The following is a 144,179-nucleotide window of genomic DNA, read 5'->3' as shown; positions in this document are numbered from 1 at the left end:
TTGAATTGGATTGTCACGTTTTAAACAAAGTGACGCCCCGGCCAGTTTGGGTCAGTGGGTAGAGCATCGGCCTGGGGACCGAAGGGGTCCTGGGTTCGATTACAGTCAAGGGCGCAGGCCCGGTTGTGGGCTCGATCCCCAGTAGCGGGTGTTTCTATCGCTCTCTCCCTCTCCCTTCCTCTCAGAAATCAATAAAAATGTATTAAATAATAATTTAGAGAAAGAATGAATAAAACACAGTGAAAAACAGCCATTCTCAGGAGCATTGTCCCAACCCCCTTCCGGTTCTGCTTCCTGGCAAGTGTGGACAGTTTGGCTCAAGTAAACTCATGAAAGTTCTCCACGGGTTTGCATGTTTTTCCATGAACACGACGTATACACCTGCTGGTTTCTGAGGGCGAGGCAACAGAATCTGTCCATGAGGTCTGCTGTGAAAGGGTAGAGGCGTCTGTTTCTGCTGTCAGAAGCCAGGTCACCCTTAGAAAGAGTGTAGAAAACAACAACAACAAAAGACAGAAATTGGATTTACAAAGAGAAAGCACACAGAAGCGAACCGAGAGATGCTCCGAGGACTGTGAGAGGGAATCTCCCCTTCTCACTCATACCACTTTTGGAAAAATGCAATAATCCTAAGAGGTGAAGGTACTGAAGCTCTCGGAGACGCCGACCGACCAGCCGGGGCTACTTTACCCGTTCTTAAGCCTACCCAACCAAGTCTCCCTCTCCCTGGGAGTCAAGCTTGTGTGCCCACAGCGGTAGGTAGGGGTACCCCACCCACCGACCGACAGACCGACTGACCGACGGCTGTTTTAAAATCAGAACTTGTCCCCTTTCAATGAGGGCATGGGACAGGGGCAACTTATATTTTCCTGCTCAAATCGTCCCCAATTCAACTGATAGGGACAGAGAGGTTGGTCTCTGTCTGTCTGTCTGCGTGTTTGTCTTTAAGCCACTGACGCCAACATATGTTGGTTGTTGGTTTTTGTGGGGTTTTATTAGAAGGGTCGTGTGTATGTAGACTTCAATGAGCCAGAGACTGAACCAACAGGGGAGAATGTGATGGTTTTTATTTTTTAAAATATACTTTATTTATTTATTTATTTATTTTACAGAGAGGAAGGGAGAGGGATAGAGAGTTGGAAACATCGATGAGAGAGAAACATCCATCAGCTGCCTCCTGCACACTCCCTACTGGGGATGTGCCCGCAACCAAGGTACATGCCCTTGACCGGAATTGAACCTGGGACCCTTGAGTCCGCAGGCTGATGCTCTATCCCAATGATGGCAAACCTATGACACAACTCATTTTATTTGGTTGATTTTTTTCTTTGTTAAATGGCATTTAAATATATAAAATGAATATCAAAAATATAAGTCTTTGTTTTACCATGGTTGCAAATATCAAAAAATTTCTATATGTGACAGGGCACCAGAGTTAAGTTAAGGTTTTTCAAAATGCTGGCACGCCGATCTCGAAAGGTTCGCCATCGCCGCTCTATCCACTGAGCCAAACCGTTAGGGCAAGAATGATGATTTTTAAAAAGGGAACATCCCGAGAGGAATCTCATCTGGAGACTGACCAAACATATGTCTGTTTGCCAACAGTCGTTTCTCCATGATGAACTTCCATGCAGAGCCCGAGCGGCCAGATTCATGGGGGACCCGCCCCGCTCATAATGGCCTCAAGCAGCCCCAGAGGCTGGCAGAGACGCCTCTCACTCTCAGCTCCGCTAGCTACCCATGTGTCTCTTAGATGGGGAACCAGGCCGCAGTACCTTGCGAGTCCCCTTTTTGGGGGTACATACTCACCAACACTTGGGAGAAATTAGACTCAGGGGGTCCCTCCATCCAAGAAAAAAAAAGGTTAATCTTCTTTGGCAACCTAGCCCACACCACCATCACCCCCAACCCCCCGACCCCTGCTAGAAAGCGGACGAGGGAGAGCTTTGGCCAGTTCCTGGCACCACTGAGTTGAATGCTACCCACCTTGCCTGCAGCTAGACCTGTTTTGGATTGTTAGGGGCACGCCCCATCTTTCCAGGCCCCTGTGGGCACGACCAGCTTCCTGGTTATCCTTATCATTTTTTTTTGCCTGGGGCGGAGGGATGTAAAGTGCTTTATTGCTGAGGATCCCAAGAGCTTCAAGGCCGCTGTCTAGGGGCTAGCAGTGAAATCCCCTACCCTGCGGAGGCTTTTGTGAGCAGGGACGGCTGGGACTTGAGCATTTCAGCCCCATGGAAGGCATGGCAATGTGGTTGGGGGTGAGGGGAGGTAGGTAGAAAGAGGCACAAGGTGTGCTGGTGGGAGGGGGGGAGCAGACTGTGCTTGTCTCCCCAGCTCTGAGCTCAGTGCATTCACCGACGTCACCATGGGAGCCTGGAATGGGCCATGGTGGGAGTATTTACACCACAGAAATTGCCCAGATGCTACATTCAAGGACTCTCCCTGCCCAGAGAACTGGTTTACCAGGGCACTAGGAGCATGCTGCACCTCCTGAGCTGGTTCTGAGTCCACCGCAAGCCTGGCTGCTGTGACAAGTGAAGTATGGTACCTATTTGCTTTGTTTAACAATGGACAGGTTATTTTGATTTTCTGAATTGTATAAATCATCGCATTCGATTGAATGCCTTATTGATTGAATGACTATCCCATTGATTGTGATCTTACTGATTATCGAAGCACATTCTTCTGTACCTGGGAACCAGGACAGCACAATTATCCCAAGACCTGAGGGTTCCAGATAATGTTTCCCTGTCAACTCAGTGGTCCCAAGACCTGAGGGCTCTAAATAATGTGTTTCTATCAATTCAGTGGTCCAAAGACCCAAAACTATAAATATTCTTTGTAGATAATTAATCAGCTCAATCTCGCTTCTGTAACTGCTTTGTGCAAACCAGGGTCCTCATTCCAAACCCTGGGATGTAATCAATACCTTTGTGATTTTTGCCTATATAAATCTGGTTTTGCCACCATCTTATTACTATGAGATTTGGGAATGTACCCTCATAGTCCCGGATTGCAATAAATGTGACTCTTTAATTCGACTTCTTGAGGCGTCCTTCTGTGATTCGTGTGGTACATTACAACACAAGCTGCCACTCCCCCATGTGGGGCAGTGCCATCTCCCACGACCTGGACAGAACACAGGTGGGCTGGACAAAGGTGACCTGACCTGGGGATCCCGTCCCTGCCTGGAGCCTGCCCTGGCTTGGCCGCCTCAGCCTGTCTGTCCACTGAGAGCTTCAGCCCCGGACTGAAGTGGTGTCCGCCAAAAGGCAGCTCGGAGCTGAGGATAAAACCCTTTTGCTCAGTGGCTCCCAGCAGGCAAGAGGGCCATGTGTAGCAACTCAGAGGTAATAAGGGCTTGGTCACCCAGGGCTGACCAAGGGCAGCTGTGGGAGCTGAGATGAAAGGACTGGCCTTGGGAGCGGGGGTCTTAGTGATTCACCACAGGTCCTGGGAACCAGGCTGTGTGGAGAGTGGAGAGCCGGGCGCACACCTGTGTGCAGAACCAGGGCAGGAGAGCCCAGCTCCCAGATGGGGCAGGGAAATGACCGGCCAGGGTGGGACAGCACCTCTTAGCAGGCAGGAGGGTTGCCCCCACAGACACAGATTTCTGCTGGGCCCACAGGGACCTTGGGGCTCAAATACACTCACAGGAAGCAACTCAGCTTTCCCCCTGCCTGTGTGATTCCCCTCTCCCCCGCCCCTTCCCATTCCAGGCCCAGAGTCTCAGAAGCCCCTGACCTGAGGGCTGAGAGGAAGGGAGCTGGGGTGGGGGATGGGGAGTAGGGGGTGGGGGATGGAGCAAGCGGGAGGGGAGGAGGTCAGGGCGATTCATTCCAATGGATCTCACTCCAGGGCTTCATTCAAATGCAGAAAGCTCTCCGGTGATATCAGGGCCTCAGACCTTGCCTCTGGCTTCTCCGAGTCCCCCCACCCTCAGGCCTGCAGCTCACCAACTTCAGGGAGGGAGGCTGTTTGAGAAACCAGCCCGACCTGTCCGGGTGGAAAAGAGTGCCCTCTATCTTCCAACCCAGAACCAGCCCTCACCCATTTGGGAATCCCGTGAGAGGGGGTGGGGAGCGAGAGGGAGGGGTTTGAGGGGCCTGAGTCCAGGGTCCAAGGCAAAGGTCAACTGTAGATCTCGGCGTCTTAGATCCCCTAGGAGGAGAGACATAGGTGGGAGTGGAGTGATGAGGGTCTCGGGAGGCCTGGTGAGTTATGATTTGACTCAATATCCCCGGGTCACCAGATGGGCCAGCACACTCTGCTCCAGTTCATAGATGAGGGAGGCCAGAGAAGGCAAAGTGGGGCGGGGGGGGGGACAGGAAACCTCTGAGATTGGATAAAAATTAAAATAAAATGACAGACACATACTTCTCTTACTTAGGTGGGCGTAGGATAGGTAACAGTCAGCAATGTACTCAATAAAAATGAGGGGATTTAAAAAGGAAAATTACACCCTAGCTGGTTTGGCTCAGGGGAGATAGAGCGTCGGCCTGCAGACTAAAGGGTCCCAGGTTGGATTCAGGTCAAGGACACATGCACGGGTTGTGGGATGGATCTCTGGCGCCACCGCCCGCCCCCCCTCCCGCCCCACCTCCCAGGAGGGGGTGTGCAGGAAGCAGTGGATCCATGATTATCTTTTATCATTGATCTCTCTCTCTCTCTCTCTCTCTCTCTCTTTCCCTCCATCTTTGAAATCAATAAAAACACTATAAAAAAGAAAGATTGACCTTTGTCAGGGAAGGTAGCAGCCTAGGACGTGACTACTCACCATCACTGTTTGTTTGTTAAACTTTTAATTTCCGTCCATGGATGGATGGATGGATGGATGGATGGATGTGTCCTCCCTGCCTCCCTCCCTCCACCCACCCGTCCGCTCACCCGCTTTCCACGGGAAATCCTCAGTCTCATGTCACACACTCACTCACTGGTGATTACACTCGCTGCCTCCTTCCTCCCTGTGAAAAAGAGGAAGGAAAATGGACACACCTGAAAGAGCCCCACAGGCGGCAACTGTGAACCAAGTGCACGCACATGTGTGCGTGTGTGGCGTTTGTCAACAACGTAAGAATTGTTCCAACCTGTGCAGAATTTCTGTGAGTGTCTTTCAGCCAAACTGTCCAGAAATGTCGCTTGTACACCGGGAAACACAATCTCAACGGCGGGAGATGATGTTCCAAAGAATGGCAATGTCTCCCCCCTTATTTTATACACTCCAATCCAAGGAGGAGACTGTATGTAGGTTACATGAAATCCACTGGTGACATTTTAAGGAGGCGGGAGAAAACAAAGCGTGGGACCCCCCCCCCCCCACACACACACACACACACACACAGACACACGAGTCCTCTCATTGGGTGAACCAACCGTGACTCTAGAGTCGTGATCCTGACCCCAGGAGTTGTATTAAAAATCAAGCTAAAGGAGTGTGAATGTAAACTGTAGGCTTATGAAGGTTCAAAGGAGGTCTGTGTTTACCACCATTGAAAGAAAACGAACCAAGAAAGAGATCAAGGGTGGGTCAAAAACACCCTCTCTGGGACTGGGAGGGAGAGAGTTCCTGCATCTGTCCAAGAGGGTCATCTGTAGTGTGAAAAGCCAGGGTTCAGCAACAGGGGATATTTTCTTCCTCTCAGGGATCATGAAAAGCATCCATGACAGTAAGGAGGTGGGTATGGGGTGGGTGCTGTCATTGAAAAGGCTAGGTGAGCAGGGAGAGCTATGCCATTTACAGGCATACCCTATCCACTTTTCCTTTCACAGCATTTACACAACGACTTAATGTTTAGTTTTGAATGGCATTACTTCTTGAGTCTCCTCCTCATTGTTTCCAAGTCTTTGGTTGATACTCAGGTGTAGGATGAGTGTATGTATGTATTTATGTATGTATGTATGTATGTATGTATGTATACTGTGTGTGAGCCCCAGGATGGACAGAATCTGGGGGGGGTGGCGAGTGGAATAGACTAGAATAGAATGGAGGAGAGGGGGAGCAAGAGGAAACGAGAGAGTTGGAGGAAGGCAGGAGGTAAGCTGGGGAAGAGAGAATGCCAAAGGACCTCGTTAGTTAATGACACCGGGCATGGCTCTTATTCTGAGTTTTTTGTTTGTTTTCCTCGAATGCCACCTATGCAGAAAACAACCTGTGTGATGTTCAACTAAGGTCACCCACACAAGAATAAGGACTACCCATTGACTGCAAGGCTCTGTAGTAGGTTGCCCGCTGCTTGCACTTGGCAGAGACTCAAATCTGAGGCAAGGGGAAGAGCGGGGAAGCTGGAGTAAAAGAGGGAGAGGTGTGTGATGTATTTCATGAGGTGGAGCACATTTGCAACCCCTCCCCCTTGGAACCAAGTTTAGGGGGTCTGTGGGGTGGAAGAGCCAAAAAAATAGAATACAATAAAAAGAAAAAAGAAAGGAAGGGAGGAGGGGGAGAGAGAGAGAGGAGAGAGAGAGAGAGAGAGAGAGAGAGAGAGAGAGAGAGAGAGAGAAAGAGAGAGAAAGTGAGAAAGAAAGAAAGAAAGAAAGAAAGAAGAAAGAAGAGAGAGAGAAAGAAGAAAGAAAGAAGAAAGAAAGAGAAAGAAAGAAAGAAAGAAAGAAAGAAAGAAAGAAAGAAAGAAAGAAAGAAAGAAGAAAGAAAGAAAGGAAGGAAGGAAGGAAGGAAGGAAGGAAGGAAGAAAGAAAGAAAGAAGAAAGAAGGAAAGAAGAAGAAGAAAGAAAGAAAGAAAGAAAGAAAGAAAGAAAGAAAGAAAGAAAGAAAGAAAGAGAGAGAGAAGAAAGAAGAAAGAAAGAAAGAAAGAAGAAAGAAAAAGAAAGAAAGAGAGAGAGAGAAGAAAGAAGAAAGAAAGAAAAAGAAAGAAAGAAAGAAAGAAAGAAGAAAGAAAGAAAGAAAGAAAGAAAGAAAGAAAGAAAGAAAGAAAGAAAGAAAGAAAGAAAGAAAGAAAGAAAGAAAGAAAGAAAGAAAGAAAGAAGAAAGAAGAAAGAAAGAAAGAAAGAAAGAAAGAAAGAAAGAAAGAAAGAAAGAAAGAGAGAGAGAAAGAAAGAGAGAGAAAGAGAAAGAGGAAGGTCCTCGGTTCAGTCCTGACTATGACTTTCTGGGGCATGGCATGGCATGGCATGGCATGGCACGGCACGGCACGGCACGGCACACCCGGTCTGTCGCCGCCAGTGGTGTGGTTTGTGGTTTCCAGCCAGAAACCCCACTGTGGTCCACTTCAGTCCACCTAATACCTTTCCTGGCTGGGGAGAGTTCCTTTGGATCACAAGGACAAACCCAAAGGAGGACAAAGTTCAGAATGCCTAATTTACGCCTGCCCATTTCTACACCACAAAGCCGTCCATAGTGTCCAAGTGAGTTGACCTGCATTTTTCATGTCTGCGAAAGAAATTTCCATTTGAGGTACAGGTACTGCTTTGTGTTATTTATCATGGATGTGCCTCCATCCAAAGTGCTAGTATGGCGATCCACTGCCTTCCATTCACGCCCCTCTGTCTGCAAGCGCTTTTCCTGATTTGGCTCCACCCTGTGAGGACAACCGACCAACCCGGCCCTCTGGATGACCTCGCTTTGAGGCTTATAAAAGCGGTCACCAGGAAGGTGGCGCATGACAAGGACAGGTTGCATCATCATCACGTCATCACCAGGGTGGTGAGAACGCAGGGTTGGGTACTGGGGGGGGGGGGGCTTTGAAGTCTTCATATTCTCATTCTCTCTCTCTCTCTCTCTCTCTCTCTCTCTCTCTCTCTCTCTCTCTTTCCATCTAGCAGTCAAGAAGCACAGACACTCCCACGATGCGGATGAGGGACTGTCAGACATTGAAATTTCCTCCGCGAGCGAATATGGGGCGATTTAGGAATTTCCTTTCAGTGAACACGCCCCGCACTGTGCCGCCGCTACCGCCAATGCCGCCAATGCCAACAATGCCGCTTAGAAACATCCCTAAAGGGTTGAAGTGTTGATAGGAATAGAAACAGGAAGGGTAAGCATTGCAACGTGTTTTCTGGGGTTTTGCTTGAGAGACCCATAAATGTATAACGCTGTGATAAGCCGGGCTGTACATATAAATAAATGAATGAATCAATCAATCAATCAATCAATCAATCAATAATAGTAAATGTGGATTCATGACAAGAATATATCATTGTATGCGGGCTGTACGTGAAAGAAAGAAAGAAAAAAAAAAGCCCTAACCGGTTTGGCTCAGTGGATAGAGTGTCAGCCTGTGGACTTAAAGGTCCCAGGTTCGATTCCGGTCAAGGGCGTGTACCTTGGTTGCGGGCACATCCCCAGTGGGAGGTGTGCAGGAGGCAGCTGATCAATGTTTCTCTCTCATTGATGTTTCTAACTCTACCTCCCCTCCTCTCTGAAAAAAATTAATAAAATATATTTTTTAAAAAAAAAGAAAGAAAAAAAGTGAGTATTCTGTCAACATTTCTTTGTTCTTCGGCCCCGCCCACGGCCACGCCCCCGCCCCCTCTCCCGCTCTTGCTCCCTCTCCCAGTCAACCAGATCAAATAAAGAAAAAAATATAAAAAGTATCCTGCCAACATTTCTTTGCTTTTTGGCCTTGCCACCGCCCTGATCAACCCAAATCACTCTGATCTGCAATCTCAGACTGAAGTCCAGGCCGGGCCATCTGGTCGACCCTCGCTCTCTCTGTGGATGGGAGGGTCCCCGCTGCCAGAGACGGTCTGTACATAAAATAAAATAGAATATAAAATGAAATAAATAAAATAAAATAAAATAAAATATAAACTAAAATACCATAAAATAAAATAAAATAAAATAATAAAATTAAATAATAAATAAAATTAAATAATAAAATATAAAATAAAGTCCCGCCTCCAATCACTCGAATAGCCAGCCAGAGACTAAGTCCGAGATGGGCCATCTGGTCGACCCCGTCTCTCTGTGGATGGCAGACATCCCACCCAAGACCAAGACCCGACCGGGCCATCTGGTCAACCCGCCCTATCTGTGTGGGTGTGTGGGTGTGGGTGTGGGAGTTTGTGTGTGCCCACAAGCGTGTGCGTCTGTGCGTGTACATCCGCAGTCACGCACGGGCACTCCTTGCTTTGGACGGTCCGCCGCCATCCATGAACACCCTTCAGGTCCTGCCTTCTCAATGATAACGCCACCTGCACATCCTTCCCACCTCGGGTCTAGCCAGAAATGGGGAAGTCCAGTCACCTGTCTGTGCTTTCCCCACAGGAGGTTGCAGGAGGGGGGCTTGCATTGACTCTTCTCGACCAGCAGAGGAGGGGACGGGCTCTTCGGCCCCTGTCCCAGTCCACCCAATTCTGTAATCCACAGCCAAAGATGAGATCCTAGCCTGTCCATCTGATCGACACCCCGCCCACGCCCACTGCCCCAACCCCCAACCCCTAACCCTCCTCCCAACCCGCTCACTCTGTGGATGGATGGTCAGGCCCCCACCCAGAGACCAAGTCCAGGACCTGGCCACCTGGGCTTGCCGAAGCCTCAGAAATTGGAAAGGCAGGATCAACCTTTTTTTCTGAGGAGGGTATTTTATTGTTGTTGTTTTATCAGACAGAACGAGTTATTTTGTTTGTTTGTTCGTTTGTTTGTTTGTTTTTCCCACACCTTTTCGGGTGATTCTGGCCAAGGCGAAAACAGGAAACGATAAAATGAATCCCGAAAATGACTCGGCACAAAACAGGTCTTTTTCAGAGTCATTTAACAAAATAAAAGTTGAAAATTCTTCCTAGGAGTTTTAAATCCTATTTCCAAACAGAAGAAACAACTCCATCATTGGCCCCAGGCCCCGGGCCATCCTTGCGCACACTGACTTGCTGGTGCTTTAGCTGGTGTCCATCATCACATCGTCATCGTCCAGCAGGGTGTACATCTCCTCAGCGTCCTTCTGGCCATCCAAGTCCTCGGTGTCCTTCATCGCGCTGTCGGCGTCCAGCTGGGAGTCCAACTCCTCGGTGTGCCTCATGGAGCTGTAAGCGTCATTCTGGGCATCCAACGTTTTGCTGTCCCTCATGGCATGGTAAGCGCCCAGATGGGTGTTCATCCTTTTGGTGTCCCTCATCGAGTTGTAAGCGCCCTTTGGGGCGTCCAGCTGCTGGGTGCCCCTCATCGCGCTGTAAGCGTCCTGCTTGGCGTACAACTGCTTGGGGCCCCTCATAGAGTTTTAAGCATCCAGCTGGGCATCCAACACCTCTGCCGAGATGTGTTGCTTTGAATGGCGGCCCGTGCGCCTGCCTGGATGCCAGTTGCCTCCACGGGCGCGGTTCTGAGTGCCGCCACCGCCGAAGCCTCCAGATCCTCGGGTTGTAGTCACCCAGCCCATGTTGACACTTGGTACTGGCCTGGGCTGCGTGTCTATCTGCGAGGTGAGGATCTGGATGTGGAGGGGACGGCCATCCAAAGGGACGCCTTTGTACTGTTTCCTGGCTTCCAGGGCGTCTGCCTTGAGCTCAAACTGCACATGGGCTGTTCCCAGGCTGCAGCCAGAGCGGTCGTAATGGACAGCTTCAGAGGCCAGAACTCCGCAAACAGCTGCTGGATGTCCGCGTCGGACACTCCGAAGTCCAGGTTGGACAGCAGCAGCTTCCTCCCTGTCAGCAGGCCCGCGCCCCTGCCAAAGGCCCTGCGGAAGCGGTCATGGTGCCACTCGTCGGGAAGCTGTATCGGCCTGCTGTAAGGCACCAGCCGGTTCCTGCCTCGGCCGAGGGCCACCCTGTTCCGGAACGGCCCGCCACCCCAGCTCTCGGGGGTGGCGGCCTGCGTCCGCCACCACGGCATCTCTGGGAGCCTGCCCTGCCTCAGTCCCAGCCTCGGTCCCTGCCCCCGCTGGGGCGCGGCCCTGGCCATGGCCGTCCCACTGGCTCTGGTCCAGCCTAATGATGTCGTCCAGTGACATGTGGATTTTGTCGGCCTTGGCGGACCCCGAATCAGCCTTGGATCTAGCTCGTGCAGAGGCACGCCGGGGCTTCACTTCCCGCGAGGTGACGGGGCTCTCCCAGATGTTGGGGTCCAGGCCCAGGGGTTCCCAAGGGTGTGGACGAGTTGGTGAAGAAGAAATGACACCGAGACAGCGTTCAGTAGATCAGCAGCCCAGCCAGGCTCTAGCCAGGTGCTCTAGCGGCTTCTATGTCCAGGGACTGGGTCTTGGCGAGACCTCTCTCCTGAAAGCTCCCTTGGAGAACAAGGACTACGATCACGACCACAAGCCTAGGGCTGAGAAGCTCTGCAAAGAAGGCCCTGAGTTCTTTTATAGCCCCAGAACTGGTGGGAGGAGCCAAATCAGCCGCCCACTCCACCAATCAGCTGCCCCCAGGACCGAAGTCACCAGTTGGGCCTCAAGTTTCAGGGAGGAGGCTTGCATTGGCGCTCCAGGACCAGGAGAGGGCGCCACTGACTGGCCCAAGCGATTCACGGGACTTGGGGGAGGAATGGGAGACTGGGCAGGTGCCCAAGGAGGCCCGCAGGGCTCTGTCTCCATGCCTTGCGGGACTGCATCGCCGTTTTTTCTTGGTGGAAGAGGGGACAATACATACATAGACAGGCTCCGGTGGGCCCAGGACCGGCCAAAAGAAAACAAAGCCACGGAAAATCTCCTAGGCGTGCCTTACTGGGCAGATATCTTGTTAGCGGGACATTGTGCTCCCTTGTGTGCGTGCGTGTGTGTGTGTGTGTGTGTGGTGGGGGGACGCGGGGGGGCGGGGGAGGGGCTTGGAGGCTGGAGGGATAGGTGTGTGGGTGTGGGTGTGGGAGTTTGCGTATGCGCGCGAGCGTGTGTGTCTGTGCGTGTATATCCACAGTCACACACGGACACTCCTTGCTTTGAACCGTCGCCATCCATGAACACCCTTCAGCCCCTGCCTTCTCAAAGAAAACGCCCCCTGCACGTTCTTCCCGCCTCGAGTCTAGCCAGAAATTGGGAAGTCCAGTCACCTGTCTGTGCTTTCCCCATAGGCAGTTGCAGGAGGGGGGCTTGCATTGACGCTTCTCAATCAGCAGAGGGGAGGATGGGCTCTTAGTCCCCTGCCCCAGTCCACACAAATTCTGTAATCCACAGCCAAAGATGACGTCCTGACCTGTCCATCTAATCAACAACCCGCCCACGCCCACGCCCACCCCCCCAACCCCAGCCCCCACCCAAAACATTCCCCCCACCCCGCTCACCCTGTGGATGGATTGTCAGGCCCCCTCCCAGAGACCAATTCCAGGCCTGGCCACCTGGGCTTGCCAAAGCCTCAGAAACTGGAAAGGCGGGATCAAACATTTTTTTCTGAGGTGGGTATTTTGTTGTTGTTTTATCGGACAGAACGAGTTATTTTGTTTGTTTGTTTGTCTGTCTGTTTCTTTTTCCCACACCTTTTCGGGTGATTATGGCCAAGGTGAAAACAGCAACCGGTAAAATGAATCCCGAAAATGACTCGGCACAAAACAGGTCTTTTTCAGAATTATTGAATAAAATAAATGTTAACGAAAAATCTTTCTAGGAGTTTTAAATCCTATTTCCAAACAGAAGAAACAACTGCATCATTGGCCCCAGGTCCCTGGCCATCCTCGCGCACACTGACTTGCTGGTGCTTTAGCTGGTGTCCATCATCACATCGTCATCGTCCAGCAGGGTGTCCATCTCCTCGGCGTCCTTCTGGCCGTCCAAGTCCTCGGTGTCCTTCATCGCGCTGTCAGCGTCCAGCTGGGAGTCCAACTCCTCGGTGTCCCTCATGGAGCTGTAAGTATCTTTCTTGGCGTCCAACTTTTTGGTGTCCCTCATGGCATGGTACGGGCCCAGGTGGGCGTTCATCCTTTTGGTGTCCCTCATCGAGTTGTAAGCGCCCTTTTGGGCGTCCAACTGCTGGGTGCCCTTCATCGCGCTGTAAGCGTCCTGCTTAGTGTCCAACTGCTTGGGGCCCCTCATCGCTTTGTAATTGTCCTTCTGGGCATCCAACTGCTGGTTGCCCCACATCGCGCTGTAAGCGTCCTGCTTGGCGTACAACTTTTTGGTGCCCCTCAGCGAGTCATAAGCGTCCAGCTGGGCGTCCAACTCCTCCGCCGAGATGTGTCACTTTGAATGGTGGCCCGAGCGGCTGCCGGGAATCCGGTTGCCTCCGGAGGCGTGGCCCTGAGTGCCGCCGCCGCAGAAGCCACCAGATCTTCGGTTTTTAGTCACCCAGCCTCTGTTGACACTCGGTACTGGCCTGGGCTGGTGTCTATCTGCGAGGTGAGGATCTGGGTGTGGAGGGGACGGCCATCCAAAGGGACGTCGTTGTACTGTTTCCTGGCTTCCAGGGCGTCTGCCTTGTGCTCAAAGTGCACGTGGGCTGTTCCCAGGCTGTGGCCAGAGCAGTCGTAATGGACAGCGGCCTTCTTCAGAGGCTCGAACTCCGCAAACAGATGCTGGATGTCCGCGTCGGACATTCCGAAGTCCAGGTTGGACAACAGCAGCTTCCCCCTGGTCATCAGGCCTGTGACCCTGCCAAAGGCCCTGCAGAAACGGTCGTGTTGCCACTCATCGGGAAGCTGTCTCGGCTTGCTGTAGGGCACCGGCCGTGGCCTGCCTCGGCCGAGGGCCGCCCTGTTCCGGAACGGCCCGCCGGCCCAGTTCTCGAGGGCGGCAGCGGCCTGCACTCCGCCACCGCGGCCTCCCTGGGAGCCACCCCGGCCTCGGTCCCAGTCTAGGGCCTTGCCTCCGCTCCAGCCCCCGCCGCAGCCGCTACCCCGGCCATGGCTGTCCCGCTGCCTCAGGTCCAGCCAAATGATGTCGTCCAGTGACATGTGGATTTTGTCGGCCATGGTGGGCCCCGAAGCCGCCTCGGATTGAGTCCGTGCGGAGGCACGCAGGTCCTTAACTTCCCGCGAGGCGCCGGGGCTGTCCCAGATGTTGGGGCCCAGGCCCAAGGGTTCCCAAGGGTGTGGACGAGTCGGTGAAGAAGAAATGACACCGACACAGCATTCAGTGGATCAGCAGCCCAGCCAGGCTCTAGCTAGGTGCTCTAGCGGCTTCTATGTCCCAGAACCGGGTCTTGGCGATACCTCTCTCCTGAAAGCTCCCTTGGAGAATGAGTACGACGACCACGACCATTAGCCTAGGGCTGAGAAGCTCTGCAAAGAAGGCCCTGTGTTCTTTTATAGTCCCAGAGCTGGTGGGAGGAGCCAAATCAGCTGCCTGCTTGACCAATCAGCCGCCCCCAGGACCTAAGTCACCCATTGGGCCTCAAGTTTAGGGGAGGAGGCTTGCATTGGCGCTCTGGGACCAGGAGAGGGCGCCACTGGCCCGCTGACGCGACTCACAGGGATTGGGGAGGGCCTGGGAGATGGAGCAGGTGCCCAAGAAGGCCACAGAGCTCCATCTCCAGGCCTTGCAGAGAGGCATCTTCATTTTCTGGGTTGAAGAGGGGACAATACCAATTTAGACAGGCTCTGGTGGGCCCAGGGCAATCCACAAGGAATAAAGCCACAGTAAATCTCCTAGGCGTGCGTCACTCATCAGATATCTTGTTAGTGGACCTGGTACTCCCTTGTGTTGGGGGGGGGGGAGGGGGAGGAGGACTAGGTGTGTGGGTGTGGGTGTGCGTTTGAGAGTGTGTGTGTGTGCGTGCCCGGGCGCGAGGGCGTACGTCTGTGAGTGTACATCCGCAGTCACGCACGGACACTTCTGGTTTGAATGGTCCGTCGGCATCCATGAGCACCCTTCATCCCCTGCCTTCTCAAAGACAGAGCCCCCTGCATGTCCTTCCCACCTAGGGTCTAACCAGAACTGGGGAAATCCAGTCACCTGGCTCTGCCTTCCCCAGAGGAGGCTGCAGGAGGGGGCCCTTGCATTGACGCTTCTCGACCAGCAGAGGGCGGGACGAGATCTTTGGCCCAGGCCAAGGCCCCAGTCAACCCAATCTCTGTAATCCACAGACAAAGACTATGTCTGGCTGGGGCCATCTTTCCGCCCTCCCCACCCCTCACCCCCCACCCTGATCACTCTCTGGATGGATGGATGGTCAGGCCCCCGCCCACAGACCAAGTCCGGGCCTGACCATCTGGGCTTGCCGAAGCCTGAGAAAGTTGAAAGGCCGGATCAAGAGTTTTTGATGGAGGTTTTTTTATTTTTATTTTTTTTAAGGAGTGTTTTTTTTCTTTTCAATCTGGCCTGACGTGGAAGGTGTCATTCCAGGCCCCCAAATCCAAGAATGTGGGGGGAGGAAGCTGACCTGAATCCAGTTCCTCAAGCTGGTTTGCCTCCTCTGTTGGTGTGTGGTGACCTCTTCACACTACAAAACTGTTCACTATTTACTAGGAGCAATGTCAGAGTCATCCTTCAGCACTCAAGCCATGTGTTCCTTATGGGTCTTAAATCGTCGCTTTTTGTGTAGTGGGCAGGCTTTTTCCTTCTCTGGATAGAGGCCACTTTCTTTGGTCTGGATTCCTGCATGGAAGAAATACCCTGTTGCTTCAGATATTCTTCTGAATATCTCCGCTGCCTTCTCCAGTTTTCTCCTCATCCATTGAATCCACAGTGACACTCCTCCACAGTTTCTGAAACTCTTCGTCCACAGAAAATTGACAGCTTTTATCATTGAAGAAAAGAATTTTCTTCTTTTCTGGACGATTTACAAAGAATCGTACCCTAAAGCCTTGACAGCATTCTGGGAATTGGGCAGTTCTTCCTCTATGTTTTCTAGAAGAATTCCTCCTAAGCCTCGCTGGTCATGCTTATCTACGAGCAGAAGCAGAGCCTTCTTATCTTCTACTCAATGGAATACTACCTTGCCGCAAAAATTAAAAAGAAGAAGAAAAAGAAGGAATCCTTGCCATTTGCAACAGCGTGAGTGGAACGTGAGTGGAACTGGAGAGCATTATGCAAAGTGAAATTAGCCAGTCAGAGAAAAATGAATACCACGTGATCTCACTCATTTGTGAAATATAGAGAACAACATGGACTGATGAACAGGGACAGGTCCATAGACATCTGTACCACCACTCTGTGCTGGGGCCTCTGCAGCATGGCCACCACCAGGCAGTTCAGGGCTATCCCGGTATCTTTATATTTCTTTCTATCTATCTATCTATCTATCTATCCCAAATCATGTTCATGTTCAATTTGTAACAAGGAAATTAGGAGTACGCACAACATGAGGAGCTGTACTAAAGAGTCGCAGCATTAGGATGGTTGAGACCACTCGTCTAAGGTTTATTTCTACCTCAATTTCTGGCCCCTACCCAGCCTGGCCCTGGTTTGGGCTTGGGCAGGGGGCAAACTACTGATGTGTTTCTCTCACATGTAAAATGTCTCTTTTCCCCCATCTCCCCCACTCTCTCTAAACATCAAGGGGAATATATCCTCGGGTGAGGATTAAAAAAAAAATGGAACAAAGGTGGGTCATGAGGTCAGAAGGTCCAGTCTTCAAAGTGCATGCAAGTTGCTCCTCATGGGGGGTCCGGGCTGAATGTTTGAGAGCATCTCCAGGAAGGCCTGCGGGGATGGTGCCTCCACATGCTGGAAGGTGTTCTGTACTCTGCCTAACAGGATGAAGTATTTCATCTCCAGCCAGATGAACCCGAAGTGGTTCTCATCGAACAGGATGAAGACTCCAGGGCAGCACCTGGGGTAGTTGGAGCCATGTAAGGTATCAACGTGCACGCCATAGAAACACATCCTGCATGTTCTGGGGTAGTTCTGGTCTCCTGTGCGCAAACTACAGGTAGTATAAATGGAACAGGCTGCTCCTCCGAAGGTGCAGCCCAGGACTCCCCGATGCTGGGCTGCGCAGGGCTCTGCCAACCATGGCCCTCGCTTTCCTCAGTTCTGTTTCCCTGCTGCTGCTGCTGCTCGCAAATCACCTGCTCCTCAATCTCCTGTACCACGCGGGAGAGCTCGTTGAAGTGTGGAAGTTCTTGTCATCTGGCAGATAAATGCGGCGCATGAGGTGGACCTCTAAGGTCCAGCTTAAGTCTCCCGTGATGTTCGTGACCCTGGCATACTTCCCATGGAAGCTGAGCATGGCAATCATTAGGCCGAAGCCATTGGGTTTTCCTTGGAAGAGGCCTGGCCTGATGAGGTCGCCCGAGTGTCTCGGCGGGAGGTAGAGGCGACGGTAGGTCAGGCGGTCATACAGCTGCCTGTCCTCCTGCGACATCTCCAGCCCCCGTCCTCCCCTAAGCCGCGTTGGTGAATCCTGTCGGGGGTCTCTCTGGATCCACCGGTTGCTGAACCTGTCCTTCTGAATCTGCATGTGGAGGCTGTGGGAAAAGCTGTACAAGTCATCCATGTACTCCACTGTGGCTGATTTCCTCTGCATCAGGTGAATTCGAAACGAAGGCTCCAGTTGCATTGGGCCAGCCACATGGGTGTTAAGGTGAGGCCAGTACATCCAACCAGTAATGCATAAGCCATCATCCACCACTACACTCAGCAGTCTTCTATAGCCATAATCTAGCTGCCACAAACCCAAAAGGTTTCTGTATGGGAACATATTGGTGTAGACTTCTCTATAAGACATACCACCGATCGTCTCCGGTTTCTGCAAGTTTCCAGGAACGCCAAACTCCTGGTGACAGCGCTGTCTCCAGATACTGTGGGTGTGCAGGATGTCCCGGAATTTGGTGCAGGCCTTGGCCAAGCTGGCCAGGTCGGTGCCCGGGAGCGAGGCAAAGATGTCCACCAGCATCTCCACAGGCATGTCCTGCAGCGAACAGTGCGGGGGCAGCATGGGGCTCGTGATACCTCCACTCCCCGCACAGGCCTGCGATGCTGCATCCGCCTCCAGGTGCTTTTCTGCCAGGGCCGGCTTGCCCTCTGGCACTGCCTTATCAGCTGGACCCTGGCACTCCTGAAGACACTGCTTGCCTTCTGCCGCTGCCATCTCAGCTGGGCGCTGGCGCCTGCGAGGGCACCACTTGCCTTCTGCCCCTGCTGCCTCAGCTGGGCTCTAGCGTTTCTGAGGGCACCACTTGCCTTCCGCCGCAGCTGCTGTCTTAGCTGGGCCCTGCCACTCCTGAGGACACAGACATCCCCGAGAAGAGCCCAAGCTACAGAGGCAAGCGCACTCCTCCATGCCTCCACGTGTAACAGACACCACAGTCCACCTATATCGTATTGAAAAAAGCCTCGGTCACCCCTCCCACTCTGGAGTCTGCTGTCTCACCAAGGAAGCCCTGGGCTGCAGTGCGGGAGACTTATATACACCAAGGCGGGAGGTCTGACCCAATCAGAAGCCATGCTAGAGCCGCCCGCCCATTGCGATGGTGTGATTGGTGGATTCTCGGGGGGAAGTCCCTTTCCGTGGCTCCGCCCCCGCCTGCCAGCACCAAAGAATCTTCTCCAGGCGCTCACTGGAAGCAGCAAAACTGCTCTCAAGTCGCTTTTCTCTCCTTCCCTCTCGCCCGTCCCAGGGTCAAAGAGTCGGGGGGGAGGGGTCAGGGTGGCGCCAGGCAGGGGAGGGGAGCTAAGGGATGGGGAGGACTGTCCCAGTGCGCCCTGGCAAGTGCCGCAGTCGGGCCCACAGGGTTTTGCCAGGCGCCCCCTGCAGAGCGAAGCGAGCGCACAGGATCGGCAGCGAGGTCGGCCACCCATCCCACCTGTCTGGAAACACGGTCCAAAGAGTCTAACAAGTGCGCGAGTCTGGGGCTCTCACGAAAGCTTCAGTGGCACAATGAACGTGAAGGCCCGTCAGGGCCAAGGTGGGATCCCGAGGCCTCTCCAGTCCGCTGAGGGGGCACCACCCGCCCTTCATGCCCGCCTTGCCGGGGAGGTGGAGCATGAGCGTTCGTGTTAGAACCCGAAAGATGGTAAATGATACCTGGGTAGGGCGAAGCCACAGGAAACTCTGGTGGAGGTCCGTACGGGTCCTGATGTGCAAATCCTTCATCTAACCTGCGTATACGGGTGAAACAATAATCGAACAAACTAGTAGCTGGCTCCCTACGAATTTTCCCTCAGGATAGCTGACGCTCTTTTATTTTACTTTATTTACTCTTTATTTACTCCATTTACTCTATTTACTCGATTCTATTCTATTCTATTCTATTCTGTTTTACTATGGCATCTGGACTTAGCAGAGCCAAAGAACGATGTCGCACCAAGATTTTTTCGTGAGAGCCCTTCATATGCCCGAATAAAATTGCCTGAACAGGGTCGCCTCATGCAGAGGCTTCTAGCACCTGAGGCAGAAGAGCTTGGCTGTGTCTTTAGCAGATCGTGTTGAAGAAAACATAGACGGAGGGAGCTGCCATGTTTCCAAGCAGCCATTGGGGAAAGGGCTGTGTGAACCTGAATGTATGTGTTCAAAACTGCATAAGGAAAACTCATACACCAACACTTTGCTTCTTTCGCAACAGATTATATTGTTCAAAGATGGGCAAGCATTGCTGAACTGAACAATGAATTTTTTACAAAATTCTTACTACGTTCAAAGTTGCCAGATCACCCTAGCTTGCCGCAATGGATGTCACAGTTCTATAAACAACTTTTATTTCCACAGACATTTCATTACTTTCTCAGCTGTGTGTTCTAGGGCTCTTTACAAGTGTTCACACAGGCAGATGCAAACACACACACCATACACACACACACACACACACACACACACACACACTCCCCCAGCAAACATGCCCTCATATTTTCTAATATAAAAACAACTAAGTAGGTGTGTTTCCATTTGGGATTGCTGTATCCTTGGTGTGGGATATTTTAGGTTGAGTAAGAAGTAAGTGATCAGCGAATGCCTCGCCTTTCAGACACAGTGGTTTGTACTCTGGGAATGGTCACGTACAGGACCAGTGTTGTTTGATGAATAAAAGGTTTCACCTGATTTTACCCTGCATCATTTCACTCGAGTGAATAATGTGTAAAGCAGTGTTGGTCTCTCATGATTCCCTCTCCTTTGTTGAGTTCTGTCATGTTTTCTAAGGGAAGGACCATGACTAGAGGATTTTCCACAAAGCTGACATGCCTAGGGCTCTTCTCCTGTGTAGGAATTCTGGTGTCTGATGAGATTCGCATGTTGACTGAAGGCTTTCCCACACTGCCCGCATTCACATGGATTCTCCCTGGTGTGTGTTATGTGGGAACGTGTCCGTCAGCTCAGACTTTTGGCGGAAAGCCTTCCGACACATGGGACATACATGTGGTTTCTTCCCCGTATGCATTCTCCAGTGCTGGTTCAGGCCAGAGCTTTGACTAGTGACATTCATAGCATTGCTTGCCCGGATGGACTCAATCCTGCTTTTCTGTGGTAAGATCTTTGATTGAGAGGTCTGTCACATAGGGGACATTCATGTGGTTACTCTCCTGTGTGGATGGCCTCATGCTGTCTAAGGAAAGGACTCTGAATGAAGGCTTTCCCACACTCACCGCACTCATAAGGCTTCTCTCCGTTGTGCATTGCATTGTGGTTTCAAAGCCCAGATCGTTTCAGAAAGCCTTTCCCTCGTAGGTGACATTCACATGGTTTCTCTCTAGGGTGTGTCATGTTCTGCCCTCTGACGTTGAAAACATTCCTGAAGGGTATCCCACGGTCACGCTGTGGTGTGCATGTCATTGTGTCTACTAAGGCATTCCTCTAGTCCAGGTGACTTTCCGCACTGTTGGCTGACATCTGGTTTCTTTCTTACGAGAACTGAGGAATGTGGAGACAGGGCTGATCTATGAGTAAATTCATCACTCCTATCAGCCCTTGGCACCCTTCTTCTAGAAGCTGTGGAGAGGTCGAATTTTCATGGCACAGTGGGGGCAAAGGTAGGATTCTGGACGTATTCTGAAGTCGTCCAGGTCAGGGAGGGCTCCTCAGATGGAGTTGGGGTGTGCATGGACTAAGGGATTCTGAGAGGGGCACTGAGGCTGCCGAAGGACCACAAGGGAGGGGCACCTTTGGAGGGTGAAATCCTAAGGGCTTTTAGTGCCCCTTAGGGTGGGGATGACCTCGCCTGTGAGAGAGGGATTAGGCAGGGTCCTACAGGTGGAGCCCAATCTACAGTCATTTCAAGGAACATCAGACTCCACTCTCCTCTCAGGGACCTGAGTTTGTGGCACAACCATGATGCCAAACATGATCTGACATGATCAGAAATGACACCCAATCACAAGCACTACATATTGTGCAGAATTTTATTAGTATGGGATAAAAAGTATATGCAGCGGAATTTAATAAATCATTTCATACAGCATAATACATAAAATAAAATGAGTAAAATAACCCACCCACCCCCCCTCTAACAAGACGCGATGCGTCTTCCCGGTGTTCAATGATGCTGCGAGAATGGGGTGAATCCTCTGAGTCCAGGGAATGCGCTGGGAAAAGCACCGGGAAGCTGCAAGTCGCAGATGTGCAAACTCCGAAAGTTCCCCCAGTCCTGCGGGCGCCAGAGCACGCTGCCTGGAGGAGCGTGGAGGCTGGGCCGGGTCCTTGGGAAGGTTGTGGGCAGCAGTTCTCCAGTGGGTCCCGCACCAGCAGCAGCTATTGCGCTCCCAGCGCTGGGAACCCGCAGCGAGGTCACGTGCGTCCTAATGGGCTAGGCCTGGACCAGAGATGCAGCAGCCCAGGCCCTCAGCCACGCGCATGCGCAGAGGCCACCGAAGGGTGTTGGCCGGAGGGGGGCAGGGTAAAGAACCCAGGGCACCTCCCCAGGGTGGATGCTTAGAGGTTCACTGACTCTGCAGGTGAGCAACTGGCGGCGGAACGCACTGACCGGCGCTCCTCACATCCGCGTGGGCGCACACCTTGGTCCCCTCTGGTCCCGCATCTGCAGGACTTGGCGGATACACACTCCCTAGCAGATCCAGTGACTGGAAGAGGTCCACGTCGCTGTCACCCACAAAGTCGTACCAGGGACTGGGGGAGGAGAAGGGCTCCTCCAAGAAGCAATAGGCTGAGAGCAGGTCTGTGAAATCTGGGACTGAAGAGAAATTCCCGGCGTTGTCGGGGCCCTGAGGCGAGAGTGTGGCCTCTGATGGAGCTCGAGTTGGACTTGGAGTTGAACTTGGAGCTGGAGTTGGAGCTGGATCTAGAGCTGAAGTTGGAGCTGGAGTTGAAGAAGAAATTGGATCTAGGTCTGGAGCGGCATCTGGAGCTGGAGCTGGATCTGTATCTGGGGCTGGAGCTGGAGCTGGAGCTGGAGTTGGAGAAGGTGCAGCGGTGATCGTGCCCTGGACATCTTGCGCATGTTCGGAGCAGGCCTGGCTGTATCTGGAGGCCCTGGGATCTGCTACTGGGAAGATTTGCAAGGGCCTGTGCAGAGGGAGGCTGCGGAAACCAAGGCCCCCATGGTGTACGGGGGCGGCAGGGAGCATAGGGCTGGTGGGGAGCACAGGGCCAGGGAGGAGCACAAAGCCGGCAGGGAGCACAGGACCCGCCCGGAGCACAGGACCCGCCCGGAGCACAGGACCAGCCGGGAAAACAGGGCCAGCGGGGAGCCCAGGGCCTGCAGGGTGGACAGAGCCGTCTGGGAACACAGGACACGCCGGGAGCACAGGGCCAGCTGGGAACACAGGACCCGCCGGGAGCACAGGACCGGCCTGGAACACAGGGCCAGCGGGGAGCCCAAGGCCTGCCAGGAGCACTGAGCCGGCTGGGAACACAGGACCAGCAGGGAACACTGGCTCCTCAGGGCGCACAGGAATGGCGGGCAGCACAGGGCTGGCAGGGAGCAAAGGGCCCTCCTGGGACGCAGGGCTTGCAGGCGAGCGCACCGGCGCGGGTTGAGGGGCGCAGACTGCCAGTTGCTGGGGCGCAGCCTGGGTTCCCTGGCCTTGCTGATTGCGCAGTCGCTGCAACCTTTGCTCTTTGGCCCTGCGGTTCTTGAGCCACACCCTCACTTGGGCCTCAGGCAGGTTCAGCCTGGCCGCCAGGGTCTCGCGTTCCTCATAGGTCCCGTAGGGTTTTCCCTCAAAGAATTCCTCCAGGACCCGCAGCTGCTGTGCGCTGAACACCGTGAGAGGCCGCCACTGGCGCCACAGCCGCGTCCTCTTCCTCAGGGGGCTTGGGGACAACGGGGAGCCGGTGGGAACCCCAGGGTCTTGCATCCTGGATGCTCCTGGGCCCTCTGCGCTTGAAGCTCTGGCAAACAGCCCTGCGAGTGCCGCCTTAAATACCTGGGAGGCACTCGCCACCCAGCGTTCCCAACCAATGGGGCTCGAGGCAGCTCTGCCCTCAGGCCCCGCCTTTTGTGCAGGTGTGTGCGGGCGGGCGTGCGTGCTTGCGTGCGTGCGTGTGTGCATGCCTGTTTTTTCGTGTGCAGGTGCGTAGGAACCAGGTGGGGTGGGGTGGGCTGGAGGTGGGGCGGGCGGGGCCATCAGGGAGGCGCAATCATTGATTAGTCTTTTAACCAAGCAGCTGCCCGCACCACGTGCCTGTCCTAGGGCCTGGCAGATGTAGGTGGCCAGACAGCTGTGGCCCTGCCCTCAAGAGGACTCGGTAGTGTGCTGTTCCCGAGGGGGCTTTTATTAGAATCCATGTGAGAGACGATGACCTGCATGATGGAATGCCAAAGAAAACCCACTGTGAGATCTCCTTGCTAGATTCAGCTCGCCATCTGAACTGCCTCTTCTCGTGTCAGGGTGGCTTCTCCCCTAACTGGACATGATTTCTGCTTCCTGGGAGCACGTTGGTCTCCACGGCAGTTGACGACCCTGACGTCCACAATGGATAACCGAAAGGGTTTCTTCGTTTGTAAATTGGGACTGGAAGCCCCCTGCTCCATGATGTCTAAAAGTAAAACAGGGTGTGTAACGAACCAAAAAAAAAAAAGTGTCTAGAACTCTGCCTCCTGGCCCCACTTAGCAGAGACATAGAAAGATATGCCACCAAGATTTTTCCGTGAGAGCCCTTGATATGCCCGAAAGAACTTGCCTGAGCAGGGTCGTGTCATGCAGAGGCATCTAGCACCTGAGGCACAAGATCTTGGCTGGGTCTTTAGCAGATCGTGTTGAAGAAAACAGATGGAGGGAGCTGCCATGTTTCCAAGCAGCCATTGGAGAAAGGGCTGTGTGAACCTGAATGTATGTGTTCAAAACTGCATAAGGATAACTAAGACACCAACACTTTGCTTCTTTCACAACACATTTTATTGTTCAAATATGGGCAATCATTGCTGTCCTGAATGATGAATTTCTTACAAAATTCTACATTCAAAGTTGCCATATCACCATAGCTTCCCGCAATGGATGTCACAGTTCTATAAACAACTTTCATTCCCACAGACATTTCATTACTTGCTGAGCTGTGTGTTTAAGGGCTCTTTACAAGTATTCACACAGGCAGATGCACACACACACACACACCCAACACGCACACTCAGCACACATGCCCTCATATTTTTCTAATATAAAAACAACTAAGTATGTGTGTTTCCATTTGGGATTGCTGTATCCTTGGTGTGGGATATTATAGGTTGAGTAAGAAATAAGTGATCAGCGAATGCCTCGCCTTTCAGACACAGTGGTTTGTACACTGTGAATGGTCACGTACAGGACCAGTGTTGTTTGATGAATAAAAGGTTTCACCTGATTTTACCCTGCATCATTTCATTTGAATCAATAATGTGTAAAGCAGTGTTGGTCTTTCATGATTCCCTCTCCTTTGTTGAGTTCCATCATGTTTTCTAAGGGAAGGACCATGACTAGAGGATTTTACACATAGCTGACATGCCTAGAGCTCTTCTCCCATGTAGGAATTCTGGTGTCTGATGAGATTCGCATGTTGACTGAAGGCTTTCCCACACTGCCCGCATTCACATGGATTCTCCCTGGTGTGTGTTATGTGGGAACGTGTCCGTCAGCTCAGACTTTTGGCGGAAAGCCTTCCGACACATGAGACATACATGTGTTTTCTTCCCCGTATGCATTCTCCAGTGCTGGTTCAGGCCAGAGCTTTGACTAGTGACATTCATAGCATTGCTTGCCCGGATGGACTCAATCCTGCTTTTCTGTGGTAAGATCTTTGATTGAGAGGTCTGTCACATAGGGGACATTCATGTGGTTACTCTCCTGTGTGGATGGCCTCATGCTGTCTAAGGAAAGAACTCTGACTGAAGGCTTTCCCACACTCACCTCACTCATAAGGCTTCTCTCCGTTGTGCTTTGCATTGTGGTTTCTAAGCCCAGATCGTTGTAGAAAGCCTTTCCCACGTAGAAGACATTCACATGGTTTCTCTCTAGGGTGTGTCATGTTCTGCCCTCTGACGTTGAAAACATTCCTGAAGGGTATCCCACGGTCACGCTGTGGTGTGCATGTCATTGTGTCTACTAAGGCATCCTCTAGTCCAGGTGACTTTCCGCACTGTTGGCTGACATCTGGTTTCTTTCTTACGAGAACTGAGGAATGTGGAGACAGGGCTGATCTATGAGTAAATTCATCACTCCTATCAGCCCTTGGCACCCTTCTTCTAGAAGCTGTGGAGAGCTTGCATTTTCATGGCACGGTGAGGGCAGAGGTAGGATTCTGGACATGATTTGAAGTCGTTCAGGTCAGGGAGGGCTCCTCGGATGGGGTTGGGGTGTGCATGGACTGAAGGATTCTGAGAGGGGCACTGAGGCTGCCGAAGGACCACAAGGGAGGGGCACCTTTGGAGGGTGAATTCCTAAGGGCTTTCAGTGCCCCTTAGGGTGGGGATGACCTTGATCGTGAGAGGGGGATTAGGCAGGGACCTACAGGTGGAGCCCAATCTACAGTCATTTCAAGGAACATCAGACTCCACTCTCCTCTCAGGGACCTGAGCTTTGTGGCACAACCATGATGCCAATCATGATCTGACATGATCAGAAATGACACCTAATCACAAGCAGGACATATTGTGCAGAATTTTATTAGTATGGGATAAAAAGTATATGCAGCAGCATTTAATAAATCATTTCATACAGCATAATACATAAAATAAAATGAAATAAAATAAAATAATTAAAATGCCCCCCACCCCTCAACAAGATGTGATGCGTCTTCCCGGTGTTCAATGATGCCTCCGCGAGAAGGGGGTGAATCCTCCGAGTCAAGGGAATGCGATGGCAAATGCACCAGGAAGCCGAGAGTCGCGGATGTGCACGCTCCGAAAGTTCTCCCAGTCCTGCGGACGCCAGAGCACGCTGCCAGGAGGAGCGTGGAGGCTGGGCTGGGTCCTTGGGCTGGTTGTGGGCAGCAGTTCTCCAGTGGGTCCCGCACCAGCAGCGGCTACTGCGCTCCCAGTGCTGGGAACCCACAGCGAGGACACATGCGTCCTAATGGGCTAAGCCTGGCCTGCCCAAGCAGCGGCCCAGGCCCGCTGCCACGCGCATGCGCACTAGCCACCAAAGGACGCTGGCGGGAGGGGGCCAAGGTGCAGAGCCCAGGCCTCCTCCCCAGGGTGGAGGTTTAGAGGTTCGCTGACTCTGCAGACAAGCAACTGGCGGCGGAGAAGCACTCACCGGTGCTCCTCGCACCCGCGTGGGCGCACACCCTGGTCCCCTCTGGTCCCGTGGCATCTGCAGGACTTGGCGGGGACACCTTCCCTAGGAGATCCAGGAACTGGAAGAGGTCCACGTCGCTGTCACCCACAAAGTCGTACCAGGGCCTAGGGGAGGAAAAGGGCTCCTCCGAGAAGCAATAGGCTGAGAGCAGGTCTGTGAAATCAGGGTCTGACGAGACATCCCCAGCGTTGTCGAGGCCCAGCGGCGAGAGTGTGGCCTCGGATGGAGCTCCAGTTAGAGTTGGACTGGGAGTTGGAGCTGGATCTAAAGCTGGAGTTGGAGCTGCAGCTGAAGAAGGAGCTGGATCTAGATGTTGAGCTGGATCTGGATCTGGAGCTGGATATGGAGCTGGATCTGGGGCTGGGGCTGGAGCTGGAGCTGGAGCTGGAGCTGGAGCTGGGGCTGGGGTTGGGGCTGGAGCTGGAGCAGTGGCAGAGGTGACCATGCCCTGGAAGCCTTGAGCAGGGTCGCAGCAGGCCTGGCTGTAGCTGGAGGCGCTGGGATCTGCTGTTGCGAAGACTTGCAAAGGTCTGTGCGGAGGGAGGATGTCGAAACCAAGGCCCCGTGGTGTACGGGGGAGGCAGGGAGCACAGGTCTGGTGGGGAGCACAGGGCCAGCGAGGAGCACAAAGCCGGCCAGGAGCACAGGACCCGGCGGGAGCACAGGACCGGCCGGGAACACAGGGCCAGCGGGGAACACTGGCTCCTCAGGGCGCACAGGAATGGCGGGCAGCACAGGGCTGGCAGGGAGCAAAGGGCCCTCCTGGGACGCAGGGCCTGCAGGCGAGGGCACCGGCGCGGACTGAGGGGCGCAGACTGCCAGTTGCTGGGGCGCAGCCTTGGCTCCCTGGCCTTGCTGATTGCGCATTCAGTGCAACCTTTGCACTTTGGCCCCGCGGTTCTTGAGCCACACCCTTACTTGGGCCTCCTGCAGGTTCAGCCTGGCCGCCAGGGTCTCGCGTTCCTCATAGGTCCCGTAGGGTTTCCCCTCAAAGAATTCCTCCAGGACCCGCAGCTGTTGTGCGCTGAACACCGTGCGATGCCTCCACGGGCGCCACAGCCGCGTCCTCTTCCTCAGGGGGCTTGGGGACAACCGGGAGCCAGTGGGAAACCCGGGGTCTTGCATCCTGGATGCTCCTGGGCCCTCTGAGCTTGAAGCTCTGGCCAACAGCCCTGCGAGTGCCGCCTTAAATAGCTGGTAGGCAGTTGTCACCTAGCGTTCCCAACCAATGGAGCTCGAGGCAGCTCTGCCCTCAGGCCCCGCCCCTTGTGCAGGTGTGTGTGTCTGTGGGCGCGTGTGTCTGTGTGCCTGTGTCCTTCTTCGCGCGCTGGTGCGAGGGGTAGGGTGGGGTGGAGGGGGCGGTGGGGCCCTCGGGGAGGCGCCATCATTGATTAGTCCTTTGACCCAGCACCTGTCCGCGCCTGTCCTAGGGCCTGGCAGACATAGGTGGCCAGACAGCCGTGGCCTTGCCCTCAAGAGGACTCATTAGTGTGCTGTTCCCCAGGTGACTTTTATGAGAATCCATGTGAGAGACGATGACCTGTGTGATGGAATGCCAAAGGAACACACTGTGATATCTCCTTGCTAGATACAGCTCGCCATTTGAGCTGCCTCTTCCCAAGTCAGGGTGGCTTCTCCCCTAACTGGACATGATGTCGTCTTCCTTGGAGCACATTGGTCTCCACGACAGTTGACTGCCGTGACATCCACAATGGATAACCCAACCGACTCCTTGGTTTGTAAATAGGAACTGGAGGCCCCCTGCTCCATGATGTCTAAGAGAAAAACAGGGTGTGTAAAGATCCAAAAAAATAATTTAAAAAAAGAAGTGTTTAGAACTCTGTCTTCTGACCCCACTTAGCAGAGACAGAGAATGATGTCCCACCAAGATTTTTCCGTGAGAGCCCTTGATATGCCCGAATGAACTTTCCTGAGCAGGGTCATGTCATGCAGAGGCAACTAACACCTGAGGCAGAAGAGCTTGGCTGTGTCTTTAGCAGATCATGTAGAAGAAAACATAGACGGAGGGAGCTGCCATGTTTTCAAGCAGCCAATGGGGAAAGTGCTGTGTGAACCTGAATGTATGTGTTCAAAAGTGCAAAAGGAAAACTCACACACCAACACTTTGTTTCTTTTGCAACAGATTATATTGTTCAAAGATGGGCAAGCATTGCTGAACTGAACTATGAATTTCTTACAAAATTCTACATTCAAAGTTCCAGATCACCCTAGCTTGCCGCAATGGATGTCACAGTTCTATAAACAACTTTCATTTCCACAGACATTTCATTACTTTCTCAGCTGTGTGTTCTAGGGCTCTTTACAAGTGTTCACACAGGCAGATGCAAACACACACACACATACACACACACACACACACACACACTCCCCCAGCAAACATGCCCTCATATTTTCTGATATAAAAACAACTAAGTAGGTGTGTTTCCATTTGGGATTGCTGTATCCTTGGTGTGGGATATTTTAGGTTGAGTAAGAAGTAAGTGATCAGCGAGTGCCTCGCCTTTCAGACACAGTGGTTTGTACTCTGGGAATGGTCACGTACATGACCAGTGTTGTTTGATGAATGAAAGGTTTCACCTGATTTTACCCTGCATCATTTCACTCGAGTGAATAATGTGTAAACAGTGTTGGTCTTTCACGATTCCCTCTCCTTTGTTGAGCTCCCTCATGTTTTCTCGGGGAAGGACCATGACTGGAGGATTTTCCACATAGGTGACATGCCTAGGGCTCTTCTCCCCTGTAGGGACTCTGGTGTCTGACGAGATTCGCATGTTGACCGAATGTGTTCCCACACTGACCGAATTCACATGGGCTGTCTCTGGTGTGTGTTATGTGGGAACGTGTCGTCAGCTCAGACTTTTGACGGAAAGCCTTCCCACACATGGGACATACATGTGGTTTCTTCCCCGTATGCATTCTCCGGTGCTGGTTCAGGCCAGAGTTTTGACTAGTGACATTCATAGCATTGCTTGCCTGGATGGACTAAATCCTGCTTTTCTGTGGTAAGATCTTTGATTGAGAGGTCTGTCACATAGGGGACATTCATGTGGTTACTCTCCAGTGTGGATGGCCTCATGTTGTCTAAGGAAAGAACTCTGATGGTAGGCTTGCCCACACTCACCGCACTCATAAGGCTTCTCTCCGTTGTGCATTTCATTGTGGTTTCTAAGCTCAGAATGTTGTAGAAAGCCTTTCCCTCGTAGGTGACATTCACATGGTTTCTCTCTAGGGTGCGTCATGTTCAGCCCTCTGAGGTTGAAAGCATTCCTGAAGGGAATCCCATGGTCACACTGTGGTGTGCATGTCATTGTGTCTACTAAGGCACTCCTCTAGTCCAGGTGACTTTCTGCACAGTTGGCTGACATCTGGTGTCTCTCTTACATGAAGTGAGGAATGTGGAGACACGGCTGATCTATGAGTAAATTCATCACTCCTGTCAGCCCTTGGCAGCCTTCCTCTAGAAGCTGTGGAGAGCTCTCATTCTCAGGGCATGGTGGGGGCAGGGGTAGGGTCCTGGACATGTTCTGAAGTCGTCCAGGTCAAGGAGGGCTCCTCGGATGGGGGTGGGGTGGGCAGGGACTGAGGGATTCTGAGAGGGGCACTGAGGCTGCCGAAGGACCACAAGGGCGGGGCACCTTTGGAGGGTGAATCCCTAAGGGTTTTTAGTGCCCCTTAGGGTGGGGATGACCTTGATCGTGAGAGGGGGATTAGGCATGGACCTAGAGGTGGAGCCCAAACTACAGTCATTTCAAGGAACATCAGACTCCACTCTCCTGTCAGGGACCTGAGCTTTGTGGCACAACCATGATGCCAAACATGATCTGACATGGTCAGAAATGAAACCCAATCACAAGCAGGACATATTGTGCAGAATTTTATTAGTATGGGATAAAAAGTATATGCAGCAGCATTTAATAAATCATTTCATACAGTATAATACATAAAATAAAATGAAATAAAATAAAATAATTAAAATGCCCCCTACTCCCCAACAAGAGGAGATGCGTCTTCCCGGTGTGCATTGATGCTGCCGCGAGAACGGGGTGAATCCTCCGAGTCCAGGGAATGCGATGACAAAAGCACCAGGAAGCCGCGAGTCTCGGATGTGCACGCTCCGAAAGTTTGCCCAGTCCTGCGGGCGCCAGAGCACGCTGCCAGGAGGAGCGTGGAGGCTGGGCTGGGTCCTTGGGCAGGTTGTGGGCGCAGCTCTCCAGTGGGTCCCGCACCAGCAGCAGCTACTGCGCTCCCAGCGCTGGGAACGGGCAGGGAGGTCACGTGTGCAGATAGACACGCATCCCAGGCCGGTACCGAGTGTCAACAGAGGCTAGGTGACTACAAACTGAGGATCTGGAGGCTTCGGCGGCAGAGGCGGTAGCGGTGGCACTCAGGCCCGCGCCCGCGGAGGCAACCAGCGTCCAGGCAGGCGCACGGCCCGCCATTCAAAGCGACTCATCTCGGCGGAGGAGTTGGATGCCCAGGTGGACTCTTACAACTCGATGACGGGCCCCCAGCGGTTGGCCGTCAAGCAGGACGCTTACAGCGGGATGAGGGTCACCCAGCAGCTGGACGGCTAAAAGGACACTTACAACTTGATGAGGAACACCAAAAGGATGAACGCCCACCTGGGCGCTTACCATGCCATGAGGGACACCAAAAAGGTGGACGCCCAGAAGGACACTTACAGCTCCATGAGGGACACCGAGGAGTTGGACTCCCAGCTGGACGCTGACAGCGCGATGAAGAACACCGAGGACTTGGACGGCCAGAAGGACGCCGAGGAGATGGACGCCCTGCTGGACGATGACGATGAGATGATGGACTCCAGCTAAAGCACCAGCAAGTCAGTGTGCGCGAGGATGGCCAGGGACCTGGGGCCAATGATGCAGTTGTTTCTTCTGTTTGGAAATAGGATTTAAAACTCCTAGAAAGATTTTTCGTTAACTTTTATTTTATTCAATAACTTTGAAAAAGACCTGTTTTGTGCCGAGTCATTTTCGGGATTCATTTTACCGGTTGCTGTTTCCACCTTGGCCATAATCACCCGAAAAGGTGTGGGAAAAAGAAACAGACAGACAGACAAACAAACAAACAAAATAACTCGTTCCCTCTGATAAAGAACAACAACAAAATACCCTCCTCAGAAATAAAAGTTGACCCCGCCTTTCCAATTTTTGAGGCTTTGGCAAGCCCAGGTGGCCAGGCCTGGACTTGGTCTCTGGGCGGGGGCCTGACCATCCATCCACAGAGTTAGCGGGGTGGGGGGAGGGTTACGGGTGGGGGGTGGGGGGTGGGGGATGGGCGTGGGCGGGGGTGTCGATCAAATGAACAGGCCAGGACGTCATCTTTGGCTGTGGATTACAGAATTTGGGTGGACTGGAGCAGGGGCCTAAGAGCCCGTCCCGCCCTCTGCTGGTCGAGAAGCGTCAATGCAAGCCCCGCTCCTGCAACCTCCTGTGGGGAAAGCACAGACAGGTGACTGGACTTCCCCATTTCTGGCTAGACCCGAGGCGGGAAGACCATGCAGGGGGCATTGTCTTTGAGAAGGCAGGGGCTGAAGGGTGTTCATGGATGGCGACGGACCATTCAAAGCAAGGAGTGTCTGTGCGTGACTGGGGATGTACAGGCACAGACGCACACGCTCGCGCGCACACACAAACTCCCACACCCACACCCACACCCACACACCTATCCCTCCCTCCTCCAACCCCCGCATTCCCCGCCCCCCGCGTCCCCCTGCCACACACACACACACACACACACACACACACACGGGAGCACAAGGTCCCGCTAACAAGATATCTGCCGAGTGAGGCAGGCCTAGGAGATTTTCCGTGGCTTTGTTTCCTTTTGGCCCGCCCTGGGCCCACCGGAGCCTGTCTAAGTATGTATTGTCCCCTCTTCCACCAAGAAAAAACGGCGATTCCATCCTGCAAGGCATGGAAACGGAGCCCTGCGGGCCTCCTTGGGCACCTGCCCTGTCTCCCAAGTCCTCCCCCAAGCCCCATGAATCGCTTGGGCGGGCCTGTGGCGCCCTTCCTGGTCCTGCAGCGCCAATGCAAGCCTCCTCCCCTCAATTTGAGGCCCAACCTGTGACATCAGTCCTAGGGGCGGCTGATTGGTCGAGCGGGCGGTTGATTTGGCTCCTCCCACCGGCTCTGGGCTATAAAAGAAAGCAGGGACTTCTTTGCAGAGCTTCTGAGCCCTAGGCTTGTGGTCGTGGTCATCGTCCTCGTTCTCTAAGGGTTCTTTCAGGAGAGATGTCTCGCCAAGACCCGGTCCCGAGACATAGAAGCCGCTAGGACACCTGACTAGAACCTAGCTAGGCTACTGATCACCGACCGCGGTCTGCGTGTCATTTCTTCTTCGCCGACTCTGGTCTTCTTGCGGTACCCGGGTCACCCCAAACCACGGAGAGGGCCCCAGGGAGTTGCGGACGCACTACAGACCCCTGACCCCGCTGGGTCACTCGGACTTGTGACGTGTGGACTCGCCGCCGCTGACTGCACCGCCTGCTGGCCCTGAGTCTGAGCGAGGGGGATCGGGCCTGGGTGACGCCCTGCCCGTTGGCGGAGCCCCGGGCCCTCCCGCCCTGGCCCGCCTTCCTGCACATTAAGTGATTCTGGGTTTGGGGACTGGATTGTGGTTCTCACGCCCCTGCTGTGGGGAGGGGGTGTTCAACCCAAGGCCTTCGGTCCTTCGGTGTCTTGCGAGTGTTCTGTGTATGCCCATATTCTGCTCTTCAGTTCATAAGTATACGTATACTGAGCGTGTCCACGTGTCCTCGTCCAACCTGAGGATTCTTTGGCATCATGTCTTGTGTTCATTATAAATTCGCTTCCACACTCAGCTATGCCATCGTCACCTTTGATGGGCGGCACATCTCCCTCCACAACCTAAAGACGCAGATTGTGGGGAGAGAGAAGCTGAAAGCTGCCAAGTATGACCTGCAGATCAGCAAGCGCAGACCGAGGAAGAGTACACTGATGATAATGCTCTGATTCCTAAGAATCCGCCTTTCATTGTTAGAAGAATTCCTATTGGAGGTGTAAAATCTACAAGCCAGACAGACGTTATAGGTCGAACTGATCCAGTGATGGGAACTTCAAAAGTCACTGATGACTCTTCTGCACCTATGTCTCTGGCCCAACTTAGAAAGACTGCCAATCTGGCTGAAGCCAATGCTTCTGAAGAAGATAAAATTAAAGCCATGATGTGGCAGTCTGGCCGTGCATACGACCCCATCAATTACATGAAGAAGCCTCTAGGTCCACCACCTCCATCTTACACCTGTTTCTGCTGTGGTAGACCTGGCCATTATATTAAGAATTGCCCAACCAATGGGGACAAAAACTTCGAATCTCGTCCTAGGATTAAAAAGAGCACGGGAATCCCCCGAAGTTTCATGATGGAAGTGACAGATCCTACCATGAAAGGTGCAAAGCTCACCAGCACCGGGACATACACAATACCGACTATAGAGGCAGAGGCATATGCAATTGGGAAGAAAGAAAAGCCACCTTTCTTCCCAGAGGAGCCCTCTTCGTCCTCTGAAAAGGACGACCCTATCCCAGACGAGTTGCTCTGTCTCATCTGCAGAGACATCATGACTGATGCCGCTATCATTCCCTGCTGTGCGAACAGCTACTGTGATGAGTGTATAAGAACAGCGCTCTTGGAATCAGAGGACCATACATGCCCAACGTGTCATCAACATGATGTCTCTCTTGTTGCTTTAGTTGCCAATAAAGCCTTGTGACAGGCTGTTAATAACTTCAAAAATGGAACTGGTGGTTATAAAACAGGACTACGGAAACCGTTACCACCACCACCACCGCCGATACCGCCTTGGAGATGACTCCTTCAGCGGAATCTACAGCCTCTGATGAGATCTCCAATATCAAGACAGCAAGATCCTCCGATGATTCCAGTGGCGTCCAAATCAGGCCACCCTGCTCCCTCTATACCTTCTTTCACTTCTAATCAGTCTTCTTTAGCCCCTGCTGCGCCTGGAAATTCATCTATCCCAGTGCCTGTACCCGATGTAACTGCATCAGTCTCCATATCAGTCCACTCGGAAAAACCAGATGGGCCTTTCCGGGATTTGGATCATAAAATATTGCCGGCCACAGCCCTCGCCTTCGAACATTCAAAGGGAACCTCTTCAATAGCAATAACTGCCCTTGTGGAGGAGAAAGGTTACCAGGTGCCTGTGCTCAGAAATCCATCTTTGCTTGGACAGTCACCACCTGCTGGGTATAGCTTCCTTCCCCCCGGGTTCCCTGCAGCGCCAGCCAACTTATCCACACTTTGGGTATCATCAGGAGGGCAGACTGCTCACTCAGATACCAATTCAACAACACAAGCACCACTTCTGTCCAGGGAAGAATTCTACAGAGAGCAGCGATGGCTAAAAGAAGAGTCTCAATATCCCTACAGTGGTTCCGCATACTCCAGGAGTCCTTCTGCCAATTTATCAGCACCTTGGGTATCATCAGGAGTGCAGACTGCTCACTCAAATACAATCCCAGCAGCACAAGCACCACTTCTGTCCAGGGAAAAATTCTATAGAGAGCAGCGACGGCTACAAGAAGAGTCTAAGTCTAAATATTCCCACAGTGGTTCCTCATACTTCAGAAGTCCTTCTGTTTACGCTAAATCAACACGTGGTTCAGGGCGCTCATGTTGTCGTTCTCAATCACCTAGCCACTCACACTCTCCTTCCTATTCGAATCACTGCCATGCCCCAGAAGAGGCAGAGGCAAGAGTCGAAATTAACGGCCAAGGTCTAGGTCTAGATCTCATGGATATCGTGGTTGATCTAGGTCAAGGTCACCACTGTATAGGCGACATCCTTCGCGATCAAGGTCCCCTCAAGCATTTAGGGGACAGTCTCCAAATAAACGCACTGTACTACAAGGGGAAACAGAACGTGAATATTTTAAGAGATACAGAGAGGTTCCACCATCCTATGACTGAAAAGCTTATCATGGGAGGAGTGTTGACTTTAGAGACCCATTTGTAAAAGAGCATTACCGAGAATGGGAGAGGAAATACAGGGAGTGGTACGAAAAATGCTACAAAGGTTATGCTGCTGGAGCACAGCCTCGACCGTCAGCAAATGGAGAGAACTTTTCTCCAGAGAGCTTTCTACCACTTCACGTCACCAATTCTCCCCTTACAAGGGGTCACAGAGAAGATGATTCGGGTGGGAAAAGTGGTAGAAATAGAAGCATAGGTGGTAGCAAACATCCAGAAAAGCTTTCAACAAGAGACAGCCATGATCGGAAGGACAGTACAAAGTCAAAAGAGAAGGAGAGGGACAGTGCTGCAGGAGAGGGTCCAGGAAGTAAACATACGGAACTTCGAAGGTGGAAGAAAGTGAAGGCTTTCTAAGCCCAGAGTTGTTGGAACCTTCTAGAAAATCAAGAGAACCTACAAGTCCAGTGATGAGATGCCTCCCAGGGCCTCTGGTTTGGGTGGGAGTGGCATTCCAGCTGCACCCCTTCCCCAACTCCAGGGCTGCAACTCCGGGGATGCTGGGCCTATCCCACCACTGGGTGTTGACTGCTGGAGCAGGCCCAGCCTTGCCTTCTGCAGGGCTCCGTGCAGAACCCCTAAACCTAAACTTAACAACCCCATCCCTAACCCTATAAACCCTCTCCCTCACCCTCACCCAAACCTGACCATGAGCTGACCTTGACAATAACACTAACACTAATGCTGAAAATGACCCCTATGCTGACCCTTACCCTGGCACTTATGATGACCCTGAATCTAACCCTGACCCTGATGCTGACCCTGACCTTGACCCTCATCCTGATCCCCACAATAACACTGACACTGACCCTAAACCTAACCCTAACCCTGACCCTAAATCTAACCCTGACAGTGACCCTAATCTGACCCTGAAAATAAACCTAACAATAACCCTGACCCTTACCCTGACCCTAAACTTAACCTGACACTGACACTTATGTTTACCCTGACCCTGACCCTAGATCTGACCCTAGGCATGACCCACTATGCCCTATCCACTATCCTCTATGCCCTGGCGTCCACCACCTGGGTTTTTTCCCGGAAGGCCCATGGGCAGCCTGGCAGTGAAAGAGGGACTGGAGATTTTTTTATGTGTGTTTGTGGGTTAGGGAGGGGACTGGGGGGGGGGGTGAATGGGTGTGACTGAGGACCGAGTGGATGTACCCAGAACACTATTTGTGGACATTGACCCTTGAAACCCGGGAACTCTGAAAGCCTAAAGGAGGTGAGTACTCCAGGGACAACAATGGAGGATTCATTTTCTCTTTGTTGTTGCTGTTGTTGTTGCTGGTTTTTTTTTTGGAATTGAATGTATTGTGGGAGACATCTGTTAATAAAATGAAATGGAATGTCATAGGATAAAATGGAAGGTGTAAATACATAAGAATCTTTGCATTCTGGATGAAAAGGGGCCACAAGCTGACCTGACCCACTCGCAGGAGGCCTGGCCTGGGCTTGCAAACTCAGACCCCTAAAGTGATCACCCAGGATGTTCTGAAATTAAAGACTTTTAAAAGTAGAAAGCAGTGTATAGTGTGTGTGTAGTCACGTCCTAGGCCGGGTATCTTCCCTGAGAGAGATCATCTTTGACCTTACTGGTATCTGTGTCTATTGTCTTTCTATGCCTCTAGGATCACATGTTTTTGGACTCGTGAATGCCATGGTAAAAAGTCACTTTCCTTTTTTCCAGTCCCCTCAGGGCACAGCCCAGGGTCTCAGGGTAGAAACCACAAATTCCCTCGTTGTATTATTTTTAAAAAGCAAGGGACACATGAATAAACAAGTGGAAAATCAATTTCCTCACCCTCTCCCTCTCCCTTTACCTCTCTCTCTCCCTCTCCCTCTGCTTCTCCCTCTTTCTCTCCCTCTCCCTTCCAATCTCTTTTTAAACAACAAAAGCAAAAGGGCCCTTGCCGGTTTGGCTCAGTGGATAGAGTGTAAGCCTGTGGACCACGAAGCCTCCCGGATTCGATTCTGGTCAAGGACACATGCCTGGGTTGCAGGCTAGATCCCCAGTGTGGGGTGTGCAGGAGGCAGCTGACCGGTGATCCTCTCTCATTGTGGATGTACTATCACTCTCTCCCTCTCCCTTCCTCTCCCAAATCAATAAATATATATTTTAAAACACACACAGACACACAGACACAGACACACACACATACACACACACACACACACACACACACACACACACACGAAGGACACAAAGATATTAATCCATCTCCGTGTAGTAAAACGTATACTTCTACAATGTTTTGCACTTGCATTTTGTTCTATCCTAACGGGGAAGTTAAAACCTGGGATGTGGGGAGGAAGAGAGAAGGTTAAAGAGAGGGATTGACCTTTGCTGTTTCAAAATGGCGGGTGCCGCCCTAACTGTTTTGGCTCAGTGGACCGAGCACCATCCTGCGGACTAAAGGTTCACAGGTTCGATTCTGGTCAAGGGCATATACCTTGGTTGTGGGCACATCCCCAGTAGGAGATGTGCCCGAGGCAGCTGATTGAGATTTCTCTACCTTTGCGGTTTCTAATTCTCTACACCTCTTTTTTCCACTTTGAACAAAAATCAATAAAATATATTAAAAAAAACAAAATGGCATCTCCCAAGTTCCTGGGGCCAACATGGTGGGAAGTATGCCAGGGTCACCCACATCACGGGACAGTGCATCAACACTAAGGTAGAGATCCACCTCATGTGCCGCATCCACCAGCCAGATGTTGAAATCTTCCGAAACTTCAACGAGCTCTCCAGCGTGGTCCAGTATATTGGCGAGCAGGTGATCTGGGAGCAGTAGCAGCAGCAGCAAGAACACGGGACTGAGGAAAGCCAGGGCCATGGCTGGCAGGACCCTGCCCAGCCTAGCCTCCGGGAGTCCAGAGCTTCAGTTTTGGAGGAACAGCCGGTTCCGTTTGTTCTGCCTGTGGGTGTGGGCTCAGAAGACAAGAATTACCTCCGAACCCACAGGATGTGTTTCTATAGCGATAGTAGAAACCATTAATGTTAACTTCCCTATGTTCGTCTTCGCCAGGCGCTGCCCTGGAGTCTTTATCCTGGTCGATGAGAACCACTCGGGTTCATCTGGCTGGAGATGAAAAACCTCACCCTGTTTGGCAGAGTCCAGAAATCCTTCCAGAATGTGGAGGCACCGTCCCTGCAGGCCTTCCTGGAGATGCTCTCGAATATTCAGTCTGGGCCACTTAGGAGGAGCAGCTTGCATGCACTTTGAAGAATTGACATTCTGACCTGGTTTAAAAAAAAACCCAAAACCAAAACCAAAGCCAAAAACACTAATTTTAAAATTGAAAAATAAAAAAATAAAGAAAATAAATCTCCTTAAAAAAATCCTCCTTCAAAAAAAATCTTAAAAACAAACAAACAAACAAACAATCTCCTTCGAAATGACCTCGGTCCAGCTTTTGGGCTGGGGCATGACCATCCCATCCATCCAGAGAGGGAGAATGGGGCAGGGGAAGGGGGGAAGGGGCAGGATGACCCCGGGCTGGACGCTTACAACTCCATGAGGGGCACCAAGTAGTTGGACGCCAAGTAGGACTCTTATACCCAATGAGGGGCACCAAGCAGTTGGATCCCAGAAGGGTGCTTACAATTCGATGAGGGAAACCGAGGAGCTGGACGTCCAGAAGAACGCTTGCAGCTCCATGAGGGACAACGAGGAGATGGATCCCCTGCTGGACGATTACGATGCGATGATGGACACCAGCTAAAGTACCAGCAAGTCAGTGTGTGCGAGGATTGCCAGGGGCCTATGGCCAATGATGGAGTTGTTTCTTCAGTTTTGAAATAGGATTTAAAACTCCTGTAAAGAGTTTTTGTTAACTTTTATTTGATGAAATAATTCTGAAAAAGACCTGTTTTGTACCGAGTTATTTTTGGGATTCATTTTACTAGTTGCTCTTTTACCTTGGCTATAATCTACAGAAACGGGTGTAGGAAAAACAAACAAACAAACAAAAAACCTCGTTCCCTCTGATAAAACAACAACAACAAAAAACCCTCCTCAGAAAAAAGCTTGATCCAGCCTTTCAAATTTCTGAGGCTTTGGCAAGCCCAGATGGCCAGGCCTGGACTTGGTCTCTGGGCAGGGGCCTGAACATCCATCCACAGAGTGAGCCGGATGTGTGTGGGATGGGGGTGTGTGGGGGTGGGGTGGGCGTAATCTTTGGCTGTGGATTACAGAATTTGGGTGGACTGGGGCAGGGGTCTGGGACAAAGAGCCCGTCCCGCCCTCTTCTGGTCGAGAAGTGTCAATGCAAGCCCCCCTCCTGCAACCTCCTGTTGGGAAAGCACAGACAGTTGACTGGACTTCCCCATTTCTGGCGAGACCTGAGGCCTGAAGGACATGCAGGTGGTGTTGTCTTTGAGAAGGCAGGCGCTGAAGGGTATTCATGGAAGCCGAAGGACCGTTCAAAGCACGGAGTGTCCGTGCGTGACTTCCGATATACATGCACAGAAGCAGGCGCTCGCGCACACACACTCCCACACCCACACCCACACACCTATCCCCCAAACCCGCCTTATCCCCGCTTCCCCCAGCCACACACATGGGAGCATAAGGTCCGCTAACAAGATATCTGCTGAGTGAGGCAAGCCTAGGAGATTTTCGGTGGCTTTGTTTCCTTTTAGCCTGTCCTGGGCCCACCGGAGCTTGTCTAAGTATGTATTGTCCCATCTTCAACCGAGAAAAAACGGCGATGCCGTCCCGCAAGGCATGGAAACGGAGCACTGCGGGCCTAGTTGGGCACCTGCCCTGTCTCCCAAGTCCTCCCCAAGCCCCGTGGATCGCTTGGGAGGGCCAGTGGCGCCCTCTCCTGGTCCTGGAGCGCCAATGCAAGCCTCCTCCCCTAAACTTGATGCCCAACAGGTGACTTCAGTCCTGGGGGCGGCTGATTGGTCGAGCGGGCCGCTGATTTGGCTCCTCCCACCAGGTCTGTGGCTGTAAAAGAAAGCAGGGCCTTCTTTGCAGAGCTTCTCAGCCCTAGACTTGTTGTCGTGGTCATCGTCCTCGTTTTCCTAGGGAGCTTTCAGGGGAGAGATCTCGCCAAGACCCGGTCCCGGGATATAGAAGCCGCTAGAGCACCTGGCTAGAGCCTGGCTGGGCTGCTGATCCACTGAACGCTGTCTCGGTGTCATTTCTTCTTCACCGACTCGTCCACACCCTTGGGAACCCCTGGGTCTGGACCCCAATATCTGGTGCCCGTACAGGAACAGCTCCGGCGCCCCACGGGATGTGAAGGACCAGCGTGCCTCCACACAGGCGTGATCTGAGGCTGATTCGGGGCCGCCATGGCCGACAAAATCCACAAGTCACTGGACGACATCATTAGGCTGGAGCAGAGCCAGCGGAGCGGCCATGGCCAGTGCCGCAGCCATGGCGGGGGCAGTGGCAGGGGCAGGGAACGAGGCTGGGACCGAGGCTGGGACCGAGGCCGGGCTGGCTCCCAGGGAGGCCCTCTGCCGAGGCAGGAACCGGTGCCCTACAGCAGGCCATGTCCGCTTCCCGAGGAGTGGCAACACGACGACTTCTGCAGAGCCTTCTGCATGGGCGCTGGCATGATGACCTGGGGGAAGCTGCTGTTGTACAACCTGGACTTAGGAGTGTCCTCGTGCGCCTTCTGGAGCCCTCTCAAGGAATGAGGTAGTTCCTGCAGCAAGAAAGTCAGCTTTAAGGTTAGGAATGATAGGGGGTGGCCTGCTAAATATGATAGGATAGCCACCAAGTCCCCACCAGTTTCCATGGTTCCTTTCTACCTGCCCTGAACTCTGGGGTCTATAAGCACGATGTAATTTCCAATTTGCCCCAATAGCCCTGGTTACTACCTGCGTTACTTGGGCCCTTTTTGGCAGAGGACCAACCAGGCCTCTTTCAAGGGAGATCGCTAGAAGGAGATATCAGCCCCTCCTTTGCTAGCAGCAACAGGTACCAAACCCTTTCAGTACATTTGACCAGCTTCATTCCCATACATCTTTACAGATTCCAGGGTCCATTGTGTTCCTTTTATCAGCAAGCCAAATGACACTGGCCCGTATTATCTAATTCAGCACAGGCAGGGGGAAGGGCCCATTAAATCTTTGCCTTGAGGAACTGTGAGCCCCACCCTAAGATGTCCCAATCAGACTAGAAAAGCCACTAATACCTTTTGAATTTACCCCAGAATTCCAAAATCCCAACCCAGCACAGAATATCACATAGCAAATCAAAGTTCCCAGCAAACAAACAGACAGAGATGTTTACAAACATCAAATATACATTTATACTTACACCTTTTCAGTTAACAAGTATCTTTACAGTCTTGGGCTCTTGAGCAGATAAAAGGTACACCGCCCCCAGGTCCCCTGATGGGGGCCTGACAGGAACAGATGTGGAGGCCTTTCTTTCCCACATCACAGGACAGGATTCTTGACCTATGTCTCATTCAGATAGAAACGGTTTTCATCACAAACAAACAAACAAATCCAAAACCAAAAACCAAGAAAATCAAGGCCAGAAGTACCCTCTGATGTTTCAGGGGTACCAAGGAAGGAGAAGTTAGGCAGTGTCCAGGCCTTCTCACAATCCAACACCAGTGACCAGTTCCAGCTTACTGGCCTATTATTTATTCAACATTTCTTTTTCCTTCCATCACACCAAAGCCATGCTTTCCAGTTAGTTAGAACTTTTAGCCTTAATTTCTAGGTGACATGTAAGTAATTAACATTCCTCAGATTAACAATACATTCAAAGTGTTTATTTTAAGAGACACAGAAATATCACTAAACAATTTTAAAAAACAAAGATACATATTTAAGAAATAAGGACAGATCAATTTACAGAAGCAGAGATAGCACGCAATCCAAACCACAGCTGTGGGTAAACACATAATCTAGAACCTAGGTTAAACTTAGGCATATCCAGGGTCTCCTGAACACCTAGTTGCAAGTTAGCTGGAGCCCTCCTGACCCTGGGACAGCTGCACTGTCCCTCCCAGGCAAAGGAAAAATATGCCCTTTAAGATCAGTTTGAAACCACAGTTTCTATCTGACTTTAGAGATTGGATTGCTGCTATCAGTCCCCTTTAAAGTCTTTGACATAACCTTTAATTGTCTTTAGTTTAAGGAAAGCAGGGTGGTCTAGATTTAAGAGATTAGCTTAAAAACAAATCTGTGAGGCAAGCACACTTCCTGCGCCATCCACATTTCTGCAGAAAAACTCTGCCTTAAGGCTCCAGCCCTGACTAAATCAGAGAGAGGGGCCTTTGCTGTCTCAAGATGGTGGCCCCCAGCAGAGCGGCAATTCATGTGGCTGACCTGGCAGATGCCAAGTCATGCAGACCAAGATCGTGGCTGTACCAATAAGCAAAGGCATTTAGTTACCACAATTACACAAATTTTCCCGATTCAATCCGAACCTTACACTTTTAGCGGGCAAGTTAAATATTCAGTATTTTTCAATATTACTGTCAAGCGGCTCTGGAAAACCAAATTTGAGCCTTGCAAAGCAGGTTCTGGCCTACCTGGTTTTTACAGATGCTACAGGCAGGAGGGACTATCTTCTTCCTCCATTAAGAAAAGTTTTCTTAATTAACAAAGGACCATTTTTTCCCTTGTAAAAACTGTTCTTTATTATGGAAATGCAAATCCTGCTGCTAGAATCTAGGTAGCATATATTTTTTCCAAGGGTAAATGATTAGTATTGTGATGTATCCTCCACATCTGCAAGGAGATTCCAGCTCAAAACTTTATCCAAAATCGATTGGTGCGCACGTTAGGTTTAAGCCAGCTTTTCTCCTTACATGTGCACAGAAATCCCAGAAGCATTTACTTGGGAAGGGGGTGACCTGTTTTCACAGATCATTACTCAGATGCCCACCTTACCTAAATCCTGGAGCCACACAAAGGAGGGGAGAAGGCAGGCCCCCTCCCTCCACACTCACATACTTTCACCAGACATTCATTCAGAGTTTAAACAATAACAACTTCCCAACTCCTGAGGGAGCTCAACAGCCTCCCCCAATCTCCTTGAAATGATCAATCACAATACCCAAAGGAGCAGTCCAATTCCATCCCATAACATCCGTCCAGTAAGCCCACAGGAAAAAACAAACAAACATACAAACACAGAAAACTAAGAGGGCCCGAAAATACAGCCTTCCAACTCCATGGAAGTGAAACCAAAACAATATTCCAACTCCATGGAAGCAAAAACAGAAAACGATGTCTGCACGCCAACCAGTGGCTGCACACCAACCAGCGGGGGCGACCAGCCTGTCTCAGATTGAGGGGGTTCCTACAGACCTTCCCGACTCCACAGAAGCAAAACTACACCCCTCCAGATGGAGGGTCCAGGCGTCCCCCAAATCCTACCGCCCTTGATTCCCCTGTGCGTCTACTTAGATTATTGCAGGCGATTGCAGATTTCAGAAGTGAGCTCACACAGGACAGATACAAAACACACAATGACATAGACACCTACTGCTGTCAGTCAGGCCCTCTGGACTGGGGGTCCCTTGATGGTGTTGGGGATCGCAATGAGCCCCCAAATGTTATGCCCAGATTTCAAGATCCCCAACAGACCAACCTTACACTTTTAGCGGGCAAGTTAAATATTCAGTATTTTTCAATATTACTGTCAAGCGGCTCTGATGCAAAAGCAGAGAGTCCTTTATTATTATTACAGACCCGGGTCTGGCTCCCAGCTTCTTCCCACGCAACAACAAGAAGGGGGAGAGCCTCCGTGAGAAAAAACAAACAAACAGGGTTTTAATAGGGGGTGGAGTGAGGAGACTGTGGGCCCTGCAGATTGGCCAGGCGCAAGCTGGGTCTAGTTACATAGGATGTGGTAATTTTTATGGCCCGCACATCCCTCAATTGTCATTGGTGAGTTTAAATAAATCCCTGGCGTGGCCAGCAGAGGCCTGGGCTTCCGGAAAGAAGGGGTCTGAGCACATGGTTACTGCCCCAACATGGAGGATATGGGGTAAGATGGAGGGCATAGCCCTCACCCTTTCACTCCTACCTGTGCTGAAAGTCATGGATGCTGGGTGGGGTGTGGTGGTTGTGGGCCGCAAAAGAGAAGAAATAAAAGAGGAGGGCGGGCATGTGGAGAAAAAATCCATGAGGAAGGAGGTACTTGATGCACTGGGCTCCATGGGCCGAATGCTCTCCGATGATGCTTCCCGCTTGCACGCTGGATGTGGTATGTATGTCTGTATGTATGTATTCAGATGACATTTTCTTGAGTTGTCCACTCGAATAACCTGAATGTTTTTGTTGTTGTTATTTTTTGTTTAGTTCCATACAAAAATTCCTGTTTATTCACATTTGATTTATTCATTTTACATTTTATTTTAAAACCCGTATGGTTTTATGAACCGGTGTCTCCCCAATAATTTCAACGAGAGAGAGAGAGAGAGAGAGAGAGAGAGAGAGAGAGAGAGAGAGAAGATGCGAGGATCTGATCCTTGAGTACTGCCTCATTTAGGTTTCAGCTCCCAGGCGGCAAAAATTTTTTGTGCCCTAACTGGTTTGGCTCAGTTGATGGAGCGTTGGCCTTCGGACTGGAGGGGGGGGGGGGGAGGAGGGGCAGGGGCGGCTGTGTGTGTGTGTGTGTGTGTCCCAGGTTTGATTCCCGTCAAGGGCATGTACCTTGATTTCGGGCACATCTCCAGTAGGAGGTGTGCAGGAGGCAGCTAGCTGATCGATATTTCTCTCGAGGATGTTTCTCTCTATCCCTCTCCTTTCCTCTCTGTAAAACATCAATAAAATATTTAATAAAATGTTTTTGTTATGTCTTCCAGGAAGGGATAGAGGGAGAGAGTGAGGCAGAAGCTGGGACGTCTTGGGCCTGCGGGGGGTGTGAGTGTGGGATGGGTGGGTGGTGGTGGTGGTGTGTGACTTAGAGGAAGTCTTTCACTTTCGAATGGCCCGGCGAGACACCACCCATCCCCCGCCCCCCTTTGCCTCTCGGCACCCCTCGATGCTCTTAGCTGAGTGTCCCGCAGGGCCTGAAGCGTTTACTTTGAAAAAGAGTGTTCAAAGCAGTCCCGAGCTGCCTTGATACCGCAGCTAGGAATAATGGAATAGGACCACGGTTCTATTTTGTTGGTTTTCAGAAGTGAGGCCATGATTAAGAGGGACGGCCAGGGGCATTCGTATTGCGCCGCTGGAGGTGAAATTCTTGGACTGGTGTAAGTCGGACCAGAGCGAAAGCATTTGCCAAGAATGTTTTCATTAATCAAGAATGAAAGATGGAGGTGCGAAGACGATCAGATACCGTCGTAGTTCCGACCATAAACTATGCCGACTGGGTTATTCCAGCGACCCGCCCGGCAGCTTCTGGGAAACCAAAGTCTTTGGGTTCTGGGGGGAGTATGGTTGCAAAGCTTAAACTTAAAGGAATTGACAGAAGGGCACCACCAGGAGTGTAGCCTGCGGCTTAATTTGACTCAACCTGGGGAAACCTCACCCGGCCCTGACACAGACAGGATTGACAGATTGAGAGTTCTTTCTTGATTCTGTGGGTGGTGGTGCATGGCTGTTCTTACTTGGTGGAGCGATTTGTCTGGTTATTTCCGATAACAAAAGAGACTCTGGCATGCTAGCTAACTAGTTACTCAACCCCAACTTAGATGAGTCCCCCAACTTAGAGGGACAAGTGGCATTCAGCCATCCGAGATTGAGCAATTACAGGTCTGTGATTCCCTTAGATGTCCAGGGCTGCACGGCGCTACACTGACTGGCTCAGTGTGCGCCTACCCTATGCCGGCAGGTGCGGGTAACCTGTTGAACCCCATTCGTGATGGGGATCGGGGATTGCAATTATTCCCCATGAATGAGGAATTCCCAGTAAGTGCGGGTCATAAGCTTGGGTTGATTAAGTCCCTGCCCTTTGTACACACCACCCATCGCTACTACCGATTGGATGGTTTAGTGAGGCCCTCGGATGGGCCCCGCTGGGGTGGGCCCATGGCCCTGGTGGATTGCTGAGAAGGCAGTCGGACTTAACTATCTAGAGGAAGTAAAATTCTAACAGGGTTTCATAGGTGAACCTGTGGAAGGATCATTAAGGGGAAAGGGGCGATTGAGCCCAAGTCCTTCTGGGTTCGGTTGGTCGGGTCGGTTTCCTCTGGCTTAACCCCCATGGTTTTTGCGGTGTGGTCCGGGTTGGGGCGGCAACTGCTGCGGCCTTGCCCCCACCGTTCGCGAGAGAAGGAGCAAGCGGGGACTCAGAGGGGGCCTCGGGGTGCCCCCGTTGCCCACGCCTGCCATCTTGTGGTTCATTGTTGCCCTCACCCCCGGCCGCAAGAAGACAAGGGCACGCGTTGTGGGCGCCCCCACCCCCACCCCAAACCTTGCATCTCGGGAACGGGGCCGCGGTGGCCCCTTCCCACGCCTGCCCTGGACACGGGTCATCCTGTCCTTCCAGTCAGGAGCACAACCATCTGCCTCGTGCCTCTCCTCCGCCGTCCGCCGCCCCGCACGTTCCGGGTGTCCTGCCTCCCCCCTCCCCACAGGCCTCGCCCCGTGCCCCAGCCTGCACCCTGCTTCCTGTCGCAGCCCCTAGCCCCAACGTGGTGAGGAGCCTGGGCCACCGGTGCGGGGACGGGACGCGGTGGTGGAGGGAGAGAAGGGGGGAACGGCCCCAGGACGCGTGTTGAGGTGTGTTGCGCGAGGTTTCCCGGCTTGGAGTCTGCCAGGTGGTGGAAATGAAGGTGGTTGGTCGGCGCTGAAGGGGCATGGGGGGGATGGTGCCCGTTGCCGGGTCAGCGGGAGGCCCCGTCATGGGCAGGCAGTGCCTGGGGGGCTCTGTGCCCTACGCCTGTGCAGGTTGTGGGAACCATTAGGTTGAGGGGTCGAGGCCTCGGGGGTGGAGGCGCCCGTTGGAACGCGGTTCCTCACCCCGTCCGCTCTGACCTTTCGCTTCCCCCTTTCCAGGTACCTATCGCTTCCCAGTGCGGAGGTTTAAAGACCCTTGGGGGTCTCCCATCCTCCTTGGGTTGGGGGTTTCCGGCCCGTGGGTAGGGCCAGGTGGGAAGGTCCCCGCGCCCTTTTCCACCCCTTTCCCTTCCCTACCCCCGGGCGTCTGTGGGGCGTCCGAGCACGCCCCTTTGGGGCCATTGCTTCGGACCACCCCAAGGTCATACCTTCCAGACCTGCAGAGTCTGGTCTTGTTTGTCTCGCGCTTAGACGGCTGCCTGAGGCGCCCCCGCCCACAACCAGTGGGATGTGGGGGTGGAGGGGGAGAAGAAAAAGTTGCCATGCCAGGGAGCGAAAACCAAAAACCAAAACGTTACAACTCTTAGTGATGGATCACTTTGCTCGTATTTCGATGAAGAATGCAGCTAGCTGCGAGGATTCATGTGAATTGCAGGACACATTGATCATCGACAGTTCGAACGCACTTTCGAGCCAGGGTTCCTCCCTGGGCTATGCCTGAATGAGTATCTCTTGCCGATCAATCGTCCCCCGGGGTGTCGTGCGCCCCCGGCTGTGTGCGCGGCTGGGGGTTTCCTTGCAGGGCCCGTTCCTGGGCCCTCCGTCCCCCTAAATGTAGACGACGGTGTCTGTGCCCCCCGTGAGAGACGGGCGAGGCCCCGAGGCCACGGTTTTCCCTCTCAGGAGCTTCCTCACGCCCCACGCTGCCAACAGGAAAAGAGGAAGGTGGTCGTGGGTCCCATTGTGGTGACGGTGTCCCCTTCCCCGCTCTGGCCCTGCCTGGGTTGTGGCTCAAGCCAAGGCCGAGTCATGCGTGGGGTCGCTCCCTGGGGTCCCACGGGGAACTTGATTTGTGACTCCTGGCATCTGAACTCTTAGGGGATTCCTCTCTGTTCTTATAACCCACCTATTTAGTGGCAAAGGGATATGGCGACTCTAGGAACTGAATAGGATGCCTTCCTTCAGATGTGCCCTATGACGTCGGTTTTTCAAAACCATTGAAGCCAAGGAGGTCAGTTGTACTGTAGGTGTGATCAGAATCTCAGCTGAGCATCAAATCTCAGCCACAGGCCCGAGCCACCCGGCAAAAAGCCACAGTGAATCTCCTAGAAGCGGGTTACTCGGCAGAAATCACGGTGCACGACATTGTGCTCCATGTGTGTATATCCACGGCCACTCAGGCAAACTGTTGGATTTCCATTGTGGGATGGCATCTGAGAGAACCCCTCTTCTCCCCCCGCCCCATCCTCCCTCCTGCCACAGACACACCCACACACCTGCCTTCTTGCAGACAGCGCCCCCGGCTGGATCTTCCCCCACCCCTGGGGTCTATGCACACCTGGGAGGTCCAGACACCTGGCTCTGTCTTCTCCAGAGGAGGCTGAGGAAGGAGGTGGGGCTGGGCGGGGTGGGGAGGAGGCTTTCATTGGCGCTCCAGGACCAGTAGAGGGCGCCACTGGCCCGCTGATGCGATTCTGGGGCTTGGGGAGGGCTTGGAAGATGGGGCAGGTGCCCAAGAAGGCCACAGAGCTCGATCTCCAGGCCTTGCGGAGAGGCATCGCCATTTTCTGGGTTGAAGAGGGGACAATACCTATTTAGACAGGCTCCAGTGGGCCCAGGACAAGCCACAAGGAATAAAGCCACAGTAAATCTCCTAGGCGTGCGTCACTCAGCAGATATCTTGTTAGCGGACCTTGTACTCCCGTGTGTGTGGGGGGGGGGGGGGACTAGGTGTGTGTGTGTGTGGGTGTGCATTTGGGAGTGTGTGTGTGTGCGCGTGGGCGCGCGGGCGTGTGTCTGTGCGTGTACATCTGCAGTCACGCATGGACACTTCTGGCATTGAATGGTCCGTCGGCATCCATGAGCACCCTTCATCCCCTGCCTTCTCAAAGACAGAGCCTCCTGCATGTCCTTCCCGCCTCGGGTCTAACCAGAACTGGGGAAGTCCAGTCACCTGGCTCTACCTTCTCCAGAGGAGGCTGCAGGAGGGGGCGCTTGCATTGACGCTTCTCAACCAGCAGAGGGCGGGACGGGCTCTCAGGCCCCGCCTGGGCTGGGCCATCTGTTGGACTTCCAACCCCCCCCCCCCCGCCCCCCCCCCCCTCCACCAGCCATACCCCCACTCCCTCTCAGGATGGATGGTCAGGCCCAGCTCAGAGACCATGTCCGTGCTAGGCCACATGGGCTTGCAGAAGCCTCTGCCCATTGAAAGGCTGGATGAATGTCATTTCTAAGGAGGATTTCCTGTGGGGTTTTTCTGTTTGTTTGTTTTATTGGTTTATTATTGTTATTATTATTATTATTTTGGTTTTTTGGGGGGATTTTTTTTAGGAGGGTTTTTTGTTTTTGTACGCTTTTTTTGTTTCTGTGGGTTTTTTTTTGTTTGTTTTTTCTTCTGCTTTTATATATGGGATGATGTGGAAGGAGCCAGAATGTTCCATTGTTCACCCAATTTGTTGGCAAATATCTCTATATTTCCCCTGTCACAGGTTTGTCTCAGCGAGCACCAGGGCCTTCATTTCCTTTCGGTACAGCATCATGATCTTCCTCATCTTCACCTTCACCCATTTTTATGTCTTCAGGATGGATGGTCAAGCCCCTGCCCAGAGACCAAGTCCCGGCCGGGTCACATGGGCTTGCGAATCATCTGCACCTTGAAAGGCTGAATCAATGTCATTTGTAAGGAGGTGATTTTTTGTTTGTTTGTTTGTTTGTTTTTAAGGAGGGTTTTTTTTTAAGGAGTTTTTGAATTTTTTTAAATGAGTTTATTTTTGAAACGAAGTTTTTAATTAAATGAGCTATTTTTTATTTTTTAGGAGTTTTTATTTTATTTTATTTTATTTTAAAAGGAGGGTTTTTGGTTTTTTTAACGAGGTCAGAAGGTCAAATCTTCAAAGTGCATGCAAGCTGTTCCTCAGGGGGCCCGGACTTCATGTGCAACAGCATCTCCAGGAAGATCCGCTGGGATGGTGCCTCCACATTCTGGAAGTTGTTCTGGACACTGCCGAACAGGATGAAGTGTTTTGCCTCCAGCCAGATGAACCCGAAGTGGTTCTCATCGAACAAGATGAAGACTCCAGGGCGGCATGTGGCGCAGACGAACGTAGGTGAGGTAACATTAGTAGCTTCCACGCCATAGAAACACATCCTGCAGGTTCGGGGGTAATTCTGGTCTCTTGAGCCCACGCCCTCAGGCAGAACAAATGAAACAGGCTGCTCCTCCGAAGCTGCAGCCCTGGACTCCCAGACGCTGGGCTGGGCAGGGCTCTGCCAGCCATGGCCCTGGCTTTCCTCCGTCCCGTCTTCTTGCTGCTCCTGCTGCTGCTCCCGGATCACCTGCTCGTCAATCTCCTGGACCACGCGGGAGAGCTCGTTGAAGTTGCGGAAGATCTCGCCATCTGGCTGGTGGATGCGGCGCATGAGGTGGATCTCTGACTTAGTGTTCATGGCCTGTCCCGTGATGTGGGTGACCCTGGCATACTTCCCATGGAAGCTGAGCATGACAATCTTTAGGCTTTCGTGATAGTATATGCATTGGAAGAGGCCTAGCCTAATGAGGTCTTCCGCATGGCTCAGCGGGAGGTAGACTCGGAAGTAGGTCAGGCGGTTATAAAGCAGAAAGTCCTCCACCAACAGCACTCGCCCCCGTTCTTCCCTAAGCCGCGATGGTGAATCCTTTTGGTGGTCTCTCTTGACACACTGGATGCTGAACCTGTCCTTTTGGTGGTCTCTCTTACCACCCTGGGAAGCGCAGGAATGGACCTCTATCCTACCTCCAGATGTGTACTAACACCTGAAATGGGGCCTCAGGCCATTACTACGGGAATGCATGGTCCCCTTCTTGCAGGCAAGATGGGACTAATTTTAGGAAGAAGCAGTTTAACATTAAAAGGATTTCAAGTTCTCCCTGGGGTAACAGGCCAGGACTATACTGAAGAAATTAAAGTAATAGCACAAACAATCAATACTGTAATTCAGGTATTACCAGAAACAAAAATGGCACAAATTTTCCTTCTGCCGAATTATGTAGAAGGGCGGCCTTTAACCGGTCGACCCCGTGGTCCAGTGGGGTTTGGATCCAATGACGCTGTATACTGGGCAAGAATAGTTAAGCAAGATCGGCCTGAATTAGGACTAAAAATTAATAGGAAGCCTTTTAAAGGGATTATAAACACCGGAGCTGATGTATCAGTCATTGCCTTTAGACACTGGCCTCAGGCTTGGCCCTTAAATCCCGCAGCTTCTGAATTGCATGGAGTAGGGCATATTATTCAACCTCTACAAACTGCTCAACTCCTTCGATGGGAAGATCCAGATGGAAATACAGGTTATTTTAAACCTTATGTATTGCAATATTTACCTGTCAATATATGGGGTCGAGAGATGTTAGAACAAATGGAAGTTTTAAAAACAAGTCCTAGTTCTATTTCTACTTCTGGTCAAGAATTTCACCCCCAAAAGAGGCAGGGAAAGAAGCAGCAAGAAAGGCTTTTGTCTATCCCAATGTCTGTTAAAAGGGAGAGGCATGAATTGGGTTACCAGGATTTTCAACAGGGGCCTTGCTCATTTCTCTGATCCAGTGTAGAGCAGCTAAAATTACCTGGCTTACAGATACCCCTATCTGGTTTGATCAATGGCCCCTATTAGGAGAAAAATTAAAAGCTGCACAAGAATTGGTTCAAGTACAACTTGAGGCAGGGCATATTGAACCCACTCACAGTCCATGGAACACACCCATATTTGTGATAAAGAAGAAGTCTGGTGAATGGAGACTATTGCAACACCTGAGGGCAGTTAATAAGACCATGGAGATGATGGGATCCCTTCAGTCAGGGTTAATATCCCCCACAGGTATCCCATTGCAATATCATTTATTGGCATTAGATCTAAAAGACTGTTTTTTGGGTTTTTTTTACTATTCCTCTCCACCCTGAGGATAGCAAAAGATTTGCATTTAATGTCCCTACAATAAATTTCAATGGACCCATGAAAAGGTATCAGTGGAAAATATTGCCTCAAGGCATGCTAATAGACCTACCTTATGTCAGGATTTTGTAGCTGCTGCCATACATCCTATAAGGGAAAAATATCCTGAGGCTTATATTATTCATTATACGGATGATATTCTCTTAGCTCATAAACATGAGATGCTCTTAAATACCATTTATATAGATTTGCAGGATTCCTTGTGCTATGCTGGATTATGCATAACACCTGAAAAGGTTGAAAGAACATTTCCTTTTTCTTACCTTGGTAGCATTATTGAAGGACAAAAAATAAGACCTCAGAAAATTCAAATTCAGACTGACACTTTATTTAAATGACTTCCAAAAATTATTAGGAGACATTAATTGGGTTCGACCTGTTTTAAAACCAACTACAGCCGACATAAGCTCTTTATTTCATGTACTCAGGGGTGATCCATCTGCAACAGCCCCACGCTGTTTGACAGAGAAAGCCAGGACAGCCGTACATAAAGTCGAGGGTGCCCTAAATTTGGCACAGCTTACTAGAATTGATTACTCCCTTCCTTTACAAGTTTTAATTTTTCCCACTATACATACACCCACTGGGGTTATTTGGCAAGATGCTAGAGTCATTGAATGGCTACACCTGGCTCATTCTCCAACTAAGGTATTCACTCCCTTTCATGATTCAGTGCCTCAGTTGATTGCTCGAGGCCGTCTTGGATTGGGCCAGCTGGTGGGCTGAGACCCTGAACCATACAGCAAGAGTGGCTCTGGCAACGGTCAACAAGTTGGCAAGTTTCAGTTGCTAATTACTGTGGACAGATTGATAGCCACTATCCAGCAAATAAAATTTTACAATTTCTTTCAGTTACTATCTTCATCTTCCCAATGATAATAAAATCACAACCTATACCTCAAGCATTAACCATTTTTACAGATGGATCTAGTTCTGGAAAAACTGGATATTACTGCAACAGAGGTGCCAAGGTCTGTCAAACCCCTTCTACTTCAGCACAATGGGTAGAAATACAAGCCCTTGTCTATGCTTTGATAGATTTTGCTACAGAGCCTATCAACTGGTATAGTGATAGTGCCTACATGGTAAGTATGGCCAAAATTATAGAGACAGCTACTATAGGGCATACTAATTCAGAGGGACTTTTTAATTTATTTTTCAGCCTTCAAAAAGTCACTAGAGAATGACAATTTCCCTGCTTTATTGGCCATATTTGGTCTCATTCAGGTCTCCCTGGTCCGTTAGCTATGGCTATGAGGCTATTGATCGCCTCCTTGCTGTGGTGCAGGAGAAGACACCATTTTCTCTTGCACAGCCCTCCCATGCTTTGCATCATCAAAATGCTGCCCTGTGTAAACAATTCCGTATTTCTTGGGAGCAAGCTCATCAAATTGTTAAGCAGTGTGATCAGTGTATAATTCATTGCCCTGTACAATCATTAGGGGTTAATCCTAGGAGTCTTAACCTAATCAAATCTGGCAAATGGATGTCACCCATGCTCCAGAATTTGGTACACAGAGATGGGCACATGTTTCCATAGGTACCTGATCTCGCTTTATTTTTGCGACTCCCCAAACAGGAGAAAGCCCCAAGCATGTAATCAATCATTGCTTAGCTGCCTTTGCGGTGCTAGGTTCTCCCTTAGAGCTGAAAACAGACAATGGACCCGCATACGCTAGTTCCACTTTTCAGCAGTTTTGTCAACAGTATCAAATTTGTCATAATACTGGTATTACTTATGACCCTCAAGGGCAAGCAGTAGTGGAAAGAGCCAATCCTACTTTTAAGATGCAATTACTAAAAATAAAGGGGGGAGGAGACGGATGTTACGTGTCACCTCAAAATAAACTCAGTCATGCTATATATGTCTTAAACTTTTTGAATTGTGATGCAGAGGGTTGTACAGCAGCTGAAAGGAATCAGGCCTCCAGCACAATAGCCTCCTCTGGGTTAGCCCGGTGGAAAGACTTACAAACTGGACGATGGTTCGGATCAGATCCAGTAATGATGTGGGGAAGAGGTTGTGTTTGTGTCTTTCCAGAAGGAGCAGTGCAGCCAATTTGGGTGCCAGAACGGTACATGCCACACCACCATGGACTCAGAGAAGCTCCTTGTCCCTCCGTTCAAGGGACTGAGAGTTGCCCCGATGACAGCAAAGAGGAAGAAAAAGAAAACAAAGGCTACACTAGGGGCTGAGGTGCCAACATGGGGTCAGTTGAAGAAGCTAAAACTGAAGCCCAGCATATAGCAGAAAAACAAGGAGTGGAAGCTACTCCTTCAGCCATGTTTATGGCTATGTTAGCATTGGTTAGCTGCCAGTCTTCTATAAAATCTTGTGCAGCCAAAACCGAGGACTAAGTTTGGTTTTGCTATATTTATTGGTTTAAAAAATAAGTTGTAGAAATGATGAGATCAACAGAAAAGTAAGCAGTTGAAAATAAGCCATAGAAATAGAGAGTAGGAAATAAGTTGTAGGAATATAGAAGCCAGCGGAGGGTTGCAACCCAGGAAGGTTTAGGCAGAGGCAGCCAAGCCGACCTATAAGTGGGGCCTTGACTTACAAGTTTAATTCTTTCGGAGACCATGCTCGTTAAGGAGCTCATTAACTCAAATTACTCTGTCAACTCAAAGCAAAAAAACCTGTGAGAGACATCTGGTATCTCAAAAAACTCCTTAGTCAGGACACTGGTAAGTCAAGGCCCCACTGTAGCTCATAGTTAGAGGTAGAGAAATAAGTAAAAAAAAAGTGGTAGAAATAAAGTAACAATAGAAAGAAAGTAGAAATAGAGAAATAAGTGGTAGAAAATAAGCGGTAAGAAAATAATTAGGAAATACAAAATAAAGTGGCAATCTCCTAGGTTTTGTTTAAGCTACTGTAAAGCAGAAGATGGCTGTGGTTGATGCTGTTTAAGGAAGTAATTTTGTTTTAGACTTAGATTGCAAGCTCTTGCAGCAGCTGCATTGTTTCTAGGCTTTGGTTATCTTTGCATGTGTGAACTGATAGCTCCCTGGGACTTTGAGTCTGTGTGAGACGCCAGACTCAGAGTGGGAAGTCTCCAGCTCTGCAGGACTGAGGGTTGCTCCTTTCCATGCAGCTGCGGATAAAAAAAGAGGCTGAGAAGGGACCAGACTTCCACCTGCGTGGACAGGGATGATTTCACTGGGATTGGTGCAGACTCAGTGTCGAGGTCAACCGTCCAAACAGCCTGACCAGGGGACTGGTTTTGCATCAAGGACATCTTTGCATCAGCGTCATCTTACTACGCTAGTGACAGAGATATCAGCATGGAGTCAGCTGAACAAGATGGCAACTGAGGCCAAGCAGATGTTAGAAAAGCAAGTGGAAGCTATGCTAGCATTGTTGAACTGTCAGTTTTCCGTAAAATCTTGTGGAGCTAAATCTAAGGACTTTGAGTAAGATATCCTGAAAACGTTAACATGTTTGTAGTTTGATTTTCATTGGGATTGCTTTGTTAGTAGCCAGAATTTTGTTCTCTTGTTAACATTGCTGTTTATGGTTTTGTTAACAGCCAGGAGTTTGTTTTGATGTTTTGATGATGCTGAATAATTTGTTTAGAGTTTTTTGGATAGTGTAAATGGGCGTGTTTAAAAACAAAAGTAAAGGGGGATATGTGGGACGCGGCTACAGTGTTTTGGCCATGTTCAAGCCTCAGACTAATGAAAGGACAGGGTCCTCTCATTGCCACGTGCAAGTCCCAGCTGGAGGGCAGGGCCCTCCCAGCACAATCATAGCCAACAGCTGTGGTTGTCAGATTGAACCTATAGTGCGAACACGTGGCTCCATGTGCCTTGTGCTAGAGTTCATGTGCATATAGTTGAGTATGGTTGAAACTCAGGAGAATGCTGTAAACAGCTTGATCACAACCCTACTTTACCTCGTGGCATCTGCTATAAAATAAAGACCGGGCTTGTGGGCATGGTCGTTGTCTCCTCACCAGGGAGGCAGCGTCCCACCGAAACCCAGCTATCATTCTCTTATCTGTCTTTTCTCAATTCTTGCACCACCACCCCCCACTCGGGATCACCCTTGGCCGTGCTGGTATAGCACAGGAGATAACAAAGGAAGGTGCTATCAACACTGAAAGTGAGATACCAAAGAAAATGAGGCCATGCTACCCCTCTGCTTAAAATCTCTCACCAGCAGCCATCACCAACAGGATACAGCTGCTTCCCGCAGGCATGCCACCCCGTCTGTATGGATCACCTTAGCTTCATCTCTGCCTGCCTGTCACACAGCCACTATATATGACAGGCATCTTTCCATGCCTTCCCTGCCTGCCTGCACCCACTGCTCTCTCCTGCTTCCATCCCACCTAAGTTATAGCCCCCCCCCCAAGACTTACCTTGGCCACACCTTAATTAAACTTTTCTTGTCCTATTCGTCCAGTGTGACTATTAAACACTTTGTAGTTTCAAAGTACTCATTACCCTAAGTAGAAATTATTTGCAAATTTGTCTCACCAAAGGCAAGACAAGCGGCTTGATCCCCTTCTGCATGCTGAGTGCTCACCCTGCACAGGGACACAGCAGATTCCACAAGTTTGGGTGAAAGCTAGAGTACCCATGTTAACACAGTGCATGGATTCCTAAGCAGGTTAGCAGTCCTGCCCCCAGCACTGAAAGAGGCCCTTGGGATGCTAAATTTGTAAGTCTGGGAGAAGGAAGATCTTTGGAAGAATCCAACGCTGACCTGGGCCACCTTTAGTTGGATGGAAAGCACCAACTGGGAAGATGGGAGAAGGCCTTAACGTTCACCAATTTCAGAAGTTTGCCTGGTCTGCCACATCATCAGTAATTTTTTTAAGTTGGTTGTAATATCACATTGCATTTATAGGTATGCCTCACACCAGCCAGCACCTTCCAGCATCCTGCCAGTCCTCACTGCCGACCCCTTGGGGGGGCTCAGGCCCTACAACTGCACTCACCATTGATCCCGGTGTTTATTAGAAACGTAAAGCATCACCTCATTGAATCCTCTCAACAACCTGGGAGTTATTTGTTACCTATTTACTCGTGAGCAAACTGGTGCCCAGAGCAGGTGAAGCATCTTGTTGGGGTCACCAGGCTCCACACCACTCAGCGCAGTTGTCCCTGCTGGGTGGCTGACCCCAAATGAGTGGAGTGCTCCCCGCTCTCCTGCTCCAAGTCCCTTAACGCACAGTGGTCACAACATAACAGCGCTGCACTCTGCGCAGAAAAAAAAAAAGCTTTTTCGGGGTTCATGTGCCCTGGAGAAGGCCGGGCAGGAGGACCCTGAGGGCTCAGAAGGAGCAGCAAACTGATAAGAGGCTGGAAAAGGTGGGCAAATGGCAGGAAGGGAGCTGGGGCCCTTGGGAGGCGAGGGCGGAGGGAGCAGGATCTGCTCCATTGGCCGGTGTTCCTGGGAGCCCCAGCACCGCCCGCCACCCGTGCCAGTGCCAGCGCCCGTGGGAGGGGCCAGCACTCTGCCCTGTGCTGTCAGTTGTAGGGCTACACCTGGAAGCCCCTCTGGCCTGGCGAGCCAGGAAGAGCCGCCAGCGCCCGGCAGGGAAGAGGAGGCTCCTGCTCCCCGGTTGGCAGAAGGTAACCGGGGTTGAGGGTTACACACCTGACTTCGGCCGCGGGTTAGAGGATTCTGAAGGCGGCGGGACGCACTCCCTGTCCGGCTGCCACTCGGAGCCCTCCCGGGTGCTAGTCTGAACTTTTTTGCCCACTCACTGTGTTACCTTGGGCAACTTTCGCTCCTTCTCGGGGTCTGTTTCTTTCTCGGTTCAATGAAGGCGTTGGGGTTGAATAGTGCTTTTTAGTCTTATGAATTCTAACACGTGAACTGCATTTTGGCAGCCGGCAAGCTTCCTTGGTCAATTCCCCACCTACTTAAGGGCCAGCTCCGCTGCCCAGGGGCCGGAGGCTCCAGGAAGCCAAGGTGCCTGGGTCGGCGGGGGCTCCGCTGGGCGCTGGGGTTTCCTGGGGATTTTGCGGCCTGAGCCCGGGTTGGTGCTGGCTGCTGGCGGGACCTGGCTACAGAGGGACAGCCCCAGATTGCTCAGGTGACTTAGGCAGCGCGCTAGGACCACTGGCCACACTGGTGGGGTGTTGGGAAGGGGATTTGCGGCTGATAATTTGTACTTGGAAAATAAGCAGATTTGTTTTTGGAATTCTCTTCCTACACGCAGACCTGTCCCACGGTGAGTTATAAATGACAGGAGTGCTAGCTGTCATTCTCTAAAGTGGAAAGCCAACTGCTCCAGCACTAAGTCATGGGCTCCTCCAGCGTGTAGGAAGTGGGTCTCTCTCTGCACCCACCCTGCCAACCCCCTCTTCCCTTTTCTCCCTCTTTCCTTTATAAATCCCCTGGTTAGTCAAAAGTCCTCATTTTCATTGAATGTTGGGTGGTGACCAGTGGCCTCCCTCCAGGCCTTTGGGCTCTGGGTGAGGATGGAAGCCCAGATAAGAACAGCTGTGAGTCATACTGTCAGCCTTCTGATCCCCTCATCCTGGCAGGGACATGCAGAGGAAGCCCAGTGGGGTTCAGACAGACAGACAAACACAGAAAGATTGGATGGATTCAAACCGCTGTCCAGCTTCCTGTCCCTGTCTTGGCAGCCTCCCTAACTAGGGAATAGTGGCCCCAGCTGTCAGTTGGATGGTGCAGCCAGAGGAAGGTGGCTGAAAGGAACTAGGGACTTTGCTGGAAGTTCTTCAGCCTTCCCTTTCCTATCTCCCCTCCCCCTCTCCCACACTCCCCTCATTCCCTCACCCCTGTAGTTTTTCTGCTCTACTGTGACTTCCATGTGAATTCAGATTCCAGGACCCTTCAAGAGGGGTGGGGAAGGGGTGAAGCAAACCAGTAGCAGTACTATCTGTTATGGAGCACTTATGGGCCAGACACTTCTCTTTGCATAAAATGTGTCCTTAATTCTCTCAAAGCCTCGCGTGAGGATGGGATACTGCCCTTGACCCCATTTTACAAATGTGAAACCGAGGCTTGGAATGATCACATCCCTTAGTCACATGGGTAGTAAGTGGCATAGCTGGGACTCAAATCTGGTCTTTCTGAATCTAACACCTGTGTTCTTTCCACTGTTTTCATGCTCTTTGAGGAAGGGCAAGCTGGAATAGTACCAGCAAAACTGACGATTGAGTTCTCAGTAGGTGCCAGTGAAAGAACAAAGCAGAACTGACTATCCCCATACTTGTAGAGCTGGATCTTCAGCCTGACACCTCCCCCCCCCACCAGGGAGTGACCACAGGAATGCCAGAAATGTCCTATCTCCCCCAACCACTGCCTGAGTGGACCAATGAAGCTAAGGAATGCAGCCAAGGTCCTAACAAGGCTATACCATAAATTGTTCCCTATTCATTGCTGTTGACCAATCAGGACGTAGTGAGGGATGGCTCAAACCTTAGAATGTGTTGGTCACTTCCTGACCACTGTGCTGTAAGACCCTGCTGAAAGACCCTGACCAAAGTGACCAGTCTCTGCAACCCACATCACTTACCTAAGCCCACCCAAATGACTAGCCCTATATAACCTTTGTTCTCCTGGGAATCGGGCCTCTCTCGGCCGCTTGCCGCTGCATCCACAAATGTGGCTGACGGGGTGGGGCGGCAAACTAGTTTGAATAAAGACTCTGCTTTTGCATCGTAGGAGGCTCCCTGGTGGTTGATTCTTGGGGACCCCAAACTCTGGGCATAACACCAGACACCGTTGGAAGCATTTAGAGGTGTTAGCTCAAAGTCAGGTGCAAGGGTTTCAGAGATTCTGCTGTGGATCCGGGACTGCCTTAGCCTCTCCCAGACAGCACCCCTGTTCCACAGCCCCTGCCTGATCGGGCCCAGCTGCTCTGAGTGGGTGCCGCAGGGGCCTGGCTGCTGTATCCTAGAGGTGGTTTGAGGTCTAATGAAAGATGGATTGTCCACATCTGATCCGTTAGCCCTGCTCATTGGCTTGTGAATGATCACACTGTCCCCTAAGAGGCCTTTCTCAGGCTTCACTCAGTAAATACCTATGGAATGGCTGAATTAGCACCTTGTGCAGAGCAATATGCTGTCCTGCAGAAATGTGAGGCAGCCCAGAGGTAGCCCTCAGAGCCCAGGGCGCCAGGCCAGACACTTCTCTCTCCACCGGCCCCCTGCCCCCTTCCCTTCCCCTGCCCCACCAGCAAGGAAAGCAGAGCCAAGGATGCTCCTGTGGCTTTTGGGTTTCCCTGGCAACATGTTTGCTGCCACCTATTTTGTAAAGAATTTTAGAAGATAGAGTAGATGAAGAAAAATTTGACTTAAAAAAAAGCTAACATAAAAGTGATATTATTAATGAGGTTGTTGCTCTTTCAAAGCAGCGAGGGGGCTGCTGGGTGGGGATCAGATGGTGCTCTTTGCCTTAGGGCTTCCCAAAGTTTTGAATAGAAGAGTCTCTGAGAGCAAGGAAGACTGACAATTGCCCCAGGCGGTGGGGATGAGGGTGAGGGTAAGGGTATCAGATTGATACCAATGAGCTTGAAAATGATTTAAGGATTTATGCAATTTTTCATTTGATTTTATATGTTGAATCTGATATATATAGATATAGGTATAGGTATAGATATAGATATAGATATAGATATATAGATATATAGATATATAGATATATAGATGATATATAGGTATATAGATATATAGATATATATATTCTTCCTCGAAAATATTTGTACAACATTGATGTCCTGGCATATTGTTTTAAATCCTTGGGGGCTGAGAGTAGTCAGGTAGAGAAGCAAAGCAAATTTTCCGGTCTGAGGCTTAGAGTATTGTTTGCATTTTCTATTTACTTGGTTCACAGTGATAGAGCTCTCAATCCCCTGTAGAGGTAACCCCTTCCCCCACTTTTTCAGAATGAAGAAAATGTTTTAAAAATCAAATAATCATAATTGTTTGTTTTTTTCTCTCTCTCCACCTGCCAACTTTATTGAGATATATATTAGTAATGGACATGCAACTGTTGTGTAAGTCTAATGTGTGCACATGATGTGTCGATACATGTATAGCTACTTTTTTTCTTGTTGTAGTGGGAGCACTTAAGATACACTGTCTTAGCAACTTTCAGGTATACAATTTAATATTGTTAACTATGGCCACCATGCTGTACATTAAAACCTCAGACCTTACTCATCTTGTAACTGGAAGTTTGTACCTCTTGACCAGCATTGCCCCCATTTCCTCCAGGCCCAATCTCTGGCAACCACCATTCTGCTCCATGTTTCATGAATTCAGCTCTTTATAAATTCTACATGTAAGTGAGATCATTGTTGTTTGTTTTCTCATTTCCAATGCTATATATATTCATTGTACAAAAGATAAGATACTTTAGCATTCATAAAATGCTAATAATCATTACACCTAGACTCATGATATAGCCTTTCAAGTCTTTTTCTCTGCACCAGTGAGTGAGTAAATATTTTTTGAAATGAACAAATGAATGTCTTACTTTTGATTGAATTATTGTCAAAGCTAAGAACTACCTCAGATTGCTTTTGAAAGGATGCAGAGCATTATGAAGAATTGAAAGCATCATAAAGGTTAATCTCATTTCTGCACCCCCAAAGTTCACCCCCCACCCCCATAACCCACCTGTGTCATTTAGTGTCCAGCAGAGAGAAGTGCCTGCTGTGGGGCTGCTGCCTGAGTCAAAGGGTCAAGCTGTTATCCTTTTTAAGGGACTCACGTGTCTGAAATGTCTCAAATGTAACAGAAAAGGTTGCTCTTTGGTGTTGATGTGAAAAATTTGAGCAGAAAATTCTAAAGCCAAATTTCACAGTAAGAAAGAAGAAAGCCTTAGACAAGGTCATTGTTTTGGCATTGCATTTTATTACCTGTTTGACTTTAGGCAGACAGGTAGCTTCCCTGAACCAAGCTCCTCTTCTGTAAGTTGGGGATAATGACCCCTACTCTACTGTCTCCTACCAGAGTCACTATGAGGACCAAGTGTCAAGTGTATGGTTATTTGCATTGCATGCAAGTGTGTATGCTATTTTTTTTAAAAAATGTTTAGAAGTAGAAAGAGCAAAAGCATTGCCACTCTTTATAAAATTCTGGGATCTAATTCTTGGGTTTAACATTGGTAGGAATTAATTGTGATGCAACTACTCTCTCAGAACCCTACTCCAAGTTTTCTTCAAAAACAAAAGAATCCCTTGATGGCTAGCAGCTCATTGATTTTCAGTAGAAAAGACAGAAAGTAATCCCATTTCACAGAATAATAGCAGGCTTGCCCATTTTCACAGGGGTCTCAGAGCTCCAGAGGTCTGTGTGTGTTACTTTAAGCACAGCAGAGACATGCAAGGAGGAAGCAAGGGGAGAAGCCAGATAAGCGGTGTCCCTGTGGGGGCACCCCAGAGTGTGCTGCAGGGTTGCCTACAGGTGCACACCTGGCTCCTGGCAGCTCTGGGGGGAGGAATGGGCCTTGCATGGGAGGCAGGTGACTCGGCTTCTATCCTACCTCAGAGACAAGCTGTGCAATCTGGGTTTCATCATGTCCTCTCCTCCCCCTGAGCCTTCGTTTCTCTATCTATAAAGGGAGGGAGTTAGCCTAGATGAGTTCCTTCCAGTCTTAAACATCTAGGATTCTGGGTTATTTCCCATTCATGCCTTCCCAAATAGAAGTTTGGTAGAGAATTACCACATCCAGATGAATCAGGTGGTATGTCTTATAGAGAAGTCTATGCCAAGATGTTCCGGGACATCCTGCACACCGACAGCATCTGGAGACAGCGCTGTCACCAGGACTTTGGCATTCCTGGAAACTTGCAGAAACCGGAGAAGATCGGTGGTATGTCTTATAGAGAAGTCTACGCCAAGATGTTCCCATACAGAAACCTTTTGGGTTTGTGACAGCTAGATTATGGCTATAGAAGACTGCTGAATGTAGTGGCGGATGATGGCTTATGCATTACCGGTTGGATGTACGGGCCTCGCCTTAACACACATGTGGACGGCCCAATGCAATTCGAGCCTTCGTTTCGAATTCACCTGACGCAAAGGAAATCAGCCATGGTGGAGTACATGGACCACTTCTACAGCTTTTCCCACAGCTGCCACATGCAGATTCAGAAGGACAGGTTCAGCATCCGATGGATCCAGAGAGACCTCCGACGGGATTCACCAATGCGGCTTAGGGGAGGACGGGAACTGGGGAGTCTTCATCCTGTTCGGTGAGAACCACTTCCGGTTCATCTGGCTGGAGATGAAATACTTCATCCTTTTAGGCAGAGTACAGAACACCTTCCAGCATGTGGAGGCACCATACCCGCAGGCCTTCCTGGAGATGCTCTGAAACATTCAGCCCGGACACCCCAGGAGGAGCAGCTTGCATGCACTTTGAATACTGGACCTTCTGACCTCGTGACCGACCTTTGTTCGATTTTTTTTTTAAACCTCACCTGAGGAAATATTCCCCTTGATGTTTAGAGAGAGTGGGGGAGAGGGGGGGAAAGAGACATAATCCATGTGAGAGAAATACATCAGTAGTTTGCCCCCTGCCCAAGCCCAAACCAGGGCCAGGCTGGGTAGAGGCCAGAAATTGAGGTAGAAGTAAACCTTAGACCAGGGGTCTCAACTGTCCTAATGCTGCGACCCTTTAATACAGCTTCTCATGTTGCGCGAAGCCCCAATTTCCTTGTTACAAATTGAACATGAACATGATTTGGGATAGATAGATAGATAGATAGATAGACAGATAGGTAGATAGGTAGATAGAAATATCAAGATACTGGGATAGCCCTGAACTGCCTGGTGATGGCCATGCTGCTGAGGCCCCAGCACAGAGTGGTGGTACAGATGTCTATGGACCTGTCCCTGTTCATCAGTCCATGTTGTTCTCTATATTCCACAAATGAGTGAGATCACATGGTATTCATTTTTCTCCGACTGGCTGATTTCACTTTGCATAATGCTCTCCAGTTCCACCCATGCTGTTGTAAAATGGCAAGAATTCCTTCTTCTTCTTTTTATTTTTCACCGCAAGGTAGTATTCCATTGAGTACAAGATAAGAAGGCTCTGCTTCTGCTCATAGATAAGCATAACCAGTGAGGCTTAGGAGGAATTCTTCTAGAAGACATACAGGAAGTACTGCCCAATTCCCAGAAAGCTGTCAAGGCTTTAGGGGACCAGATATTCTTTGTAAATCGTCCAGAAAAGAAGAAAATTTTTTTCTTCAATGATAAAAGCTGTCAATTTTCTGTGGACGAAGGGTTTCAGAAACTGTGGAGGAGTGTCACTGTGGATTCAATGGGTGAGGAGAAAACTGGAGAAGGCAGCGGAAATATTCAGAAGAATATCTGAAGCAACAGGGTATTTCTTCCATGCAGGAATCCAGACCAAAGAAAGTGGCCCCTATCCAGAGAAGGAAAAAGCCTGCCCACTACACAAAAAGCGACGATTTAAGACTCATAGCGAACACATGGCAGGAGTGCTGAAGGATGACTCTGACATTGCTCCTAGTAAATAGTGAACAGTTTTGTAGTGTGAAGAGGTCACCACACACCAACAGAGGAGGCAAACCAGCTTGAGGAACTGGATTCAGGTCAGCTTCCTCCCCCCACATTCTTGGATTTGGGGGCCTGGAATGACACCTTCCACGTCATGCCAGATGAAAAAAAAAAAAAAAACACTCCTTAAAAAAATAAAAATAAAAAAAACCTCCATGAAAAACTCTTGATCAGGCCTTTCAACTTTCTCAGGCTTCAGCAAGCCCAGATGGCCAGGCCCGGACTTGGTCTGTGGGTGGGGGCCTGACCATCCATCCATCCAGAGAGTGAGCAGGGTGGGGGTGAGGGGTGGGGAGGGCCCACAAGATTGCCTGAGCCAGATATAGTCTTTGGCTGTGGATTACAGAGATTGGGTTGACTGGGGCCTTGGCCTGCGCCAAAGATCCCGTCCAGCCCTCTGCTGATCGAGAAGCGTCAATGCAAGCCCCCCTCCTGCAACCTCCTGTGGGGAAAGCACAGACAGGTGACTAGACTTCCCCATTTCTGGCTAGACCCGAGGTGGGAAGGACATGCAAGGGGCGTTGTCATTGAGAAGGCAGGGGCTGAAGGGTGTTCATGGATGGCGAAGGACCGTTCAAAGCAAGGAGTGTCCGTGCGTGACTGCGGATATACACGCACAGACGCACATACTTGCGCGCACACACAAACTCCCACACCCACACCCACACACCTATCCCTCCCGCCTCTAACCCTCCCGCCCCCTGCGTCCCCCTGCCCCCCCCCACACACACACACACACAGGAGCACAAGATATCTGCCGAGTGAGGCACGCCTAGGAGATTTTCCGTGGCTTTGTTTCCAATGGCCAGTCCTGGGCCCACCAGAGCCTGTCTAAGTATGTATTGTCCCCACTTCCACCGAGAAAAAACGGCGATGCTGTCCCACAAGGCGTGGAAACGGAACCCTGCAGGCCTCCTTGGGCACCTGCCCTGTCTCCCAAGTCCTCTCCCAAGCCCCGTGAATCGCTTGGGCGGGCCAGTGGCGCCCTCTCCTGGTTCTGGAGCGCCAATGCAAGCCTCCTCCCCTCAACTTGAGGCCCAACCAGTGACTTTGGTCCTGGGGGCGGCTGATTGGTCAAGCAGGCAGCTGATTTGGCTCCTCCCACCAGCTCTGGGGCTATAAAAGAACACAGGGCCTTCTTTGCAGAGCTTCTCAGCCCTAGGCTTGTCGTGGTCATGATAGTCATCCTCATTCTCCAAGGGAGCTTTCAGGAGAGAGGTCTCGCCAAGATCCGGTCCCGGGACACAGAAGCCGCTAGAGCACCTGCCTAGAGCCTGGCTGGGCTGCTGATCCACTGAACACTGTCTCGGTGTCATTTCTTCTTCACCGACTATTCCACACCCTTGGTAACTCCTGGGCCTGGACCTCAACATCTGGGACAGCCCTGGCGCCACGCGGGAAGTGAAGGACCCGCGTGCCTCCGCACGGGCTCGATCCGAGGCTGATTCGGGGCCCGCCATGGCCGACAAAATCCACATGTCACTGGACGATATAATTAGGCTGGACCGGAGCCAGCGCGACGGCCAAGGCAGGGACCGCGGCTGTGGCGGGGGCGGGGGCGGGGGCAGGGACCGAGGCTGAGACCGAGGCCAGGCCGGCTCCCAGGGAGGCCACGGCCACAGCCACGGCCATGGCGGGGGCAGGTACCACTGCCGGGACCCAGGCAGGGCCAGCTCCCAGGGAGGCCTCGGTGGCGGAGCGCAGGCCGCTGCCCCTGAGAGCTGGGGCGGCGGATCGTTCCAGAACAGGGCGGCCCTCGGCCTAGGCAGGAACCGCCCGGCGCCCTACAGAAGGCCGAGACAGCTTCCCCACGAGTGGCAACACGACCGCTTCCGCAGGGCCTTCGGCACGGATACCGGCCTGACCATCTGGGGGAAGCTGCTGTTGTCCAACCTGGACTTCGGAGTGTCCGATGCGGACATCCAGCAGCTGTTTGCAGAGTTCGGGCCTCTGAAGCAGGCCGTTGCCCATTACGACCTTTCTGGCCGCAGCCTGGGAACAGCCCAAGTGCACTTTGAGCGCAAGGCAGATGCCCTGGAAGCCAGGAAACAGTACAACTGCATCCCTTTGAATGGCAGTCCCCTCCACATCCAGATCCTCACCTCGCAGATGGACACGCAGCCCAGGCCGGTACCGAGTGTCAACAGAGCCTGGGTGACTACGAACCGAGGATCTGGAGGCTTCGGCGGCGGCGGCGGCACTCAGGACCGCGCCCACGGAGGCAAGCGGTGTCCAGGCAGGCACACGGGCTGCGATTCAAAGCGAAACATATCGGCGGAGGAGTTGGACGACCAGCTGGACGCTTACAACTCGATGATGGTCCCAAGCAATTGGACGCCAAACAGGACGCTTACAGTGCAATGAGGGGCACCCAGCAGTTGGACGCCCAAAAGGGCGCTTACAACTCGATGAGGGACACCAAAAGGATGGACGCCCACCTGGGCGCTTACCATGCCATGAGGGACACCAAAAAGTTGGACTCCCAGAAGGAGGCTTACAGCTCCATGAGGGACACCGAGGAGTTGGACTCCCAGCTGGATGCTGACAGCGCGATGAAGGACACCGAGGACTTGGACGGCCAGAAGGACGCCGAGGAGATGGACGCCCTGCTGGACGATGACGATGTGATGATGGACACCAGCTAAAGCACCAGCAAGTCAGTGTGCTCGAGGATGGCCAGGGACCTGGGACCAATGATGGAGTTGTTTCTTCTGTTTGGAAATAGGATTTAAAACTCCTAGAAAGAATTTTCGTTAACTTTTATTTTATTCAATAACTCTGAAAAAGACCTGTTTTGTACCGAGTCATTTTCGGGATTCATTTTACCGGTTGCTGTTTTCACCTTGGCCATAATCACCCGAAAAGGTGTGGGAAAAACAAACATACAAACAAACAAACAAACAAACAAAATAACTCGTTCCCTCTGATAAAACAACAACAAAATACCCTCCTCAGAAAAATAGGTTGATCCCGCCTTTACAATTTCTGAGGCTTTGGCAAGCCCAGGTGGCCAGGCCTGGACTTGGTCTCTGAGTGGGGGCCGGACCATCCATCCACAGATTGAGCGGGGTGGGGGGAGGGTTGGGGGTGGGGCGTTGGGGGGTGGGCGTGGGCGGGGTGTCGATCAGATGGACAGGCCAGGACATAATATTTGGCTGTGGATTACAGAATTTGGGTGGACTGGGGCAGGGGCCGACGAGCCCGCCCCACCCTCTGCTGGTCCAGAAGTGTCAATGCAAGCCCCCCTCTTGCAACCTCCTGTGGGGAAAGCACAGACAGGTGACTGGACTTCCCCATTTCTGGCTAGACCCGAGGTGGGAAGGACATGCAGGTGGCGTTATCATTGAGAAGGCAGGGCCTGAAGGGTGTTCATGGATGGCGGCGGACCGTCCAAAGCAAGGAGTGTCCGTGTGTGACTGCGGATGTACATGCACAGACGCACACGCTCGCGCGCACACACAAACTCCCACACCCACACCCACACACCCATTCCTTCCTCCTCCAAACCCCTCCCGCCCCCCGCGTCCCCCTGCCACACACACACACACACACACACACACACACACACACACATACACGGGAGCACAAGGTACCGCTAACAAGATATCTGCCGAGTGAGGCACGCCTAGGAGATTTTCCGTGGCTTTGTTTCCTTTTGGCCCAGCCTGGGCCCACCAGAGCCTGTCTATGTATGTATTGTCCCTTCTTCCACGGAGAAACAACACCTATGCCATCCTGCAAGACGGGGAGACCAAGCCCTGCAGGCCTCCTTGGGCACCTGCCCTGTCTCCCAAGTCCTCTCCCAAGCCCCGTGAATCGGTTGGGCGGGCCAGTGGCGCCCTCTCCTGGTTCTGGAGCGCCAATGCAAGCCTCCTCCCCTCAACTTGAGGCCCAACCAGTGACTTTGGTCCTGGGGGCGGCTGACTGGTCAAGCAGGCAGCTGATTTGGCTCCTCCCACCAGCTCTGGGGCTATAAAAGAACACAGGGCCTTCTTTGCAGAGCTTCTCAGCCCTAGGCTTGTCGTGGTGGTGGTCGTCGTCCTCGTTCTTCAAGGGTGCTTTCAGGAGAGAGGTCTTGCCAAGACCCGGTCCCGGGACATAGAAGCCACTAGAGCACCTGCCTAGAGCCTGGCTGGGCTGCTGATCCACTGAACGCTGTCTCGGTGTCATTTCTTCTTCACCGACTCGTCCACACCCTTGGTAACCCCTGGGCCTGGACCCCAACATCTGGGACAGCCCTGGCGCCGCACGGGAATTGAAGGACCAGCCTGCCTCCGTACGGGCTCGATCCGAGGCTGATTCAGGGCCCGCCTGGCTGACAAAATCCACATGTCACTGTACGACATCATTAGGCTGGACCGGAGCGAGCGAGACGGCCAAGGTGGCGGCCGAGGCCGCGGCGGGGGCAGAGGCGGGGGCAGGGACCAAGGCTGGGACCTAGGCCGCTCCCTGCCCCAGTCAACCAGACTTCTGCCAGGGGTGGCCCTGGCTTTCCTTGGTCCCACGTTCTTGCTGCTCTTGCTGCTCCCGGATCACCTGCTTGTCAATCTCCTGGACAACACGGGAGAGCTCTTTGAACTTGCGGAAGATCTCGCCATCTGGCAGGTGGATGCGGCGCATGAGGTGGATCTCTACCTTAGAGTTCATGCACTGTCCCGTGATGTGGGTGACCATGGCATACTTCCAGCTCTTTGGGCTCCAGTCACTTGGCAGCCGCCATTTTGTTTTTTAAATATATTTCATTGATTTTTTAACAGAGTGGAATGGAGAGGGATAGAAATTTAGAAACCTCAAAGATAGAGAAACCTCAATCAGCTGCCTCCCGCACACCTCCTACTGGGGATGTGCCCACAACCAAGGTATATGCCCTTGACCGGAATCGAACCTGGGACCCTTTAGTTCGCAGGCCGATGCTCTGTCCACTGAGCCAAACCAGTTAGGGCGGTAGCCGCCATTTTGAAACGGCAAATGTCAATCCCTCTCTTTTATCCTCTCCCCGCCGCCCCAAATCCGGCATGTTTACTTCCCCGTTTGGATAGCACAAAATGCAAGTCCAAAACATTGTACAAGTATACTTTTTACTACACAAAGTGGATTAATACCTTTGTGTTGTTTTTGGGGTGCGTGTGTGTGTGCGCGCGCATGCCCGGTGGCGCCTGCGCGTCTGTGTGTGTAAATCCGCAGTCACACATAGACACTTCTTGATCTGAATGGTCCTTCAGCATCCATGACCATCCTTCAGTCCCTGCCTTGTCGCAGACAGCGTCCCCTGCTTGTCCTTCCCCGCTCTTGTCCAGCCAGATCTGGGGAAGTCCAGTCACCTGGCTCTGCCCTCCCCAGAGGAGGCTGCAGGAGGGGGGCTTGCATTGGCGCCTCTCGACCAGCAGAGGGCAGGGCGGGCTCTCCGGCCCCGCCTGGGCTGGGCCATCTGGTGGACTTCCAACCACCTGCCTCCCGGACTCCCTCCTAGCTTTACCCCCACTCCCTCTCAGGATGGATGTTCAGGCCCTGGCTCAGAGACCAAGTCTGCGATTGGCCACATGGGCTGGCAGAAGCCTCCGCCCCTTGAAAGGCTGGATCAATGTCCTTTCTGAGGATCTTTTCCTGTGGGGTTTTTCTGTTTGTTTGTTTTTATTGGTTTATTATTATTATTATTATTATTATTATTTTGGTTTTTTGGGGGGATTTCTTCTTCTTAGGAGGGTTTTTTGTTTTGGTACACTTTTTTGTTTTTGTGGGTTTTTTTGTTTGCTTGTTTTTTCTTCTACTTTTATATATGGGATGATGTGAAAGGAGCCAGAATGTTCCATTGTTCACCCAATTTGTTGGCAAACATCTCTATTTTTGCCCTGTCACAGGTTTGTCTCGGCGAGCATCAGGGCCTTCATTTCCCTTTAGTACAGCATCATGATCTTCGTCATCTTCACCCTCACCCGTTTTTCTGTCTTCAGAAGGAGGTGGTGATTCCTTTGCTAGCTTTTGTACCATGTGTTCAAGATATTCTGGCAAACTTTTGAACTGTTGTTTGTTTGGCTGGAAGAAGTGAGGGCTTCTCCATGCTAACAGTCTCAGGGCTCTGATGTTTTCATGGCCATGATGACGATGGCTATGATGACAATGAGTATGCCGACACAATGGCTAGGATATTACAAATGCGATGACTTTACAATGTATATGATATTACAAAGGTCACGACGTTTCAATGGCTATGACATTAATGTGGCTATGAGGTTTCAATGGCTATGACGTCACAATGCCTATGACATAACAATGGCTATGACGTCACAATGGCTCTTACAGGACAGTGGAAATGACTATACTATCTCTATGACATTGTGGTGCCTATCACGTTACGATGGCTGTGACATTATAGTGGCTATGCCATCACAATGTCTATGACATCATGATGGTTATGAAGTCAACGGCAATGACATAACAATGTCTATGAAACTACAGTGGCTTTGACCTTACTATATATGATGTTATAGTCGCTGTGATGTCACAATGGCTATGCCATCACAATGGCTATGACATCACAATGGCTATGACATCATAGTGGCTATGACGTTCCAATGGGTATGACATCAGAATGGCTATGACGTTAAATTTGCAATGACTTAAATATGTCTGTGTCATTACGGTGCCTGTGACGTTACAATGGCTGTGACATGATCGTGGCTATGACGGTGCAATTCCTGTGGCATTGTAGTAGCTATGACTTTTCAATGGCTATGAAATTAAAGTGGATATGACGTCACAATGGCTACATCATCACTAAGGCTATGACTTGATAATGGCCATGACATCACAACTGCTACGAAGTCACACTTGATATGACATCACATTTATGTGATGTCACAACAGCGATCATGTTAAAATGGCTATGTCACAATTCTACAATGTCACAATTCCTATGGCGTTGCAATGGCTGTGATATTATCATGACTATGACGTTATAAAAGCTATGACATTATAGTGGGTAGGACGTCCCAGTGGCTACGAATTTACAATGGCTCTGATGTTATGATGGCTACGACGTGATGATGGCTATATTGAAAATGGCTACGCCGACACAATGGCTATCATATTACAAATATTATTACTTTCCAATGTCTATGACCTTACAAATGCTAGGCCGTCTCAGTGGCTGTGACGTTATAGTGGCTATGAGGTTACAATGGCTATGATATCACAATGGGTACGAAGGCACAATGGTTATGGCACTAGAGTGGCTAGGCCATTACTATGGATCCCATGTTTCATTGGCTGTGATATTACAGTAGCTATGATATTGCAAGAGCCATGACTTTAGAGTAGATATGATGTGCTAGTGGCTATGACATCACAAATGGTATGAAGTCACAATTGAGAAGCCTTCACAATGACTATGATATCACAAGGGCTACGATGTTCCAATTGCTATGACGTCACAATTGCTATGACGTCACAATTGCTACGACGTCACAATGGCTATGACAATACACTGGGAATGAATTTACTATGTCAATTGCATTGTCGTGCCTAAGATATTAGATTGGCTGTGACATTATAGTGGCCAGGACGTCACAGTTGCTGTAAGGTCATGATGGCAATAACCTCGCAATTGCTATGAAGTCACAAATGACATGACTTCACAATGACTATGATATCACAAGGGCTATGATGTTACAGTGGCTATGATGTCACAATGGCTATGAGGACACAATGGCTATAACGGTACAATGTCTGTGATATTATTGTGACTATGACTTTACAAAGGCTATGACCTTATGTGGTTATGTCGTCATTGTAGCTATGACGTTAAAACGGCTCTGATGTTTTCATGGCCATGATGACGATGGCTATGATGACAATGAGTATGCCGACACAATGGCTAGGATATTACAAATGCGATGACTTTACAATGTATATGATATTACAAAGGTCACGACGTTTCAATGGCTATGACATTAATGTGGCTATGAGGTTTCAATGGCTATGACGTCACAATGCCTATGACATAACAATGGCTATGACGTCACAATGGCTCTTACAGGACAGTGGAAATGACTATACTATCTCTATGACATTGTGGTGGCTATCAGGTTACGATGGCTGTGACATTATAGTGGCTATGCCATCACAATGTCTATGACATCATGATGGTTATGAGGTCAACGACAATGACATAACAATGTCTATGAAACTACAGTGGCTTTGACCTTACTATATATGATGTTATAGTCGCTGTGATGTCACAATGGCTATGCCATCACAATGGCTATGACATCACAATGGCTATGACATCACAGTTTCTATGACATCATAGTGGCTATGACGTTCCAATGGCTATGACATCAAAATGGCTATGACGTGAAATTTGCATTGACTTAAATATGTCTGTGTCATTACGGTGCCTGTGACGTTACTGTGGCTGTGCCATTATCATGGCTATGACGATGCAATTCTTGTGGCATTGTAGGTAGCTATGACTTTTCAATGGCTATGAAATTAAAGTGGGTATGACGTCACAATGGCTAAGTCATCACGATGACTATGACTTGATAATGGCCATGACATCACAATTGCTTCCAAGTCACACTCGATATGACTTCACATTTATGTGATGTCATAACAGCTATGATGTTAAAATTGCTATGTCACAATTGCTACAACGTGACAATTCCTATGGCATTGCAATGGCTGTGATATTATCATGAATGTGACGTTATAAAAGCTATGACATTATAGTGGGTAGGAAGTCCCAGGGGCTATGAAGTTCCAATGGCTCTGATGTTATGATGGCTATGACGTGACGATGGCTATATTGAAAATGGCTACGCCGACACAAGGGCTATGATATTACAAATATTATTACTTTCCAATGTCTATGACCTTACAAATGCTACGCCATCTCAATGGCCGTGACGTTATTGTGGCTATGAGGTTACAATGGCTATGATATCACAATGGGTATGAAGGCACAATGGTTATGGCACTAGAGTGGCTAGGCCATTACTATGGATACGATGTTTCATTGGCTATGACGTTACAGTACCTATGATATTGCAAGAGCCATGACTTTACAGTAGATATGATGTGCTAGTGGCTGTGACATCACAAATGGTATGAAGTCACAATTGACAAGCCTTCACAATGACTACGATATCACAAGGGCTACGATGTTCCAATTGCTATGACGTCACAATTGCTATGACGTCACAATGGCTGTGACCATTCAGTGGGAATGACCTTACTATGTCTATTGCATTGTAGTGCCTAAGATATTACATTGGCTGTGACATTATAGTGGCCAGGACGTCACAGTTGCTGTAACGTCATGATGGCAATGACATCGCAATTGCTATGAAGTCACACATGACATGACTTCACACTGACTGGGATGTCACAAGGGCTAAGATGTTACAGTGGCTATGATGTCACAATGGCTATGAGGACACAATGGCTATAACGGTACAATGTCTGTGATATAATAGTGACTATGACTTTACAAAGGCTATGACATTATTGTGGTTATGATGTCATAGTAGCTATGACGTTAGACGGCTCTGATATTTTAATGGCCATGATGACGCCAGCTATGATGACAATGAGAATGCCAACACAATGGCTAGGATATTACAAATGCGATGACTTTATAATGCATATGGTATGACAAAGGTTACAACGTTTCAATGGCTATGACATTAATGTGGCTATGAGGTTTCCATGGCTATGACGTCACAATGCCTATGACATAACAATGGCTATGACGTCACAATGGCTATTGCAGGGCAGTGGAAATGACGATACTATCTCTATGACATTGTGGTGCCTATCACGTTACGATGGCTGTGACATTATAGTGGCTATGCCATCACAATGTCTATGACATCATGATGGTTATGAAGTCAACGGCAATGACATAACAATGTCTATGAAACTACAGTGGCTTTGACCTTACAATATATATGATGTTATAGTCGCTCTGTCACAATGGCTATGACATCACAATGGCTATGACATCACAGTTTCAATGACATCATAGTGGCTATGAGGTTCCAATGGCTATGACATCAAAATGGCTATGACCTGAAATTTGCATTGACTTAAATATGTCTGTGTCATTACGGTGCCTGTGACGTTACTGTGGCTGTGCCATTATCGTGGCTATGACGATGCAATTCTTGTGGCATTGTAGGTAGCTATGACTTTTCAATGGCTACGAAATTAAAGTGGGTATGACGTCACAATGGCTACGTCATCACGATGGCGATGACTTGATAATGGCCGTGACATCACAATTGCTTCCAAGCCACACTCGATATGACTTCACATTTATGTGATGTCACAACAGCTATGATGTTAAAATTGCTATGTCACAATTGCTACAACGTCACAATTCCTATGGCATTGCAATGGCTGTGATATTATCATGAATGTGACGTTATAAAAGCTATGACATTATAGTGGGTAGGACGTCCCAGGGGCTATGAAGTTACAATGGCTCTGATGTTATGATGGCTATGACGTGACGATGGCTATATTGAAAATGGCTACGCCGACACAAGGGCTATGATATTACAAATATTATTACTTTCCAATGTCTATGACCTTACAAATGCTACGCCATCTCAATGGCTGTGACGTTAGTGTGGCTATGAGGTTACAATGGCTATGATATCACAATGGGTATGAAGGCACAATGGTTATGGCACTAGAGTGGCTAGGCCATTACTATGGATCCGATGTTTCATTGGCTATGACGTTACAGTACCTATGATATTGCAAGAGCCATGACTTTACAGTAGATATGATGTGCTAGTGGCTGTGACATCACAAATGGTATGAAGTCACAAATGACAAGCCTTCACAATGACTACGATATCACAATGGCTACGATGTTCCAATTGCTATGACGTCACAATTGCTACGACGTCACAGTGGCTATGACAATACAGTGGGAATGACTTTACTCTGTCTCTTGCATTGTAGTGCCTAAGATATTACATTGGCTGTGACATTATAGTGGCCAGGACGTCACAGTTGCTGTAACATCATGATGGCAATGACATTGCAATTGCTATGAAGTCACACATGACATGACTTCACACTGACTGTGATGTCACAAGGGCTAAGATGTTACAGTGGCTTTGACGTCACAATGGCAATGAGGACACAATGCCTATAACGGTACAATGTCTGTGATATTATTGTGACTATGACTTTACAAAGGCTATGACATTATTGTGGTTATGATGTCATAGTAGCTATGACGTTACCACGGCTCTGATATTTTCATGGCCATGATGACGCTGGCTGTGATGACAATGAGAATGCCGACACAATGGCTAGGATATTACAAATGCGATGACTTTATAATGCATATGGTATGACAAAGTTTACGACGTTTCAATGGCTATGATGTCACAATGCTTATGACATAACAATGGCTATGACGTCACAATGGCTATTGCAGGGCAGTGGAAATGACGATACTATCTCTATGACATTGTGGTGCCTATCACGTTACGATGGCTGTGACATTATAGTGGCTATGCCATCACAATGTCTATGACATAATGAAGGTTATGAAATCAACGGCAATGACATAACAATGTCTATGAAACTACAGTGGCTTTGACCTTACAATATATATGATGTTACATTCGCTCTGATGTCACAATGGCTATGACATCACAATGGCTATGACATCACAGTTTCTATGACATCACAGTTCCTATGACATCATAGTGGCTATGACGTTCAAATGGCTATGACATCAAAATGGCTATGACGTGAAATTTGCATTGACATAAATATGTCTGTGTCATTACGGTGCCTGTGACGTTACAATGGCTGTGACATTATCGTGGCTATGACGATGCAATTCCTGTGGCATTGTAGGTAGCTATGACTTTTCAATGGCTATGACATTGATGTGCCCATGAGCTTTCAATGGCTATGACGTCACAATGCCTACGATCTAACAATGGCTATGACGTCACAGTGGCTATTACAGGACAGTGGAATGACGATACTATCTCTATGACATTGTGGTGCCTATCACGTTACGATGGCTGTGACATTATAGTGGCTATGCCATCACAATGTCGATGACATCATGATGGTTATGAAGTCAATGGCAATGACATAACAATGTCTATGAGACTACAGTGGCTTTGACCTTACAACATATAAGATGTTACAGTCGCTGTGATGTCACAATGGCTATGCCATCACAATGGCGATGACATCACAATGGCTTGACATCGCAGTTTCTATGACATCATAGTCGCTATGACGTTCCAATGGCTATGACATCAAAATGGCTACGACGTGAAATTTGCATTGAATTAAATATGTCTGTGTCATTACGGTGCCTGTGACGTTACTATGGCTGTGCCATTATAGTGGCCAGGACTTCACAGTTGCTGTAACATCATGAGGGCAATGAGATCACAATTGCTATGAAGTCACACATGACATGATTTCACACTGACTATGATGTCACAAGGGCTACGATATTACAGTGGCTATGATGTCACAATGGCTATGAGGACACAGTGGCTATAACGGTACAATGTCTTAGATATTATTGTGACTATGACTTTACAAAGGCTATGACATTATTGTGGTTATGACGTGATAGTAGCTATGACGTTACCACGGCTCTGATGCTTTCATGGCCATGATGACGATGGCTATGATCACAATGAGTATGCCGACACAATGGCTAGGATATTACAAATGCGATGACTTTACAATGCATATGGTATGAAAAAGGTTACGACGTTTCAATGGCTATGACATTAATGTGGCTATGAGGTTTCCATTTCTGTGACGTCACAATGCCTATGACATAACAATGGCTATGACGTCACAATGGCTATTGCAGGGCAGTGGAAATGACGATACTCTCTATGACATTGTGGTGCCTATCACGTTACGATGGCTGTGACATTATAGTGGCTATGCCATCACAATGTCTATGACATCATGGTGGTTTTGAAGTCAACGGCAATGACATAACAATGTCTATGACACTACAGTGGCTTTGACCTTACAATATATATGATGTTGCAGTCGCTGTGATGTCACAATGGGTATGCCATCACAATGGCTATGACATCACAATGGCTATGACATCAGTTTCTATGACATCATAGTGGCTATGACGTTCCAATGGCTATGACATCAAAATGGCTATGACGTGAAATACTTGTGGCATTGTAGGTAGCTATGACTTTTCAATGGCTACGAAATTAAAGTGGGTATGACGTCACAATGGCTACGTCATCACGATGGCTATGACTTGATAATGGCCATGACATCACAATTGCTTCCAAGTCACACTCGAAATGACTTCACATTTATGTGATGTCACAACAGCTATGATGTTAAAATTGCTATGTCACAATTGCTACAACGTGACATCACAATTGCTACGACGTCACAATGGCTATGACCATACAGTGGGAATGACTTTACTATGTCTATTGCATTGTAGTGCCTAAGATATTACATTGGCTGTGACATTATAGTGGCCAGGACGTCACAGTTGCTGTAACGTCATGATGGCAATGACATCGCAATTGCTATGAAGTCACACATGACATGACTTCACACTGACTGTGATGTCGCAAGGGCTAAGATGTTACAGTGGCTATGATGTCACAATGGCTATGAGGACACAATGCCTATAACGGTACAATGTCTGTGATATTATTGTGACTATGACTTTACAAAGGCTATGACATTATTGTGGTTATGATGTCATAGTAGCTATGACGTTTCCACGGCTCTGATATTTTCATGGCCATGATGACGCTGGCTATGATGACAATGAGAATGCCGACAAAATGGCCAGGATATTACAAATGCGATGACTTTATAATGCATATGGTATGACAAAGGTTACGACGTTTCCATGGCTATTACGTCACAATGCCTATGACATAACAATGGCTATGACGTCACAATGGCTATTGCAGGGCAGTGGAAATGACGATACTATCTCTATGACATTGTGGTGCCTATCACGTTACGATGGCTGTGACATTATAGTGGCTATGCCATCACAATGTCTATGACATCATGATGGTTATGAAGTCAACGGCAATGACATAACAATGTCTATGAGACTACAGTGGCTTTGACCTTACAATATATATGATGTTATAGTCGCTGTGATGTCACAATGGCTATGCCATCACAATGGCTATGACATCACAATGGCTATGACATCACAGTTTCTATGACATCATAGTGGCTATGACGTTCTAATGGCTATGACATCAAAATGGCTATGACGTGAAATTTGCATTGACTTAATATGTCTGTGTCATTACGTTGCCTGTAATGTTACAATGGCTGTGACATTTTAGTGGCCATTACTTCACAGTTGCTGTAACATCATGAGGGCAATGACATCGCAATTGCTATGAAGTCACACATGACATGATTTCACACTGACTATGATGTCACAAGGGCTACGATATTACACTGGCTATGATGTCACAATGGCTATGAGGACACAATGGCTATAACGGTACAATGTCTGTGATATTATTGTGACTATGACTTTACAAAGGCTATGACATTATTGTGGTTATGATGTCATAGTAGCTATGACGTTACCACGGCTCTGATGTTTTCATGGCCATGATGACGATGGCTATGATCACAATGAGTATGCCGACACAATGGCTAGGATATTACAAATGCGATGACTTTACAATGCATATGGTATGACAAAGGTTACGACGTTTCAATAGCTATGACATTAATGTTTCTATGAGGTTTCAATGGCTATGAGGACACAATGCCTATGACATAACAATGGCTATGACGTCACAATGGCTATTGCAGGGCAGTGGAAATGACGATACTATCTCTATGACATTGTGGTGCCTATCACGTTAAGATGGCTGTGACATTATAGTGGCTATGCCATCACAAAGTCTATGACATCATGATGGTTATGAAGTCAACGGCAATAACATAACAATGTCTATGAAACTACAGTGGCTTTCACCATACAATATATATGATGTTACAGTCGCTGTGATGTCACAATGGGTATGCATCACAATGGCTATGACATCACAATGGCTATGACATCACAGTTTCTATGACATCATAGTGGCTATGACGTTCCAATGGCTATGACATCAAAATGGCTATGATGTGAAATTTGCATTGACTAAATATGTCTGTGTCATTACGGTGCCTGTGACGTTACTGTGGCTGTGCCATTATCGTGGCTATGACGATGCAATTCTTGTGGCATTGTAGGTAGCTATGACTTTTCAATGGCTACGAAATTAAAGTACGTGTGACGTCACAATGGCTACGTCATCACGATGGCTAGGACTTGATAATGGCCATGACATCACAATTGCTTCCAAGTCACACTCGATATGACTTCACATTTATGTGATCTCACAACAGCTATGATGTTAAAATTGCTATGTCACAATTGCTACAACGTCACAATTCCTATGGCATTGCAATGGCTGTGATATTATCATGAATGAGACGTTATAAAAGCTATGACATTATAGTGGGTAGGACGTCCCAGGGGCTATGAAGTTCCAATGGCTCTGATGTTATGGTGGCTATGACCTGACGATGGCTATATTGAAAATGGCTACGCCGACACAAGGGCTATGATATTACAAATATTATTACTTTCCAATGTCTATGACCTTACAAATGCTACGCCATCTCAATGGCTGTGACGTTATTGTGGCTATGAGGTTACAATGGCTATGATATCACAATGGGTATGAAGACACAATGGTTATGGCACTAGAGTGGCTAGGCCATTACTATGGGTCCGATGTTTCATTGGCTATGACGTTACAGTACCTATGATATTGCAAGAGCCATGACTTTACAGTAGATATGATGTGCTAGTGGCTGTGACATCACAAATGGTATGAAGTCACAATTGACAAGCCTTCACAATGACTACGATATCACAAGTGCTACGATGTTCCAATTGTTATGACGTCATAATTGCTACGATGTCACAATGGCTATGACCATACAGTGGGAATGACTTTACAATGTCTATTGCTTTGTACTGCCTAAGATATTACATTGGCTATGACATTATAGTGGCCAGGACGTCACAGTTGCTGTAACGTCATGCTGGCAATGACATCGCAATTGCTATGAAGTCACACATGACATGACTTCACACTGACTGTGATGTCACAAGGGCTAAGATGTTACAGTGGCTATGATGTCACAATGGCTATGAGGACACAATGCCTATAACGGTACAATGTCTGTGATATTATTATGACTATGACTTTACAAAGGCTTTGGCATTATTGTGGTTATGATGTCATAGTAGCTATGACGTTACCACGGCTCATGTTTTCATGGCCATGATGACGCTGGCTATGATGACAATGATAATGCCGACACAATGGCTAGGATATTACTAATGAGATGACTTTATAATGCATATGGTATGACAAAGGTTACGACGTTTCAATGGCTATGACATTAATGTGGCTATGAGGTTTCCATGGCTATGACGTCACAATGCCTATGACATAACAATGGCTATGACGTCACAATGGCTATTGCAGGGCAGTGGAAATGACGATACTATCTCTATGACATTGTGGTGCCTATCACATTACGATGGCTGTGACATTATAGTGGCTATGCCATCACAATGTCTATGACATCATGAAGGTTATGAAGTCAATGGCAATGACATAACAATGTCTATGAAACTACAGTGGCTTTGACCTTACAATATATATGATGTTACAGTCGCTGTCATGTCACAATGGGTATGCCATCACAATGGCTATGACATCACAATGGCTATGACATCACAGTTTCTATGACATCATAGTGGCTATGACGTTCCAATGGCTATGACATAAAAATTGCTATGACCTGAAATTTGCATTGACTTAAATATGTCTGTGTCATTACGGTGCCTGTGACGTTACAATGGCTGTGACATTATCGTGGCTATGACGATGCAATTCCTGTGGCATTGTAGGTAGCTATGACTTTTCAATGGATATGACATTGATGTGGCCATGAGCTTTCAATGGCTATGACGTCACAATGCCTACGACCTAACAATGGCTATGACGTCACAGTGGCTATTACAGGACAGTGGAAATGATGATACTATCTCTATGACATTGTGGTGCCTATCACGTTACGATGGCTGTGACATTATAGTGGCTATGCCATCACAATGTCTATGACATCATGATGGTTATGAAGTCAACGGCAATGATATAACAATGTCTATGAAACTACAGTGGCTTTGACCTTACCATATATATGATGTTATAGTCGCTCTGATGTCACAATGGCTATGCCATCACAATGGCTATGACATCACAATGGCTATGACATCACAGTTTCTATGACATCATAGTGGCTATGACGTTCCAATGGCTATGACATCAAAATGGCTATGACGTTAAATTTGCAATGACTTAAATATGTCTGTGTCATTACGTTCCCTGTGATTTACAAAGGCTGTGACATTATAGTGGCCAGGACTTCACAGTTGCTGTAACATCATGAGGGCAATGACATCGCAATTGCTCTGAAGTAACACATGACATGATTTCACACTATGATGTCACAAGGGCTACGATTTTCCAGTGGCTATGATGTCACAATGGCTATGAGGACACAATGGCTATAACGGTACAATGTCTGTGATATTATTGTGACTATGACTTTACAAAGGCTATGGCATTATTGTGGTTATGATGTCATAGTAGCTATGATGTTACCACGGCTCTGATGTTTTCATGGCCATGATGACGATGGCTATGATCACCATGAGTATGCCGACACAATGGCTAGGATATTACAAATGCGATGACTTTAGAATGCATATGGTATGACAAAGGTTACGACGATTCAATGGCTATGACATTAATGTGGCTATGAGGTTTCCATGACTATGACGTCACAATGACTATGACATAACAATGGCTATGACGTCACAATGGCTATTGCAGGGCAGTGGAAATGACGATACTATCTCTATGACGTTGTGGTGCCTATCACGTTACGATGGCTGTGACATTATAGTGGCTATGCCATCACAATGTCTATGACATCACGATGGTTATGAAGTCAACAGCAATAACATAACAATGTCTATGACACTACAGTGGCTTTCACCTTACAATATATATGATGTTACAGTCGCTGTGATGTCACAATGGGTATGCCATCACAATGGCTATGACATCACAATGGCCCTGACATCACTGTTTCTATGACATCATAGTGGCTATGACGTTCCAATGGCTATGACATCAAAATGGCTATGACGTGAAATTTGCATTGACTTAAATATGTCTGTGTCATTACGGTGCCTGTGACGTTACTGTGTCTGTGCCATTTTCGTGGCTATGACGATGCAATTCTTGTGGCATTGTAGGTAGCTATGACTTTTCAATGGCTACGAAATTAAAGTGGGTATGACGTCACAATGGCTACGTCATCACGATGGCTATGACTTGATAATGGCCATGACATCACAATTGCTTCCAAGTCACACTCGATATGACTTCACATTTATGTGATGTCACAACAGCTATGATGTTAAAATTGCTATGTCCCAATTGCTACAACGTGACAATTCCTAAGGCATTGCAATGGCTGTGATATTATCATGAATGTGACGTTATAAAAGCTATGACATTATAGTGGGTAGGACGTCCCAGGGGCTATGAAGTTCCAATGGCTCTGTTGTTATGATGTCTAGGACGTGACGATGGCTATTTTGAAAATGGCTACGCCAACACAAGGGTTATGATATTACAAATATTATTACTTTCCAATGTCAATGACCTTAAAAGTGCTACGCCGTCTCAATGGCTGTGACCTTATTGTGGCTATGAGGTTACAATGGCTATGATGTCACAATGGGTATGAAGGCACAATGGTTATGGCATATAGTGGCTAGGCCATTACTATGGATCCGATGTTTCATTGGCTATGACGTTACAGTACGTATGATATTGCAAGAGCCATGACTAAAGAGTAGATAAGATGTGCTAGTGGCTGTGACATCACAAATGGTATGAAGTCAAAAATGACAGGCCTTCACAATGACTACGATATCACAAGGGCTACGATGTTCCAATTGCTATAACGTCACAATTGCTACGACGTCACAATGGCTATGACCATACAGTGGGAATGACTTTACTATGTCTATTGTATTGTAGTGCCTAAGATATTACATTGGCTGTGACATTATAGTGGCCAGGACGTCACAGTTGCTGTAAGGTCATGATGGCAATGACATCGCAATTGCTATGAAGTCACACATGACATGACTTCACACTGACTGTGATGTCGCAAGGGCTAAGATGTTACAGTGGCTATGATGTCACAATGGCTATGAGGACACAATGCCTATAACGGTACAATGTCTGTGATATTATTGTGACTATGACTTTACAAAGGCTATGACATTATTGTGGTTATGATGTCATAGTAGCTATGACGTTACCACGGCTCTGATATTTTCATGGCCATGATGATGCTGGCTATGATGACAGTGAGAATGCAGACACAATGGCTAGGATATTACAAATGCGATGACTTTATAATGCATATGGTATGACAAAGGTTACAACGTTTCAATGGCTATGACGTCACAATGCCTATGACATAACAATGGCTATGACGTCACAATGGCTATTGCAGGGCAGTGGAAATGACGATACTATCTCTATGACATTGTGGTGCCTATCACGTTACGATGGCTGTGACATTATAGTGGCTATGCCATCACAATGTCTATGACATCATGATGGTTATGAAGTCAACGGCAATGACATAACTGTCTATGAAAGAACAGTGGCTTTGACCTTACAATATATATGATGTTATAGTCGCTCTGATGTCACAATGGCTATGACATCACAATGGCTATGACATCATAGTTGTTATGACATCACAGTTTCTATGACATCATAGTGGCTATGACGTTCCAATGGCTATGACATCAAAATGGCTATGACCTGAAATTTGCATTGACTTAAATATGTCTGTGTCATTACGGTGCCTGTGACCTTACAATGGCTGAGACATTATCGTGGCTATGACGCTGCAATTCCTGTGGCATTGTAGGTAGCTATGACTTTTCAATGGCTATGACATTGATGTGGCCATGAGCTTTCAATGGTTATGACGTCACAAGCCTACGACCTAACAATGGCTATGACGTCACAGTGGCTATTACAGGACAGTGGAAATGACGATACTATCTCTATGACATTGTGGTGCCTATCACGTTACGATGGCTGTGACATTATAGTGGCTATGCCATCACAATGTCTATGACATCATGATGGTTATGAAGTCAACGGCAATGACAAAACAATGTCTATGAGACTACAGTGGCTTTGACCTTACTATATATATGCTGTTATAGTCGCTCTGATGTCACAATGGCTATGCCATCACAATGGCTATGACATCACAATGGCTATGACATCACAGTTTCTATGACATCATAGTGGCTATGACGTTCCAATGGCTATGACATCAAAATGGCTATGACGTTAAATTTGCAATGACTTAAATATGTCTGTGTCATTACGTTGCCTGTGATTTACAAAGGCTGTGACATTATAGTGGCCAGGACTTCACAGTTGCTGTAACATCATGAGGGCAATGACATCGCAATTGCTATGAAGTCACACATGACATGATTTCACACTGACTATGATGTCACAAGGGCTACGATATTACAGTGGCTATGATGTCACAATGGCTATGAGGACACAATGGCTATAACGGTACAATGTCTGTGATATTATTGTGACTATGACTTTACAAAGGCTATGACATTATTGTGGTTATGACGTGATAGTAGCTATGACGTTACCACGGCTCTGATGTTTTCATGGCCATGATGACGATGGCTATGATCACAATGAGTATGCCGACACAATGGCTAGGATATTACAAATGCGATGACTTTACAATGCATATGGTATGACAAAGGTTACGACGTTTCAATGGCTATGACATTTATGTGGCTATGAGGTTTCCATGGCTATGACTTCACAATGCCTATGACATAACAATGGCTATGACGTCACAATGGCTATTGCAGGGCAGTGGAAATGACGATACTCTCTCTATGACATTGTGGTGCCTATCACGTTACGATGGCTGTGACATTATAGTGGCTATGCCATCACAGTGTCTATGACATCATGATGGTTTTGAAGTCAACGGCAATGACATAACAATGTCTATGACACTACAGTGGCTTTGAACTTACAATATATATGATGTTGCAGTCGCTGTGATGTCACAATGGTTATGCCATCACAATGGCTATGACATCACAATGGCTATGACATCACAGTTTCTATGACATCATAGTGGCTATGACGTTCCAATGGCTATGACATCAAAATGGCTATGACGTGAAATTTGCATTGACTTAAATATGTCTGTGTCATTACGGTGCCTGTGACGTTACTGTGGCTGTGCCATTATCGTGGCTATGACGATGCAATTCTTGTGGCATTGTAGGTAGCTATGACTTTTCAATGGCTACGAAATTAAAGTGGGTATGACGTCACAATGGCTACGTCATCACGATGGCGATGACTTGATAATGGCCGTGACATCACAATTGCTTCCAAGCCACACTCGATATGACTTCACATTTATGTGATGTCACAACAGTATGATGTTAAAATTGCTATGTCACAATTGCTACAACGTCACAATTCCTATGGCATTGCAATGGCTGTGATATTATCATGAATGTGACGTTATAAAAGCTATGACATTATAGTGGGTAGGACGTCCCAGGGGCTATGAAGTTCCAATGGCTCTGATGTTATGATGGCTAAGACGTGACGATGGCTATATTGAAAATGGCTACGCCGACACAAGGGCTATGATATTACCAATATTATTACTTTCCAATGTCTATGACCTTACAAATGCTACCCCATCTCAATGGCTGTGACGTTATTGTGGCTATGAGGTTACAATGGCTATGATATCACAATGGGTATGAAGGCACAATGGTTATGGCACTAGTGGCTAGGCCATTACTATGGATCCGATGTTTCATTGGCTATGACGTTACAGTACCTATGATATTGCCAGAGCCATGACTTTACAGTAGATATGATGTGCTAGTGGCTGTGACATCACAAATGGTATGAAGACACAATTGACCAGCCTTCACAATGACTACGATATCACAAGGGCTACGATGTTCCAATTGCTATGACGTCACAATTGCTACGACGTCACAATGGCTATGACCATACAGTGGGAATGACTTTACTATGTCTATTGCATTGTAGTGCCTAAGATATTACATTGGCTGTGACATTATAGTGGCCAGGACGTCACAGTTGCTGTAACGTCATGATGGCAATGACATCGCAATTGCTATGAAGTCACACATGACATGACTTCACACTGACTGTGATGTCGCAAGGGCTAAGATGTTACAGTGGCTATGATGTCACAATGGCTATGAGGACACAATGCCTATAACGGTACAATGTCTGTGATATTATTCTGACTATGACTTTACAAAGGCTATGACATTATTGTGGTTATGATGTCATAGTAGCTATGACGTTACCACGGCTCTGATATTTTCATGGCCATGATGACGCTGGCTATGATGACAGTGAGAATGCAGACACAATGGCTAGGATATTACAAATGCGATGACTTTATAATGCATATGGTATGACAAAGGTTACAACGTTTCAATGGCTATGACGTCACAATGCCTATGACATAACAATGGCTATGACGTCACAATGGCTATTGCAGGGCAGTGGAAATGACGATACTATCTCTATGACATTGTGGTGCCTATCACGTTACGATGGCTGTGACATTATAGTGGCTATGCCATCACAATGTCTATGACATCATGATGGATATGAAGTCAACGGCAATGACATAACAATGTCTATGAAAGAACAGTGGCTTTGACCTTACAATATATATGATGTTATAGTCGCTGTGATGTCACAATGGCTATGCCATCACAATGGCTATGACATCACAATGGCTATGACATCACAGTTTCTGTGACATCATAGTGGCTATGACGTTCCAATGGCTATGACATCAAAATGGCTATGACGTTAAATTTGCAATGACTTAAATATGTCTGTGTCATTACGTTGCCTGTGATGTTACAATGGCTGTGACATTATAGTGGGCAGGACTTCACAGTTGCTGTAACATCATGAGGGCAATGACATCGCAATTGCTATGAAGTCACACATGACATGATTTCACACTGACTATGATGTCACAAGGGCTACGATATTACAGTGGCTATGATGTCACAATGGCTATGAGGACACAATGACTATAACGGTACAATGTCGGTGATATTATTGTGACTATGACTTCACAAAGGCTATGACATTATTGTGTTTATGATGTCATAGTAGCTATGACGTTACCACGGCTCTGATGTTTTCATGGCCACGATGACGATGGCTATGATCACAATGAGTATGCCGACACAATGGCTAGGATATTACAAATGCGATGACTTTACAATGCATATGGTATAACAAAGGTTACGACGTTTCAATGGCTATGACGTCACAATGCCTATGACATAACAATGGCTATGACGTCACAATGGCTATTGCAGGGCAGTGGAAATGACGATACTATCTCTATGACATTGTGGTGCCTATCACGTTACAATGGCTGTGACATTATAGTGGCTATGCCATCACAATGTCTATGACATCATGAAGGTTATGAAATCAACGGCAATGACATAACAATGTCTATGAAAGTACAGTGTCTTTGACCTTACAATATATATGATGTTATAGTCGCTCTGATGTCACAATGGCTATGACATCACAATGGCTATGACATCATAGTTGTTATGACATCACAGTTTCTATGACATCATAGTGGCTATGACGTTCCAATGGCTATGACATCAAAATGGCTATGACCTGAAATTTGCATTGACTTAAATATGTCTGTGTCATTACGGTGCCTGTGACCTTACAATGGCTGAGACATTATCGTGGCTATGACGCTGCAATTCCTGTGGCATTGTAGGTAGCTATGACTTTTCAATGGCTATGACATTGATGTGGCCATGAGCTTTCAATGGTTATGACGTCACAAGCCTACGACCTAACAATGGCTATGACGTCACAGTGGCTATTACAGGACAGTGGAAATGACGATACTATCTCTATGACATTGTGGTGCCTATCACGTTACGATGGCTGTGACATTATAGTGGCTATGCCATCACAATGTCTATGACATCATGATGGTTATGAAGTCAACGGCAATGACAAAACAATGTCTATGAGACTACAGTGGCTTTGACCTTACTATATATATGCTGTTATAGTCGCTCTGATGTCACAATGGCTATGCCATCACAATGGCTATGACATCACAATGGCTATGACATCACAGTTTCTATGACATCATAGTGGCTATGACGTTCCAATGGCTATGACATCAAAATGGCTATGACGTTAAATTTGCAATGACTTAAATATGTCTGTGTCATTACGTTGCCTGTGATTTACAAAGGCTGTGACATTATAGTGGCCAGGACTTCACAGTTGCTGTAACATCATGAGGGCAATGACATCGCAATTGCTATGAAGTCACACATGACATGATTTCACACTGACTATGATGTCACAAGGGCTACGATATTACAGTGGCTATGATGTCACAATGGCTATGAGGACACAATGGCTATAACGGTACAATGTCTGTGATATTATTGTGACTATGACTTTACAAAGGCTATGACATTATTGTGGTTATGATGTGATAGTAGCTATGACGTTACCACGGCTCTGATGTTTTCATGGCCATGATGACGATGGCTATGATCACAATGAGTATGCCGACACAATGGCTAGGATATTACAAATGCGATGACTTTACAATGCATATGGTATGACAAAGGTTACGACGTTTCAATGGCTATGACATTTATGTGGCTATGAGGTTTCCATGGCTATGACGTCACAATGCCTATGACATAACAATGGCTATGACGTCACAATGGCTATTGCAGGGCAGTGGAAATGACGATACTCTCTCTATGACATTGTGGTGCCTATCACGTTACGATGGCTGTGACATTATAGTGGCTATGCCATCACAGTGTCTATGACATCATGATGGTTTTGAAGTCAACGGCAATGACATAACAATGTCTATGACACTACAGTGGCTTTGAACTTACAATATATATGATGTTGCAGTCGCTGTGATGTCACAATGGTTATGCCATCACAATGGCTATGACATCACAATGGCTATGACATCACAATGGCTATGACATCACAGTTTCTATGACATCATAGTGGCTATGACGTTCCAATGGCTATGACATCAAAATGGCTATGACGTGAAATTTGCATTGACTTAAATATGTCTGTGTCATTACGGTGCCTGTGACGTTACTGTGGCTGTGCCATTATCGTGGCTATGACGATGCAATTCTTGTGGCATTGTAGGTAGCTATGACTTTTCAATGGCTACGAAATTAAAGTGGGTATGACGTCACAATGGCTACGTCATCACGATGGCGATGACTTGATAATGGCCGTGACATCACAATTGCTTCCAAGCCACACTCGATATGACTTCACATTTATGTGATGTCACAACAGTATGATGTTAAAATTGCTATGTCACAATTGCTACAACGTCACAATTCCTATGGCATTGCAATGGCTGTGATATTATCATGAATGTGACGTTATAAAAGCTATGACATTATAGTGGGTAGGACGTCCCAGGGGCTATGAAGTTACAATGGCTCTGATGTTATGATGGCTATGACGTGACGATGGCTATATTGAAAATGGCTACGCCGACACAAGGGCTATGATATTACAAATATTATTACTTTCCAATGTCTATGACCTTACAAATGCTACGCCATCTCAATGGCTGTGACGTTATTGTGGCTATGAGGTTACAATGGCTATGATATCACAATGGGTATGAAGGCACAATGGTTATGGCACTAGAGTGGCTAGGCCATTACTATGGATCCGATGTTTCATTGGCTATGACGTTACAGTACGTATGATATTGCCAGAGCCATGACTTTACAGTAGATATGATGTGCTAGTGGCTGTGACATCACAAATGGTATGAAGACACAATTGACCAGCCTTCACAATGACTACGATATCACAAGGGCTACGATGTTCCAATTGCTATGACGTCACAATTGCTACGACGTCACAATGGCTATGACCATACAGTGGGAATGACTTTACTATGTCTATTGCATTGTAGTGCCTAAGATATTACATTGGCTGTGACATTATAGTGGCCAGGACGTCACAGTTGCTGTAACGTCATGATGGCAATGACATCGCAATTGCTATGAAGTCACAAATGACATGACTTCACACTGACTGTGATGTCACAAGGGCTAAGATGTTACAGTGGCTATGATGTCACAATGGCTATGAGGACACAATGCCAATAACGGTACAATGTCTGTGATATTATTGTGACTATGACTTTACAAAGGCTATGACATTATTGTGGTTATGATGTCATAGTAGCTATGACGTTACCACGGCTCTGATATTTTCATGGCCATGATGACGCTGGCTATGATGACAATGAGAATGCAGACACAATGGCCAGGATATTACAAATGCGATGACTTTATAATGCATATGGTATGACAAAGGTTACCACGTTTCAATGGCTATGACGTCACAATGCCTATGATATAACAATGGCTATGACGTCACAATGGCGATTGCAGGGCAGTGGAAATGACGATACTATCTCTATGACATTGTGGTGCCTATCACGTTACGATGGCTGTGATATTATAGTGGCTATGCCATCACAATGTCTATGACATCATGAAGGTTATGAAATCAACGGCAATGACATAACAATGTCTATGAAACTACAGTGGCTTTGACCTTACAATATATATGATGTTAGAGTCGCTGATGTCACAATGGCTATGACATCACAGTGGCTATGACATCACAGTTTCTATGACATCACAGTTTCCATGACATCATACTGGTTATGGGTTCCAATGGCTATGACATCAAAATGGCTATGACCTGAAATTTGCATTGACTTAAATATGTCTGTGTCATTACGGTGCCTGTGACGTTACTGTGGCTGTGCCATTATCGTGGCTATGACGATGCAATTCCTGGGGCATTGTAGGTAGCTATGACTTTTCAATGGCTATGACATTGATGTGGCCATGAGCTTTCAATGGCTATGACGTCACAATGCCTACGACCTCACAATGGCTATGACGTCACAGTGGCTATTACAGGACAGTGGAATGACGATACTATCTCTATGACATTGTGGTGCCTATCAAGTTACGATGGCTGTGACATTATAGTGGCTATGCCATCACAATGTCTATGACATCATGATGGTTATGAAGTCAATGGCAATGACATAACGATGTCTATGAGATTACAGTGGCTTTGACCTTACAACATATATGATGTTGCATTCTCTGTGATGTAAAAATGGGAATGCCATCACAATGGCTATGACATCACAATGGCCATGACATCACAGTTTCTATGACATCATAGTGGCTATGACGTTCCAATGGCTATGACATCAAAATGGCTATGACGTGAAATTTGCATTGACTTAAATATGTCTGTGTCATTACGGTGCCTGTGACGTTACTGTGGCTGTGCCATTATCGTGGCTATGACGATGCAATTCTTGTGGCATTGTAGGTAGCTATGACTTTTCACTGGCTACGAAATTAAAGTGGGTATGACGTCACTATGGCTACGTCATCACGATGGCTATGACTTGAAAATGGCCATGACATCACAATTGCTTCCAAGTCACACTCGATATGACTTCACATTTATGTGATGTCACAACAGCTATGATGTTAAAATTGCTGTCACAATTGCTACAACGTGACAATTCCTATGGCATTGCAATGGCTGTGATATTGTCATGAATGTGACGTTATAAAAGCTATGACATTATAGTGGGTAGGACGTCCCATGGGCTATGAAGTTCCAATGGCTCTGATGTTATGATGGCTATGACGTGATGATGGCTATATTGAAAATGGCTACGCCGACACAAGGGCTATGATATTACAAATATTATTACTTTCCAATGTCTATGACCTTACAAATGCTACGCCATCTCAATGGCTCTGACGTTAGTGTGGCTATGAGGTTACAATGGCTATGATATCACAATGGGTATGAAGGCACAATGGTTATGGCACTAGAGTGGCTAGGCCATTACTATGGATCCGATGTTTCATTGGCTATGACGTTACAGTACCTATGATATTGCCAGAGCCATGACTTTACAGTAGATATGTGCTAGTGGCTGTGACATCACAAATGGTATGAAGTCACAAATGACAAGCCTTCACAATGACTACGATATCACAAAGGCTACGATGTTCCAATTGCTATGACGTCACAATTGCTACGACGTCACAATGGCTATGACCATACAGTGGGAATGACTTTACTATGTCTATTGTATTGTAGTGCCTAAGATATTACATTGGCTGTGACATTATAGTGGCCAGGACGTCACAGTTGCTGTAACGTCATGATGGCAATGACATCGCAATTGCTATGAAGTCACACATGACATGACTTCACACTGACTGTGATGTCACAAGGGCTAAGATGTTACAGTGGCTATGATGTCACAATGGCTATGAGGACACAATGCCTATAACGGTACAATGTCTGTGATATTATTGTGACTATGACTTTACAAAGGCTATGACATTATTGTGGTTATGATGTCATAGTAGCTATGACGTTACCACGGCTCTGATATTTTCATGGCCATGATGACGCTGGCTATGTAGACAATGAGAATGCCGACACAATGGCTAGGATATTACAAATGCGATGACATTATAATGCATATGGTATGACAAAGGTTACGACGTTTCAATGGCTATGACGTCACAATGCCTATGACATAACAATGGCTATGACGTCACAATGGCTATTGCAGGGCAGTGGAAATGACGATACTATCTCTATGACATTGTGGTGCCTATCACGTTACAATGGCTGTGACATTATAGTGGCTATGCCATCACAATGTCTATGACATCATGAAGGTGATGAAATCAACGGCAATGACATAACAATGTCTATGAAACTACAGTGGCTTTGACCTTACAATATATATGATGTTATAGTCGCTCTGATGTCACAATGGCTATGACATCACAATGGCTATGACATCAAAGTTTCTATGACATCACAGTTTCCATGACATCATAGTGGCTATGACGTTCCAATGGCTATGACATCAAAATTGCTATGACCTGAAATTTGCATTGACTTAAATATGTCTGTCATTACGGTGCCTGTGACATTACAATGGCTGTGACATTATCGTGGCTATGACGATGCAATTCCTGTGGCATTGTAGGTAGCTATGACTTTTCAATGGCTATGACATTGATGTGGCCATGAGCTTTCAATGGCTATGACGTCACAATGCCTACGACCTAACAATGGCTATGACGTCACAGTGGCTATTACAGGACAGTGGAAATGACGATACTATCACTATGACATTGTGGTGCCTATCACGTTACGATGGCTGACATTATAGTGGCTATGCCATCACAATGTCTATGACATCATGATGGTTATGAGTCAATGGCAATGACATGACAATGTCTATGAGACTACAGTGGCTTTGACCTTACAACATATATGATGTTACAGTCGCTGTGATGTCACAATGGCTATGCCATCACAATGGCGATGACATCACAATGGCTATGACATCGCAGTTTCTATGACTTCATAGTGGCTATGACGTTCCAATGGCTATGACATCAAAATGGCTATGACGTGAAATTTGCATTGAATTAAATATGTCTGTGTCATTACGGTGCCTGTGACGTTACTATGGCTGTGCCATTATAGTGGCCAGGACTTCACAGTTGCTGTAACATCATGAGGGCAATGACATTGCAATTGCTATGAAGTCACACATGACATGATTTCACACTGACTATGAGGTCACAAGGGCTATGATATTACAGTGGCTATGATGTCACAATGGCTATGACATAACAATGGCTATGACGTCACAATGCCTATGACATAACAATGGCTATGACGTCACAATGGCTATTGCAGGGCAGTGGAAATGACGATACTATCTCTATGACATTGTGGTGCCTATCACGTTACGATGGCTGTGACATTATAGTGGCTATGCCATCACAATGTCTATGACATCATGAAGGTGATGAAATCAACGGCAATGACATAACAATGTCTATGAAACTACAGTGGCTTTGACCTTACAATATATATGATGTTATAGTCGCTCTGATGTCACAATGGCTATGACATCACAATGGCTATGACATCACAGTTTCTATGACATCACAGTTTCCATGACATCATAGTGGCTCTGACGTTCCAATTGCTATGACATCAAAATGGCTATGACCTGAAATTTGCATTGACTTAAATATGTCTGTCATTACGGTGCCTGTGATGTTACAATCGCTGTGACATTATCGTGGCTATGACGATGCAATTCCTGTGGCATTGTAGGTAGCTATGACTTTTCAATGGCTATGACATTGATGTGGCCATGAGCTTTCAGTGGCTATGACGTCACAATGCCTACGACCTAACAATGGCTATGATGTCACAGTGGCTATTACAGGACAGTGGAATGACGATACTATCTCTATGACATTGTGGTGCCTATCACGTTACGATGGCTGTGACATTATAGTGGCTATGCCATCACAATGTCTATGACATCATGATGGTTATGAAGTCAATGGCAATGACATAACGATGTCTATGAGACTACAGTGGCTTTGACCTTACAACATATATGATGTTGCATTCGCTGTGATGTAAAAATGGGAATGCCATCACAATGGCTATGACATCACAGTTTCCATGACATCATAGTGGCTCTGACGTTCCAATGGCTATGACATCAAAATGGCTATGACCTGAAATTTGCATTGACTTAAATATGTCTGTGTCATTACGGTGCCTGTGACGTTATAATGGCTGTGACATTATCGTGGCTATGACGATGCAATTCCTGTGGCATTGTAGGTAGCTATGACTTTTCAATGGCTATGACATTGCTGTGGCCATGAGCATTCAATGGCTATGACGTCACAATGCATACGACCTAACAATGGCTATGACGTCACAGTGGCTATTACAGGACAGTGGAATGACGATACTATCTCTATGACATTGTGGTGCCTATCACGTTACAATGGCTGTGACATTATAGTGGCTATGCCATCACAATGTCTATGACATCATGATGGTTATGAAATCAACGGTAATGACATAACAATGTCTATGAAACTACACTGGCTTTGACCTTACAATATATATGATGTTATAGTCGCTGTGATGTCACAATGGCTATTCCATCACAATGGCTATGACGTTCCAATGGCTATGACATCAAAATGACTATGACGTTAAATTTGCAATGACTTAAATATGTCTGTGTCATTACATTGCCTGTGATGTTACAATGGCTGTGACATTATTGTTGCCAGGACTTCACAGTTGCTGTAACATCATGAGGGCAATGACATCGCGATAGCTATGAAGTCACACATGACATGATTTCACAAGGGCTACGATATAACAGTGGCTATGATGTCACAATGGCTATGAGGACACAATGGCTATAACGGTACAATGTCTGTGATATTATTGTGACTATGACTTTACAAAGGCTATGACATTATTGTGGTTATGACGTGATAATAGCTATGACGTTACCACGGCTCTGATGTTTTCATGGCCACGATGACGATGGCTATGATCACAATGAGTATGCGGACACAATAGCTAGGATATTACAAATGCGATGACTTTACAATGCATATGGTATGACAAAGGTTACGACGTTTCAATGGCTATGACATTAATGTGGCTATGAGGTTTCCATGGCTATGACGTCACAATGCCTATGACATAACAATGGCTATGACATCACAATGGCTATTGCAGGGCAGTGGAAATGACGATACTCTCTCTATGACATTGTGGTGCCTATCACGTTACAATGGCTGTGACATTATAGTGGCTATGCCATCACAATGTCTATGACATCATGATGGTTATGAAGTCAACGGCAATAACATCACAATGTCTATGACACTACAGTGGCTTTGACCTTACAATATATATGATGTTATAGTCGCTGTGATGTCACAATGGGTATGCCATCACAATGACTATGACATCACAATGGCTATGACATCACAGTTTCTATGACATCATAGTGGCTATGACGTTCCAATGGCTATGACATCAAAATGGCTATGACGTGAAATTTGCAATGACTTATATATGTCTGTGTCATTACGGTGCCTGTGACGTTACTGTGGCTGTGCCATTATCGTGGCTATGACGATGCAATTCTTGTGGCATTGTAGGCAGCTATGACATTTCAATGGCTACGAAATTAAAGTGGGTATGACGTCACAATGGCTACGTCATCACGATGGCTATGACTTGATAATGGCCATGACATCACAATTGCTTCCAAGTCACACTCGATATGACTTCACATTTATGTGATGTCACAACAGCTATGATGTTAAAATTGCTATGTCACAATTGCTACAACGTCCCAATTCCTATGGCATTGCAATGGCTGTGATATTATCATGAATGAGACGTTATAAAAGCTATGACATTATAGTGGGTAGGACGTCCCAGGGGCTATGAAGTTCCAATGGCTCTGATGTTATGGTGGCTATGACGTGCTGATGGCTATATTGAAAATGGCTACGCCAACACAACGGCTATGATATTACAAATATTATTACTTTCCAATGTCTATGACCTTACAAATGCTACGCCATCTCAATGGCTGTGACGTTATTGTGGCTATGAGGTTACAATGGCTATGATATCACAATGGGTATGAAGGCACAATGGTTATGGCACTAGAGTGGCTAGGCCATTACTATGGATCCGATGTTTCATTGGCTATGACGTTACAGTACCTATGATATTGCAAGAGCCATGACTTTACAGTAGATATGATGTGCTAGTGGCTGTGACATCACAAATGGTATGAAGTCACAAATGACAAGCCTTCACAATGACTACGATATCACAAAGGCTACGATGTTCCAATTGCTATGACGTCACAATTGCTACGACGTCACAATGGCTATGACCATACAGTGGGAATGACTTTACTATGTCTATTGCATTGTAGTGCCTAAGATATTACATTGGCTGTGACATTATAGTGGCCAGGACGTCACAGTTGCTGTAACGTCATGATGGCAATGACATCGCAATTGCTATGAAGTCACACATGACATGACTTCACACTGACTGTGATGTCACAAGGGCTAAGATGTTACAGTGGCTATGATGTCACAATGGCTATGAGGACACAATGCCTATAACGGTACAATGTCTGTGATATTATTGTGACTATGACTTTACAAAGGCTATGGCATTATTGTGGTTATGATGTCATAGTAGCTATGACGTTACCACGGCTCTGATATTTTCATGGCCATGATGACGCTGGCTATGATGACAATGAGAATGCCGACACAATGGCTAGGATATTACAAATGCCATGACTTTATAATGAATATGGTATGACAAAGGTTACGACGTTTCAATGGCTATGACATTAATGTGGCTATGACGTCACAATGCCTATGACATAACAATGGCTATGACGTCACAATGGCTATTGCAGGGCAGTGGAAATGACGATACTATCTCTATGACATTGTGGTGCCTATCACGTTACGATGGCTGTGACATTATAGTGGCTATGCCATCACAATGTCTATGACATCATGATGGTTATGAAGTCAACAGCAATGACATAACAATGTCTATGAAACTACAGTGGCTTTGACCTCACAATATATATGATGTTACAGTCGCTGTGATGTCAAAATGGCTATGCCATCACAATGGCTATGACATCACAATGGCTATGACATCACAGGTTCTATGACATCATAGTGGCTATGACGTTCTAATGGCTATGACATCAAAATGGCTATGACGTTAAATTTGCAATGACTTAAATATGTCTGTGTCATTACGTTGCCTGTGATGTTACAATGGCTGTGACATTATAGTGGCCAGGACTTCATAGTTGCTGTAACATCATGAGGGCAATGACATCGCAATTGCTATCAAGTCACACATGACATGATTTCACACTGACTATGATTTCACAAGGGCTACGATATTACAGTGGCTATGATGTCACAATGGCTATGAGGACACAATGGCTATAACGGTACAATATCTGTGATATTATTGTGACTATGACTTTACAGAGGCTATGACATTATTGTGGTTATGATGTCATAGTAGCTATGACGTTACCACGGCTCTGATGTTTTCATGGCCATGATGACGATGGCTATGATCACAATGAGTATGCCGACACAATGGCTAGGATATTACAAATGCGATGACTTTACAATGCATATGGTATGACAAAGGTTGCGACGTTTCAATGGCTATGACATTAATGTGGCTATGAGGTTTCCATGGCTATGACGTCACAATGCCTATGACATAACAATGGCTATGACGTCACAATGGCTATTGCAGGGCAGTGGAAATGACGATACTATCTCTATGACATTGTGGTGCCTATCACGTTACGATGGCTGTGACATTATAGTGGCTATGCCATCACAATGTCTATGACATCTTGACTGTTATGAAGTCAATGGCAATGACATAACAATGTCTATGAGACTACAGTGGCTTTGACCTTACAATATATATGATGTTACAGTCGCTGTGATTTCACAATGGGTATGCCATCACAATGGCTATGAAATCACAATGGCTATGACATCACAGTTTCTATGACATCATAGTGGCTATGACGTTCCAATGGCTATGACATCAAAATGGCTATGACGTGAAATTTGCATTGACTTAAATATGTCTGTGTCATTACGGTGCCTGTTACGTTGCTGTGGCTGTGCCATTATCGTGGCTATGACGATGCAATTCTTGTGGCATTGTAGGTAGCTATGACTTTTCAATGGCTACGAAATTAAAGTACGTGTGACGTCACAATGGCTACGTCATCACGATGGCTATGACTTGATAATGGCCATGACATCACAATTGCTTCCAAGTCACACTCGATATGACTTCACATTTATGTGATGTCACAACAGCTATGATGTTAAAATTGCTATGTCACAATTGCTACAACGTCACAATTCCTATGGCATTGCAATGGCTGTGATATTATCATGAATGAGACATTATAAAAGCTATGACATTATAGTGGGTAGGACGTCCCAGGGGCTATGAAGTTCCAATGGCTCTGATGTTATGGTGGCTATGACGTGACGATGGCTATATTAAAAATGGCTACGCCGACACAAGGACTATGATATTACAAATATTATTACTTTCCAATGTCTATGACCTTACAAATGCTACGCCATCACAATGGCTGTGACGTTATTGTGGCTATGAGGTTACAATGGCTATGATATCACAATGGGTATGAAGGCACAATGGTTATGGCACTAGAGTGGCTAGGCCTACTATGGATCTGTCGTTTCATTGGCTATGACGTTACAGTACCTATGATATTGCAAGAGCCATGACTTTACAGTAGATATGATGTGCTAGTGGCTGTGACATCACAAATGGTATGAAGTCACAATTGACAAGCGTTCACAATGACTACGATATCACTAGGGCTACGATGTTCCAATTGCTATGACGTCACAATTGCTACGACGTCACAATGGCTATGACCATACAGTGGGAATGACTTTACTATGTCTATTGCATTGTAGTGCCTAAGATATTACATTGGCTGTGACATTATAGTGGCCAGGACGTCACAGTTGCTGTAACGTCATGATGGCAATGACATCGCAATTGCTATGAAGTCACAAATGACATGACTTCACACTGACTGTGATGTCGCAAGGGCTAAGATGTTACAGTGGCTATGATGTCACAATGGCTATGAGGACACAATGCCTATAACGGTACAATGTCTGTGATATTATTGTGACTATGACTTTACAAAGGCTATGACATTATTGTGGTTATGATGTCATAGTAGCTATGACGTTACCACGGCTCTGATATTTTCATGGCCATGATGACGCTGGCTATGATGACAATGAGAATGCCGACACAATGGCCAGGATATTACAAATGCGATGACTTTATAATGCATATGGTATGACAAAGGTTACCACGTTTCAATGGCTATGACGTCACAATGCCTATGACATAACAATGGCTATGACGTCACAATGGCTATTGCAGGGCAGTGGAAATGACGATACTATCTCTATGACATTGTGGTGCCTATCACGTTACGATGGCTGTGACATTATAGTGGCTATGCCATCACAATGTCTATGACATCATGATGGTTATGAAGTCAACGGCAATGACATAACAATGTCTATGAAACTACAGTGGCTTTGACCTTACAATATATATGATGTTATAGTCGCTGTGATGTCACAATGGCTATGCCATCACAATGGCTATGACGTTCCAATGGCTATGACATCAAAATGACTATGACGTTAAATTTGCAATGACTTAAAAATGTCTGTGTCATTACGTTGCCTGTGATGTTACAATGGCTGTGACATTATAGTGGCCAGGACTTCACAGTTGCTGTAACATCATGAGGGCAATGACATCGCAATTGCTATGAAGTCACACATGACATGATTTCACAAGGGCTACGATATAACAGTGGCTATGATGTCACAATGGCTATGAGGACACAATGGCTATAACGGTACAATGTCTGTGATATTATTGTGACTATGACTTTACAAAGGCTATGACATTATTGTGGTTATGACGTGATAGTAGCTATGACGTTACCACGGCTCTGATGTTTTCATGGCCATGATGACGATGGCTATGATCACAATGAGTATGCCGACACAATGGCTAGGATATTACAAATGCGATGACTTTACAATGCATATGGTATGACAAAGGTTACGTTTCAATGGCTATGACATTAATGTGGCTATGAGGTTTCCATGGCTATGACGTCACAATGCCTATGACATAACAATGGCTATGACGTCACAATGGCTATTGCAGGGCAGTGGAAATGACGATACTCTCTCTATGACATTGTGGTGCCTATCACGTTACGATGGCTGTGACATTATAGTGGCTATGCCATCACAATGTCTATGACATCATGATGGTTATGAAGTCAACGGCAATAACATAACAATGTCTATGACACTACAGTGGCTTTGAACTTACAATATATATGATGTTACAGTCGCTGTGATGTCACAATGGGTATGCCATCACAATGGCTATGACATCACAATGGCTATGACATCACAGTTTCTATGACATCATAGTGGCTATGACGTTCCAATGGCTATGACATCAAAATGGCTATGACGTTAAATTTGCAATGACTTATATATGTCTGTGTCATTACGGTGCCTGTGACGTTACTGTGGCTGTGCCATTATCGTGGCTATGACGATGCAATTCTTGTGGCATTGTAGGTAGCTATGACTTTTCAATGGCTACGAAATTAAAGTGGGTATGACGTCACAATGGCTACGTCATCACGATGGCTATGACTTGATAATGGCCATGACATCACAATTGCTTCCAAGTCAAACTCGATGTGACTTCACATTTATGTGATGTCACAACAGCTATGATGTTAAAATTGCTATGTCACAATTGCTACAACGTCACAATTCCTATGGCATTGCAATGGCTGTGATATTGTCATGAATGTGACGTTATAAAAGCTATGACATTATAGTGGGTAGGACGTCCCATGGGCTATGAAGTTCCAATGGCTCTGATGTTATGATGGCTATGACGTGACGATGGCTATATTGAAAATGGCTACGCCGACACAAGGGCTATGATATTACAAATATTATTACTTTCCAATGTCTATGACCTTACAAATGCTACGCCATCTCAATGGCTGTGACGTTATTGTGGCTATGAGGTTACAATGGCTATGATATCACAATGGGTATGAAGACACAATGGTTATGGCAGTAGAGTGGCTAGGCCATTACGATGGGTCCGATGTTTCATTGGCTATGACGTTACAGTACCTATGATATTGCAAGAGCCATGACTTTAGAGTAGATATGATGTGCTAGTGGCTGTGACATCACAAATGGTATGAAGTCACAATTGACAAGCCTTCACAATGACTACGATATCACAAGGGCTACGATGTTCCAATTGCTATGACGTCACAATTGCTAAGACGTCACAATGGCTATGACCATACAGTGGGAATGACTTTACAATGTCTATTGCATTGTAGTGCCTAAGATATTACATTGGCTGTGACATTATAGTGGCCAGGACGTCACAGTTGCTGTAACGTCATGCTGGCAATGACATCGCAATTGCTATGAAGTCACACATGACATGACTTCACACTGACTGTGATGTCACAAGGGCTAAGATGTTACAGTGGCTATGATGTCACAATGGCTATGAGGACACAATGCCTATAACGGTACAATGTCTGTGATATTATTGTGACTATGACTTTACAAAGGCTATGTCATTATTGTAGTTATGATGTCATAGTAGCTATGACGTTACCACGGCTCTGATGTTTTCATGGCCATGATGACGCTGGCTATGATGACAATGATAATGCCGACACAATGGCTAGGATATTACTAATGCGATGACTTTATAATGCATATGGTATGACAAAGGTTACGACGTTTCAATGGCTATGACATTAATGTGGCTATGAGGTTTCCATGGCTATGCCGTCACAATGCCTATGACATAACAATGGCTATGACGTCACAATGGCTATTGCAGGGCAGTGGAAATGACGGTACTATCTCTATGACATTGTGGTGCCTATCACGTTACGATGGCTGTGACATTATAGTGGCTATGCCATCACAATGTCTATGACATCATGAAGGTTATGAAGTCAACGGCAATGACATAACAATGTCTTTGAAACTACAGTGGCTTTGACCTTAAAATATATATGATGTTATAGTCGCTCTGATGTCACAATGGCTATGACATCACAATGGCTATGACATCACAGTTTCTATGACATCACAGTTTCTATGACATCGTAGTGGCTATGATGTTCCAATGACTATGACATCAAAATGGCTATGACCTGAAATTTGCATTGACTTAAATATGTCTGTGTCATTACGGTGCCTGTGACGTTACAATGGCTGTGACATTATCGTGGCTATGACGATGCAATTCCTGTGGCATTGTAGGTAGCTATGACTTTTCAATGGATATGACATTGATGTGGCCATGAGCTTTCAATGGCTATGACGTCACAATGCCTACGACCTAACAGTGGCTATGACGTCACAGTGGCTATTAGAGGACAGTGGAAATGACGATACTATCTCTATGACATTGTGGTGCCTATCACGTTACGATGGCTGTGACATTATAGTGGCTATGCCATCACAATGTCTATGACATCATGATGGTTATGAAGTCAACGGCAATGACATAACAATGCCTATTAAACTACAGTGGCTTTGACCTTACCATATATATGATGTTATAGTCGCTCTGATGTCACAATGGCTATGCCATCACAATGGCTATGACATCGCAATTGCTCTGAAGTAACACATGACATGATTTCACACTATGATGTCACAAGGGCTACGATATTACAGTGGCTATGATGTCACAATGGCTATGAGGACACAATGGCTATAACGGTACAATGTCTGTGATATTATTGTGACTATGACTTTACAAAGGCTATGGCATTGTTGTGGTTATGATGTCATAGTAGCTATGAGGTTACCATGGCTCAGATGTTTTCAAGGCCATAATGACGCTGGCTATGATCACAATGAGTATGCCGACACAATGGCTAGGATACTACAAATGCGATGACTTTACAATGGATATGGTATGACAAAGGTTACGACGTTTCAATGGCTATGACAATGTGGCTATGAGGTTTCCATGGCTATGACGTCACAATGCCTATGACATAACAATGGCTATGACGTCACAATGGCTATTGCAGGGCAGTGGAAATGACGATACTCTCTCTATGACATTGTGGTGCCTATCACGTTACGATGGCTGTGACATTATAGTGGCTATGCCATCACAATGTCTATGACATCATGATGGTTATGAAGTCAACGGCAATAACATAACAATGTCTATGACACTACAGTGGCTTTGACCTTACAATATATATGATGTTACAGTCTCTGTGATGTCACAATGGGTATGCCATCACAATGGCTATGACATCACAATGGCTATGACATCACAGTTTCTATGACATCATAGTGGCTATGACGTTCCAATGGCTATGACATCAAAATGGCTATGACGTGAAATTTGCATTGACTTAAATATGTCTGTGTCATTACGGTGCCTGTGACGTTACTGTGGCTGTGCCATTTTCGTGGCTGTGACGATGCAATTCTTGTGGCATTGTAGGTAGCTATGACTTTTCAATGGCTACGAAATTAAAGTGGGTATGACGTCACAATGGCTACGTCATCACGATGGCTATGACTTGATAATGGCCATGACATCACAATTGCTTCCAAGTCACACTCGATATGACTTCACATTTATGTGATGTCACAACAGCTATGATGTTAAAATTGCTATGTCACAATTGCTACAACGTCACAATTCCTATGGCATTGCAATGGCTGTGATATTATCATGAATGTGACGTTATAAAAGCTATGACATTATAGTGGGTAGGACGTCCCAGGGGCTATGAAGTTCCAATGGCTCTGATGTTATGATGTCTAGGACGTGAAGATGGCTATTTTGAAAATGGCTACGTCAACACAAGGGCTATGATATTACAAATATTATTACTTTCCAATGTCAATGACCTTAAAAGTGCTACGCCGTCTCAATGGCTGTGACCTTATTGTGGCTATGAGGTTACAATGGCTATGATGTCACAATGGGTATGAAGGCACAATGGTTATGGCATATAGTGGCTAGGCCATTACTATGGATCCGATGTTTCATTGGCTATGACGTTACAGTAGCTATGATATTGCAAGAGCCATGACTTTACAGTAGATATGATGTGCTAGTGGCTGTGACATCACAAATGGTATAAAGTCACAATTGACAAGCCTTCACAATGACTACGATATCACAAGGGCTACGGTATTCCAATTCCTATGACGTCACAATTGCTACGACGTCACAATGGCTATGACCATACAGTGGGAATGACTTTACTATGTCTATTGCATTGTAGTGCCTAAGATATTACATTGGCTGTGACATTATAGTGGCCAGGACGTTACAGTTCCTATAACGACATGATGGCAATGACCGCAATTGCTATGAAGTCACAAATGACATGTCTTCACAATGACTATGATATCACAAGGGCTATGATGTTACAGTGGCTATGATGTCACAATGGCTATGAGGACACAATGCCTATAACAGTACAATGTCTGTGATATTATTGTGACTATGACTTTACAAAGGCTATGACATTATTGTGGTTATGATGTCATAGTAGCTATGACCTTACCACGGCTCTGATATTTTCATGGCCATGATGACGCTGGCTATGATGACAATGAGAATGCCGACACAATGGCTAGGATATTACAAATGCGATGACTTTATAATGCATATGGTACGACAAAGGTTACGACGTTTCAATGGCTATGACATTAATGTGGCTATGAGGTTTAAATGGCTATGACGTCACAATGCCTATGACATAACAATGGCTTTGACGTCACAATGGCTATTGCAGGACAGTGGAAATTTCGATACTATCTCTATGACATTGTGGTGCCTATCACATTACGATGGCTGTGACATTATAGTGGCTATGCCATCACAATGTCTATGACATCATGAAGGTTATGAAATCAACGGCAATGACATAACAATGTCTATGAAACTACAGTGGCTTTGACCTTACAATATATATGATGTTATAGTCGCTCTGATGTCACAATGGCTATGACATCACAATGGCTATGACATCACAGTTTCTATGTCATCACAGTTTCTATGACATCATAGTGGCTATAACATTCCAATGGCTATGACATCAAAATGGCTATGACCTGAAATTTGCATTGACTTAAATATGTCTGTGTCATTACAGTGCCTGTGACGTTACAATGGCTGTGACATTATCGTGGCTATGACGATGCAATTCCTGTGGCATTGTAGATAGCTATGACTTTTCAATGGCTATGACATTGACGTGGCCATTACCTTTCAATGGCTATGACGTCACAATGCCTACGACCTAACAATGGCTATGACGTCACAGTGGCTATTACAGGACAGTGGAAATGACGATACTATCTCTATGACATTGTGGTGCCAATCACGTTACGATGGCTGTGACATTATAATGGCTATGCCATCACAATGTCTATGACATCATGATGGTTATGAAGTCAACGGCAATGACATAACAATGTCTATGAAACTACAGTGGCTTTGACCTTACAACATATATGATGTTACAGTCGCTGTGATGTCACAATGGCTATGCCATCACAATGGCTATGACATCACAATGGCTATGACATCACAGTTTCTATGACATCATAGTGGCTATGACGTTCCAATGGCTATGACATCAAAATGGCTATGACGTTAAATTTGCAATGACTTAAATATGTGTCATTACGTTGCCTGTGATGTTACAATGGCTGTGACATTATAGTGGCCAGGACTTCACAGTTGCTGTAACATCATGAGGGCAATGACATCGCAATTGCTATGAAGTCACAAATGACATGATTTCACACTGACTATGATGTCACAAAGGCTACGATATTACAGTGGCTCTGATGTCACAATGGCAATGAGGACACAATGGCTATAATGGTACAATGTCTGTGATATTTTGTGACTATGACTTTACAAAGGCTATGTCATTATTGTGGTTATGATGTCATAGTAGCTATGACGTTACCACGGCTCTGATGTTTTCATGGCCATGATGACGATGGCTATGATCACAATGAGTATGCCGACACAATGGCTAGGATATTACAAATGCGATGACTTTACAATGCATATGGTATGACAAAGGTTACGACATTTCAATAGCTATGACATTAATGTGGCTATGAGGTTTCCATGGCTATGACGTCACAATGCCTATGACATAACAATGGCGATGACGTCACAATGGCTATTGCAGGGCAGTGGAAATGACCATACTATCTCTATGACATTGTGGTGCCTATCACGTTACGATGGCTGTGACATTATAGTGGCTATGCCCTCACAATGTCTATGACATCATGATGGTTATGAAGTCAACGGCAATAACATAACAATGTCTATGAAACTACAGTGGCATTGACCTTACAATATATATGATGTTATAATCGCTGTGATGTCACAATGGCTATGCCATCACAATGGCTATGCCATCACAATGGCTATGACGTCACAGTTTCTATGACATCATAGTGGCTATGACGTTCCAATGGCTATGACATCAAAATGGCTATGATGTGAAATTTGCATTGACTTAAATATGTCTGTGTCATTACGGTGCCTGTGACGTTACTGTGGCTGTGCCATTATCGTGGCTATGACGATGCAATTCTTGTGGCATTGTAGGTAGCTATGACTTTTCAATGGCTACGAAATTAAAGTGGGTATGACGTCACAATGGCTACGTCATCACGATGGCTATGACTTGATAATGGCCATGACATCACAATTGCTTCCAAGTCACACTCGATATGACTTCACATTTATGTGATGTCACAACAGCTATGATGTTAAAATTGCTATGTCACAATTGCTACAACGTCACAATTCCTATGGCATTGCAATGGCTGTGATATTATCATGAATGTGACGTTATAAAAGCTATGACATTATAGTGGGTAGGACGTCCCAGGGGCTATGAAGTTCCAATGGCTCTGATGTTATGATGGCTATGACGTGACGATGGCTATATTGAAAATGGCTACGCCGACACAAGGGCTATGATATTACAGATATTATTACTTTCCAATGTCTATGACCTTACAAATGCTACGCCATCTCAATGGCTGTGACGTTATTGTGGCTATGAGGTTACAATGGCTATGATATCACAATGGGTATGAAGGCACAATGGTTATGGCACTAGAGTGGCTAGGCCATTACTATGGATCCGATGTTTCATTGGCTATGACGTTACAGTACCTATGATATTGCAAGAGCCATGACTTTACAGTAGATATGATGTGCTAGTGGCTGTGACATCACAAATGGTATGAAGTCACAATTGACAAGCCTTCACAATGACTACGATATCACAAGGGCTACGATGTTCCAATTGCTATGACGTCACAATGGCTATGACCATACAGTGGGAATGACTTTACTATGTCTATTGCATTGTAGTGCCTAAGATATTACATTGGCTGTGACACTATAGTGGCCAGGACGTCACAGTTGCTGTAACGTCATGATGGCAATGACATCGCAATTGCTATGAAGTCACAAATGACATGACTTCACACTGACTGTGATGTCACAAGGGCTAAGATGTTACAGTGGCTATGATGTCACAATGGCTATGAGGACACAATGCCTATAACGGTACAATGTCTGTGATATTATTGTGACTATGACTTTACAAAGGCTATGACATTATTGTGGTTATGATGTCATAGTAGCTATGACGTTACCACGGCTCTGATGTTTTCATGGCCATGATGACGATGGCTATGATCACAATGAGTATGCCGACACAATGGCTAGGATATTACAAATGCGATGACTTAGCAATGCATATGATGTGACAAAGGTTACGACGTTTCAATGGCTATGACATTAATGTGGCTATGAGGTTTCAATGGCTATGACGTCACAATGCCTATGACATAACAATGGCTATGACGTCACAATGGCTATTGCAGTGCAGTGGAAATGACGATACTATCTCTATGACATTGTGGTGCCTATCACGTTACGATGGCTGTGACATTATAGTGGCTATGCCATCACAATGTCTATGACATCATGATGGTTATGAAGTCAACGGCAATAACATAACAATGTCTATGAAAGTACAGTGGCTTTGACCTTACAATATATATGATGTTATAGTCGCTGTGATGTCACAATGGCTATGCCATCACAATGGCTATGACATCACAATGGCTATGACATCACAGTTTCTATGACATCATAGTGGCTATGACGTTCCAATGGCTATGACATCAAAATGGCTATCACGTGAAATTTGCAAGGACTTAAATATGTCTGCGTCATTACGGTGCCTGTGACGTTACATTGGTTGTGACATTATCGTGGCTATTATGATGCAATTCCTGTGGCATTGTAGGTGCTATGACTTTTCAATGGCTACGAAATTAAAGTGGATATGACGTCACAATGGCTACGTCATCACTATGGCTATGACTTGATAATGGCCAGGACATCACAATTGCTACGAAGTCACACTCGATATGACTTCACATTTATGTGATGTCACAACAGCTATGATGTTAATATTGCTATGTCACAATTGCTACAACGTCACAATTCCTATGGCGTTGCAATGGCTGTGATTTTATCATGACTGTGACGTTATAAAAGCTATGACATTATAGTGAGTAGGACGTCCCAGTGGCTATGAAGTTACAATGGCTCTGATGTTATGATGTCTATGACGTGACGATGGCTATTTTGAAAATGGCTACGCCAACACAAGGGCTATGATATTACAAATATTATTACTTTCCAATGTCAATGACCTTAAAAGTGCTACGCCGTCTCAATGGCTGTGACCTTATTGTGGCTATGAGGTTACAATGGCTATGATGTCACAATGGGTATGAAGGCACAATGGTTATGGCATAGAGTGGCTAGGCCATTACTATGGATCCGATGTTTCATTGGCTATGACGTTACAGTAGCTATGATATTGCAAGAGCCATGACTTTACAGTAGATATGATGTGCTAGTGGCTGTGACATCACAAATGGTATAAAGTCACAATTGACAAGCCTTCACAATGACTATGATATCACAAGGGCTACGATATTCCAATTGCTATGACCTTTCAATGGCTATGACATTAATGTGGCTATGAGATTTCAATGGCTATGATGTCACAATGCCTATGACATCACAATGGCTATGACGTCACAATGGCTATTACAGGACAGTGGAAATGACTATACTATCTCTATCACATTGTGGTGCCTATCACGTTACGATGGCTGTGACATTATTGTGGCTATGCCATCACAATGTCTATGACATTATGATGGTTATGAAGTCAACGGCAATGTCATTACAATGTCTATGAAACTACAGTGGCTTTGACCTTACAATATATATGATGTTATAGTCGCTGTGATGTCACAATGGCTATGCCATCACAATGGCTATGACATCACAATGGCTATGACATCACAGTTTCTATGACATCATAGTGGCTATGACGTTCCAATGGCCATGAGATCACAGTGGCTATCTAGTTACAATGGCTATGCCATCAGAGTGGCCATGACTTTATACTGACTCTGACGTTACATTGGCTAAGACATCACAATGGCTATGACATTACAATGGCTACGATATCACAATGGCCATGATTTTGCAATAGCTATGACATTATAATGGCTATGACGTTACAATATCTTGGACATCAAACTGGCTATGACATCACAATTTTTATGAAGTCACAATTGATATGACTTCACAATGACTATTATACCACAAGGGCTTTGATGTTACAATGGTTATGACGTCACAAGAGCTACGACATCACAATTCCTATGACGTCACAACGGCTATGACAAGACAGTGGCAATGACTTTACTATATCTATGACATTATAGTGCCTATCATGTTACAATGGCTGTGACATTATCGTGGCTATGACATCACAATATCTATGACATCATGATGGCTAACTACAGTGGCTATGACATTACAATATATGTTGTGTTATACTCACTGTGATGTCACAATGACTATGCCATCACAATGGCTATGACATTACTATGGCTATGATATCACAATGGCTATGGCATCACAATGGCTATGACCTTTGAATGGCCATGACGTTAAAACATCTATGTTATTACATTTGCAGTGACCTAACTATGTCTATGTCATTATGGTGCCAATGATTTTACAGTGGCTGTGACATTATAGTTGCTATGACCTCACAATGGCTACAATTTTATGTTGCATATGATGTCCAAAAAAAAATGACATTACAGTGTCTATCACATTATTGTGGCTATGATGGTACAATGCCTGTGGCATTATAGTAGCTGTGACGTTTCATTGGCTGTGACATTAAAGTGGCTATGAGGTTACAATGGCTATGATGTCACAATGGCTATGAAGGCACAATGGCATGACACTGGAGTTGCTATTTCATTATTATGGATGCGATGTTACACTGGCTAAGACATTACAATAGCTAAGATGTTACAATAGCTATGACTCTACAATAGATGTTATAGTGGCTATGATGTCACAATGTCTATGCCATTATGGCTATAACATTACAATGGCTATGACATAACAATTGCTATGAAGTCACAATTGATATAACTTCACAATGACCCTGATACCACAAGGGCTATGATGTTACAACTGCTATGACGTGACAATGGCTATGACATCACAAAGGCTACAAAGTTACAATGGCTATGCCATCTCAGTGGCTATGACGTTACTATTGTTTTGAGGTAATGATGGCTATGGCATCTGACGATGCAATTCCTGTGGCATTTTAGTAGCTATGACTTTTCAATGGCGGTGACATTAAAGTGGGTATGACTATGATATCACAATGGCTATGTCATCACTATAGCTATGACCTTATAATGGCCATTACATAACAATGGATACGCCATCACAATGGCTATGACATTACAATGGCTATGACATCAAAATGGCTATGAATCGCCGTCACCCATTGGAGGTCAGGTTTAGTGTGGGGACGCTCATACCCCAGGCTAGGCCCCCGCATGGGCCCGCCCTTCAGGTGGCATTCACCAAAAGCATCTCAAGGAAACATTCTCCTGAACCTGGTTGCGATGCCTGGCATGCTTCACCGTCGCCTCTTGTGCGGACTCCTCGGACCCAGGACCCATGAAGAGTGTTGGGGGGGGAGGTTATTTTATTTTTTCTTTGCTCGTTTCTCGTCATTCATTGCAATTGATTCTATTTCTCGGCAATGAATGGTTACAAACTTCGGTCCCATTTGTATTTTTTTAATCAGTAGAATTTCTGGATTTTAAGGACTATTTCAGTGCTTATCGTTGCCTGTCACATATCTGTCTGTGCTTTCCATCCGTGGCAAACGGATGCCCTTAAACCTAATGAATTTACTAAAAAAAAAAAAAACTTAAAATGACCTTAACCACATGCTTCATTTAAGAATTGACATGTAAGTCTATAGAAGCCCTGTTCACTGTCTCTGCTATCCAAGTTGTCAACTGTCCTTGAATACATCTAGCAGTGATGGAATGTGGTGTGAGGTAGAGCTTTACCTTGGGGGTGGTTTGGGGTGTGTGTGTGTGTGTGTGTGTGTGTGTGTGTGTGTGTGTGTTTCTCTTGGTTTTTCAACCTCCACTGTAAGGAGAGGCTGTTCATTTGTCCTAAGTCAAGAATCCAGGTAACCACACAACGAAAGTCTATGGGAGGCAAGCGAGAAATGTGAGAAAGGAATTCAAAACACTCAGTAAACCATAACATCGCAAGCACCCTTAACTGGCGATAAGCTCTTCCAGTATAAACAGATGACAAGATCCAACTGAAAGACAAAACAGAACCCTGCAGGTGTGGCTCAGTAGGTGAGAGGTCCTATCATGCAATGGAAAGCTGAGGGTTCCATTCGGGGTCACAAGGGAATCCTGGTCAACGGCACACGCGTGGTTGCACTGACCAGGTTCTATCCTGGCTCTGGGCAGGGTGCTTTTGTGGGAGGCAACCAACTCATGTTTCTCTCACATTACTGTTTCTCTCTCTCTCTCTCTCTCTCTCTCTCTCTCTCTCTCTCCTTCTGCTGAACGTGGCTGCGATGCCTGGTGTTGATTCCTCCAAAGGAGGCCACGAGGGAGGGGTGCGGGAAGGGGGAGACCGGAGACCCAAAAACACCAAACAAAGCAGGCCTTGGAGGTTATGGGAGGCAGAGGCTGAAGTTGAGGTGAATAAAATGTGTATGCTTTTGTATATTAGCTCTGAGAGCAGGATGCCAGAGGCCACCAGCAGCTGGTGGAGGCAGGCGAGGAGCTCCCCAGAGCCCCCAGATGGAAAGGGGTCCCACGGCCACCTTGATTTGTGACTCCTGGCATCTGGACTCTCAGGGGATTCCTCTCTGTTCTTGTAACCCCCTTCTTTGGTGGCAGAGGGACATGGCGACTCTAGGAATTGAATAGGATGCAGCAGCCTCCTCAGCCCCAGCTCCCATGCTGCACCCCAGTGTGAACCAGACTCCGGAGGACCCGGGCCCGCCAAGCACTGCTGGATTGAGGAGCCTGCGGGCCCTGAAGACGGGATGGCGCCCAGCCTGCAAGGCCCCCCGGTGCCCTGGGCTGCAGACGCGCTCACCTCAGTGCTGGTCGTGGCTGAAGGCTGTGCCCTGCCTAGCGTCAACACGGTCCTCGAGACCCAAAGCAAGCCCACATTGGTCCCACCAGTATCTCTGGTCCCTGAGGCACGCTTGGGCTCTGGAGAGGGGGCTCACTCGCCCGTCGGCCTGGAACCCGGCACTCTCCTGGATGATGCTCCCACAGGAGCCATCACTATCCAGCAGGAATTCTGCACGTCAACCCCACACATCGCCCTCCCAATAGAGGCCCCCCACCAGGACGAGGAGATGTCCTCCTGGTTCCAGGCTCCCTTGATGCTCCCTGCAGGCTGGCTCACTGGAACCCGGTCAGGCAGCCCACTGCTCCCACACGGCCCCATCCGAGGGCCATGGCCTCCACCCCCGAGGCCTAGTCCAGAGAGAAACGCACCTGGGCCCTACTCCAACCTGAGCTTTAACCTGTGGGAGCCCTTCCCAAGCTCACCGCTCCAAACTCTACCTCTGTCCCCAAGCCCCAGTCCAGGTCCTCGGGTTTGCCGCCCCTGGCTGCATGCTCTGGGGCCTGCTCCAAAGGCCTGGAAATGCCTGTTTTAGGAATGAATGGGATGCAATCCCTCCTCAAGGGGCTGAGGACCAGGAGAAGGGATTCTGATAGCTGTTGTGAGTTTACCACACATGTGAAAACAATGAATAAAGACAGATGCTCTTTTGATGTAGGCTGCTTTGCAGAATTGTCGATCAATGGTCACCACCAGGTAAAGCACCGGCAAGTCCGTGTGTGCATGGAGCTAAGCCAGGACGTCGTCTTGCACTGCTTACCGAGGGGGAGCTGGCAGGGTGCTGTGTCCAATGAGGGAGTTGAAAACAAACAAACAAAGAAACAAAAATCTTAAAATAACCCTCCTTATAAAAACCTTCTTTAAAAAAAATAAACTCTTTAAAAAAAAAAAAAAAACCCTCCTTAGAAATGACATCAATCCAGCCTTTCAATGCCCAGAAGCTTAGGCAAGCCCAAGTGGCCTGGCCCGGACTTGGTCTCTAGGTAGAGGCTTGACCAGCCATGCAGGGAGGGAGCGTGGCGGGGCGGGTGTCCACCAGATGACCCAGCTCAGGCGGGGCCGTCCCGCCCTGTGCTGGTCGAGAAGCGCCAATGCAAGCCGCCCTCCTGCAGCCAGAGCCCTGTGCCTGGACTTGACCTGAGCATGGAAGGACCAGCAAGGGGCATGCTAATATACAAAGCCATACACCTTTTATTCACATCAACTTCCGCCTCTGCCTCCCATGACCTCCAAGGCCAGCTACATTCGGTGTGTCTGCGTCTCTGGGCTACCACCTTCCGCCCCCTCCCCACCCCCCCTCATCCCCCACCCACGCCCTGCCCATTTCCTTCTAGGAATGAATGCCAGGCGAAGCCACGTTCAGCAGAACCTTTTATTTCAGTACTTTCGCAGGGCCTAACTTGGGGGCATGTGCGCCCAACAGGTGATGCTTTCACAGTTGTCACAGTCCAGGGGGCGGCTGATTGGTCGAGCGGCTGATTGTGCTCCTCCCACCAGGCTCTGGGGCTATAAAAATAAGCAGGGTCTTGTGTGCGGAGCTTCTCAGCCCTAGGCTCGTTGTCTTGGTCGCCATCGCCTTCCTCGTTCTCCAAGGGAGCTTTCAGGGGAGAGGTCTCGCCAAGACCCGGTCCTGGGTCATAGAAGCCGCTGAAGCACCTGGCTAGCACCTGGCTAGGCTGCTGATCAACTGAACGCCGTTTCTGTGCCGTTTCGTCTTCGCCGGCTCTGTCCCCGCCTTTGGGAACGCCTGGAACGCCTGGGCTGGGGTCCCAGCAGAGGCACAGGAGGAGCTAGCCATATCCCAAGATGATGAAGAGAACGGAAAGTCATCCTGAGCTGCCGCCAGAGGTCATCCAAAAGCCTCGCAGCCGCCTGCACATGCACTTGCTGGAGTCTACGCAGGCTCTCCATGCACTGGGCCAAAGGAAGAAGGATGAGAAAGCTGGCTCGGACCCCAACATCTGGAGGCCGCACAGGAACAGCTCCTGCGCTGCGCGAGAAGTGACGGACGGCCGAGCTGAAGCGCTGCCTCGATCCCAGGCCGACTCCGCGCCCGCAATGGCCAACAAAGTGAACATGTCTGTGGACGACGTCACTCAGCTGAACCGGAGCCAGCGGGGAGGCTGCGGCGGGGCTGGCACCCCAAAAAAGGCAGAGGAGAAGCTCGCTATTCCCAAGAGGAAGGGGAAGAGAAGTCATCCTGAGCTGCCAAAAGAGGCCATCTAAAGGCCTCGCAGCGGCCTCCAGAGGCACTTGCTGGAGTCTGTGCAGGTTTCCCATGCACTGCGCAAGAAGAGTGATGTGAAAGCAGACACGTCTTCCTCGCGGGCCCTGGGAAAATCAAGTAATGCCAAAGGCCCCCCAGCCACGCCAGGTTTTCCAACAACCGCTGGATGCGAGCCACATGAGGGGGCCATGTCTAATGGGGTTTATATGCTGCCGAGCTCGGCCAATGGAGGCGTGAAGCCAGTGGTGTCCAGCACACACCTGCTGGACTTTCTGGGGCAGCTGGAAGGTTACACACCTACCATCCCAGATCCGGTGACTCATTTCTACCTAAACCACGCTGGCTTAGAAGCTGCAGACCCTCGCATAGTTAGGCTCTTCTCCATAGCTGCCCAGAAATTCATCGCAGATATTGCCAACGATGCACTGCAGCTGTGCAAAACGAAGGGCACCGCCTCTCGTGGCTCCGGCAAGTACACTCGAACCATGGAGGACTTGGCCGCTGCCCTCAGCAAGTATGGCATCGATGTGAACACACCGCCCTATTTCACCTGAGCCACCCAACCTATATGTACTTGTCTGCCCCCTAATCCCCCACACAGGCCTGTTTTCATAATAAACTTTATTTGGACAGAAATAAAATCGTCATTCCTGTCTAGTCTATTCTGATTGGCTAGTTCCTTACACAACAGGGATTTTTAATTGGTTTGCAAGCCCGTTTTCTAAGGCCCCTGTTGGCTTCGCCCCGCCGCTGGCGGCGCCATCCGGGGCCTGCTCCCAAGACCCGGAGAGGCCTGTTTTAGGGATGAACGGGCTGCAATCCCTCACTGATTACCAAGGGGGGAGCTGGCGGGGTCCTCTGGCCAATGAGGGAGTTTTTTTCTTTTTTTTTTTTTAAACAACAAACAACAAAAAATAAATAAAAACCTCCTTTAAAAAAACCCCACCTTAAAAACAAACAAACAAACAAACAAATCAACAAAACCCCGTTTCTTAGAAATGACATCAATCGAGCCTTTCAACTCAATGCACAGACGCTTGGGCAAGCCCACGTGGCCTGGCCGGGACTTGGTCTCTGACCATCCATCCAGAGAGGGAGCATTGTGGGTTTTTGGGAGGTGGACCAGATGACCCAGCCAGGGCAAGGACGTCCCGCCCTGTGCTGGTTGAGAAGCGCCTAGGCAAGACGCCCTCCTGCAGCCAGAGCCCTGTGCCTGGACTTGACCTGAGCAGGGAAGGACAAGCAAGGGGCTCGCTAATATACAAAACCATACACATTTTATACACATCAACTTCAGCCTCTGCCTCCCATGACCTCCAAGGCCAGCTTCATTTGGTGTGTCTGCGTCTCCGGTCTACCCCTGCCCACCACCCACCCACAACAACACCCCACCCTCTCCCGGCCCATTCGCTTCGAGGAATGAATGTCAGGCGCAGCCACGTTCAGCAGAATCTTTCCTTTCGATCCTTTGGGTGAATGCCACCTGAAGGGGCATGCCGTGCGGGGCCTCCCTTGGGGCATGTGTGCCTCCACCTGAAACATGAGGCCCAAGAGGTGACGCTTTCACTCCTGGGGGTGGCTGATTGGTGGAGCCGGCGGGCAGCTGGTTTGGCTCCTCCCACCACGCTCTGGAGCTATAAAAGAAAGCACAGTCTACTCTTCCAAGATTCTCAGCCCTAGGCTTGTTGTCTTGGTCGGCGACCGAGTTCACCAAGCAAGCCTTCAGGGGAGAGATCTCGCCAAGACCCGGTCCCTGAACATAGATGGCGCTGGAGTACCTGGCTAGAACCTGGCTAGGCCGCTGATCAAGTGGACTTGCCCCCTGCACCCGACGGGGCGGGCGCCAGACGCTTCACCAAGCCCGCCCCCCCCCCCCCCCCCCCCCCCCCCCGTTGCAGACAGTGAGTGACACTCGCCCTCTGCCATTCTCCAGAAGCACCGCCCGCAGCGCCACTGGGATGTTAGGCAGCCAACTCCTCAGCCTCAGCTCCCATGCTGCACCCCAGTGTGAACCGGACTCCGGAGGACCCCGGCCCGCCGAGTGCTGCCAAATTGAGGAGCCCGCGGGCCCTGAAGATGGGATGGCGCCCAGCCTGCAAGGCCCCCCGGTGCCCTGGGCTGTAGACTCGCTCACCTCAGTGCTAGTCATGGCTGAAGGCTGTGCCCTGCCTAGCGTCAACACGGTGCTGGAGCCCAAACCCGAGCCCGAGCCCAGGTCGGTCCCGCCAGTGTCTCTGGTCCCTGAGGCGCGCTTGGGCTCTGGAGAGGGGGCGCACTCGCCCATCAGCCTGGAACCCAGCGCTCTCCTGGATGATGCTCCCACGGGAGCCGTCACCATCCAGCAGGAATTCTTCTGCTGGTTAGTCCCACACCGCCAAGCGCTGCTGAAATGATTGGTAGAATCAACATCATTAAATTGTCTCTACTGCCAAAGCAATCTATAAATTCAACGCACTTCTCATTAAAATACCAAGGGCATATTTCACAGACCTAGAACCAACTCTTCAAAAATTCATCTGGAAGAAAAAACGACCCCGAATAGCTGCAGCGATCCTGAGAAAGAACAAAGTAGGTGGGATCTCAATGCCAGATATCAAGCTGTATTACAAAGCCACTGTTCTCAAAACTGCCTGGTACTGGCACAAGAACAGACATATAGATCAATGGAATAGAATAGAGAGCCCAGAAATCATCCCCAACCAATACACTCAATTAATATTTGACAAAGGAGGCAAGAACATACAATGGAGTCAAGATAGTCTCTTCAATAAATGGTATTGGGAAAATTGGACAGATACATGCAAGAAAATGAAACTAGACCATCAACTTACACCATACACAAAAATAAACTCAAAATGGATATAGGACTTAAATATACAAAGGGAAACCATAAAAATACTAGAGGAATCCAAAGGCAACAAAATCTCAGACATATGCTGAAGCAATATCTTCACCGATACTAATCCTAGGGCATTGGAAACTAAAGAGAAAATAAACAAATGGGACTACATCAAAATAAAAATTTTCTTCACAGCTAAAGAAACCATCAACAAAACAACAAGAAAGCCCACTACATGGGAGAATATATTTGCTAACCTTATATCTGATAAGCACCTATTCTCCAACATTTATAGGGAACTCATACAACTTAACAAAAGGAAGATAAACAATCCAATCAAAAAATGGGCAAAGGACCTAAATAGACACCTTTTAAAAGAGGACATTCAGAAAGACAAGAGACATATGAAAACATGCTCAAAGTCGCTAATCATCAGAGAGATGAAAATCAAAACAACAATGATGTACCATCTCACACCTGTCAGAATGGCTATCATCAGCAAATCAACAAATGATAAGTGCTGGAGAGGATGTGGAGAAAAAGGAACACTTGTGCACTTCTGGTGGGAATGCAGACTGGTGCAGCCACTATGGAAGACAGTATGGAGTTTTCTCAAAAAACTGGAAATGCAACTCCCGTTTGACCCTGTGATCCCACTTCTAGGAATATATCCCAAGAAACCAGAAACACCAACCAGAAAGGATATATGAACCCATATGTTCATAGCAGCACAATTCACCATAGCTAAGATCTGGAAACAGCCTAAGTGCCCATCAGTAGATGAATGGATTAGAAACCTCTGGTACATCTGCACGATGGAATACTATGCAGCTGTAAAAAAGAAGGAACTCTTACCTTTTGCAACAGCATGGATGGAACTGAAGAGCATTGTGCTAAGTGAAATAAGCCAGTCAATGAAGGAAAAATACCACATGATCTCACTCATTCATGGATAATAGAGTCCATTATAAACTTTTGAACAATAATAGATACAGAGGCAGAGTTGCCTCGAACAGACTGTTAAACTACAGCAGGAAGGCCGGGGAGGGGGGAGGGCAAAGGAGGGGTAATAGATCAACCAAAGGACTTGTATGCATGCATATAAGCATAACCAATGGACATAAGACACTGGGAGGTAGGGGAGGCCAGGGCATTGTCAAGGAAATGGGCAAAAAACGGAGACATATGTAAGACACTTAGTAATAATTTAAGCAATAACAAAATTATTATTTAAAAAAGAAGAAAGAGACCTTCCTTAGTATAAGCCACTGAAGTTTTGGGAATGTTTGTTACTCACCATAACATCTAGCCCAGTGTTTCTCAACCTGTGGGTCATGACCATATTGGGGCTTGAACGACATAATCATTTCACAGGGGTTGCTGAAGACCATCGGAAAACACATGTGTAATTACACATTGTTCTTGTGATGAATCACTATGCTTTAATTATATTCAATTTGTAACAATGAAAATACATCCTGCATATCAGATATTTACATGACGATTAATAACAGTAGCAAAATTATATTTATGAAGTAGCAACGAAAATTATTTTATGGTTGGGGGTCACCACAACATGAGGAACTCTATTAAAGGGTCACAGCATTAGGAAGGTTGAGAACCACTGATCTAGCTGGTCCTAATGGGTGTGCTTTAACAATTCTACTCTCCTGGAGGCAGCAGAGTCTAACATTTTAAGTCAGATCTCTGTTATTAGAAACACTTGGGTTTGCCTTCCAGCCCTGCCTTTATTTAACTCTACTATCAGGCAATTTACATAAAGCCTCTGAGCCTCAATTTGCTCTTCATAAAATCTCAGTTTGCAGAAAGGACTAAATGACATAATAATGCATGTAAAGCACTGAATTCCAGGTCTGGCACATGCAGTAAACATTTGGTAGCTATTAGCTCCATAGTTCCACAATGTGTACTGAATACAAACATTCTAACATTGTATGAAGGGTTAACCTTTTGTTCTTTGTAGTATTTCAAATGTTGTTTTTAAACAAATGAAATTGTACTGTATATATTCTCTCATAGCCTGATTTGTCTCCTAAAAATGTCATATTTTTTATTAAAAATAAAAAATCTGAGAGCTGGTATAGCTCAGAGGATTTAGAATCTTCCCATGCACAGAAAGGTTTCTGGTGAAATTATTCATGAGGCACAGTCTAGTGCCTCTGAAATAGGCACTGTTCTCAGGAATCTGGCTGGATTCCCAGTGGGAGGGTGAGGGGTTGACAGGAGGCAGCTGATCCATGTTTCTATTTTCCCTGTCCCATCCTATCTCTCAAAAAACAAATTAACAAAAAAATCAGTTGGAGACAACAGACCGCAGAAACTACCACTGGCCACCCAATCCTAATGTTGTTATTTCCCAGCAACATTCTGGCTTCCAAACACCTATATTCTCAATGGTCAGTGAGTGACTGGGATACTATTTACACCTGGGAGGCCTGGAAAGGTATATTACCCAAAGGGCTATGCCCCTAATGATGGCTGGGTTTAGCCAATGAAAACCCAGGAGAGGCATATTATCCAGGTGTACATGGTTGAGGGTGGGAGTTCCTGCATCTACCTGGTGGTCATATTGACCTCTTTGGTCTGTTCACAGAGAGTGAGGCTTCCCAGCGCCAGGTCTCCAGAAGGACAAGGCATCAGAGGCAGTATCCCCCTATGAAGGAGTGTGTCTGAGGTTTGCTGAGCCCCAACACGCCCAGAATTTGGGCTTTTGTGACTCCTGGACACCTCTCTGCTTACAGAGTTCGACGATGCCTTGTTGAGTTAACCCTCCAGCCTGGTGTGTAGGCACCTCTGGGGTCCTGCAGTCCCGGTCCCACTTCCAGGAACAGTGAGTTCATGTGTAGCAAAAGGTGTGATGGGGAAAGAGGTTAACAGGTTACAATACCTCCATGTGAGGACATGATGGTGTGACTGAACTAGGAGGATTTGGGAAACGTAGGACTTGTTTTGTGTATATAGGCAACAAAGAAGATGAGGCAGAGTTTTGCACAAGGAGTTTTACTTTCATTCTCAGGAATCTGGGGACATGAAAGGTCCTGACGAAAAGAGGGACATTGTGTGAGGTAGTTCTGTAAACTTTCCCCAAAGCAGCTCAGAAGAGGAACAGACTAGAAGAGAGATGATAGCAGCTGGGGACAGGTGGCAAAAGTCCTATAAAAGATAAGGTAACTGGAAAGATTGTGCACTGAGGACTGAGTCTTGAAGGAATGTGGTCATCTCCAGGACACATGGGCTTATTGACTGGGAAACGGTACTGAGCAGTCTGAGCCCATCGATCCTGGGGTTGGTGGCCAGAGTCTCAACAGATCTTTCTCTGAACACAGATTCCTGCAAATGCAGAGTGGTTTAAGGGTTTTGTTTTGTGGAACTCATATCAGGGCCTCACACTCTTACAACTTCTGTGATAGTGGTATCCTGAGATTGTCTTGCCTCTGTTCTAGCCCTTATATCTGGGGACCTTGGTGAGACACCAAGCCCAGAATTCTAAGTACATGTCTAAGGTTGTCTGAAATGACACCTGTTTTTGGCAAACAATGGAATAAGATGTGAGTAGACCTTCTAGTCATAGGTTCCTTTATGTGCAAAGGCTTAGAGTGAAGACTGAGCTCATTCAAGAACGAAGCGGCATCCACAGGCTGGTGCTCTATCCACTGAGCCAAACCAGCTGGGGCTTGTGTCCATTTTTTAAAATAGGAACTGGTGACAATTGAACAGGAATGAGGTCTAGAGGACCTTGTGAAACCTTTGGAGTCTGGTCTGCAGGTGATGGGAGTAATGGCAGATTTGGAGCAGCAGAGGCAGGTGATCTGAACCAGGTCTAATTAGACTTCCTGTGGCTGAAGCATAACCAACCATATTGCTGTGAGGGAGGTGGTAGAAAGTCTAGACTGGAGGTTGCTGTGGTGAGCATGATGGTAAGTGACCCATGATGGTGACTGTGGGGGTGAAATAAGCTTTTGTTTTCTGGATTAGTGTTTTATGTGTGGCCAACTGGATTTTCTAATTTTGAGTCTGAGAGAGAGGTAAGAGCCAGGAATGACTTGAAAGTTTGAATTTGACAACTGCATGTATGGAAGCACTATCAACTGAGATGCAGATATTCAGAGTAGAAGTGTAATGTTCATTGGGAATACAAAATTGTTATTTTTTTATCTGTTTTGGTGTGCGATATTTCAGAGAGCACTTCATAAGCATCTGGAACTCTGAGGAGAAGTTCAGGTTGAAAATGTCTTTAAAGTTGGAAGTGAAGTGACCAGGGTAGACTTGCAGATCATCTTTTTTAAAACTTTTTTTTCTGTTTAATTGGAGAGCAAAGAGAAATTAAAACAAGATGAGACGGTAGTTGTTGCATCTTTGCTTGTGAATCACACACCAGGATTGTGTTGAGAGCCTTTTTGTGGTCAGTAGTCTGACTGATTTACATACGGGAATGAGTGGACATATGTGAGATACACTGGACCTGGGCCAGAGGGCCATAGGTGATGGGACTTGAGTGCTGTGACTGGTGAAGGGACATCAAGTGCAGCACTATAAGAGGTAGGCTCTGGATATCTGAGATTTGATGTGGATCTCAATAGGAGAGGTTGTGGCGTTTTTTTTTTTTTTGGAGGGCAGTTACAGTGATCAATAGGAATGAGAGAGCATATATCAGTGGCATCTTGGCTAGTGTTGGGAATGTTGAAGGGTAAGAGAGAAATACATTACTGAAGGGGTGAATTCGAGTATTGGAAAATATGATGATTAAGAAAAATGGTCCAAGTCATGACGTATTTGTGTTACCTTTGGCATCATGCCTCTGGGAATGAAGCTATGTGAGAGAAGTGTTGTTGAAAGATTTATGTGTGGCAGGAAGTGCAAATTGATGGCCTCAGCAACCTAAGCTTGGTTTCAAAAGGGTAAAGTCTGATGCCAAAATTTACAGGGAATTGGGATGAGATTCTAGGGAACAACAGGGTTATTGCCTGACAAGAACAGTGTCCAATCACTCACACTCTCATTATGGACAACATCAATCCATATCCTATGTTCATGACACCCACTGTATTGAAAGGCGTAGTGTGTACAACATTTTTGTACGAGAGAGCAGGTAGGATCTATATGCTCTTTGCCCTTATTGTCATCAGAAGACACTGCATCAGTAGGAATATAAGGAGTGAGTGTATCTGATGAAACAAAGGCCAGGTATCTTCTCTGTAGTCAGAAGTCTAGGGAGCAGATGGATATGGAAGTTGGGGTGTATGATAAATGTAAAATCCTAGGAGAGAAGCTGATAATGGACTGAACTGTCCCCATTATAACAGGATATGAACTTTGAGGATGTGGCCATTGCCTTCTCTCCAGGGGAATGGGGAATTCTTGATGAGGCTCAGAGACTTCTGTACTGCAAAGTGATGCTGGAAGTATTTGCACTTGGATCATCTGTAGGTAAGACCCTCACATATATTCTAATGGACTGAGGTAATGGCATCTCTTCCTTGATATTCCACCTGTAGCTTCCTCTTTCCTACATCCAGACCATGGGCTCTGCAAATTTTCCTCACGCTCATGTGAAATGTGCTATAGATGCCAGTTCTGAGCTGTGTTGAGAGTCCTGAGAAATAAACTCCACAAACTTCTTTAACACTATTTTCCTCAGAAAGTGCAGGATGTGTCTGGGAGCCAGGCATCTTATAGAAAGCTTAATGGGTCCCACATGCAGTTTCCCTCCCTGGGAGGGTGACTACGTCTAGATCCTTGGCTTCCACTTCTGCACCTTTCCTCTAGATAAAGGTTCTGGGTGACTGCCTGTGTCAGGTTATGTTCTTTACTTACATGAACAATGGACTCTTCTTGTAAGACTCTCCTTCATTTGGTGTTTATAATATCACCTTCCCTGTATACTATTCCAAGTGGATTTTCTCTGGACCAGGGCTGGATGGTCACCTCTGTAATCTTTCATTAATACTTGGAATATTTCGGTTTTATGTATTTGTAGAGAAGGTGGTACAGACAGAACCCTAGTTTTTTTTCACAGGGTGAACATGCAGGATGGTCTCAGATGAGTTCTGGCCCAGCTGAGTGGAAACTAACAGAATGTGTGACACAAGGGCTGTTATCAAATTATACCAGAACCCAGCTTGATTCCATCACTGCACAGATGCAGGTGCCACTGCCCACACCTCATTTTTACCTTTCCTTTGAACTACTTTACACTTCCTGGCATGTCATTTCACCTGCTTCTCCCTAGCTTTCCACCGTTTTCAACTTTGTGGCATTTTTACATTGCCTGCTCCTCTGCACTGCTGCCTCTGTAGTATTCTTCAACTTTGACCTGCACATGTGTTACGAGGTTCACATACATACTTAAGTAGTCCTGGAAAAACAGCTACTAGTTTATTGAATTTTTCTTGGAATGAGACACAAAGAAAATTCTGCAGAGCTTGCCTATGTTACCTGCAGACAAGCCCTACTGAACACTGTTAGTGTAAGTAAGGACTGGAAGTCTTACCTCTCTTCCATGTGGTTTTTGCCGTCTTTGTGTCATATTCGTGGTGAAGTCTTCCTTCCTTTATGATCTTCAGAGGCCCATAATTTCACAGAAGCCTGTTAATAGTCTTCCTTCATATCTCTTCTTTTCATAAAATTGCATGAAGCTGAGGTGTCATGGGCAACACACTTTTGTAATGGAACTTCCCTCTGTCACCACAATCAACATTCATTTCCTCACCTTTTTTCTGTTTCCAGGTTACTGGCATGAAAAGGATTATTACGAGGCCTGTTCTAATCAGAGTGTATCTGTAGAAGGAGAGTCACAGGTCAGGGCTTCTGAGACAGCTCCAGCAACCCAGAAGAACCATCCATGTAAGCAGTGTTTCTCGGTGTTAAAAGAAAATTTGCACCTGAGTGAGTTACAAGCAGCACACTTGGAACACAAAGGCTTCTTCAGTGAAGCATGTGTGAGAGACTTCTGTTCCAGTGCAAACCCTCACCAGCAACAGAGGAATGCCAGGGGAAAGACACCCTGGAAAGAAGCTACAGACAGAGCCTCATTTGTGACCAGGTGCAGCTTCTACTTATCAGAGGTGTCTTCAAACAGCAGGGTGGTTGGGGAAGACTCCCAAACTCCCTCAGAGCTTCTCCAGTACCAGGCAACTCATAACACTGAGGAGCCACAGTGTGACAGTGAGATTTCAAAGGAATTTCTCAGTGGACAATGTCATCTCCAGTGGGGTGAATGTGAAAATGCTGCCAGCCACAACCTCAATGTTGTTGGATGTCTGGGTGTATGTTCTGGAGAGTGTGGCACAGGTAGGAAAAATTATAGATGAATCATTAATCTCATTCGACATAAAGTAGTTCACTGGAAAAAATCGGTATGAGTGTACAGATTGTGGGAAATCCTTCAGTCAGAGTTCCAACCTCATTTGATGTCAGAGAATTCACTCTAGTGTAAAGCCTTATGAGTGTAGTGAATGTGGGAAATCTTTTACCCGCAATAATTCCCTTCTTATCCACAAGAGAGTTCACACTGTTGAAAAACCTTATGGGTGTAGTGAATGTGGGAAATCTTTTAGGGATAATAATAATCTCCTTATCCACAATAGAGTTCACACTGGAGAAAAACCTTATGAGTGTAGTGGGTGTGGGAAATCTTTTACCCGTAATATTTTCCTTCTTGTCCACAAGAGAATTCACACTGGAGAAAACCCTTATGGGTATAGTGAATGTGGGATATCATTTACAGATAATAATCTGCTCCTTATCTACAAGGGAGTTCACACTGGAGAAAAAGCTTATGCATGTGTTGAATGTGGGAAGTCTTTTAGGGATAATTTCAGCTCTTTAGCCACAAGAGAGTTCACACTGGAGAAAAGCAGTCTGAGTGTACAGGTTGTGGAAAGTCCTTCAGTTATAGTTCCAACCTCATTCGACATCAGAGAATTCACACTGGTGAAAAGCCTTATGAGTGTAGTGTATGTGGAAAATCTTTTACCCGCAATATTTCCCTTCTTATCCAAAAGAGAGTTCACACTGGAGAAAACCCTTATGGGTGTAGTGAATGTGGGATATCTTTTACGGATAATAGTCTGCTCCTTATCCACAAGAGTTTTCACACTGGAGAAAAGCCTTATGTGTGTAGTGAATATGGGAAGTCTTTTACCCGCAATAATTCCCTTCTTATCCACAGGAGAGTTCACACTGGAGAAAAACCTTATGAATGTGGTGAATATGGGAAGTGTTTTAGGGATAATATTCAGCTCTTTATCCACAATAGAGTTCACACTGGAGAAAAGCCTTATGTGTGTAGTGAATGTGGGAAGTGTTTTAGGAAAAATAGACAGCTTCTTATCCACAAGTCAGTACACACTGTGGAAAAGCCTTATGAGTGTACAGATTGTGGGAAATATCATAGATAAAAATATGGCCTTATGAGACACCTAAGACTTCACACTGGATAAAAGCTATAAATGTGAAGGGAACACTTCATTTTTCTTACTCAGAATAACAACACTGAAGGAGACTCTATGATACACAGTTGCCTTAATATGATCCCTTTTTATCAGGGAAGATACTCTGCTAGATTCTTCAAAGATTCAGGTACAAGTGAGGTTTTAAGGAGATAATTGAACTTGCCATTCTGTCCAGGCCTCCTATCTGATTGATGTCACTATTAGTGATTGGGGCTGAAGTGATTACACCTCTAACACCTGGCTCATCTGAGCAATTTGAATCAGTCACAGTCACTGTATGCTCTCTTGTGCTTGAATAAATTCTAAATACTCTGAACCTTTGGCAGGATATTATTCCTTTCTCTCTGACTAGGGAATGGACCTGGTGCAGGGTGTGTCCATAACACCCATCCTCAGAAAAGAAGTGATATCTCTTCAGGGAGTTTATGGTTCTCACATTATGCTGTGATGATTGGCTTAGGTTCTATTTCACCAATCTGAACACTGCTGGCTATGGTTTATGATATTTCAGTAAAGGAGTTTTTCCTGTTGTACCTTTAATTGTGATGGTTCTATTCACTGCCTGCAAATGTTTTGAAAGCACTGTTGTGGTTTGTCAGCATGTAGATGTAAACCAATATGGTGCAGATGTCAAACCTTCAGTGCTTTGTAAAGGAGAACATGATGGCAGAGAATCATTCTTCATCCCAAACGGGCTTATTTTACATTGCTGCCCAAGGTGTTGAAAGAAAAACTGCATACCTTTGTGGTCTTAATTTATATCCTGGTACTTTTGTTATGAGTGAGGTCAGTGGTCACCCAGAAAAGGAAGCCTTTGTTGTCCTTTTGTGAACAATATTTATTATGTTCTTTATTCACAGTATTTATTCTTTAATTCTTATCAATGTTTAGGGGAACTCCTCCCCACATACTGCAAAGAAGCCAAGTGTCACGAAGTGTGAAATTTCATACTCTTGTGACATTTGTTGTAAGACTCTGAGGTTAACCTACCATTGAGACAGAAACACTGTATTCATAGTGATGAGAAAGTGACTGCAGTATATTATATGGAAAGTGTCTCTTCTGAAAATAAATCCACAAATATTCTTGGGCCTGTCTCTTGTGTGACCTTTGTGTTCAGACATTCTCAGCACCTCCAAAAATGTTTCCTGTAGCTGAAGTCATTGGCAGAGAAAATAATTTAATAGATTTGTGGATTCTCCTGGTCTCTGTGAGGTGTTCACCACAAAGTCATTTCTCAATATGTAAGAACTCAAAGCTAAGGGAAGGGCAATCCTGTAATAAATCCCAGGATGTGTCTTTTGCAACCAGTCAGCATTCCTGTTGATTCCATGGCAGTAGTCTTCACTGCTTGCCAATATTTGGTGCCGTTGAGGCAATGATGTTCCTCTCAGGATCTCCCTATGCAGTGGTGTGTCTGAGGTTAGCTGAGCCCCAACATGCCAGAATTTGGGCTTTTGTGACTCCTGGACTCCTCTCTCCTTACAGAGTTCGACGATGCCTCACTGGAGTTTACACTGCAGCCTAGGGTGTGGACACCTCTGGGATCGTGAAGTCCAGGTTGCACTGCCAGGAACAGTGAGTAACTCGTGTGTGACAAAAGGTGTGATGGGGGAAAGAGGTTAATAAGCTGCAGTACCTACATGGGAGGATGTGGTGGTTTGACTGAACCAGGAGAATTTGGAAAACCCAGGCCTTGTTTTGTGTCTAAAGGAACAAAGAAGATGAGGCAGAGTTTTGCATGAGGATTTTCACTTTCATTCTCAGGAAACTGGGGACATGAATGTTCCTGACCAAAAGAGGGACATTGTGTGACACAGTTCTTTAAACTTTTCCCAAAGCAGCTCAGAAGAGGAACAGACTAGAAGAGAGATGATAGCAGTTGTGGACAGGATGCAGAAGTCCTATAAAAGATTAGGTAACAGGCAAGAGTGTGCACTGAGGACTGAGTCTTGAGGGAATGTGGTCATCTCCAGGACACATGGACCTATTGACTGGTAAATGGTACTGAGCAGTCTGAGCCCACGGATCCTGGGGTTGGCGGCCAGAGTCTCAACAGATCTTTCTCTGAACACAGATTTCTGCAAATGCAGAGTGGTTTAACAGTGCTGTTTTGTGGAACTTATATCAGGGCCTCACACTCTTACAACTTCTGAGATAGTGGTGCCTGGGATTGCCTTTCCTCTCTTCTAGCCCATATATTTGGGGATCTTGATGAGACACGAAGCCCAGAATTCTAAGTACATGTCTAAGGTTGGCTGAAATGATCCCTGTTTAAGGCAAATAGTGGAATCAAATGTGAGAAGATTTTTCAGGCACAGGTTCCTATATGTGCAAAGGCTTAGAGTGATAACTGAGCTCATGCAGGAACCTACTGGTGTCCTTTTAAAAAATATATATGTTTTTATTGTTTCCAGAGAGAAAGGGAAAAGGAGAGAGAAATAGAAACATCAATGAACTGAGAGAATCATTGGTAGGCTGACTCCTGCCCCCCACACTGGGGATCAAGCCCACAAACCTGGCATGTACCCCAGAACAGAATCAAACCTGGGACCCTTCAGTTCACAGGCTGATGCTCTATCCACTTAGCCAAACCAGCTGGGGCTTGTGTCCATTTTTTAAAATAGAAACTGGTAACAATGGGACAGGTCTGAGGTCTAGAGGAGCTTGTGACACCTTTGGAGTCTGGTCTGCAAGTGATGGGTGTACTGGAAGATTTGGAGCAGCAGAGGCAGGTGATCTGACCCAGGTCTCATTAGACTTCCTGTGGCTGAAGCATAGCAAATAAAATGGCTGTGAGGGAGGTGGTAGAAAGTCTAGACTGGAGATTGCTGAGGTGAGCATGATGGTAAGTGGCCCATGATGGTGACTGTGGGGGTGAAATAAGCAGTTGGATTCTGGATTAGTGTTTTATGTGTGGCCAACTGGATATTCTAATTTTGAGTCTGAGTGAGAGGTAAGAGCCAGGGATGACATGAAAGTTTGAATTTGGCAGCTGCATGTATGGAAGCACTATCAGCTGAGATGCAGATATTCAGATTAGAAGTGTAATGTTCATTGGGGTTAAAAAACTTTTATTTATTTTTTAAAAAATATATTTTATTGATTTTTTACAGAGAGGAAAGGAGAGCGATAGAGAGTTAGAAACATCGATGAGAGAGAAACATTGATCAGCTGCCTCCTGCACACTCCCTACTGGGGATGTGCCCGCAACCAAGGTATATGCCCTTGACCAGGATCGAACCCGGGACCCTTGAGTCCGCAGGCCGATGCTCTATCCACTGAGACAAACCGGTTAGGGCCAAACTTTTTTTTAATCTGTTTTGGTGTGCAATATTTCAGAGAACATTTCATGAGCATCTGGTACTCTGAGGAGAACTTCAGGTTGAAAACTTCTTTAACGTCGGGGGTGTAGCGACCAGGGAAGAGTTGTAGGTCATCTTTTTAAAAACTTTTTTTTCTGTTTAATTGGAGAGCAAAAAGAAATTAAAACAAGATGACACAACAGCTTTTGCATCTTTACTTGTGAATCACACAGAAGGATTGTGTTGAGGGCCTTGGTGTGGTCAGTAGTCTGACTGATTTACATATGGGAATGAGTCGTCATATGTGAGATACACCGGACCTGGGAGAGAGGGCCATAGGTGATGGGACTTGAGTGCTTAAGGCTGTGATTGGTGAAGGGACATTAAGTGCAGCACCAGAAGAGGTCAGCTCTGGCTATCTGAGATTTGATGTGGTTCACAATAAGTGAGGTTGAAGAAAAAAACCAATCAGATAGGGAGGTCATCATAGAAGGACTGAAGGTGCCTCATTGAGTGTGGACTATGAGAGTTGGTGTAGAACTTAATTTAGTTTGAATTTTCCAGGCATTAACAAAACCACACTTGCTGAGTAATGAGTAAGAAGTCAGGGAGATGACTATGGGGACTGGGACTGTGGAAGTGTAGGTTTGAGAGAGTTATGGTAGCAAGAGTGATGTGTACTTGGAGAAGGCATGTGCATTCATGGCTTCAGGGCCCCTGACATTGACATAAGATGGAATGATAGTGGAATTTATTTCTGGTGATGTTTGGATAATCTGATATACAAAATTTCATATTAATTCCTAAAAAGAGGGTCTATAGTAGTGGTACATTATTGGTCCAGAGATTAGAGGAAATATATGAGCAACCTGCATTTTATTGTGGAGGGCAGTTACAGTGATCAATAGGAATGAGAGAGCATACATCAGTGTCATCTAGGCTGGCATTGGGAAGGGTGAAGGGTAAGAGAGAAATTCATTCCTGAAAGGGTGAATTGGAGTATTGGAAAAGAAGATGATGAAGAACAAATATTCAAGTCACAATGTATTTGTCTTACTTTTGGTATTATGACTCTGGGAATGAAGCTGTGTGAGAGCTGTGTGTTTCAAAGACTTATGTGTGGCAGGAAGTGCAAAGTGATGGCCTCAGCACCCTAGGCTCGGTTTCAAAAGGGTGAAGTGTGATGTCAAAATTTTCAGGGACTTGGAATGAGAATGTAGGGAACAACAAGGTTATTGCCTGACAAGAACAGTGTCAAATCACTCATACTCTCATTATGGTCAACATCTATCCATATCCTATATTCATGACATCCACTGTATTCAAAAGGAACAGTGTGGCCAAAATGTTTGTACTAGAAATCAGGTATGATCTATATGCTCATTGTCCTTATTGTCATGGGAAGACACTGCATCAGTAGGAATATAAGGAGTGAGTGTATCTGATGAAACAAAGGCCTGATATCTTCTCTGTAGTCAGAAGTCTAGGGAGCAGATGGATATGGAAGTTGGGGTGTATGATAAATGTAAAATCCTAGGAGAGAAGCTGATAATGGACTGAACTGTCCCCATTATAACAGGATATGAACTTTGAGGATGTGGCCATTGCCTTCTCTCCAGGGGAATGGGGAATTCTTGATGAGGCTCAGAGACTTCTGTACTGCAAAGTGATGCTGGAAGTATTTGCACTTGGATCATCTGTAGGTAAGACCCTCACATATATCCTAATGGACTGAGGTAATGGCATCTCTTCCTTGATATTCCACCTGTAGCTTTCTCTCCTACAGCCCACCATGGGCTCTGCAAATTTTCCTCACTCTCATGTGCAATGTGCTATGGATGCCAGTGCTGAGCTATGTGGTAGCCCTGAGAAATAAACTCCACAAACTTCTTTAACACTATTTTCCTCAGAAAGTGCAGGATGTGTCTGGGAGCCAGGCATCTTACAGAAAGCTTAATGGGTCCCACATGCAGTTTCCCTCCCTGGGAGGGTGACTACGTCTAGATCCTTGGCTTCCACTTCTGCACCTTTCCTCTAGATAAAGGTTCTGGGTGACTGCCTGTGTCAGGTTATGTTCTTTACTTACATGAACCATGGGCTGTTCTTGTAAGACCCTCCTTCAATTGGTGTTTGTAATATTACCTTCCCTGTATACTATTACAAGTGGATTTTCTCTGGACCAAGGCTGGATGGTCACCTCTGTCATCTTTCATTAATACTTGGAATATTTCGGCTTTATGTATTTGTAGAGAAGGTGGTACAGACAGAACCCTAGTTTTTTTTCACAGGGTGAACATGCAGGATGGTCTCATAAGAGGCCTGGCCCAGCTGAGTGGAAACTAGCAGAATGTATGACACAAAGGCTGTTTTCAAATTATATCGGGAACCAGATCAATTCCATCACTGCTCAGACGCAGGTGCAATGCCCACACCTCATTTTATCTTTTCTTTGAACTACTTTACACTTTCTGATATGTCATTTCACCTTTGGTTTCCCAGCATTCCACCATGTTCACCTTCGTGGCATTTTTACATTACTTGCTCCTCTGCACTGCTGCCTCTGCAGTATTCTTCAAGATTGACCTGCACATGTGTTATGAGGTGCACAAACATATTTAAGTAGTCCTAGAAAAAAAGCTACTCGTTTATTGAATTTTTCCTGAGATTAGACATAGACAAAATTCTTCAGAGCTTGCCTATGTCACCTGCAGACAAGCCTTACTGAACATTGTTAGCCTAACGAAGGGCTGGAAGTCTTACCTCTCTTCCATGTGGTGCTTGCCATCTTTGTTTCCTATTCCTGGTGTGGTCTTCCTTCCTTTACAATATTCAGAGGCCCAGAAATTCACAAAAGCCTCTTATTAATCATTCTTGCATATCTCTTCTTTTCATAAAACTTCATAGAGCCATGGTGTCATGAGACACACACTTTTGTAATGTTACTTCCCTCTGGCGCCACAATCAACATTCATTCCCTCACCTTTTTTCTGTTTTCAGGTTGTTGACATAAATAGGATGATGAGGTGGTCTGTTCTAATCAGAGCATAGCTATAGAAGGAGAGTCACAGGTCAGGGCTTCTAAGACAGCTCCAGCAACCCAGAAGAACCATCCATTTAAGCAGTGTTTCTCGGTGTTTAAAGATATTTTGCATCTGAATGAGTTACAAGCAGCACATTTGGAGCATAAAGACTTCTTCAGTGAGGCATGTGTGAGAGACTTCTGTTTCAGTGCAAATGCTCACCAGCAATGGAGGAATGCCAGGGGAGAGACGTCCTGGAAAGAAGGTATGGACAAGGCCTCATTTGTGACCAGGTGTAGCTTCTACTTATCAGACAGAGGTGCCTTCAAAAAGCAGGGTGGTTGGGGAAGACTCCCAAACTCCCTCAGAGCTTTTCCCGAACCAGGAAACTCATAACACTGAGGAGCCAAACTGTGGCAGTGAGATTTCACAGGAATTTCTCAGTGGAAAAAGTAATCACCAGTGGGGTGATTGTGAAAACGTGACCAGTTATATCCTCAAAGTTCTTGAATGTCAGGATGTGTGTTCTGGAGAGTGTGGCAAATGTAGGAAAAATTATAGATGAATCTTTATCCTCATTCGACATAAAAGAGTTGATACTGGAGAAAAACCATTTGAATGTATCGATTGTGGGAAGTACTTCAGTCAGAGTTCCACCCTCTTTTGACATTAGAGAATTCACACTGGAGAAAAGCCTTATGAGTGTAGTGAATGTAGGAAATCTTTTACCCGCAATAGTCAGCTCGTTATCCAGAAGAGAGTTCACACTGGAGAAAAACCGTATGTGTGTAGTGAATGTGGGAAGTCTTTTAGGGATAACAGCTCCATACCCATAAGAGAATTCACACTGGAGAAAAACTTTATGAATGCTGTGAATGTGGGCAATTCTTTAGTCAAAATAGCTTCTTATACACAAGAGAGTTCACACTGGAGAAAAACATTATGGGTGTAGTGAATGTGGCAAGTCCTTTAGGGATATTAGTCAGCTCCTTATCCACAAGAGAGTTCACAGTAGAGGAAAGCCTTATGTGTGCAGTGAATGTGGAAAGTCTTTTAGGCAAAATAGTCATCTCCTTATCCACAATAGAGTTCACAGTGGAGAAAAACCTTATGTGTGCAGTGAATGTGGGAAGTGTTTAGGCAAAATAGTCAGCTCCTTATCCACAAGCCAGTTCACTCTGGGGGAAAACCTTATGAGTGTACAGATTGTGGGAAATATTTTAGCCAAAAATATAGCCTTATGAGACACCTGAGACTTCACACTGGAGAAAAGCCATAAATGTGAAGGGAATGCTTCATTTTTTTTACTCAAATAACAACACTAAAGGAGACTTTATGATACACAGTTGCCTTAATATGATCCCTTTTGATCAGGTCATACACTCTGCTAGATTCCTCATAATTTTCACGTACAAGTGAGGCTTCAAGGAGCTACTTGAACTTGCCATTCTGCCCAGGCCTCCTATCCAATTGATGTCACTATGAGTGATTGGGGCTGAAGTGATTTCATCTTTAACACCTGGCTCACCTCAACAGTGTGTATCAGTCACAATCCCTGTGTGCTCTCTTGTGCTTGAATAAATTCTAAATACTCTGAACGCTTGGAAGGATCTTCATTCCTTTCTCTCTGCCTAGGGAATGGGCCTGATCCAGGGTTTGTCCAGAACACCCATCCTCGGAACAGAAGTGGTATCTCTCTCAGGGAGTTCGTGGTTCTCATGTTATGCTGTGATGATTGGCTTAGGTTCTATTTCACCAATCTGAACACCACTGGCTATGGTTTATGATATTTTGGTAAAGGTGTTTTTCCTTTTGTACCTTTAATTGTGATGGTTCTATTCACTGCCTGCAATGTTTTGAAAGCACTCTGGTGATTTGTCAGCATGTAAATGTGAAACAATATTGCGGGGACATCAAACCTTCAGTTCTTTGGATAGGAGAATATAATGGCAGAAAATCATTCTTCATCCCAAACTGGCTTATTTTGCATTGCTGCCCAAGGTGTTGAAAGGAAGATTGCATAACTTTGTAGTCTTAATTTATATCCTGGTATCATGGTTATGAGTTAGGTCAATGGTCACCCAGAAGTGGAGGCCTTTGCTGTCCTTCTGTGAAGAATATGGATTATGTTCTTTTTCACAGTAGGTATTTCTTAATTCTTATCAGTGGTTAGGGGAACTCCTCCCCACATACTGCAAAGAAGCCAAGTGCCATGAAGTACGATATTTCATACTCTTGTGACATTTGTTGTAAGACTCTGAGGTTAAACTACCATTGAGATGGAAACACTGTATTCATAGTAATGAGAGAGACTGGAGTAAATTATATGGAAAGTGTCTCTTCTGAAAATAAATTCACAAATGTTCCTGGCCTGTGGCTTGTGTGACCTTTGTGTACAGATATTCTCAGCACCTCCAAAAATGTTTCCTGTAGCTGCAGTCATTGGCAGAGAAAATAATTTAAAGGATTTGTGGATTCCCCTGGTCTCTGTAAGGTGTTCACCACAAAGTCATTTCTCAATATGTAAGAACTCAAAACTAAAGGAAGGATAATCCTATAATCAATCCCAGGATGTGTCTTTTGTAACCAGTCAGCATTCCTGTTGATTCCATGGCAGTAGTCTTCACTGCTTGCCAACATTTGCTGCCACTGAGGCAAATCTGTTCCTCCCAGGAAATGAGCACTGACATGCAAGAAAGTGCACTTTTCTACTGTGTGTTATTTTGTGAGCCTTTACTGAGAGATAAAGCTGTGAAACATCACAATTGAAATAATTTTATCTGTCACTATATTCAAGGTGTGGCATAAGTGGACGTTCAGTTATGAGTACATAAACCACAGCACTTGTGCTTTTAAAAAATAACTTTATGTTATTTTTTTAGGAAAAGAGGGAAGGGGGAGAGAGATAAATATACATGAGCTGCCGAAACCGGTTTGGCTCAGTGGATAGAGCGTTGGCCTGCAGACCGAAAGGTCCCAGGTTCGATTCCGGTCAAGGGCATGTACCTGGGTTGCGGGCACATCCCCAGTAGGAGATGTGCAGGAGGCGGCTGATCGATGTTTCTCTCTCATCGATGTTTCTGACTCTCTATCTCTCTCTCTTCCTCTCTGTAAAAAATCAATAAAATATATTTAAAATATATATATATATATACATGAGCTGCCTCTTGTGCACTCCCTACTGGGGCCACAGGTGGGGCTGTGTACTGACCTGAAATTGAACCAGGACATTTCAGTGTACTGGTTGATACCCACCCAGCTGAGGTACATGGTGAAAGCAGAGTTTATTCCAGTATTTTTTATGTATTATTTTCCATACCAACAATTCTAAACCTACATTTCCCACACTCTACATTTTCCTCCTGCCCTTTTATAATCTCTCTTTCTGACTTTCCCACTCTTCCATGCAATCATTCATTTTCCGTCCTTTACATTAAATTAGTTCATATTATTCATAGTTTTATAGTCACTGTAAGGTGTGTACTTTTAAACAAATACTGGTTTCCTTAATGCTACAGATATTTTGAGACTCAGTACAAATGCTTATGTGAATACTGAATTATTTTTAATGCTGACTAGTATTGTATTCTATGGATCACATCTTCACAGACCTACTACTCGATTGGTGTCACAGCGAGTATTTCTGGCTGAAGAGATTTCACCTCTAACACCTGGCTCACCTAAAGAGTGTGCATAAGTCACAACCCCTGTGTGATCAGGGGAAATATATTCTGTGTTCTCACTTGTGCTTGAGAAAAATGTGATTACTCCGAGCTCTTGGCAGTATCTTCATTTCTTTATCTATGACGAGGTAATGCACCTGATACAGGGTTCATCCAGGGCACTCATCCTCAGCTAAAAAGTGCTACATCTGTCAGGGACATTGTGGTTTGCACATTATGCTGGGATGAATTGTTTCAGGTTCTAATTCACCAACCTGCAAACTGCTTGCTGTCCTGTTCTGGGCTATGATCATTCAGTAAAGGTGTTGTTGTTTTCTTTTGTACCTTTAATTTTGGGGACTATGTTCACTTCCTGGGATGGCTATAAAGGAAAGTTGTGACCTGTCAGCATGGAGAGGGGAACAGATATGATGGGGTCCCAAACATTCTGTGCTTTGGAAGGCACATAGTAATGGCAGAAAGTCAGTTTGTCCAATTTTGGCATTTTTTTTTTTAACTTCTGCCCAGGGCCTTAAAAAATTATCTGCATGACTTTGTGGTTCTAATTTGCAGCCTGGTGACTCTATTATTGGTGAGGTCAACGTTCACACTGGAAAGGAGGCCTTTGTTGTGTTTCTGTGCACAATATTAATTATAGTCTCTGGTCACAATAAGTATTACATAATTCTCAACAATGTTTAGGGGAATTGTTCCCCACATACACTAAAGGAGCCATGTCCTGTGATGTATGAAATGTCATACACTGGTGTCATTCTTTATATATTTTTTAGTTGATTTCAGAGATGAAGGGAGAGGGAGAGAGAGATAGAAACATTAATGATGAGAGAGAATCATAGATTGGCTGCCTCCTGCATGCCCGCTACTGGGGATCAAGCCTGCAATCCAGGCGTGTGCCCCTGACCAGAATTGAACCTGGGACCCTTCAGTCTGCAGGTTGATGCTCTATCAACTGGGCACTGGTGTCATTTTTTGTATGACTCTGAGGTTTCAATATAACCACCAGTATGACAGAAACTGCATTCATAGTGAGTGTGAAAGATTGCAGTGAATTAGATGAAAAGTGCCTCTTCATTTGGGTGTTGTTGAATCAAATCAATCTTACCACTATTCTTTTTTAAATGTTTTTATTGCTTTTTTAGAGAGTGAGGGAGACTGAGAAACATCAATGATGAGTGAGAATCATTGATCAGTTGCCTCCTGCATGCCCCCTGCAGGGATGGAGCTCTCCAACCTGGGTATGTGCCTGACCTGGAATTGAACCAGTGATCTCATGGTTTATGGGTCCACATGCAAGCAATGAACCATGGCATGTGGGCAAACTATTCTTTTTTATTATTGATTATTAACTCTATTACAGATGTTCCCATTTTCCCCCATCTCCATCCCCCTTTGCCTCCCTCTACACTGCCCCCACTGCTTCTAGGCCCTCACCACCTTATTGTCTATGTCCTTGGGCTATGTATATATGTATATACTTTAAAATATAATTTTATTGATTTTAGAGAGAGGGAGGGAGAAGGAGAGATAAAAACATCAATGATGAGAGAGAATCACTGATTAGCTGCCTCCTTCACGTACCTCTCCCCTAACTGAGAATTGAACCTACAGACCATGTATGTTCCCTGACCAGGAATAGAACCTTGAACTACTGGTTCATAGATTGCTGCTCAACCATTGAGTCACACCAGCGGTGCTATATTATTTAAAAATTGAAAAAAAACAATGTATTTATTGTTTCTAGTATTACAGAAGTCTCCCATTTTCCCCGTGCATATATTCTTTGGGGGATCTCTCCCAGTCCTCCCCATACCCTGCCCCTGGGAGACCTGCCAGTCTGTTCCAGTTAACCAGGCCTCTGGTCCCATCTTGTCTTTCCGCAGGGCCACTTGCTGAACCACATCACCTTTATTCACTAGTGTCATTGGCCTGAATGCTAGCCCTCGCCTTGGCTTTTGAGAAAACTACATTTCCCAGAAAGGAATGGGCCCACGTGGGCGGAGCTAATGGGTGTTTTTGGTGTTAGTGCATCCCCTTAGGGCAGGACTTCCACCTTCCTCCTCCTGGCGGGCATTTTGACCTCTTCAGTTCAAGGACTCACAGTCTTCAGCCCACTGGACATGTGTAGGAGGAGGCCTAGGAGGCAGCGTCCTTGCTGTGCAGCATGTGTCTGAGGCTTGCTGAGCACCAACAGGCTGGGAGTGGGGCCTCCAAGCCTCCGGGACTCCTCTCTGACCACAGCGTTCCCACAGCCTCACCCCATTTCACCCTCCAGCCTTGGGGACTGGCGCCCCTCAGGTCCTGCAGCCCAGGAAGTCGCATCCAGAATAGTGAGTCTCTCCTGGGTGACACAGGGTGTGATGGGGGAAGAGGGCCACAGGCTGCAGTGCCACCTTGTAAGGACACGGTGGTGAGGCTGATCCATGAGGATTAGGAAAACCCTGGCCTGTTTTGGGTCTAAAGGCAGCAAAGAAGATGAGGTGAGGTTTTGCAGGAGGAGTTTTACTTTCACCCTCAGAATGCTGGAAACATAGATGGTTGGGGGAAAAGGAGGGACATTTTGTGAGGTAGGGTTCTAACTTTTCCTAACATTGCTCAGAGGAAGGACAGACTAGAAGACAGCATCTGTGGACAGGAAGGTGAAGTCCTATAAATGATCGGGTAACTGGCAAGAGTGAGCACTGAGGGCGGAGGCCTGAGATAATACAGGCATCTGGAGGGCACCTGGCCTCTGGGCTGGGCAAGGGCACTGAGCAGCCTGAGCCCATAAATCTTGGCGGTGTTTGCCAGGCTCTCAACAGACCATTTTCTTTACACAAATTCCTGCAAATGCAGAATGAGTTGGGTGTACGGGATGGTGAAGATAATTCAGGTCTTCACACTCTTGTGGCCTCTGAGATAGTTGTGTCTTGGGGCTGTCCAGCTGCTCTTGTATCCCTTGGACCTGGGGACTTTGAACAGATACTAAGCCCAGACTCCTAAGGTCATGACTAGGGCTTCATGTAGTGGACCTTGTATTTAGCAACCAATGTTATGCGTGGTAGCTCCTGCAGGGCATTGGTTACAAATTGTGCAAAGGCTTGTAGTGAAGAGTGAGCTGATTTAGGAACTGGCAGGTACTTAAATTATATATATAAAGTTTTAGATATAGAAAGGAAGGGAGAGGGAGGGGGCAGAGAAACAATGATGAGCAAGAAACAAGGATTGGTTGCAGCCTGCACTACCCCTATTGTGGATCCAGCCCACAACCAAGTCATGTGCATGTGTCTATACCAGTGATGGCAAACCTTTTGAGCTCAGCGTGTCAGCATTTTGATAAACCCTAACTTAACTCTGGTGCCGTGTCACATATAGAAATTTTTTGATATTTGCAACCATAGTAAAACAAAGACTTATATTTTTGATATTTATTTTTATATATTTAAATGCCATTTAACAAAGAAAAATCAACCAAAAAATGAGTTTGTGTGTCACCTCTAACACACGTGTCATAGGTTCACCATCACTGGTCTATACTCAACCAACTGAGACACATCAGCCAGGACTGTAAATCACTTTAATATAGGAGCCCTGGCTGTTTTAGCTCAGTGGATGGAGCGTCGGCCTGTGGACTGAAGACTCCCAGGTTCGATTCTGGTCAAGGGCACATGCACAGGTTGCAGGCTTGATCCCTACTAGAGAGCATGCAGGAGGCAGCCAATCAGTTATTCTCTCTCATCATTGATGTTTCTATCTCTCTTTCCCTCTCCCTCTCTGAAATCAATAAGAATATATTTTTAAAAATATATAGGAAATCATGGTCAGGTTGGTAATGGTAGTAGTAGCTCAGAAAGGACAGTGTGACCCTAAGGTCTAGCTTTTCTGCTGGGGCCACCGTGGAAGGTGGGTGTCACAACACCGCAGAGAGATAGAAGTTGTCATGTAGAGTGTGGGGGAGAGGTAATCATTTTGCAGTGGCCAAGGCCTTTAAAAGATGAGTGGACCTGATATTATTTAGAAGCGGAAGAGTTATTCCAACAAAGTGAGACTAGGGCTGGTACATATTAACTTCTCTAAACACTCACCAGGATTTTGTTGTGACCCTTGGTGTGGCCTGGTTTTGGAGAGTTGCAGACAGTCTTGTGGATTAGCTTAGAGGTTTGAGTGGTCATCTGTGAAACTCACTGGGCATGGTCAGAACGCCATCGGGTATGGGACTTGAGTTGCAGTTAAGTGAGAGATGTTGGCAAGCACTGTCTGGACAACAAATGCTGAATTAACTCAGAGGCCAAGGAGAGCACTACGGGGCCTGGGGCTGAGGGAGTGCAGGTGTGAGCCACGTGTGGAAAAGAGTGATGTGCACTTGAAGAGGGAAGGTGAATTGATGACCACAGCATCCTGACATTGACATAAGAGTGAATGACGAGAGAGTCCATTTCTGGTGGTGTCTGGATGATCCAATACAGTGACTTTTAGGGTGATTGCCTGTAAAGAGGGGTGTTTTGGTGCTACATTCTAGGTACAGAGCTTCGCTGCCATTTAACTAACCACCTGCCTTTTATTGTTGGGGGTGACACACAGATTGATAAGAATGAGATAGCCTACATCAGTATTACGCAGGCTTCAAAATCTCCACTGGAATGGGTAAGGGAGAAGGGTAAGGGGTAAGAGATTATGGATGTGGTGAACTATAATTTTGAAAAAAGTGATTAGGAAACAATTTGTCCTCACCACAGCAAATTTGCATTACCTTTGAAGTTGTGCTTCTGAGAAGGAAGCTGTGTGAGAGAAGTGTTGTTCAAAGAACTCTGAGCAACAGGTAGTGCAAAGCCATGGCCTCAGTACCTTGGGATTGGGGTCAAGAGGGTGCAGTGTGATGCCATGTATTTGGTGTCTTGGAGAAACAATATGAGGGTATTGCCTGACAAGACCAGTATCAAATCACTCACACTATCTTTATGGCCAGCATCTCTCTTTAACCTATGGTTTTGACACCCATTCTTTTGATAAAAGTCAGTGTGGTGTACACAGGAGTCCATAGCTCAGGTGTCTTATCTGCCTTCATTATAGTTGGAAGAGAAAATGTCAGTAGGAATATAAGAAGACAATGGCTTTCATGGGATGAGGCCTGGTATTTTCTCTGATGTGCAGATGGATGTGCAGAGTGGGGAGTATGACAGACTAAGAATCTTAGGAGTGAAGCTGATCTTGGGCTGTACTGTCCCCATTATGACAGGATATGAACTTTGAGGATGTGGTCATTGTCTTCTCTCAGGAGGAATGGGGGCTCTTTGATGAGGCTCAGAGACTTCTATACTATGATGTGATGCTGGAAGTGTTTGCACTTGTGTCATCTGTAGGTAAGACCTTGATGTTCTCCCAGTGTCCTGAGGTGATGACCTCTCTTCCTTTATTCCTCAGGCAAAGGTTTCTCTCTCTCACAGTGGGAACATGGCCTCTGATCATTTTACCCACTGCCTTGTCAAATGTGCTGTGGCTGACAGGGCTGAGCTGGATGTAGAGCCCTGAACAAGGTCTCCATGAACATCCCTAACACCTGTTACCTCAAAAAGTAAAGGAAACAGAGTGAGGAGTCTTGAAGTGAGCTTAATAGGTCCCAGCTTGCACTTTCTCTTCATGGGAGGCTGACAGTGTCCATATGCATGGCTTCAACTTCTGTACTCTTTCTCTGGGTAACGGTTCTTTGTGGCAACCTGGGTCATGTTATGGTCTTCACTTACATGAACTATGGGCTGTTCTTTTAAGGCTTTCATTCAATTTTTTTGAATATTCTCTTCCCTGAATACTATAGCAAGCTGTGTAGCTCTGGCCCAGTGATGACTGCTCACCTCTTCATCACCTGTTTCTCTGCACTGGTGCCTCTGCAATCATCTGCAACTTTGATGTGCACATGTGTTATGAGGTGCACATATGTGGTAATTAGTCCTCGAAACCAGCTACTCCTTTATTGAATTTTACTTGGAGTAAGACGGAACCAACCTCTTGCTCAGCTTGCCCCCTTC

The 144,179-nt window shown here is 46.9% G+C and overlaps 1 protein-coding gene, 1 non-coding gene and 6 pseudogenes across 2 annotated transcripts; 5 read left to right on the top strand and 3 right to left on the bottom strand.

Annotated features, from left to right (window-relative positions):
* Nucleotides 1-10,169: 10,169 nt before the first annotated feature.
* On the bottom strand, nucleotides 10,170-10,783 carry LOC139000757 (THO complex subunit 4 pseudogene; annotated as a pseudogene).
* Nucleotides 10,784-12,578: 1,795 nt separating this feature from the next.
* On the bottom strand, nucleotides 12,579-13,786 carry LOC139000756 (THO complex subunit 4 pseudogene; annotated as a pseudogene).
* A 1,484-nt stretch (nucleotides 13,787-15,270) lies between these two features.
* LOC139000762 (general transcription factor IIE subunit 2 pseudogene) lies at nucleotides 15,271-15,735 on the bottom strand (annotated as a pseudogene).
* A 17,512-nt stretch (nucleotides 15,736-33,247) lies between these two features.
* LOC139000754 (E3 ubiquitin-protein ligase RBBP6 pseudogene) lies at nucleotides 33,248-38,269 on the top strand (annotated as a pseudogene).
* Nucleotides 38,270-47,765: 9,496 nt separating this feature from the next.
* LOC139000784 (5.8S ribosomal RNA) lies at nucleotides 47,766-47,918 on the top strand. Its single transcript, XR_011469721.1, has one exon. It is a non-coding gene; the product is annotated as a 5.8S ribosomal RNA (ribosomal RNA).
* A 15,181-nt stretch (nucleotides 47,919-63,099) lies between these two features.
* Nucleotides 63,100-64,877, top strand: LOC139000753 (transcription initiation factor IIE subunit beta pseudogene; annotated as a pseudogene).
* A 1,498-nt stretch (nucleotides 64,878-66,375) lies between these two features.
* LOC139000752 (THO complex subunit 4 pseudogene) lies at nucleotides 66,376-67,281 on the top strand (annotated as a pseudogene).
* On the top strand, nucleotides 67,278-115,167 carry LOC139000751 (proline-rich protein 23C-like). The gene is made up of 2 exons (XM_070402812.1): nucleotides 67,278-67,464; nucleotides 114,422-115,167. Exons 1-2 carry the CDS (start codon nucleotides 67,278-67,280, stop codon nucleotides 115,165-115,167), a joined length of 933 nt encoding a protein of 310 aa, XP_070258913.1.
* The last annotated feature ends 29,012 nt before the right edge of the window (nucleotides 115,168-144,179 follow it).

The sequence above is a fragment of the Myotis yumanensis genome, unplaced genomic scaffold, assembly GCF_028538775.1.
Source record: "Myotis yumanensis isolate MYYU_CA2020_CCGP unplaced genomic scaffold, mMyoYum1.0.hap1 SCAF_28, whole genome shotgun sequence".
Lineage (NCBI taxonomy): Eukaryota > Metazoa > Chordata > Mammalia > Chiroptera > Vespertilionidae > Myotis > Myotis yumanensis.
Note: the sequence above shows the minus strand (reverse complement) of the source record. Positions and strands in the feature narration are given on the sequence as shown.

What these genes read in the sequence shown, in the direction of transcription:
- LOC139000751 (XM_070402812.1), top strand. Translation starts at nt 67,278, where the DNA reads ATGAGGGGCACCCAGCAGTTGGACGCCCAAAAGGGCGCTTACAACTCG. An exon ending in CTCCCAGCTGGATGCTGACA is followed by an intron (nt 67,465 to 114,421) that starts GCGCGATGAAGG and finishes GGAATTGAATAG; the next exon opens with GATGCAGCAGCCTCCTCAGC.